Genomic DNA, 121,897 nt, shown 5'->3' with positions numbered 1-121,897 from the left:
TAGGAAATTCAAAGCTCTCTACAACAAAGGATGACCAATCATTGATTTCTGAGCACCATTCTTCCCAACACAGAAGAAATGTGTAATGTAGTGCAGGAATTTCTCTCTATGCTGACATGTCACATGACAACATTCCAACTTGTAGCATTTCTAACATCATTCAGCTGAAGGTTCATTTGTCATCATTCTGCTCAGTGTTATCACTGAGTCAGATCTGGTGCCTCAACAGTGAAGAGACTGTAGATAATATTGGTGATGTGTCTCTCTCTCACACACAGGCATGACAGGGGCCACATTGTCCAAGCAGAGAGTTCGGCATCAAGATGCTTCTTTGTTCAGAAGAGCCACAGATATTATGGTATTAAATTTTACTTATCCAGCACTTTTCAGATTTGAAGACCAAGTGCTTCCCAAGGACAGACATGAAAATTAAAACATGCATCATGGTAAATTAAAAAACTATTAAAAAAGACCAAAAACCCATCAAATTAAGCAGATAATTAAAAACACAGGTTTTGAAAAGATCAAGGAAAAGTATGTTTGATTAAGAATGTCTTCAGCTTCTTCATGTAAAAGAGCTCAGATTGCAATGACAACGTAAAAACAAAGGAAGCTGTTGCTATGAATCAGAAAACAGTGGACCCAAGATTCAGCCAGACACAGTACTGAAAGTCTAAAAGGTTTATTCACCCACAGGAAAACGTCACACAGGTAACACTCCTCACAGCTTCCAGGAATCACTGCTTGTCTTGAGTGGAACTTGAAACCCAGAGGGGAAACCTCAGTGGGCGGCAGGCGGTGATCTCCACAGCACAGGTAAGAAGTGACTCCAGGCTGAATAATCCAAGGGCTAGGCTGGCTCAATAATCCAAGGACAGAAACAGGGTCAACGATTGGAACAAGAGACGTCAGGCAAGGGGCAGGCAGGGGCATAAACATGATGCAGGAAACAAGGTCGACAACCAGAATCCAAATAGTCCGAAAGGGAGCAGGCGGAGAGGCAAAAATCCGAAAAACAAGGCAAGGTCAAGAACAATGATCAGACAGGAAGGAACGCTGGATATCTACTCACATGAATGGCTTTCAAAAATCTGGCACCGTCTGCTTGTCAGAGTCAGTATATATCAGGAAAGACACAGGTGCTTGGCATTCCACAGATTGCACTACATTGCAGCAGCCACCAGGTGCATCTAATCTGCTGATTGTAGCCAGGGAGACAGGGTAGAGCAGACGTGCCAGAATCATAACAGCTGTTTTTACAGTTGAGGTGCAGCAATCTGGAAACAGCAATCCCCACAAGTTTTATATCTTGGACTACAAGTGGATTAGTGGTTTAAGGATCTTGGGGCTTGAGTTAAAGCATTAAAGTCAGGATTTTGAAATGAATTCTGAAATTAACAGGTAACCAATGCAAAGATATTAAAACAGGAGTGAGGTGAGCTCTTCTGTTTTTTTCCAGTTCAGAATCTTGCTGCAACGTTTTTAACCAACTGAAGGTGCTCATGGGCTTTTTCGTTGATACATGCGAAAAGAATGTTACAATATTGTAGATGAGAGGAAAAAACATTTTAGACATGATGTTTTTCAGTGACCTTCAAGCAACACTGATTGGTTGAAAACAACACCTAAAATCCTCAAGCTTAGCTTTTAGGCAAGTCAAGTTCTGATGTCTAACCTGTTGCATGATCAGAGCAACCATGCGTTCCAAGACATTGATGAGACCCATAGTCTCTCATAGAACTCTAAATGTCCGAAGGAGCAGTACAACTGAATGTCATCTGCATTAAAGAGATTAGAGATATTATGAAATGTCGCTACATGCTCATCCATGAGGAGTGAATGCTGCAAGTCAAGGCTCGATGCAATCTGCTGGGGTTTCTTCAGATAGAAAGCTTTTTAACCAATTTGAACAATAAACTGAATTTGACTGCATTGTTTGGATCATTTGGAATGTATGTACAGTACTTCACTTGGCCTCTGTCTGTATGATTCAGTTGAATTGATTTTGAGACGTGTTGTGAATTGGTCACTATATAATAAACCAAAATTAATTGAAATGTATTAATGATTGGTCCAAGGGGAGCATACATAGCAAAAAAGAAGTGGACCCCAAACGGAACCTTGGCGTACCCCACATATTGGATCAGTATAATCAGACATGGTGTGATTTATACAGACACTGAAGCTTCTGTTTGGCAGGTAAGATCTGAACTACTTTAAAACAGTGTCAGACATCCCCACAAAACCACACAGTCTGTTAGTTAAGATGGTGTAATCGACAATGTGAAAGGCTGCAATTCTGGGAGAAAACCTGTTGGAGGCTGAAAAAGACTTGGAAGTTCATCTTCCAGCAGGACAATAACCATTAACAGCCACTCAGAGCTGTAGTGGAATGGTTTACTTAAAAGCATATCCATGAGTTAGATTGGCTTAGTCAAAGTCCAGTAATATTCACCAGATCTCCACTCAAGGAAGTTTAACAGATAGGTAGTGGGAAAAGCTTCTTGCATAGAGCAGTAGTTCACTGGAACAAATTACCAAAGGAAATAAAAGTTATTCTTTTAGTTGTTTTTTTTTTTCTTAAACTGGTCTAAATGTCCTTGAGAACAACAAGAGTTCTACAATCTTATCCTAATTTCTGAAATATTAGAAATAGGGAAATACTATTGATATTATTGGTAATACCATTCTTTTTACAAATTCTATTCTTTTTAAAAACTGTATTCTTATTTAAGGTTCTTGTTGATTTTTTGTTGTATCTTTCTAAATATTTTAGTCCTAATGTGACTAACATGTTGTTGTATGTTTGTGGTAGCTTTTATGTATCTGGAGGATCCATCATGTCATCCATTACCAATACTCGCTTATATTTGCAGGGTCGTGGGAGGCTGGTGCCTATCTCCAGTGGTCTCAATTCAGTTAAATTCAATTCAGACCTAAATCCAATTGATAATCTGTGTGAAAGCTCAATGACTGGCCCACTTGAATCAGGTCTGGGATTTTTTTACCCCCATTCTTCCTATCACAGAGGAAATGTGTAGTGTAGTGGAATAGTTTACCTCTAGCCTGACATGTCACATGACACTATGTCAACTTGTGACATATGTGAGATCGTTCAGCTAAAGTTTCATTTATTGAAATTCCACTCAGTCTTATCACTGAGTCAGATCTGGTCCTTAAAGGCAGCAAAGAGACTGCGGTTGATATCTGTAATGTGACTCTCTCACACACAGAGGCAAAGCAGCTGAACAGGGGCTGCATTGTCAGAGCAGAGGCTTTGACATCAAGCTGCTTCCTTCTTCAGAAACTTTTCTCTGAAGACCCACAGACTTGACCAGAATTAAACACTGAGCTCAGTTCATGGAAGAACTTAAATATTGACACATTTTACGTTCTAACCTGGGACTAATCAGAAGTTAGGTCTTCTAAATGCTCTTTAATATATCATATAAACAATGCTGACTTTTTTATTTTGTCAGCCTTTCTCCCAGCTTGACCACATACAGATGAGTCTTGGGAAACTGTGGGAGAAGCTCCTACTGTCCAGCAGAACCTGCTCCACATAAATTGGAGGACAAACATTGCCCGCTGCTGCCTCTGTGAAAAAATTGCAGGGCTCCAGCAACATTAATAGTAGAGGGGAGAGACAATATAAATAGATGTTAATAATGTATATGTTGCAGGTTGTACTGAAATTCCAGTTGGTCTTGATTGTTAAAAAATTGCAAAGACAAAACTAATAAACATTACACTGGGCCATCTATGTTCTGTTATGGTTCTCATCTGTGAACTGAGCTCCCAAAAGACCTGATGACCTGAGAGTGTTGCAATAGTTAACAGTAAATAGGAGAGACAACTTTTTTCAGCGTTGTGGGTTTGGAGGCAGGACCGGGATGCAGAACATGGTGAGTAGAAGATGTTTAATAATTAAACTGAAGGTGGACTTACAGAAGGCAGGCAGGCAAAGTACAGGCAGGTTATCCAAAAGCACACGTTCAGGAGGCAAAACAGAAAACAAACCACAAGGAGAAACTTGGGAAGACAGCAAGGGTTGATAACATATGGAACCAGCAGGGAACAATGAAAACTAGAGAGCTTATAAGCTGAGGGAAGTGGAGTATGGACCAATGAGACAGGGAGGCAGGTAATCAGGGGAAACATGAAACAGGTGTGGACCAGGCTGCAGGGAACTGAGGGAATATGTTACTATGGAAATGAGAGCTAGAGAAAGCAGAGACAGGAGGGGAAAACTAAACTAAACTAAAGACAACTCTAGGGAAAGGAAGCCTAAACATAAAACACAAGGCTAAATCTGGAAGAAACACTAACTAGACAAAGCAGGGACATGAAGAACTATACTAAAGAGCTAGGCAGGGAAAGAACAACTAATCTTAAGGGGAACAAACTACTGGGTAAATAATAACAAAAAAGGGGTCTTAGGCCAAAGGGAAACTAATAAACTAGAAGAATGCAACAAGAACAAATAACCTAACAGTAAACAAGCACAGAAACACTAACTGAGAAACTAAACAAACACAAAACACAAAATGGCAGATTCTGACACTTTTAAATTTAGATTTTAACAACACCTTGTCCTGTCATCTTGCTTGTAGATTTTATTTTGAGTGTACGATAATTGTAATGCCATACTGTTATATTATGTTTTATTTTATGTTATATTTTATGCACAAATCATTGGTAACCCATTTTCAGTGTTTTTTTTTTATAATACAAAAATATCTATCTATCAAGTTCTGTCAAAATGAGACATTAAAATTTTGCATTGTGCTGTTTAAAAACTTAAATGAGAAAGACTCAACGTGCTAAAAAATTATTGGCTGATTTGAGTGTAACTGTAATTCTAATTAAACACTCAATGATCTTTGGCTTCGGAATAACATTATAAATATGCTGCTGAAAACTGGACGGACTGAATTAAAGGATAAAAAGGCCAGTTTAGCTGAATGATAAAAAATAAAAAAATAAAGTTAATTTGATACATTCTCAGACTTTTAAAGTTCAGATTTGGTTGACATGGGGTTTCTTCCATTTTTAATGACCATAGGTTGGGGGTTTCTATTTGCGGAATCTTTCCGACACCCACATAACACGTTTCCTGGCAGTAATAGGGCAATATGTAACATCACTGTTAGAATTAATAATGATCAGTACATTTTAGCTACTCTATAAGCCTTAAGTATTTGGATAGTTGGTAACTATGCCAGTATTTTGTTGCAAGCATGCAGCAAACAAGTTGCTGACTCAGTCATTTTAGGAGCTAGGTAAATCTCTGTCCACCAGAGGACAGTATCGCCCCTCTGCTAAGTAGCTGTTCATTCTTTCTGCCCTATCAGAGGTGTAGGTAATACTTCTAGTGTAAATATGTATCACTGCCTTTGTTCTTCTAAAAATATTTATGTCACACAATAAATGTAAGTTTCTTATAATTTACGCAGACAACAATTGTGAGCGCTACTCTGCCAGACATAATAATAATTTATACAGAAAGGACCATTCATGGCTGGAGAATTTATGGTGTTGTACATTTTCAAAACACAAAATGAATGGACCTTTATGGCTGCCGATTAGTGCAGGGTTATAATCTAGAAGCACACCGCATATTGCCTTGGTACAAACAAAATTCAAAAGTATTTTAAAACTTGCATTGTGGTCCTCTATACATACTAACATGTTAGTTAGTGGGCTACCTTAAAACCAGCGCCACACTGATGAAATAAAGTTAGAATTCAGCCGATATAACTGGTGTTGTCCAACCATGTTAAAAAGAAAGAAAAAAGAATTGGTTTGTGGTTATAGAATAAAACATTTCTGAATGTGATGAATAAATGTTTTAGATATTTCTAACAAGGTGGCATGTAAATCATCGGCTAAGATTAATAATTTATTAGCAATGACAGTCTTAGAGTTAAGAGGCTCACCTTGCATATTGGTGTAAACCTCAGCATGATGATATACCATAAATCATAAATCTATTTTTTAGAAACACTAATTTTTGGAGTGACATCATCAATGTGAATCAGTGCCTTGCAAAATTATTCAGCCCCCAAACCTTTCAGATTTTGTCACATTACCACCACAAATGTTAATGTGTTTTACTGGAATCTTATGGGTGTTATGATTTGGGGTTGTTTGGTTTTTGGTTTCTGGTTTTTCTTATGTTTTTCACAGTTAAGGTTGTGACTCGTTCTTTTGTTATTATTCTTCTTAGATTTTGAATCATGCTTTTGTTTATTATTTTTCTGGTCATGTTTTAGTCTTGTTCATGTTTTGTCAAGTTTTGTTTGTATATTAGAGTCTCTGTTTTTGCCGCAGCTGTCAATTAAGTTTATTCGGTTCACCAGCACAATGTTAATCAGTTTTGTTTTCCACCTGTACCATGCTCAATTTATACACACCTGTTCAGTTAGTCATCGTGGAAACATCTCTCATGCTCATGTCTAGCTCTCATGCTCATGTCTAGTTCTCATGCTCATGTCTAGTTCTCATGCTCATGTCTAGTTTCCATGCTCAAGTCTTGTTTTTTGATCATGCCATGCCTGTCTTGCCTGCCCATTTGTTTTGTTCCTGCCGCCTGCTGAGTGTGAGTTTTCGTAATTAAACTTTTTTTCACTTACCATCACGATGTCTGCTCGTCTGCATTCTGGGGTCCTATATCTCACAAACCGTAACAATGGGTCATTTTCTACCACTTCTTCTATAGTGGGTTGCGGGGAAGCTGGTGCCTATCTCCGGCAGTCTATGGCCAGGGGGCAGGGTACACCCTGGACAGCAAGACCCATGCAGAAAGACCCCCGGCCAGGAGTCGCACCCAGGACCTTCTTGCTGCAAGGCAACAGTGCTACTGCGCCACAGTGCAGCCGGCCTGCATTTGTATTTGGCCATTTTCGTAGTGTTGCCACTACTAACACATGAATATGATCCTATTTAAACCATTCCTTTGTAGCTCTGGCTGCCTGTTTGGGGCTGTCATCCTGTTGAAGGGTGAACCTCCACGCTGTCTTAAGTCTTTTGCTGCCACTAACAGGTTTTCTTCCAGGATGACTATCCATCTAATAAAATATGAGCAGCTTCCCCATACTTGCTGGAAAAAAGCATCCCCACAAGCATGATCTTGCCTCCACCATATTTGATCATAATAGTGGGCCAAAAGGAACTTTTTGGTCTCATCTGACCAGAACGCCTTCTCGCACATATTTGCTGTATCACTTACATGTCTTGTGGCACACTGCATGACAGTCTTTTATTTGTTCAAAATTTTGGAAACCATGTGTCCTTTTCCTTCCATGTCACTTTTATGCCATTTGGTGGTTTGTTACATGAAACAATGTTAAAATTGGTGGAAGTTTGTTTTTGTAGATTTATAAAACGGTGGTTTAAGGAGTATGAATACTTTAGCAAGGCACTGTATATAATCCATCAAAGGAAAAGAGTACAAGTGAATGCTTAAACAATTAACAGCATGCAAACATAAACCCTTGGTTTAAGATGACTAGTTGTTTATGTTTATGTTATCACTTGTGTCATTTCTTAATAGAAAGTAATAATTTTATACATCGGCATACTTAATTTTACTCTGCTGGGATATTAAAACATTTTTCTTTTTGTTGTAAGGTTTGCCTTTCGTTTAGGAATGGACAGACCCTGAACAGCGGTCTTTCATCTCTGCTGACTGAAGTGAAGCAGAAAAAGAGACCTTCCTCTCACCCTAACATTCGTAATGAAGCTGTCCATTGGCACAGAGACAGAGCTCAGATCCCTTGGAGCTACGGTCACATTATGGATGGCTGCATAATATTGCGCAATGACCACGAAACAGGGAACGACTCCCAAGAGGAGGCCTTATTCAACCCCAGAGAGTGAGCTCCATGCATTATTATTCCGACATGATGCGATTCAAATATCCTGGAAAGTGTCACCAAATGGCACCGCTGGGACTTTTGGAAATGTGAGTTCACACCCCACAAGGATGGCTGCTAAGCCTGTGCTAATTGAGCGAGTGCAACACAGATGCTCTCCTCCTGGTTAGAGGGGAGAAGCAGAGTTGCGTTGAGGCAAGCTGTTTCCCACATTTCTCTAGAAATAATCGTCATTGGTTTAAAAACAAGCACTGCAGGCACCCTGAAAGAGGAAATGAGAGTACCCAAAGAAAGACATGAAATCAATTTTTATTACTGTTAAAGTCATCAAGTCAGTCAAGGAGTACATTACAAAGCTTACAAAAACGCAGGACGGGAGCGGCGGGTGACCACTGTTCCTGGCAAACATCACATGAACACAAAAGTCTGTGGGAGCGTGGCAAAATGAACAGAGAAATACAGAGAGAAATGCCTTGGGAAAAATCAGTGCTTCAGATAATAACAGTGTTTACTCAACATCAAACACATTCGACCATAAAATTATGTAATCAGAGATATTTATCTGATATATTCTGAATAAGCCTTTTCTTAAAATCTAAATAATTATTCACAGCACCTTGTAAAAGTATTCCCACCCTGAGAACTTTCTACTATTTTGTCAAATTACAGCCTCAAAACTCAGTCTATCTTGTTGGGTTTATAATGTGGTAGAGCAACACAGTTGTAAAGTGTAATACAATGTTCTCTGAAGGCCTCAGACGTTTGTGAGAAAACATTTTACAATCAGTATTGTGAAGACCAGCGGACAGGAGAAAAAACTGTGGAGACGTTAAAAGCCGGGATAGGTCATAAAACAACATCTTAATAATTAGGCTTTGAACATCTCACAGAGCTTTGTTCAAATCATCTTCCGAAGATGTGTATGGCATGACTCCCAACTTACGAATACATGGCTGCCCACCTAAACCGACAGGCCTGGCAAGGAGACCTTTAATCAGAGAAGCAGCCAAAGGGCCCATTGTGATTTTGGAGGAGCTGCAGAGATTCACAGCTCAAGTGGAAGAAACTGTTTATATAGCAACTTTTAGAAGAGCAGTCCACATATCTGACCTTTGTCGAAGTATGGAAAGAAGAAAACCATTGTTTAAAAAAAAGCTATAGATATTCCTATTTCAAATTTGTCAAAAGCCATGTAGGAGACCGAGCACACATTAGGAAGAATGTGTCAGATGGTGTAGGGGTGCCTTTCTTTAACCGGTACAGGGAAGCTGGTCAGGGCTAATAGGGAGAATGAATGTAGCTGGACAACAACCCTAAACATACAAGCAGAGCTACAATAGAATAGTTCATTGAGCATTCATGTGTTAAAAGGTCCTAGTCGAAGTCCAGACCTAAATTCAATTGGGAATCTGTGGCAAGACTTAAAAAATGCTGTTCTCAGAAAGTCCATCTAATATGTCTGAGGCTGAGCTATTTTGCAAAGAAGAATGGGTAAAAAATTTTACTCTTGTACAAAGCTGGTAGAGACATACCAGAAACAAAAATCCAACAGTAAAAGCTATGTTTTATTCTATGAAGTGTTGACTCTGGGTGGGGTGAACACAAATGCATAACAAACTCAGATTTTAATTTGTAAAAAAATGTTGAGAGCCACATATCATTTCTCTGCAACTTCAGAGTGATTCTTCACTTTGTGTTGGCCTGTCACATAAAATCCCAATAAAACACGATGAAAGTTTTGGTTGTAAAGTGAAAAAAGTAGAAAAGCTTCAGGGATTTGAAAATGTTAACAAGAAACTGTTATAGCAGTAACACAGTGATATAATGTGAGTAACTTGTGCTGTGACCAAATGTAATACAATTTCAAAAAGCTGTGTTATTAAATAAACTGTAATTTAGGTATCTATCACAAAATCTAATAAGTACAGTAGACTGTTTCTTTTAAAATGTACATTGTCATCAAAATTCAGATGTATGTACACTTTTAACAATCAATGTGACTGTGTGTATATGATGACCTGTTAGAAATTAATTAGGATATCTGATAATTGCACTGAGACAGAAGCTGCTCTCTTTCTGGGGCCTGTTCATAAAAAACAAATACATTTTCCATGTGTGTCAGAACAGGCCACCCACACAGCCACCTACACACACATGGACACACAGTTATTTGACATCAACCTTATGGTAGTGGCTCTGTGTGTTTGTGACGCTGACAGTCGGCGAGGACTACAGACTTCTGCTAAAGGTCATGTGGATTGTATCGAAAGGACACAAAGAATCACAGTTTCTGCAGCCAGTCAAATATTGCTCCATTTTTCCATGTGGTGTGATCACAGAGACCTGAACCTGTTGCACAATATTAACACTTGAGTGGACCAGCGACAGGAGAGGATAGGTTATTACTACTGTTCATCAAAAATAAACTAAAAATGAGACCAACTAAATGAACACAGTGTCCTTCACATTTATCAGCACCCCTGGTAAAGATGTAATCTCATACAAAAATGAAAAATCCAGTCAACAATTTAACTGCAGTTGTTTAGTGTGTGTGTCTTTCTGTGAGTGTGTGTGCTTGTGTGTGTAGGGGTTGTCCTACATTAAAGAATACAAAAAAATACAATTGATTTTAAAAAAAAAATCATTGGGGCCTCATTGATTGTTAGTTAAGGAGGTGAAAAAAAATCCCCAGACATCTGTTAAAAAACTAGAGAGGAACTTAGGAGCCTAATATACGGTCTTATTAAATACAGTCTTAATAAGCGAGCCGAGGCATAACAATGAGCACTTTTAAAAACCCAGAATTTCCATCACTACAACATTAAATGCTATCCACATTTCAACCAGTTGTTTGGTAAAAGTGTTGGTAAAAAGCCTTTTCTGTCTCAACATCACAAACATAGGGATGTGGAGTTCACTATTCATCACTCAGACTTCAGCTGGAAACAGTGACTTTGGGCAGATGAGACTAATGCCACTTAGGCTGGCCCAATGTAGTATAGGGCCTTAAGCAGAATTTGATTTGGGGCCCCTCTTCCTGTTAAGAACATCACCACGACTAACTGCTTTTCAGTACAGATTTGGTGGATTGTGGAAGGGCTTTATTGACTGAATCTAAAAGAAATCCTGAGGAATTGGTTATTATTTATAAGATTTACTTTGTAGCATCAGATTGTAATTACGTTGACAAAACAATCAAACAATGAAGATTCTTCTTTGCACATTTTCAAAGTAAATTTGCCAAGTCCTTTAAATCTTAAATCCCCATGAGATGTTTGAAATACCATGAGATTTTAAATATAAATCTGGTGGCCTCTACCAGAGACCTGAAAAACGGGTCATCCTGGGATCTTTCAGGAGAATGTTCCAAAACATATGGGCTAATCAACACAGAAATGGTTCACTAGACACAGTCTTCTTCCATAGTCATGACAGTGCACACAGCAGTGTTGGGTGAACTGTGCAGAAGAGGTCAGACGAGGGGATGATCAAAGATCTGTTAAGAAGAATCAGAGCTGTTCAGTTGGAGTTGTAGAAAGTCTAAACAGTGGGACTGCCAAAAGGTGTGGCAATAGTAAATTTGTAAGAAAAACAATTATTTTTAAATGCTGAAGGAGGTTTCTATGCCTAACCAAATAAATGTAAATTAAAGGTTGTTTTTTCTAAACTGTCTGGTGTGAAATAATTAGCAAAAAATATATAAATTCATTTTAAGGCTTCTTACACATCTTTACCAAGGCTACCATAAGTTTGATGATGCTGTAGAAAAAAAGGGCAAAACAAATAACAGAACAAAAACCTTAACAAAAAATCTTAAATAAAACTCTCCCTCATATTTCCTTCTCTTATATTTGCTGGGTAATGCTTGTCTTTTTACAGTTTCAGCCAAATGTTAAGACATGAGTGGTATTTGATACAGCATCAGAGCACAAATGTCAGGATCAAGTGAAAGCAAATGCAGGCAAGTGGAGATCTAGCAAAAGAAAACAACTGATATCAGCTTATTAAAGGCGTCAGAATGTGGCATGTTTAGAATTAAAAATCTACTGATAATTTAGATGCATAGAATTGCTATGCAATGAAAACTATTTACGTTCTCATGTGACTTACAGTAACAGCATGGACACTATGAGCAGAGCAGTAATGCAATATAGTATGCTTCAGAAAAGAGCTTCAGCATGGACAAGGCTTTGCAAGAGGCAGTGGTGCTGCACAGCGTAAGATTAGACAGAGTTGGCGACAACGGATCTTTTTCCACTAAGTGGGAGTACATGGAGAATAAATGCATGCTGTTTTTAGCTACTTCTACAAAGGTCTCTATGTACAGGCTCTTTACATTTAACAGCCAGGAGATTCTTTCCTGGGCAACTTAGCGAAGGAACGTAGTGTTTGTGTGTTTATGTGTGAAGCTGCGTCATTCGAAGGTACAGAACCGGGAAGTATTCACACCCTTTGAACATTTTCTTCCATTACAAACACAAACTTACAGTATTTTATTGGGATTTTATGTGATGAGACCAACATAAAGCAAAAGTTGAAGGTAAGGAATTATGTAGTTTTTAATGTTTTCTTCACACATCAAAAAGGAAAACCTTAATGAATGTCCTGTACTCTGATTCTCCTTGAATAAAATGCAGTGCAACCCGTTCAGAGGTCACCCATCCACCTGTGTGTAATTTAATCACAATATGAATCCAGCTGTTCAGAGGTTGTTAGAATTAGTGAACAAACAGTATCACGAAGACCAAGGAACACAATAGGCCGGTCAGGGGAAAAGTAGTGGAGAAGTTCAATGCAAGGTTTGGTTATTAAACAACATCTCAAGCACTGAACATCTCAAGGAGCTCCGTTCAATCCATCATCTGAACATGGGAATAGCATAGTTTGACTGCAAATCTACCAAGACACGGTGGTCCATCTAAACAGAAACAGACAGGTTGGACAAGGAGGGCATTAATCAAACTAGTGGCCAGAGGTCCATGGTACCTCTGACGAAGATTCACAGATCCACAGTTCAGGTGGGAGAATATATTTAGGACCACCAATAGATGTGGTCTCTATAAATATGTTTTTTACTGAGTTGCAATGAGAAAACTATTGATTAAAGAAAACCAAAATAAGTAATGTTTGAAGTTTGCCACAAGCCATGTAGGCTGGCACGGCAAACATGTGGAACAAGGTGCTCTGGTCAGAAGAAACAAAAATTAAAGCCTTTGAACTTCGTGCAAAACACTGTAGGGGTCACAAAACTAACACTGCATATCACAGTTGGGAAAGCATCTGCACATGGTGGTGGCAGCATCATGCAGTGGTAATGCTTTTCCTCAGCAGGTAGAAGTTGCCCTGAGTTAATGGGAAGCTTGATGAAGCTAAATACAGGACAATTCTTAATGAAGACCAGCTAAAGGCTGCATAAGACTTGAAACTTCCAGCAGGATAACAATCCTAAACATAATCAAAGTTGCAATAGAATGAATAGTTTAGAACAAACCATAATTATGTGCAGACATGATTCCGATTAAGGATTGGTTGCCAAACTTGATGTTGACAGACAATATTCAGTCTGCCTGAGCTTGTGCAATTCTGCAAAGAATAATGGGCAGATTTTCTGATATTTGTTCATAAAATATTTTGAAAACTATAATCATTTCCTTCGATATCACAATTATTCACTACGTTACATTGATCTATCAAGTAAAATCCCAATAAAATGCATTGAAGTTTGTGATGATAAGGTTATGGGAAGGTTCAAGGTGTATGAATGTTTCGCCAGGCACTGTACCTTTCTCCATGTGTTTGAAGCTTTTCTTACCTATCACTATGGTGGTCTCTGTGGGACCATTTCTCCAATTTTCTCTTTCCAGGTGATTAAACAGCAATCAAAATAATTTTAATACAAAGTTGCACATTTATTTACACTCTTATTACGATTGGCAGGCGAGCAGGCTTTAGATGTGGGCCAAAATCTTGACAGCTGATCTATTTCACCTCTAAAGCTCAAATTTAAGTAGACAGATTTGATTATTTAACAAAATGTGAAAGTGCTATACATGTTAGAAAAAAAGAAAGGCAGCACTCAGCAAAAGGTAAGCACACAGCCTTCATGAGATGATTCTAATGCTGCAAGTGTGAAGTAAGCAGAGTCAGTGTCACCATGCTAGCAGCTAATGTACATTGTGCAGGAGTCGGTGAGACTGAGAGTTCACACCGGGCTGGTACCGTGGGGAGCTTTAACCCTGCTCATCTATTGCCTCAGCAGCTGTGTGAAGCGCAGTAGAAGCTTCCCCGTTGCAACGCAAAGTGGGTTCGGCCACCTGCGGTTCCGGGTTCGGCGGCTGTGGCTCCCCGGCTGAGGCTGCTGCCATTGATTCGGCCGGTGGTCCCTGTTGGCTCTTCTCCTCTCCAGTGGGCAGCTCTGTGGCAGCACCAGGAGCGCCCTCGGGCAAGGCAGCAGAAGAAGGCGCTGAGGGATCAGTGGAAGCCAGGGGAGCGGAGGGGTCTGCAGGCGCCCCCCCCATAGGGACGGTGGACCTCGACTCGCTCTGCTCAGGTGCTCTTAGTCTCTTCATGATGGTGGTGACTCGGATAGCTTTCTGTGAGAAAAGGAAGGTGACACACAAAAAAAGTTAGACATGAAATTACAGTGACTTCCTTTTGATATTAATAACCCTACGTTTGTCATGTTAAAACTACAAATTGTTTTACTGGAATTGAATGTGATAGACCATCGTAAAGTACTGCACAATAACACCAGACAAAGTAGAAGGAAAAAGACATGGTTTTTAAATTTTATTCACAAATAGAATCTGAAAAGAATGGTGTACATTTCTCTTTAACTCCCCCTAAGCCATTACTTTGAATCACCTCCAGCTGCAGTTAGAACTTCAAGTGTGCACATATAAAGGGTGAAATCTTTGCCCATTCATCTTTGCAAAACAACTCACGCTGTTAATTTACAAGTCTTACCACAGATTCTCAATTAGATTTAGGTCTGTATTTTCTGAATAATAAATAGATTTTGATCTAAGCCATCTTGCTATTTGTAAAAAACGTAAAAAAAACGTATAATTTCCCTTCCACTTCACAATGATGTGCTACTTTGTTTTGGTCCATCAAAAGGATTACAGTAAAATTAGAGTTGAAATGTGAGAAAATTAGGAAGATGTTCAAGAGTTATGAGAGCTTTTGCAAGGAACTGTATGTGCTACTAAGCATCCTTCGTTAAAGGCACTACAACTAGAACTGAAGCTTAAAATGACTCAAGCTTCTGGAGGAAGAGAAGAAAAGGGCTCACCTTCCATTTAGCTCTGGCAAAATTCTTTTCTATCTGTGCACACACATTTTCCTTGATGTTCTTATCTGATGCTGCACCACCAGAGATCCTGCAGAACAATGAAAAAGATAAAAAACAAGGAGTTACCCTCACAACAGAGCAGAACTGTCTGTTTTTATGGCTACAAGGTGTGGCAGAAATGAGTTGCAGCTCATTATTACGGCTGAAAACTCTTCCTTTAACATATTAATATTTAAGGGTTGTTTTAATGTGTTTTTATAGTGTGGTCCTTTTTATCCTAGTAGTGTAGATTGTAGTATTGCTAATTAAACATATAAAGATTTTTGGAAATACCTCTATGGTACAACTAAGCAGAAAAAGTAAGCGGTCAACAGCAATCTGTCCACATTGGTGAGAACCATTAACACTTTTTTGTTTAAGCTTTTAATCTTTGCTCTTCATGAGACCTTTTAAATCATGTTAGCACATATTCAGATTGAGTCTACACAATATACAGTATCAAAGATGCGCTGCTGACCATTCATGGTTTATAGCTTCCTGGGCCGTCAGTCTCTGGTCTTGATCCACCTCCATCAAACGAGCAACCAGGTTCTTAGCTGTCAGAGAAATGTCACAAGGAGGAAACGCAATGAGAAAAGGGTTTACTTCCTCACAGGAGGACAACACAAATATAACTGCTTTGAAAAGTCAACAGGCAGGGAAAGAGGAAAGTTCCTTATGAATGTGAACAGTGTTTACATACGAAGCTGCCACTAAAATTACCTGAATCAGAGATTTCATCCCAGTAAGGAGAGTCAAACTCATAATCACCCGCAAGAATTTTTCGAAACAAGTTCTTGTCGTGGTTTTCATAATCATCATCATCAGTTTCATCGTAGAAAGGAGGGTTGCCTGACAGGCTGTGGTCAAAAAAAGGGGGTTTTAGGAAATCTGCGCAAGATATATCGACCACATCTAAGGATGTTACCAATAAACATGGATGATTCAGTCTAATTTATATTTTTTTTAAAACAGAAAAAATGTACTGGAACCAAACATTACAAGACTTTTCCCATTTAGGCATCAAGGTATACACTTAAGTTAAAATTAGATTTAGATGATCAGATTTATCAGACAGGCATCTCTCAAGATAATAAAATAATGTAAAAGGATTACCAAGAAAAAAGACAATTGACCTGTTTTTTATTTACATTTTATTTTTAAAAGGGCATGTCAAAAATAATTCATACAATTCTCAAAAGTCAATGGAAAAATATTTATTTGCATTACAGCAATGAAACGTTTCTTATAATTGCTGACAAGGTTTTTGCATGTTTTCACTGGGGTTTAAAGTTTGACCAGTGAGTTTGGAAGGTCTCCTTACCATCACCCTAACCTTTAGCTCTTTGGCCTGCGGATCACCAATTACAGCTGATTCTGATCTCTGGCTGATTGTTTGTTGCATCTCTACTTGGATCACATGTTGTAAATGAAGAAATAACTTACAGTATGTACATGATGACACCTATTGCCCAGCAGTCCACAGGCCTGCCATATCGTTGTCTTCCAACCACTTCAGGAGCTGAACAGGGGAACACAAACATCATCAATGACCCAAAACCTGTTGCCACATTACATCTGATTTACCACAGTTCATAATCTCACCCAAGTACTCTGGTGTCCCACAGGGGTCTTTGATTAGACCGTTCTCCAGCTTTGCCAGATGGAAATCACTGATGACGATTTTGGAATGCTTGAGACGGTTGTAGTACACCAAGTTCTCCAGCTATGGATAAAGGATATATTAAAAAAACTCACAGGTAACTATGTTCAATGCTTAAAATACAGTTTTTGACAATGACAGAAGGAAGCGGTTTTAATATGTACCAGATTACCATTCAACTTTTAAACGAACCTTTTATAATCCATGATGTACAAACACAGCAGATATCTGAACGTCGTTCATCAAACAAAAACCAAAACGCAAACCAGAAAACCTCCAGAGCCTGTCAAATCTTGACAACATTTAACTGCTATGCTCACATATCTTGTAGAGCTATGAGCTTATTTTTGACACACTAATATGAGCTCAGGTAAATGGGCAGAAAGAGAAGAGGGGAGGGAATGCAGTCAATGTCTCATATTCAGGAGTTGAATCCACGAAAGCTGCATTAAGGAATAATAGTCTATGTGTATAGGGTGCCTGCTCTGCCACTGCACCATGTTCCATCCAAGCTCCCAGTTTTAACATGCTAATGTTCATCAGATTTGGGGTGATCTCCAACAAGATAAGCCTGGTGCATCTCCCCCTCTTAGTGACATGTTGAAATTTGATTTGAAAATAGTGCCGCATTTTTTTCTTATTCAGATTTTGTCAGAGTAGTAGTTTGTCAGTAGTTTTGTCAGATTTTCTAACAGGATTGAATGACTAATGTCCCAGCAAGATCTCGAAAAAGTCATCCATGTGTTTGTCTTTAGTCGAAATGTATTACTGCAACTGGTCTGTTTAAAGATTCAATTTGACAGCTGTTCTAGAACGCTGCTGCCCATAGACCCCCTTACTGAAACTAAGAAAGTAGAGCACATCAGCCCAGTTTTAAAGCACTTACACTGGCTACCTCTACCTCAGAGAATAGACTTTAAATACATTTAAAATAGTTTATAAATCACTGAATGGCTTAGCAGCAAAATACACTGAAAATGTGTACAAGCAAGGAGCCAGACGTCTCACATCTAATCTCTTCTATTCAGTAAATAATCCACCAGCAGCTTCGACCTTCAGCAGAGAACATGGAGTATCAACAACAATGATAACGCTGCCTCCAACAGCTCCAGCAGAAACAATCAGCCAGTTGGCTGAGAAAGAGAGGTCATCACAAAAGGTCTCCCCGTCGAAATCCACAGGAGAAGTGGACCCCCCCATTATACCCCCATCCCCCCAAACCCAGACCCAGACTGACACCCCCGGTAAACCCCCCTCACCCCAGACCCCAACCCAGACCGCACAGAATTCTCCCATCTCCCCACTGAGCCCGCTTTTTGCTTCACTGAATTCTGATGACATGAAAGGAGCTCTTAAAATCGGGACCCAAATGGCTCTGACATCTTCTCCATTCAACACCCCCCGTGGCCGAGGCCCTGCTACTAAACCAACATCTTCCAAATGCCGCAGACCTTCACCACCTCCTAATCTATCTCCTCCTAATCAGGACCTTCAAATCACTTCTCTATGATACAGTCTGGGCCCCAGTGGTAACTCTATCAGAAATGAGCATGTCCAGGAAAAACTTGGGCCCCTAATAGGAGATAGCTGTAAAATCTCTGTGCTTATACGTGACAGAAATAACAAAGCCAAAAGGATAAGAGACAGTAATAAACAATCAACGAAAGCCATAAACTGTCAGGTACAACCACACACAGAGTTAATATCAACAACTAAGTCATATAAACTGGCTTTACTGAACATTAGATCTCTGTCAGGAAAGTCATTTTTAATCAATGACTTCATTACTGACCACGATCTTGATGTTATGTTTTAACAGAAACATGGTTACATTAATTTAATGAAGCTCCCATTCTGATAGAATCGACACCTCCGAACTACAATTTTCTTTGTGAGAGCAGAGAGCAAAGAAAAGGTGGAGGGGTGGCCGCTTTGTTTAAAGATTTATTAGAGTGTAAAAAAGTATTTCTGGGCAAATTTTACTCTTTTGAATATTTGGCTCTTCAGGTAAAGAGCCCGGTCCGAACAATGTCCTTGAATATTTACAGGCCTCCTAAGTCCAAAACAAACTTTATCAGTGATTTTAATGAGCTTTTATCTGTGATATGTGTTGATTATGACTGTTTAATTATTGTGGGAGACTTCAAGATTCACATGGACAATCCTGAAGACAGAAGTGCAATAGATATATGTGACACTCTTAGAAATTTTGGTTTGACTCAACATGTTAAACAGCAAATGCACAAACAGGGACATATTTTGAACTTGATCATCACTGAGGGTCTAAACATTTCCAAGGTGTCTGTAACTGATGTTGCTCTATCTGACCATTTTTCAGTTATTTTTGAAAGCATCATCTGCAATGACTCAGTTTGCCAAAAAGACATGATAAGAAAACGCATCTTTAAGGACGGTGCTGCTGAAACCTTTAACCAGATTTACTCTTTTACCTCCACTTTGCCCTGTAACACTGTAGATGAGCTGGTAGATAACTTTCATTCTAAAATCTCGGACATCATTGATTCAATTGCTCCAATTAAAGTGAAAGTCGTTTCTGGGAAGAAAATGTCTCCATGGAGAAGTGCTCCACCAGTCAGAAATGAAAAAAAGGAGTGTCGAAAAGCTGAACGCAGGTGGCGAAAGACTGGACTCCAGGTTCACTATATTATCTATAAAGAGAGACTATACAGATATAACCTACAACTGAAAAATGCAAGGGAATCTTTCTTTTCTGAGATCATCAGCAAAAACATTAACAATGCTCGTGCATTATTTGCCATGGTCGACAGGTTAACAAACCCTCCTGTAACTGTAGCATCTGAACTCCACTCTACCAGGGCCTGCAATGAATTAGCTAAATTCTTTATTGAAAAAACCCAAAATATCAGAGGGGCAGTCAGCATATCCACATCAACTCCAGTACCAATGTTGTCTCCAACTAGAACTGATTTTGACAAAATTTCACCAAATAAACTGCAAAATCTTAGAAGAAATCGTACAGCAACTAAGCTCTTCTTCCTGCTGTCTCGATCTTTTACCCACAGCTTTCCTTAAGAAAGCTTTGCCTGTAATAACATCTGATTTAACACAAATAATAAACATGTCCCTTTTGTCAGGTGTTTTCCCCCAGGCCCTAAAAACAGCAATTATCATACCTCTCTTGAAAAAGAGCAACTTTGACAAGCTGGAACTACAGAACTACAGGCCTATATCAAACCTCCCCTTCATCAGTAAGATTATTGAAAAACCTGTGTTTCAGCAGTTAAACAACTTCCTAACAGTGACCAACCGCTTCGATGTCTTCCAGTCAGGCTTCCATGCTCACCACAGTACAGAGACTGCTCTTGTTAAGGTGTTCAGTGACATCTGTATAAATGCAGACTGTGGAAGAACCATAATGCTGGTATTTTATTGGACCTTAGTGCAGCATTCGACACTGTTGATCACTCCATTTTATTAGAGCGCCTGGAAGTGGGTCGGCTTTTCTGGTATAGCACTCAGCTGGTTTAAATCCTACTTGAAGGACAGGGACTTTTTTGTGTCAGTAGGTAGCTTACGTCAGAGAGCATAAAAATCACATGTGGCGTTCCCCAAGGGTCCATCCTAGGTCCCCTCCTATTTAATATCTACATGCTCCCCCTAACTCAGATTTTAATAAACAACAACGTAAGAGTCATAACTATCATAACTATGCAGACGACACACAGCTATACGTTACGATGTCACCAGGTGACCATGACCCCATTCAAGCGCTGGGTAAATGCTTAGAAGAAATCAATGCATGGATGGGCCTAACCTTTCTTCAGCTGAATCAAAACAAAACTGAAGTAATAATCTTTGGACCAAAGGAAGAGCGTTTAAAAGTTAGCACACAGCTTAATACAGCTAGAAACCACCAGTCAGGCTCGAAACCTGGGTGTAGTGATGGACTCAGACCTGAACCATCAGAGGCACATAAAGACAGTAACAAGGTCGGCCTTCTATCACCTAAAGAACATCTCCAGGATTAAAGGACAAATGTCTCAGCAGGACCTTGAAGAACTAATTCATGCGTTCACTTTTAGTAGAATTGATTACTGCAACGGTGTCTTCACAGGCCTGCCTAAAGTCGATCAGACAGCTGCAGTTGATCCAGAATGCTGCTGCCCACGTCCTCACTAGAACTAAGAAAGTGGAGCACATCACCCCGGTTCTAAAGTCCTTACACTGGCTCCCTGTAGCTCAGAGAATAGAGTTTAAAATACTTCTGTTAGTCTATAAATCACTGAATGGCATAGCACCAAAATACATTACAGACTTGTTGTCAGTGTATTAACCAGCCAGACCTCTCAGGTCATCTCGCTCAAATCTACTCTGCATACCCAAAACTAGAACCAAACATGGAGAAGCAGCTTTTAGTTCTTATGCTCCACTAATCTGGAATAAACTGCCAGAAAACTGTAAAAGCGCTGAAACCCTAAGTTGCTTTAAATCAAGATTGAAAACTTATTTGTTTAGAGTGGCCTTTGACTGTGCCATCTAGGCATGATTAGTTGCGTTTTCAGTCCAATTTTCCTTTCATTTTCTTGTCCATCATTCTATTCTCTTTATTTAATTTAACTTTTTTTAAATTACCTCTGTTGTTTGATTTTATCATTTGATTTGTTTTTCTGTGTCTGTATCTGTGTTTATTTGCTTTGTGATTGTATTGTAATTGTATGTACAGCGCATTGAGTGTCTCGTTGCTGAAAAGCGCTATATAAATAAACTTACCTTACCTTACCTTACCTTACCTTACCTTACCTTACCTTACCTTACCTTACCTTACCTTACTTTCCTTTATCACGACACTGCATTGTACTGTTTATCTTTTTTTTGTAACTGAATTGTATTTTTTTTATTATGTAAAGCACTTTGAAATGTCTTGTTGTTGATATGTGCTATACAGATAAACTTGTCTTGCTTTGCCTAACAAAGCTATGTTCCCCTATAAATGTGCACTGAAACTAGATTTTTTCTTGTGCCAAAAAAACTCCAGTAATCAATTTCAAACTACTAATTTCATACTCAAGAGGTTAGGAACAGTTAGACAACTGACCATTACAATCTTAACTAACCTAAGACTTTTACCGCAATAGCCACCCATAGGGTAAAAGTACTGGCCTAGCAAAAATCTATCAAAGTGTTACTGGCTGAGCACCTCTTTAGGGTTTCAGAGGTGACTGGAGTTATTAGAAAAAAACAGAAATCTGATTTGATACTGTCAGAAGCCTGTTTCTCAAACACCTTTAAATGGTTGGTAAGATAATGACTGCTGATGACAACACCACATAATCCCCCTCCAAAAATATGCCTTCAAGGAATGTTGTACTGTGCTGTTTGTAAGAGAACATTAACTTGATTAGGTCCTATTGAGATTAATATTATTTAAAATATTGAGTAAGTTAGAACCATGGTGTCTAAACCTTTTGCAACATAGGCCAAAATAGACATGGTCAAAGTACGTGCAGGCCAAGAAAACTTTAGTTTCTTTCCATTATAAATGCAATTAAACAAATCCAAAATGTAATAATAATAGCAATAATAAGAACAAAAAGTAGTCAGAGTTTAGAGAAAAAGGGATGCTCTATTAAAAGACTGGAATACAATATCTTAAATTTTTTGGGTCGGTTGTTTACCATTTTCTTGGTGTAGAAAATGTGTTTATTTCAGTTCTCAATAACAAGAATGGGATATGGGTCACTCTGGTTTATTTAGCTATGTTTAATGAATGGGTTTGCCCAAGTATGCGTTTGCATAAATCACTTGATATGTGTGGTCCCATTTACTACGAAATTATAATAAAAGCAAAATTATAGATTATAAATACAAATACTTTGTGTTGTAACTGACATTTTTCATTGTAACAATATTTAAATTGTTCTCCATCTTTTTGGAAAGGCTTCACAGCAGTGAAAAATTTGCCTTTTAAAACATAATAAAAATAATATCAATCTGCATCAGCCACCTGTGCTGGCAGCCAAAATTTGGACCATTTTGCCTGCCAGCAGTAGGCACTAAGTTACCACAGCATGTTACCTTCAGGTTTCTGTGGACAATGTGCAGGGAGTGGAGGTAGGCCACAGCCTCCAGCACCTGACGCACCACGTTGCTGGTGTCTCGCTCTGAGTAGTAGCCTTGATCCAGGATCCAGTCAAACACCTCTCTGCCTGTTGCGCTGCAGAGAGGTGGGAGAACAAAGCCCAGTAATGTGTTACATATTTGTCCATTTCTGAATAAAATGTCCCTGTTGTATGAATTGTATAAAGAGGGGAATGTGAGGGCTTTATCACAAGCTGTAATGTCATTGGCTTATTTTTTTCTTTATGTTTTTATCTAATTTCTTCTTTTGTTTATTTGCCATTTAACAGCAATAGAGTACAGGAGAATCAGACAGAAAAATATTCATGAAAAAAGTCTTTGTAATTTGAAAAAATTACATAAACTGACTTTTGCTATAAGATATTTCTGTCTTTCTAAGAATGGAGGAGTCCATGGAACAAATGATAATTATAATTTCCCCATAGATGATTCTGTTTGTTGAATTTTCAGCAAAACCAGAATCCCTCAAGTCGTCTCAGTGGGAAGAAAATATTCATTTCCACATTTAGAATTTCCCCGGAATTGCATCCAATTCCCCAAGAAGGGAAAAAGTTGAAGAGAATGGAGCACCGAGTGATCGCATCTGAATACCAAATGAGGTGGAGCTAAGAGCTGTTCTCGTATCTGCTGGGCCTTGAGCAACAACGGCTCCCCAGGAGCGCACGATCAACAGAAGCCGCTCAGGGCCGAGCTGCAGCTGAGACAAGCTGCAAGACTTTTCCCCCGGGCACATCAGACATCTAAACTCACAGTTCAAGGAAGAGGAAGTACTCCTTTTTGGTCTCGAAGACATCAACCAGTTGGAGGATGTTGGGATGCTTCACCCTGGGGAAAATGTGTCAGAAAGAAGAAGGCAGGAAGAGACTGATGTCATTCGATTACTTAAAACTGCAAGGTGTTGAAACTAAATTTAAAAATTAAATTTATAACATTTATTTTTCAAAAACTATATTTGCTACCCTCCCATAAATAAAGACATTGACATTAATGCAGCATACTCGTGCTTAGCAGCAGTAAACCCGCCTGGAGTGAACTGAATATAAGTCTACTGTCTGTCACCACCTAAGACAACTGATGCCTTCATAACTGCAGGACATTATTTAAAAGGACTAGAGCAGCGTCCTAAATTACTTTCTCGTTCATTGAACCAGCTGAGTCATACAGTGAGAGAAAAATTACAATTCAGGACATTATGTATCACTACTGTGCATCACCCCTGACTGCTGCTTTATTACTTTAATTAATACACCAGGAGGTAAAAAAAACAATGGTTAGTGGGATTTACAAAGCCTTGCAAAAATTGGCATTCCTGAAAGCTCACTCCACTGGTTCTTTACATCTAGAGGCAGATTTTTTCTGCACTTTACTTCTTTGCACAACAGCTCAAACATAGTAAGATTCAACGAAGAGCTTTGAGCATGCATTTTTTGGACTACTTTAGCTCTTTTTATGCTCCTTATGCTGGGTTGGACAACTCTCTTCTACGTCGTCAGCAGCAGGTCTACAGGAAACAAGCAATGTGAGCATTATCTGCCCTGTACTGGTTGCCTATACTTTTTAGGATCAATATTTTAATTTTGTTTTTTAAATGTTTAAGCGGTTTGGCATCTCCTTATCCAGCAGAGCTTTTACACAAGCACATTCCTAGAAGACGTTTGAGGTCAGACCTACTTGCTTTCCGAGGACATGCTGTTCCTAGGCTTGTCTTGTGACCTGAGGAGACAGAGCCTTTTCTGCTTTTACTCCCAAAATCCCAATATTTTTTGGTTAGTTTTTAATTCCTGTTCAGTAGAAATATCAGGCTTTTTCAAATATTTTTGAAAAAAAGTAAAAATAATAAAAGTAAAAGCTTTTATTTTCGTTTACTGTTTTTAGCTGTTTTTTTTCTTTTTGTCTATAGGAGTTTGTGGTAGGTGTTTGTGTCTTATTGATCATTTTTATGTTTTCTTTTCATTTATGGACCTGTACAGCACTTTGGTCACTTTGGGTGTGTAAGTAAAGGTTGATTGATTGATATAGCTCTGTGTTCCCAAGGGCATCTGAAAGAGAAAGTCACACCTTCATCTCTTTGTCACAACAAATTGCTCAATAAGATTATGCTAAGGCAGGATTTACTGAAAGTCAGATAATCAGAGAGGTGAAAGGAAAACTGATTTAAAATTAAAAATTCAAGTTTGGAAGTTCACTTTTTCACTTTGGGCAGTTTCTTTCTATTTACTATTTAATGTCTTGTATAAAAATTATATCTAAAAGAGCACACCAGAGAACGGAAAACAAATTTCACAAAACTTAACATCAGCCAAAATAACTCACATCTTCAGAATGAGGATCTCATTTTTGGCAGCCTTGCGGACTTTTCTCCCATCTTTTTTCAGGAATTTTTTACACGTGTACATTTTCATTGTTGCTTTATCCTTGGCCCTGAAAATCTCACAGAACTCCTCCCTGAAAAGAAGAATTAGGTGGTACTTCAGTTTATCTGAAATGAATGAAAAACTATGCAAAAGCATCATTCAGTTCTTTCAGTAATAATAAGTCAGATTTAAAGATACTCACGATTTAACAGTCTGGCCCAGGTCATATCTATCTGTCACATCTGAAGGATTGTGGTATTCCTTCTTTTCCCCAACTGTTAAACAGCCAAATGGCATGGCCACACCCGACCTGCAGAAAAACAGGCAGTTGAAGCAGAAGAGAGGAATAAATCAGAGGAAGAAGACGACACTCACTTTATAACTATCTCTTCAAAACTAGCCTCAAAATGGGCTTTAACACATTAGATGATGACTTAGCAAAAAGTCTTTGTTGTCTTTTTTGCTTAGAATATACAATCTAGGACCTGAAAGCCACTAGAGGCAGTATTAATGCAGCAATTTGTTTCATTTAACTTTCTGTAGCCCGAGCTTTTCATAATCCTGTAACAGCAAAACACAAGAAGATAACGGCTTCCCTGTCTCAGGTCTGTGTTCTAATCTTATTCTAAAAGCAAAAGTCTAAAAAAATGTCACCCTTTGGGTAGACAGTGACAAACGCGAGCTGTTGGGGAGCAGGAGCCGCAAGAAAACATTCTTGTATGGTTACTCTAGCATCAATGGAGTATTTTTAAACAGCCAAGAACCACAGACAGGTACCTATGGAAACGATCATACATGAAATGGTCATCAGTGAGTGTGTGTTAAATTCAGTATATTTACAGTCATGGGGAAATATAATAACGCTACAAACATCATTACCTAAAAGTTGAAGTTCTACTAGTATATCAGTATATCATGTCATATAGAGAATTAACTGGTTTGACGCTTGTATTTTGACTGATTAAAAGCTACATCCTCATTCCTCTCTGACATTCTGTTGTAGATGTGTTGCTCTGCTTGGCCTTATTGTCCTATTGATTAACCAGTTTGGACAAAGCATCTGTGTCCGAGCTATTGTCTCACATTTGACACTTGGACACTTTGGTATCCAAAGAAGTTAATAATTAACTTAATAACCACGAGATGCACTGCTTCTGTGGCTGGTCCTGCTGCTGCCAAAAAGCCCAAATCATCTCATCAATTCTTTAACTGAACATCTAACATGCTAACTGAGGCCAGTAGACTGAGACAGAGCTGTTGAGATTTTTCTTTGAGCATTACGTAGTCTGACCATAGGGTGAAACTGCTGGAGCAACTTCAGGGAAAATTATCTTTAATGTTTCCCAATTATTCTTTCTTATTATATCAAACAGCCCATGGTTACGCTGAGGGAACTGAAGAAATCCCAAGCTCAAGTGGGCGAGGACAACTATTAGTGATTTACAAATTACAGTCTTTATGGAAGAGTGGAAAGAAGAAGGCCATTACTAGGAGAATGCCATAGAGTCCTATGGTGGTACATGGTGGTGGCAGCATCATGCAGCAGGATTTTTTTTTCTGCAGTGAGAACTAAGTGGATGGGTAAATTGACAGAGGCAAATACAGGAAAAGTCTGGAAAAAGTCAAATTGTAAGCCTAAATCTAACCTGGAAACCATGGCTAGGCTTGTAATTGATGCTCAGAGACACTTACCATCTAATCTGACCGAGCATGTAAAGTGGTTCTGAAAAATATTTACTCAGCAGGGCTGAATCAGAAAGCATGCCACACTTTTCAGATTTTTATTTGTAAAAAAGTTGGAAAAACCATGTGTCATTTTCCTGTACTATCACTTCACAGTTATGTACTTCTCTGTGTTGCTCTAACACATACAATCTTCTAAAACGCATGAAAATTTGTGGGCCCAGCATGGTAAATGAAAGGTTTTAGGTGTACAAATATTTTTGGATGGCAATATAACTAATGGCCTCTCAACATTCCCTGTTTCAGTCCACACTATTCATGTTTTTCTTTTCACCTTTCCCCCAAAAATCTTCATGCAAGGTGAGGTTTGAAAGCAGGCATGTTCGTATTATGTATTAAGAGAACATTTTGAAGTTCTTACAATTATTGGAAGAAAAAACATAAAAGTAGTTTTTAAATGTTTGTTACATGTATCTCTAATAAATAGCACTTAAGGACACACCTGTAAGGACTGACTTAAGGCTCAGAACACCCCATTTCAAAACATCTTGCACCAAGCAGTGGTTTGTCCTGGAATAAAGTAAAAATACTAACAGAGCTCAAAAGCTGCACAGCACAGCACTGCAGCCCTTCTGATGAGCATCAAATTGCTGAAGGTATTTGTATGTAAAGCAGCAGCGCTGGATAACTTATGCACAGCAAATTTTACTAAAGAGCATTTGGAGAAAAAAGTATATGTATTCATTTCTTAGCCTTTCAAAGACCATCTGCAGAGACACTCTGGATCATGGATCCTCAAATCTAAATAAGGCTAGCCAGATTGAGAAGTGTAGTGTAATGTGCAAACGTGGAAATCTGTCCATCGTAGCCCTGCAAACCACCTCCTAATCCAATGCGGATGAACAAGGCTCAGCAAGGAAATGTCTCGGGTTGGAGTGAGACAACTGGGCTCCCTATTTATGTGAGGCCTGAATGTGTGTTATGTAGTCAGTGTGTGGGGTTGATCTTTCTTCAATATATTGCATGTTTCTTTGTTGCAGTTAAACCACAAAGACAAAAAAGGAAAATTTAGTTCAAATTGTGGTATAAACAGAGGGGAATTCTCAGTAGATCAGGCAGCTGTAAATACAGTTAAAACCAGACCTTTATACACTATAAAATATGCAATACCTTTATTTCTCATTGAAATCAAATAACATGTTCCCTGTTTTTGGTCACTTAGAATAACCAAACATATTTCTATTCGTTAAATGTAATGAGAGATAGGATTTTTTTATGGAGGCACATCTGTGGATGTATTTAAGGCAACACCTGAGACACAATGCTTGATGGTATGATATCAAAAAGAATTTAGACAAGATTTCTTTTGACAATTGTAAAGAGGAACGTGTTTTTGGTGCGAAATGTGTGTATCAACCCCAGAAGAAAAGCATAAGAACTTGTGAAGATGTTTGTTTATGAAAGTATGAGTGTCCACATTGAAACAAATCTTGTACAGACATGAACTGAATGGCCACCCAGAGAGGAAGAAGCCATTACTCCAAAAGTAACCTAAATAGCCAGATTACAATATATAAATGCACTCTTAAACAAATACATTATTTCTGGTAGACACATCCTGTGGTCTGATGAAACATTTGAAAGAAAAATGGGAACATTTGCAAGCCCAAGATCACTATCCCAACTGTGAAGTACAGGGTACTCACACATCATGGCACTGCCATGATGTGTGGGAGTTACAGCTGCAGGAGGGACTGGTGTGCTTCTGAAAATAGATCACATCTTCAGGAAAACATTATATGGAAATATTGAAGCAACACCTGAAGACATCAGCCAGGAAGGTTAAGCTCGGGGACAACTGGGTGTTCCACGTGGGCAATGATTCAAGTCTTGCCCCAGATTCCTAATTAGATGTAGGTATGTGTTCAGTGATAAATCAAAAAACTTTATTTTTATTATTTGCAGCAGCAGGTTATAAAACCATTTCAGTACTGAAAGTCTTTTATAATTCCAACTGTTTTATTCTTTGCCGGTAGCACCCTGTTCACCCTTATCCATCTCAGCCAGTCACAGAACATCCTGGTAGCTGGAGTGGCCATCACAAAGACCTGATCTCAGTTCCACTGAAAATATGTGAGAAGAACTGAAAAGGTGTCTCTAAGCTGCCTACAAACCTGACTCAGTTACCGCAGTTCTGTCAAGAGGAATGGGCCGAAATTCCAGCAAACTATTATCAGGAGCTTGAGAAAATAAACATACTTTTAACTGAAGTCAAACAAAAGGCAATTCTACCAAATATTAAAGAACTGTATGTAAACTTCAGAGTTTAAGGCTGCTGAAGAACTGCAGAAAAGCAAAACAGCTTTAAGGACAAACTTTGATGAAAGAAAAACATCTAATGAAAACATCAAGCAAATTTTAGAACGTTTGTCATTTTGGAAAAGCTTCCTGCTCTTGTGAATTTCTTTTCCAGGGTAATAGTGATCGTGTAATGTTGAAAGAGAAACAAGTACACCACGAACATCCTCATAAAATTTCTCAGGTTGAATAAGGCTATCAGAGCCCACCAGCCAATCTTATTTTTAAAATAGAGTGTGTTAAGAGCCATGTAATAGGTAAAATTTTCCAAAGCATTTTCAACACTTATAGCAGGGTGCTAGCCCCATCACGTAATGGAGGCAGGATAATGGGTCCATTTAAACCAACCACCATCAGCAACATTTGGAGCATTATGTTCTGAATGCTATCTGCCCCTCAAGAGAGCCGGTCAATGGCTTGTAATGCTTTACGGCTCAGTGTGTGACCCAATCCATCAGCAGGGGCAGCTCGGTCCTTCAGGCCATATCCCTATTGGGTCTCTGCAGGAACAGTGATGGTTTCAGGCACAGAATACAGGTTGTGGGAAATGTTTGGGGCTTTCTAGGCAAATACAGCACTCATCGAAACACAAGTTTTTCTTTTCTGTCTGCTGACATCAGTTGGAAACTCTTGAATTGCTTGGCAATGTTTAGGATTAGGGTAAAAGCAGGGCAAAATATGCAATGTGTCAAGATTATTTAAAGCAGTAGTAAGAGGGATTAGTCTACCTGGGACAGTGGTATATTCTGGAAATGAAACTTATAGGAATAAGTTGTTCCTGTTTAGAATGGTAAGCTGTTATGCCAATAAACAATCCACTGCATTATTCCGACAAAAATACAATCCTCTAAGGCAGATAGTGTTTCCTTGTTTTCAGAGACCATGCAGTGGCTTTTTACTTTGTGATTCTGGTTTTGTTTGCACAGCATTCACTATTTCCATAGTTCTCAAACTGTGGTACAATAACTGCTTGTAGCACTTGAGCAACCCTTTGGTGGTACTTTTCGAAATTTGGGGATCAATTATTATAAATGGAAAAACAAACATATTGACTTGTAATGGAGATGTACCGGTGGCTGCTTATAGTGTTGAATTCAGCTCTGAACGCAGAACCTTGATCTGGAATTCCTATCAAACTGAGCCGTGTTCCAGTTTTAAGTTAGAAAACCGGTGAGATTTGCTAGTAATAAGGATGATTAAGAAAGTGAACAGGTCTGACTTTTGGCAGGTTTCCTTTCTGGGTAGGATTATTACAAAATGTAATTGTTTTGGGCTTACAAAATGGTTTACTTGTAATATTTGTTCAACTTATTTGCTCTTATTGTGCAAATTAGCATGTATCCAAAATCTGTTTACATTTCTCATTTTGATTCTGTAATGATAAGGCTAAATCATACAAATTTCTCACTGAATAGACGTAAGAAAGAATCCGTGGCCATTCGTTTAAACCAGGTCAAATTATGCCTTAAAAGTGAACAATGCTCAATAAAAACAAGGTCTGGCTCTTCAGTCTTGGAAGGGTAATCATTTGATTTATAAATTAATTTTATCTATGCTATAATTGTTTCAAAACAGCCCATCTTTTGCATTCACTTGGTGACTACAGAAGTGTTTAACTGAAATTATTCAAGAGTATACAAATATTTGTAATTGGTGCATGGTAAGTTGGATTTTAGCAGGAAATATATTTTATTAAAGAAAAAAACAATCCACTGTGTTCTGCCTCTGATTTGAGTATAAGGTTCTAATTGTTACACTTTAATAAATGCCAAGAGACGTGTTTGCCTCATACCTGATTTACCAAATTTTTGGGATATTCTTATATTGTTTCAATATTGTTAATATTCTACCAGATAAAGTTAGCCAAATTAGGTTTGTCAGTGCAGATAAAATGACACTGTGCTTTTAAAATATCATTGTGCTTTTATGACACAGCACAACAAACTGGCCTGTTTTGCATTTGTAGTCCCAGAAAATAACACAGCTCCCAATATATTTACTAAAAAACATAGTCCTTTTTCTGCGTAAAGCCAGTCATGTTGACACATTTTTACACTGTAAATTAAAGCAAGTCTAAGGAGAGCCAAACAAACTTGCATACATAAACATAAAATACATCAATCCATCAGTCTCAAAAATGTCACAGCTAACACTATTTTATGAACTTCTACCGCTGTCATGTTTGCATTGTTATTATACCGAGAAAAGAATAATGTGTAACGTTACAGGTCAGATTAACTACTTAACAGAAAATTAGAAACATGTACAATTCAACAAAATAGCGTTTACTTAAACCATTATAATATTCTAGCTTTCGACACAGCTATTATCCTCCTGGATGAAACACATACTCTAATAAAACTGTGTTTCATCCGGGAGGATAATTAGTGTTGCACCAACTTTAACTTCCTTTTCTTGTGTAAGTAATCAGTGGTTTCTGAGTAAACAATGCAAACAATCCAAATAGGACAGTGGTTTAAAGGTTTATAAAACACATTCAGATAAGCTGTTTTTATTTTCCTATAACAAAACCAACACATACAAACCAAAACAAAACAAGAGCTAGAATACAAAAAGAAGACAAGTGAGAAGAGGAAGACACAGTTCTGTTTCTGGGTCTGGCTTTCACAAAGCTCAAAATCAACTTTTCAGGAGAATACAAAATATGCTTGTAAATTGAACACTCAGCAGCAAGGGTTTCAAAGTTAGGGACACTTAGGGTAAGACAACATTTTAATTGCATTGATGTGACCCACCATGCAAATAGAAAGAGCCCTCCACTTCTCAATATGCTCTTTCAAATTTTCAACCTTTAATGTATTTCAGCTTGAAAATCAATTTAGCATTGATTAACAAAATAATATGAAGATATTTTAATTTGTTTGTAATTTTGAAAGGTATGTTGTTTAAAAAGTCCACATTGAAGTTTGCATTCAGTGCCAAAATTTCCTCATTCTGACAATTTGTTGAATAGCTCAAAGTTTTCCCAAATTACTTTGCCAAATCTAACAGTGGAGGAATGGACCACTCAAGGGAAAAAGACAACTTCATCCGCATATGAAGAAATATACTGCTCAGTGTTCTCCAACTGGACTGGATCAAAGTGGGCTCACTCCTGATAGCAATTGCAAGAATCTCAATAGCAACTGCGAAGAGCAATGGGCTTAAAAGGCAGCCCTGTCGTGTCCTTCAGTGCAGAAAAGAGGCTCAGATCTTACTTGATTTGTGATACTAGATGAAGATGGATGCCTATATAGCATCTTAACCCATGATATAAACTGACTGCCCAGTCTAAATGTCTGTAGTACTCCAACCATATAGGATCATTCCACTTGATTGAAGGCCTTATCTGCATCTAGGCTTCAACCTTGGAAGCCCCCCAATCCTTATGATACATAATGTTCATCAGTCATCTAACATTAAGGTGGAACAAAACCTAAAGCCTAACCCCGCCTTAGACAAATTTTTTAAATTGCCACCAAAATGGGCATTGCCAAGAGACACTGAGGGGCACAGCCAAGGATGAGCAGAAGGGGTTAAGCGGGGGTGTGGTCAGGAGGACAAGGGAAAGTGGCAGCTAGCTTAATTTGACATTAAAACATGGAGAGTGAGCAGAATGATGCTGGTAGTTTCACCACAGATCAGTCTGAAGGATTTTTCACCCTCCTTGTCTTTGGAGGTTGAGGGAGGCTTTGTGGAGCCTAATGGGCCTGAGCCATATCAGTTCGAGCCACTGGCTCAATGTGCTGACTCAGCAATGCCTGAAGCCAGCGCTGCCGAGCCAGTGGAGGACAGAATGTGTCTTGTTTCTGATTGGCAAAGTGATGTTAGCAGCATCGTTGCTAACATGAGTTAATGTTTAAAGCAGTAACAAACTTTCATTAAGTTTACATTTACATGTAAATTATTATATTATCTCAAGTAAAGCATATGATCGAAGGTATAAAGCATTAAACGCTATGATCAACACTCGCAATTATAACTCCTGTTTAAACATTCTCAGCAAAAGCTGGGGCACCTTTTCATAGTATTTTTATACACCGCCAAACCTGCCTGGGCCTGGAGCTTTTCCATTGGGAAATGACTTTATGGTCTTCTACACCTCTTTGGTGATGATATCAGAGTTTAATGACTTCTGCGCAAAATCACTTATTCTTGGGAGATTCAAATTCCACGGCCAGTTAGATATACTGCCCTCAGATTTTGACTTGTAAAGCTCCCCATAGTATTCCTTAAATTGTAACACCTTAAATGGGGAATAACTTTTTCAAATTAAGTGCTGCTGGATCATAACCAAACTGTAACTAGAGCTGCACAATTCAAAAAGAAGAAACAGATACAAGCGACAAAAATCAGAGTTTGCAAATTATTGAAAGCTGCATTTAAATTCAAACAGGCTGTTTATCTGAGGTTTAAGACCATAGCTTTAAAAGTTCAAGTGCACATACATTTGGCTTTCATGGTATCTTCTGTCAGGCATTCACACCATCATGACCCCCTGATGGCAAACGCAAAACCGTTTCTGGCTGTGGATATGGTGGGATTGTTGGTCAAGGCCTGCTGCAGCAATGCTCCATTGCTTGACACACTAAGACATTCATTTAAAATCTATTAAAAGTTTCAGAGCGGTTGAATCAAAATATTCAAGTACTGAGGAGCAGACAGCCTGTCCTTGTAGCTACCTGCAGATCCTCAATTAAAATTAAGTCGAGTCCTGATGCTGACTGCAAGCCAGTAACCATAAGATCATGTGTGAGAGAAGCGCTTAAAGAACAAAAGACCAGGTTACCTCGTCTGCCACAAATGTGCCCCCTGACTTTGGAAGGGAGCACCAAACATGGGAAACTAAAACCTGGAAGAAAGTTTTACTCTCTGACAAGAAAAAAATATCTAGACAATAATGACAGTTTTCACTATAACCGCCATGATAAGACGATCCCACTCGAGATGGTTTCTGTGAGGTACCGTGGAGGAGGCTCCAATATGATCCGGGAGATTTTTCTTCAAGCAAAAAATGAAGTATCAGGATGTGCAGGGGTCAAAAAATGGCTGGCTATGTGGGGATGTTGCAGCATCCCTCATAATTGAGGGTCTTTGTCTGTGCAGTAATCACTAGGTCTTCCAACAGAACAACACTGCACACAGACACTTGTGTCCTCTTTTTGGATGTACGGTCACCAGCATTTGGATCATCTAAGCGGTGAAGGTGGAGCAGAGCTGGTTGACGTTCCTCCCTTGGCTGCTGTTGCAGTGGCGGTGATGTGGTGTGTTTGTGTGGTTGCGGGTGCATGGCGGGTGTCCTGGTACGGGGTGGCATTGTGGTGAAATTCATGTTTGGGTTCATGAGGGTTGGGGGGCTCATGGGGTTCAGATCGTAATTCATTGAGGACTTGGGACTGATTCGCCCTGGGACGGCTCTGGTTGGCAGGCTCGTTTGGACCAGGTAGACCCCTGTTTTTGTTTGTGACCCCCTCTATGGATGGGGACGGGGGTTGTTGCCACTCTGGGGCATTGATATCTGGACCTGGGAATATAGAGTATGTATGGGGAGTGTGAGTGAGTGTATGACATCCATTGTCATGTGTCCTTACGTTAAGAGTGGGAGTGGGAGTGTTTTTATGTGTATGCATGAGGGTGAGAATGTGTGATTGTGTGTGCCTCTTTTTGTGTCAGGTTAGGTCTTGGACTGCTCCCTCTCCTGGATCAGTTTAAGCTCCTCATCAAATGTGGGGCCTATTTTCTCCCCGCTACACTCCTTGCTGGTGGCTGGTGTCTCTGCCCACTGGTGTATTGATGGTTCTCGGTGTCCAGGGCTAGGTGCTTTGGTGTGTGCAGGCACACTCCCGGTGGCTGCTTGCCAGGGCCTGGGCCCCCTGGCTCTGTCAGGCCTCTGCTTGGGGGATAATGTGTGCCCCAGGGTCTTGGGTCTCTGGGTTCATGGCTAGATTTGCTCTGGTGTAGACTGCTGTCGCTGCAGCTAACTGGGGATTCTGCACTGTGGCTACTGGGTGGTTCCCCTAGGGCTCTCCTCTGCTCTGCAAAGGGGGGGCTGCGGTACTCCCAGCGGTTGTCCTCCTGGGGTTCCTGTGCTCGAGGGGCCTTTGGCTGTCTGTGACTCAAATCTCCTCTGTGTCTGTCTCGGACAGGTCTGTGGCCCCTCACACTCACTATTGCATATTTGTATGGAGAAACCTTATATTCACAAGTGCGCTCACACTTACACCCACATGTATTTGGATTCAGGTGTTAACAGATACACAGATGTTTTATAATGAGCCACAGTTACTACCACATACATCTTGCATTCATTGGTACCGTGCACTTTTCGGTAACATTGCTGGTGTTATATATGTTTCTGCAGGTGTAGAAGCAGTCTTCTAGTATCTTGTGTTCTCTTCATCCTTCTTTCTCTCCTCTATTCTTTTCTCCTTCTCTCCCATTTTCCATTCTGTCCGACCTCTCTCTCTTTCTTTGTTCCTTTTCTTTCCTTTTGTATATATATCAAACGGAGCACTATAGCGTTAGCTGTAATGCTACACTTGTGAAAGTAAATCTGTTGGGCTTCTGCTTGGCACTCAGACAACAATTTTAAGTGCTACTCTGCCGGACAGGACACGATAAAAAATAGTGTCAGTTTGGCTCACTGGTGATAAAATTGCATATTCTGCAGCATCGGATGCAAAGGGAGGCAACGCTGCAGCATTATTTGCCCAAGGTATTGAAACACAAGACAGGCAACAGTGTGATGTTTGAATATACTTTTCTAGCTAGACAATACTAATACTCTGAATTAATTATTAGGATGTTGCAAGTTGATTGGATGTGTTAAGTGAGTGTTTACTATGACTTACAGATTGTTGCTTTTTCTTTACCAAATACATGATCTCCTTCCCCTGTCCCAACACTACTTTAAACTGATTTAATTTTAATGTACCCCTGAATTCTTTTGTTCACATTCAGACATAACTCAGTGGTTCTATTTACTGCAACAATCTAACCATGGATCTAATATTATGGCCCTTACAGTATTACAATGGTTTAGATGAGCAGTAAGTATTTACATAAGTTGCCAAAACACTCAGCTTAAAAATTGAGCAAGGTTTTATTGTTTTAAGTCCTTTAAGCATGCTCTATAAATAAATGTTTGTTCAAAAAAGCTAGCAATTCTTTTTTAATTGACCTCATAGCAACCTTCAAGATTATCATGTCAACCACTCTTCTTAATCTGCCTTCCTGAGATTAGATGTGACCTTTGCTCCACTTGAAGAGCCTCAGCAGCTATTAGGAAACAAACATCTTTGACATTAATTTGCTTTAATGTCATCTGATTTCCTGATATTTCCCATGAGCTCCATGATAGCACTTTGCCTTCAGCTGAAAAAAAATAAGGTCAGCACAGACGAGGTTGGCAACAGTCACATAAATCTCTGCAGTGGATGTTCGAAGAAGGATGGCTCTCATTGACTTTGCTATTACAAGAGAGCAGTTCAAGGAACCAATTGTTTTTATTGCAACAGAGGTAATAAATATGAATGATGATTTCATTTATTTTAAGAAAAAAATCTAATCAAACCAACTCGGCCCTATGTGAAAAATAACGGCCCCCTAAACCTTAAAACTGGTTTTGACATCCTTGCAGGCAACAGCTGACATCAGCAATAGCAATAACTGGCAATGAGTGTTTTACATCGCCGTGGAGGACTTTAAGCCCACTCTTCTTTGCAGAATTGTTTTGATTGAGTCCCACTAGAGGGCTTTCAAGCATGTCAGTCTGTTAAGGTCATGACAGACCATCTGCATTGTTTCTAATTTGAGACTTTGACTAGGTCACTCTAAAGCCTTTATTTTGGCTTTTTTGAGTTATTCAGAGGTGAACCATAATATACTGACTGGCCAAAAAAAAAGTAGCCACCAAAACAATAAGGTCACACACTAATATTTCATTGGACCGCCTTTAGCTTTGATTACGGCATTTGCTGTGGCATTGTTTCGATAAGCTTCTGCAATGTCACAAGATTTATTTCCACCCAGTGTTGCATTTATTTGTTCACCAAGATCTTGCATTGATGATGGTAGAGTCTGACTCTGAAACCCTTCTCCAGCACATCCCAAAGATTCTCAATGGAGTTAAGGTCTGGACTCTGTGGTGGCCAATCCATGTGTGAGAATGATGTCTCATGCTCCCTGAACCACTCTTTAACAATTCAAACCTGATGAATACTGGCATTGTCATCTTGGAATATGCCCGTGCTTTCAGGGAAGAAAAAATCCATTGATGGAATAACCCGGTCATTCAGTATATTCAGGTAGTCAGCTGATCTCATTCTTTGAACATATACTGTTGCTGAACCCTGACCTGACCAACTGCAGCAATGCCAGATCATAACACTGCCCCCACAGGTTGGTACAGTAGGTGCCTCTCTTCTTACCCTGATGAGCCCATCACTCTGGAACTGGGTAAATCTGGACTCATCAGATTATATGACCCTCTTCCATTGCTCCAGAATCCAATCTTTATGCTCCACAGCAAATTGAAGCATTTTTTTCCTGTTTCTTTTTTCCAGCCTCACTGATGAGTGGTCTTCTTAAGGCTACACAGCTGTTCAGTCCCAATCCCTTGAGTTCCCTTCGCATTGTGTGTTAGGAAATACTCTTACTTTCACTATTAAACATAGCCCGGAGCTCTACTGTTGTTTTTCTTCGATTTCTTTTCACCAAACGTTAAGTGATCACCGATCACAATCATTCAGGATTGTTTTCCAGCCACATTTCTTCCGCAAAGACGATGGGTCCGCACCATCCTTCCAGTTTTTAATAATGCATTGGACAGTTCTGTCGCGTTCTGAGGTTTAGGTTGACCAAAGCGCAGACAAGAGCTTGGCAGAAGCATGTTGTAAAAGTCTTTATTCAAGGTTTCCAAGCTTTGCAAAAACATAGCAAAATCACTGCAAGTATGAGTATGAGACTAATCCAAAACTCACTTGAGTATTCACTGCAGGAACGTAGCAAAAACTGAACTTAATCAGAGGTTGTGAACGGAGTGGTGAACGGAAGGAACAAGCGAGGAACTAAGAACACAGACCAACTAATATACAGAGAGAACTGAGAGGGTAACAAAGGGCAGGTAATCAAAGAAACGGAACAGGTGTGACATGGAAGTAGGGAGGCAGAAGGAGCAAGTGAACCTAATACGAATACTAAAACATGAGGAAAGGGACTAATTAACAAGACAATGAGCAGACCTAAACAAAACTATAGACCAAGATAAATAAAGCATAGAATCAAGAATAAACATGATCTAAACGAGACTGAGAAACTGGAGGGAATACAACAACCTAAGATCTAAGGACTTAGCAAAATAGAAACCATAAGGAAACCCCGACTACAAAAGTAAACAAACCTAAACCAACAGTGATAGAACAAAACGAGGATAAAGCAGAGGAAACGAGGACTAGAATAAAAGTAAACCAAGATGTAAACAACAACTAAAGCTGACCTAACAGGGAGGCTGGAACTATAGTAACTAAACCGAGGAACTAAACTACTGTAGAAGAGAGAACAGGAACCTAACATAATAAAACACAGAGATACTAAATGAGAAACTAAACAAGAGAATCCAGGGAGACAAAGGACTATCATAATAATAATAATAATAAGAAGAAGAAGAAGAAGAAGAAGAAGATTTTTTTTTATTTTTAGCAAAACATTTATTGCTCAACAATTTAACAATAAACTTTTACATAATTAGGACTAAAAAACAATAAGTATTTACATTAACAGTTTGTTATATTTTAGTTCTTGCCGATCAGAAATGGTGCATAAAACACTTTGAAAACCCCACATTTTTAAAAACCCTTCAAATCCCCTGTGGCTCTGTGGAAACAAAACTCCAATCTCAACCTGGCCTTGATGTTATATTTCCACAGAGCCACGGCATCAATTTGAGATCCATCCTGCATTTTTATCCCTCCGAGTCAAATAAATAGCCATTTTTGCTTCTGCAATTAAAACATTTAAAGTCCGGGATTTTAAACTAGTGGCTCTACTGTAATGCACACCGTTGATAAAAATGGAATTGGTAAAAACCACTCCAAAGAGGCTAAAAATTATCGTTAAAAAAAATACAAAACTAGTCAACCGTACACAACCCATAAAAACATGAAACACACTCCCGGACAACTTGCAAAAAGGACACTCATTTAAGACCCCAGGACTGATAACCGATAAAAACGAGTTTGATGCGATAGCGCCATGAAGTATCCTCCACTGAAGATCACCAGTCCGTTTTTTTATTGGAGGCTTGTATAGAGTCCTCCACTGAGGTTTTTGTCCTCTGAGTTTGTCACTCCACACACTGACTGCCCTTTTATGGAGCGTTCTCCTATTCAGAATTTTTGTATAGTATTTGTACAGTAATTTTGGACCTGTTTTACATAAATCCATCCCTGAGTCCATACTTTGCAGGAGAGGACCACTGTCTTCCTCAAAATCTGGATCCAGGAACATGTTCAGGAACGGGACATTCGGGTCAGGCAGGCACTTTTCTGTAACGTGTAGCTGCAGGAGCCGCCTTTCCCCAGCTATCATCTGTTCTTTCGTCTGCTCCAGGAAGCGCCGCACCAGTCTGGCAGACCGGATCCCAATCAGCGAGCCAACTTCCTGGACGTTAGAAAGGTCTGTTCCAGCCACCTGTACCAGTCACCGCAGGGTCACCGTCCCGCACCTGGACAACGCCTGAGCAAGGCCCGGTACGGTGCTGTCATGGACATCCATTCTTGCTCCACACACTAATGGTTCTTCTAAAAGCCAATGCAGAGAATTATGTGTTTGCGACCTGTGCAGTTTAAAAAAAGCACACGATTTAAAAACACACACACCAATAAAACTGAGGCAACCCTTTTAACTTTAAAAGACTAACATCAGTTAAAAACAGAGCAGCATCCAGCCCCAAAAAATTAGCTCGTCTAAGAATGCAGCTGTCTTTGTCCTTCCACACAGCGGATCCTGTCAGGAACTTCTGAAGGAACTGTAAACGAAAAGTAGCTGTTCTGCTGGCCAGGTGGACAAGGCCCTGGCCCCTCTCCTCTCTTGATAAGAACAAGACAGACTGTGGTACCCAATGTAGACCGTTCCAAAAAAGGTTTATCATTTCTGATTGTATTCATGTCATTCTCAGCATTCATGTCTTCCTCCCAGGTCCGAGCGCCAAAGAAATAACCATGTAATTTCTCATCATCAATTGCCATCCCTCTCTTTGTGAGTCTTTTCAGATTAAAATGGAGTTTTGACGAAAATTCTGAATGAAAGACTCACCTTCACTGCCTCCACCTTCTAATGACTCTTCCGTGCGTCTCCCGGCCTTCCAATCAGCATCCTGTCCGTCTGATTCTCCATCCAATCACCTTCTGACGCCTTGCTTTTAAAGGACCTTCTGCCGTGTTCATCTTCGCTTGTCAGCTGAGCTCATCAGCTGTTATGATGTCCGACTACGAGTCTGATGCTCTTTCTGGTCCCGCTCATCTCCCTGATGCGGGTCCTTGCCCTCACTATTCTACTCCAACCCGCAGGAGTCTCCGTTTGGCCTCTTGCCATCCTCCTCCTTCTCCTACCTCGCAGCTCCAAGAAGCCGGTATCTGCCCAGGTTCCGACTTGGATACCTCTCAGCTGGCTCAGCTTGCCGCACTCCTTCCATGTCATGGCTCTCCTTCGCCTCCACCTCCACCCTCACCACTTCCTGCCTCTTCTAGAAAGCGTCTCAGGAAGTCCGCTCATCCTCCAGCTAAGCGTCCTTCTCGGTTCCCGCTGCCACTCCTGGTCCGCCCTCCCCAGTAGCGGGCCCTTCCACCATCCTCTCGCCTCAAGCCGTTCCGTCTCCTTCTTCCCAACTGATACCTCCAGCCTTCTTCGATTCCATCAACGCTCTTCAGGGTTCAATCTCCTCACTCACTCAGTATCTTCAAAGCTTCTCCTCCACTGCTGCCATGTCTGCCACGTCAGCGCTGTCTGCCCCTGCTGGTCTTCCGGGTACTCTGGCTGTTCCTCAGCCCCTCCCTTCAGGTTTTACTCTAGCTGAAGCCCGGCCAGGCTCATCTCTAGGTGAGATGTATTTTTCCTTTTCTATTTATTGCTCCCTTTGTTTTAGCTGTCTGGGCGACAGTTTTCACGTTTTTTCTTTATATATTCAGGTAGATCTTATGTTCCCAAGCACGCCAACGTGTCACCCCGGCTGCGCTCCAAGATCCTGCAAGGGCAATATATTAACTTAGTTTCCCTAATCATGCCTTCCCCTGAAGTTGACCATAAAATTGCCTCTTCAGCAGGTTTCACGGCTATATTTAAATCTGCTGACCCTCGCCTGTCCAAGGATCTTTCCTTCGGTGAGTTTGTAGCTGTCTTCAGTATTTTCAGAGACACTATTTGTTCTGTTTACCCTAACCGCCGAGTCAAGTTCGACGCTCATCTTTCCCTGATCACAGACCTTCATCTCTCTTACGGTCGCACCCTCTTTTACCAGTACCATAAAACCTTTGCCTCCAAAGCTGCCTCCACTCTCGCACGGTCTGGTATTTGCCTAGATTGGTCCGTCTTGGACACAGAAATTCTCATTATGCTCACTCAAGCCTCCGCCTGTTTTCCTGTGGCATGCTCGGTCATCAGAGCTCCCTCTGCCCTTCTCTCCCCTTCTCCTCCAATGCCCCCTTTCGCCCTCCACCGCTCCTCTCATCCGGCCCCCAGCTTCTGGATCGCCGAGGAAGGAAAATCGAGGTCATTAATAATCATCCATTATGTAACAATTTTAATGAAGGTATCTGCTCATTCTCCCCTTGTAATTTTCTTCACATTTGCAGTTTCTGCAGGGACGCTCATCCCAAATTCATCGGTCCTCGCTGCTCATCACTTCCCAGGACCTATTGGGGATTCAAAAATTGATTTCATGTTACCTCTCGACTACTGTTAATGTTTCTGAGTTGGCCCTCCTCCTACAATCCCACCCAGATCGCTCATTCACTGATTTCCTTATATCTGGACTCTCTCAAGGTTTTTTCATAGGCGTTTTCCCCTCTTTTACTCCTATTCTCGTCTGCCATAACCTTCAATCAACTCAGCTAGAACCCGAAATCGTGACTCAACTTCTTCTTAAAGAAACTTCAAAAGGCTACATGATGGGCCCGTTTAAGTCCCCCCCCCCTGGTTACTCAGGGAAGAAACGACTCATTATTGATCTCTCAGCCCCTCATTCCAGCATTAATTCTATCATCTCAAAACCCCTTTTTTCCCTCTGTTATGCTACAGTTGATCATGCCATCGCGATTATTAAGGCTGCGGTGCGTGGTGCTTGGCTCGCTAAAGCCAACGCCACAGACGCATTTAAAATCATGCCGGTTCATCTCTCTCAGTGGCACCTGTTAGGCGTTAAATGGGATTGTCGTTTTTATTTTGCTGTCAGGCTCACATTCGGTTGCAGGAGCAGTCCCTCTTTATTTAACAAGTTATCCGAGGCTCTCTGCTGGATCCTCCTTAATATAGTTAGGATCCCCTCCGTTCTGCACCTCTTAGATGACTTCCTTGTCATTGACTCCCCCTCATCCTCCCCCGGCCCCTCTCTCCCTAAGTTATTTCAGCAGGTTGCCATTCCTCTGTCTGCCGAGAAGACGCTGGGCCCGGCAAAAAGGCTCGAGTTCCTCGGCATTCTGCTGGATTCGGAAGAGATGGTAGCCTCTCTGCCCGAGGATAAGCTGTCTCGCATTCGGGAAGTGTCCCAGTCTCACGTCTCCTCTGTTGTCGTTTCCAAGCGGCAACTTCTGTCTCTCTTAGGCCACCTCATTTTCGCCATGCACATCATTCCCCAGGGATGTTCATTTATTTCCCGTTTGCTAGACCTCGGTAACTCCGTCCACTCCCTGCTTGATTCTGTGACTTTAGATGACAGTTGCCGCTCAGATCTCAGTTTCTGGTTCCGTCTCCTCATCTAGGTTCTTTGGTACTAGTTTGAGACACAGATATTTCACTGGTGTCAGAGAACCAGCTCTCAGTGTCGCTGCTGTCCGACACCTCCTTCCTCTCTGCAGCCAGCTTGCTGACCTGCTTGCCGGCTTGCATAGCAGCTACCACATTCTTTCTTTTGCTTCGCCTCTTCATCGGGGCAGAAGCCTCCAGCTCCATCACCTCCTGTGCTTCACCTGTCTCTCCCTCCACCCCAGCTCCCAACACCATCTCTACACTGTTCTTTCTATCATTCCGACCATCTCCCTCCTCCTCTCCTTTCCCTCCATTATCTCCACACACTAAATACTCCTCATCACCCCTCACCCTCTCCTGCTCTCCCTGCACACTGTCTCTATCCCCCACTTCACTTTCACCCTCACCGCCATTCACCCCATCACCACACAACACCGTGCTCCCATCTTTTCCCACACATAAACTGAAACTCAAAATTGTCTCACTGTCCACTACAGACGCCTCAACAATACCTTCCGCCGGCTCCTCTGCAGCGAGCTCTTCAGCCACCACCGCGGGCTCCTCCGAAACGGCAGCGGGCTTCCCCGCAGCAGCCTCACTAGGAGGGTCCCCCACCTGCTTAGCAGCAGCGGACTGCTGCTTCACTGAACTCGGCGGGGCCGACCCGACCCTGTTAGGACACATTTTTACAATGTGACCTTCCTGACCACAACCAAAACATTTCATGTTAGAAGATGTTGCAAATAGAACATGGTCAAATTCGTCTAATCTGACATGAAAACGCAAGTTAAGTTCCTGTGATGGAAATTCTTGCAGTAAGCATTCCACAGTGTATGACCTTTTTTATCTTATTCCTGTGAACATCTGTGTTAGTGGAGGAAGCTGTAAAAGCCATTATTAGAAGTTTAATGGTTAAAGGCCATTTGTTAGGGTGATGCCTTGGGGAGAGTAGATGGTTGTTCCTAGGTAACCTTGTCACCTCTGAACCCGAGAAGGGTCTGGGGTCATAAAACACAGACTCTTTGAAGTTGAGATAACACTGTCTTGTTCTGGTATAAATACTGTGTCTAAATGGCGTTCGGAGCTCTGTTTCACTGACTAACCTCAGTGACAGAGTCCTTCAAACGCTGAATGCCTTTGAATAAAACTTATAAAGAAAAAGTCCGGATTTTCTCTTGTTATGAGTCAACTTCTACCCACTTTGATAAGAAAATTCCACAACAATTTTAGCGTCACGAACAGGATCTAACGTGCCAGAGGAGACCGCTGGATGGGACACGGACGCCTGGCCAGCCTGAGAGTTGTTCTCAGTCCACTTCCATATTACGGGAGGGGAGTCCGGGTGCCCGCCTGTGGCTTCTAGCTAATTGGATCCGAACTATTTGTCTTCAAATATATCTGGGTGAGAAGTTGCTCTGTATGATATAATGTAAATTATTATTATTATTTTTATTACACATTAACCATTATCTCCTAACTAATTAATTAGGTTCCAGAGTTGCAAGAGGGAGGACATCAGCTGAGGGCCCGGTTACCCTGCAAAGGAATTGCAGGGAGGTTCTCATTGGTAACAATGGGATGAAGCAGAACACAGGGTTTTGTGGGTGGTTTTTAGCAATTTTCTACACTTCATAAAGGAGAAAAGCCAGACAGCAGACGTGCCGCTGAACGGGTAAAAAAAAATGGTTCCGGAACCTTGAGGCATCAGGGGTGTCTCCTTCTTCATACTCTGATTTATAATGTAATGAAAGGAAAAAGTGGGGATGATTGTGTTAAATGTGCTTTAATTTGGAAGATAACATTGGTTTTTTACAGTGTGGAAGTTTAAGTGTAAATAAGTTTTAAAAACAAAAGTTAAAACGTTGCTGAAGGAATGTCTCACCAACAGACCGGGGAAGGGCCTGGGTTGTTTTTTGGACTGATAGAAGACTGTGTGCCATGACAGTCTGACTCTGGAGCGATTTAGAAACTGATGGGGGTAACGTACAAACACACACACATTTGCATAAATCTTTTCCTATTTTCTGCAACGCAGAACGCTTATTAACCGCTGCTCATGGGATGCTTGCTTGACGTTGACAGATATAGCGGGTTAAAATATTATTTTAGGGTTAGAAACGTATCTTTAAAAGGGTGATAACTTAGCTCATTTGATACTTTCCAGTTAATTATTTTAGAGAAACAAGTTCTCTTTCATCGTGGAATATTCAGGGTCAATTATTCTAGTTATTAATAGTTATTAAAAGCAGAGGAAGTTACAACATCTCCAAAACTCAGCAGTAACCATGTGCTTCTATGTTATTCTCAGGACAGATCTCATGAAGGACATTTTTTAAAACCCAGCACATGTGTAAAACCTGATGGGTTTCTCCTTCAGGTATTATTTTCTGTTGTCAGAGTTTGTATTCCATAAATCTAATGGGTAGAGACCTCATTAAAACAGGCTTAGTTCTACTGCAGATGGTCTTCATACAGTCTTTGACACAGTACTTACAGTTTGGTGCAGTTTTTGTCTGCAAGTACTAACTGACGCTTATGGAAGGTACAAATCCATTGTTTTTCACAGCAGCTGCTGGGAAGAGGTTATATTAGGGTTTTCTTCCCTCTTCTGATTCATGCAGCGTGTTGATTTACACTGTAGCTTATATCAGGTCCTGACAAAAACTATGACAGGCTAGGTTCTGCAGTTTCCTTTTTCTCCCTTTGGGGAAGGAAAGGAAACCTGATCAGTTCTGTGTTGCATAGGAGTCTTAAAACACTTGTTGTTTTCTAAGATATAACCAGCTAAAAACTTTGAGAGTAATTGGTTTTGTTAAACACATTTCCCTTGGTAAAACAAACCTTTAAAATGAGAATGAAAAATGGGGTTATTTAGAAAGAATCTGATTGGACAGTTGTACCACACAAAAATTAAACTAATCTCATGTTTCCTAAAAGACTCTGCATGAAAAGGCCTTCAGAACCGTGGAGTTATTTTCCACCACAGTACCAAGATTTTTAAGCATGCTTTTTCTTTATTTTAAAACAGATCTGGGTTTTTGTTTGTTTTGTTTTTGGCTTTTTAGCATAATGTTTGTCTGAAGCTTCTTATGAACTGTGTTAGAAGCAAATATGATCTGCCGTAAATTAGGAGCTGTGAACTAATAATTTTAAATCTGATTATTGTCCAAGCAGAAATAATATATTTAGCCAATCCTTCAATCTCTGCAGAAAGTTAACACCCTTGTTCAATGCAGTAGTACTCAACTTGTGGTTCCTGGACTCCTGAAGCCTGTAAGCCATAGATTTTGGGTCCATAAAATTATAATATTTAATTAAAGGTAGACCAATTACCTATTAAAATAGATCTCAGCCAATGATGAGTTCCAGTCATTTGGTGGCTTTGAAATGCAATAATACTCAAAATTTCTACTCTGGGGAAAACAGATTGGGGTTGAAGAGTTTTGTTTTGGTACCAAGGTTAGGATTTTTATAATGGAATCAAGACAAGTAAAATCCTTCATTTTAGGAAAAGAAAAGAAATAAAGGCCCTCTTAACAGTAAGAGGATGGTCGGCTCAAACTCCAGTCTCCTTGTTTGATTTCTTAGGGTTTAAAGATTAAAAGAATACAGGTCCTTCTCAAAATATTAGCATATTGTGATAAAGTTAATTATTTTCCATAATTTCATGATGAAAATTTAACATTCATATATTTTAGATTCATTGCACACTAACTAAAATATTTCAGGTCTTTTATTGTCTTAATACGGATGATTTTGGCATACAGCTCATGAAAACCCAAAATTCCTATCTCACAAAATTAGCATATCATTAAAAGGGTCTCTAAACGAGCTATGAACCTAATCATCTGAATCAACGAGTTAACTCTAAACACCTGCAAAAGATTCCTGAGGTCTTTAAAACTCCCAGCCTGGTTCATTACTCAAAACCCCAATCATGGGTAAGACTGCCGACCTGACTGCTGTCCAGAAGGCCACTATTGACACCCTCAAGCAAGAGGGTAAGACACAGAAAGAAATTTCTGAACGAATAGGCTGTTCCCAGAGTGCTGTATCAAGGCACCTCAGTGGGAAGTCTGTGGGAAGGAAAAAGTGTGGCAGAAAACGCTGCACAACGAGAAGAGGTGACCGGACCCTGAGGAAGATTGTGGAGAAGGGCCGATTCCAGACCTTGGGGGACCAGCGGAAGCAGTGAACTGAGTCTGGAGTAGAAACATCCAGAGCCACCGTGCACAGGCGTGTGCAGGAAATGGGCTACAGGTGCCGCATTCCCCAGAAACAGCGGCAGAAGCGCCTGACCTGGGCTACAGAGAAGCAGCACTGGACTGTTGCTCAGTGGTCCAAAGTACTTTTTTCGGATGAAAGCAAATTCTGCATGTCATTCGGAAATCAAGGTGCCAGAGTCTGGAGGAAGACTGGGGAGAAGGAAATGCCAAAATGCCAGAAGTCCAGTGTCAAGTACCCACAGTCAGTGATGGTCTGTGGTGCCGTGTCAGCTGCTGGTGTTGGTCCATTGTGTTTTATCAAGGGCAGGGTCAATGCAGCTAGCTATCAGGAGATTTTGGAGCACTTCATGCTTCCATCTGCTGAAAAGCTTTATGGAGATGAAGATTTCATTTTTCAGCACGACCTGGCACCTGCTCACAGTGCCAAAACCACTGGTAAATGGTTTACTGACCATGGTATCACTGTGCTCAATTGGCCTGCCAACTCTCCTGACCTGAACCCCATAGAGAATCTGTGGGATATTGTGAAGAGAACTTTGAGAGACTCAAGACCCAACACTCTGGATGAGCTAAAGGCCGCTATCGAAGCATCCTGGGCCTCCATAAGACCTCAGCAGTGCCACAGGCTGATTGCCTCCATGCCACGCCGCATTGAAGCAGTCATTTCTGCAAAAGGATTCCCGACCAAGTATTGAGTGCATAACTGTACATGATTATTTGAAGGTTGACGTTTTTTGTATTAAAAACACTTTTCTTTTATTGGTCGGGTGAAATATGCTAATTTTGTGAGATAGGAATTTTGGGTTTTCATGAGCTGTATGCCAAAATCATCCGTATTAAGACAATAAAAGACCTGAAATATTTCAGTTAGTGTGCAATGAATCTAAAATATATGAATGTTAAATTTTCATCATGACATTATGGAAAATAATGAACTTTATCACAATATGCTAATATTTTGAGAAGGACCTGTACATAGGAGTAGAAAGGTACTCAAGGTGATTTCAGATTACTAAGAGATAAAATATTGGAACACTTATCAGCATTTGGATTATTAAAGAGGGGTTCTAGTAATTTTTCTAATGTTTCTCCCCAACTCAAAATTTAAATAGGCCAAATTAAAGAAAATGATGTTCTTGTTTGTTGGATGTTTGGAGACAAGCTTCTTATCTTAATTTCTGATTAAGTCAAACACTGCAATTTTGTTTAGTTTGGGTATACCATAAAAATGTCAATGCCGACTTTTCTAATTTCCCCTCGGGGATCAATAAAGTATCTTTGAATTTGAATTGAATTAAATTAAAATACTTCTTTGCATTTAACCTGAAATTCTGCAATGCAGCTGCGATCAGATTGAGCCAAACAAAAAGAGAATTATAACAATAACTCTCAGGATAGTAGTTATTATTATTACAGAGTTACAGTACAAAGAATTAGCAAAAGGTTTCAGCATCAGTAAATATGGATTTATTTAAGAGAAAACTGTTGCTGCGCTTCTAAATACTTTGAGATCTTTTTGGACTATGTGCTCTGATTTTTAAAAAAGGATCCTGAAGATTGTCATAACAAAATTGATCAATTATAGCAGTAAAAGATATGGTTGAGAAAACATATTCTGAAAAGAGATTGTTAAACATTTATTTTAATTCTTGAAGCTTCAAATTTGGCCATTTGTTTGTCTTTGATGTTTTTTCTTTGTTTTGATGGAATGAATGTATGTTTATATGTTGCATGAAACAATAATCCATGTTTAGAATAATGTTTCTAAATCCTAGATTGATTAAACTTTGAATTTTCAGGAGAGTTAAGAAGCAGCTTGTTTCTGAGGTAGGTGTATGTTAACAGTTTTGCAGTTTAAGGTTCACTAAGATGGGTTGGAATGAAGAAACTGTGGGTCCGCCCATAGTGCCCATTAGAGGTTGGTTCTTCCTGACTCCGCCCACCTACCAGGTTGGTTCATGCCTTTGCTTCCATGGTAACTCAGCACCTCCCTTCCTGAGTTTTAACACTGTTTAAGAGACAATAGAATCAAAATGCTTGTAGTGATTGTTGCCTTAATTTTTTTGGATATAGGATGACTTTTAGATTATGTGTTTTACTATTAAAAGGTTAATGAAATAGTTTAAACTAGTTTGCAGAATCATTGGTAATTTATTAGATTGAAAGTTTTCCCTGGTGCCATTAAGCTAACTGACAGTTCAAGATATGCCAAAAGTAAGGAATATATTTTTGATAAAGAATCAGAGTCATGACTTCATACTTGGTGGGAATTATTTATTAGATTCGAATTTGTAGGGTTTATGCATCTGAATTACATTAGATGTCCATTAATCTAATACTCATCTTTATACAAGACAAATCAGGATGATATGTGACTAATTTCTAAGTGAGACATTGATGAACTGAATAATTAAAGTTTGTGTTTTGTTGTTAATGGAACTGAATTGCAGTTAAAAACATCTGGATTTTCTTTATGTTGCTTTCATTAAATTCATAGTGACACATAGTTATGTCAGAATTCATCTCTTTGGTTCTAGGTTATGTGATCTTGGTTACTAGAACATTTTTGTACAAACGTTTTGCTGGATTGTCGCATGGGTTGGACCCTGCGCCATGAGAGGGGAATGTCAGAATAAAGCAACATGGGGTTCCAAAAGTTGTAGCATTCATGGAAAAAAAAAGGGTAGCTCATACCTCCAGTGAGGACTTAGTGACAATGCGAGAGAGACGTTGTACTTTGTTTATATAAATGGTGCATAGCTCCCTAAGACCACATTCTGAAAACCTCTCTGAAAGTATGCTGTTGATTATTTTGTGAAATTTTACATCTCCACACATTAGACCATTTTTGAAATTATTTTTGGGTATTCTGAAACTATGGAAATAATGACCTGTAATCAGGCCTTCCTCAAACATCCTGTCACATTTTTGATATTCAGAATATTTAGCTGATGGTCACTGCTAGTATATCAGGTGAAGTCTGAAGATCAATTATTTTGATTTTGTTGGATGTTCTGATGAAGTTCATATAGTTAAGCACTTAGGGTTGAGAATGGGACTTTGAATTGAAAATTAGCCAAGTGTTGTGAAGGCCCTGTTCTCACTTATATGAGATTGAGACAAAGGACACAGGCAAATCTCAGTCCTTTTGAAGTGCTGTGTGGCAGGTCTCCTAATTTGGACATGGGGATATTGCCAAGATCATTTTCTCCCACATCTTTGTGTGAAGATAGGATGTTGTTTTACTGTCAAAACCTGTCCACTGTGTTTTCTCAAGTTTCACAGATGGTGAAGGCTGCATTACCAGAAACAGCCACTTCCACCCTCCAGTCCTTTATCCCTGGCGACTGGATTCTGGTCAGAGAATTTAGGAGAAAACACAGGAAGTCCGGGGCTGGAATGGCCCATATCAGATCGTACTAGACACCCAGGAAAGCTGCAGGAAAGCTCCAGCTCCTCCAGCGTCATCTGGCTTCCAGGACAAGTCATCTTCCAACTGGATCATCCACGGCCTGAAAGGTGTGAGGACAGCGGACCACCACAAGACAAAGAACTGTAAGCTGATCACTGGCGAGTGATTGAAGAGGTGGTTGAAGAACATTGTTCTTACAAGGGCACAATAATCCCTTGGGCAGTGCAACGTTATTTCAGAATCTACTTAAGGCCATCGCATTGCCTGAAAGTTAGAAATCATAAGGTCATTTGCCTCACTGCACACACACCACAGTGAGAGACACATAGGAAACATACAGGGAAGACCTCTGCACATTGCACATAACCTTTCTCTGGATGATGGACTGGCGACGTCTGCAACAGAGAGACAGTCAAATATGCGCCATGATGCTTATTCTCCTTAATTTCTTAATATTTGGTGGCTACTAGGGGCTCCTTTGCCTGGACAGTGAGGGTCAGCAAAATTATTTTCTCTCACTTTGACAGCGAAACTGACTCTGAGGAGGAAATCTCGGATGCTTTTATCTAACTTTTATGGTTATTGCTTGATATCTATCATTATGGTATTATTACAAATTTGAATGTGTTCATTTCCACTGTTGTTTAGTTGGACTATGGAAGCTTAACTTCCAGCAGGTTAGAGTTCCTGTTTCTAAATATATTTCTAGAGGAGCTTCCTACGACCACCCACCTGTACCAGACTGGTAACAAGGCAGCTTGAAGCCACTCAGGAGAGACAGCAGGATTTTTTTTTGTTTTGTTTTTTAAGTTTGTTTATAATTTGTTTTCTTTGGAAAAAACTGTTTGCTTTCAGTATCAGAAGAAAGGACATACCACTTCAAGGTCACGATGCAGCTATATGGAAGGTGGTCTGTTCTGATGCTAATGATTGATATTGCAAGTATTTTTATAACTCTTGTGTTCATTTTGGGAAAGGTACAGCAAAGACAATGTGTGGTTAATCTGACTAATAATACTCATCAGCAGATTCGAAGAGAGATTCATCACTTTCCTGACTACTATGATCATACTGATAATGTTTGGTGGCAACTGATGCATCAAAACTATGAGGAATTATACTGTACGGGAAAGCAGAAATGTTAGTACATTTTCTAGTGGGAACTCTTTATAGAATTCGGGGTAATAGATTATATATCCAGATATTTGTATTACACAGGAGGAAAGTACACCTTATTTCCTTGGGAAGACAGTAGGTTGCGAAGCTATTATATCTGTTTTATGTGCTTTAATCAAAAGACATAAATTTGAGTCATGTCCTATCAGAACTGATCCTTTTACTATTTCAGAATCTTTGGCTCCAGATCCCTTTGTGTTAACTCTTCATTTTACAGCATTACCGGATGGAGGTTAGTTGTATGGCCAGGCAGGTAAATTAACCAGGGTTTTTGTTACTTTTCCTTTATGAGATGGGTACTCATGTCCTCAGAACATGGGTTGGATGTGTGGAAATAGATTATATCTGTATCTGCCTGCTACTTGGTCTGGAGTATGTTATCTAGCTCACTTACTACCTACAGTCACAACTTATACTTCAATCAGCCTAAGCTATTAGAACGATGAGTTTGCAAATAGAATGGCTTTGGATTATGTGTTAGCTGAGAGGGGTGATGGTTTTGAAGAATTTTCCTTTAGTTGTGATTATCTTGTAATCAGAAGAAAGGAGTGTGATGGAAATTCTTGCAGTAAGCATTCCACAGTGTATCACCTTTTTTATCTTACTCCTGTGAACATCTGTGTTAGTGGAGGAAGCTGTAAAAGCCATTATCAGAAGTTTAATGGTTAAGGCCATTTGTTAGGGTGATGCCTCGGGGAGAGTAGATGGTTGTTCCTAGGTAACCTTGTCACCTCTGAACCCGAGAAGGGTCTGGGGTCATAAAACACAGACTCTTTGAAGTTGAGATAACACTGTCATGTTCTGGTATAAATACTGTGTGTAAATGGCGTTCGGAGCTCTGTTTCACTGACTAACCTCAGTGACAGAGTCATTCAAACGCTGAATGCCTTTGAATAAAACTTATAAAGACAAAGTCCGGATTTTCTCTTGTTATGAGTCAACTTCTACCCACTTTGATAAGAAAATTCCACAACATTCCTCATCACGTCGATCCAATATCATAAACAATTGTCTCCTGCGAGAAATTACATGTTTTAACAAAGGTGATTTACACCCTGACGGAACTTTTCTGATGGGTGACACCACCTTACTGTGCCGAGACAGCTCTTTTATCAAAAAATCATCACCAATGAAAGGAGGCACATTTGATAGTGTTACTTTGGTTGCCGGTAGCGTGAGCGGCGACACCTGTAGAAACAGACCATCCACAGAAACGCCCGCTTCCACTAACTGTTGAGCTTGCTCTACTTTCTCTACAAACAAAACCACAGCCCCATTCATGCGAGCTGCTGACCTGATTGACCCATGTCCAATCACCTCCCCCACAGCCAAACACACTTCTTCCACGCTGCACGGAGAACCAGCACCCACCTTGATGCCGTTCTTCTGCGTCAGCGTGGAGAAACCTCCTGTGCCACCACTCACCATGGCGTCCTAAGACGTCGACCAGTCAGGAAGAGACCCTGACGGTCACACCCGAACTACAAACACCAAAACACCACCAAACAAAAATCAATTAAACAGTCAATATAAACAACACCCAGTGAAACAGTTTAGAATAAACACCCAAAAAGAAAGAAACAAAAGACACTCTCACTCTCGCTCTTCCTCCGCTCTTCCACTCAAAATCCTCTTACACGAGGAAGAAGAAGAAGAAGAAGAAAACCATAACAAGAAATAGGAAAGCATCCACAAAAGGAACTAGGTGCGAGGGGAGAGAAAACAACAAACACTAGGAGGCAGTAGAAGGAAATAAACAAACAACCATGACTAGAAAACCAAACTAAAGTCAAAACACAAACCCCAACAAAGTCCAAAATGTCGCACCACAACAAGTTCTTAACCCATTTTTGGTAGTTTCTGCAATCTCCTTAGATTTTTTTTCTGCTTGATGCATGCCAATGACTTGACCCGTCTGACACAGACTGACATTTTTTACACGACCATGGTTGTTTAAGAAATGAGAAGCAACTCGTTGCCCCAGTTGGGGTTAAATAACTTGTTGCCAGCTGAAACATAATCGCCCATGCAGTAATTATCCAATGGGAGGCTTGTACCTTTTTGCGTAGTTAAATCCAGGTTAAAGCCAGGCAGTTTATTTCTGGGTCATTTCGGTGCCCTTGTAGCCTTTCTAAAAAAAAGTCCCATTCATTATCTTCATCCTTCTGCCTCATTAAAGCACCTCATGTGAATAAATTTTTTTTTTACCTCTAACTTTTAAGTACAAATGGCTTCTTGGGAGTTTTGACATAAAAGTTTTCTTTAAAGGGGCTCTGATTAAAGTTGCAATGCAGCATATCAGGTTTGCTGTTTCAGCCTTTGGAGGACCAGCAGAGAAACATGGACATGAACTAACTAGGGCACCAAAACACGTGTAAGAGCAACAGAGAGGAAGTACATGAGGACACAGAAAGCTGCCTCCATCACAGCAAGAGTAGGGTTAGATCAGAATAAAGATTGTGGTAAAGGTTTTTAAAAAGTGGGTGCCTACATAATGAAGTTAATTATTCGTGTCTGGCAGTCTCCTTTTTCACTGTGTGTCTCACTGGGCTTGTGATTCATGTCTTTCTTGTATTGAAGAAATCACTGAGTCCTGAGGTGCTTTTTTAGCAGTGTGCTAAGAGCAGAAGCATGGCAGCTTTGGCAGAGCTCTAATAGTTACCATCCTCCTCTCCTTAGCCCTCGTCAAATCCCAGTTTAGTGAACTATCCTGCCAGTCGGTGTCAGCGCAGCCCTCACAAAACACACATTTCTAAAGGATATACTATATCTCTCATTTGTCAGACAGCACCGAAGAAAGGGGTTTTGTTCCATGCCAGGAACATTAAACCATTAAGGAGCCTTTAAAGAACAATCATGCCTTTTGTGTCATCATTCATTCCAAACACTGCACTCTGTCTGACTCACATTGCTGCATTATCTGTGAATAAGAAAATACTGCAGTGGCTACTACAGTATTTGGGTGAATGCATTCAACACTACCCATTTATTTTTCACAGCCCAAGTCATAGCATCTCTATAGCAATATTTCAAAGCAGCAAAACCATGCGTTTGACCCTCCACAGGACATATTTTAGCCCAGTTCCTTGCAGCAGCTCAGAAGAAGAGGTGAAATTACTAAACTTTAACCAGTTAAAGCCACAGTTGTACCATAATTATCATAGATATCTTTGGTGGTTTGATAATGTTTTTGTAACAATAGCCATAGCAGAAATATCCTATAAGTTTAGTGCTCACTAAAAGAGGTTATTTGCTGCGTTTTTCAAATGGATTAGCTGTACATATTGCACATATGCAGTTGAGTCTCATCAATTATTGAAGTGACTCAAACCAGCAGATTAGCTGACTCTGCCACAACTGCTTGAATAGTAATAGTAGGCTGTACTTACTTTGCCAGAGGCCATTTTAACTCTGCTGTGTGGATATTTTATTTAATGTAGTGTATCACATAAAAAAAGCAATAAACTCCATTCCTTAGCAGCCACCAGCTAATCATGAGCCTCCTTCTCACACTGGTGTTCAACATTGATAATTCAAGCAAAACAGTCCCAGTGCTAAAACCTGGGCTGGTGCTGGGAATCGATCACTCACGATTTCTGGAAAAGAACAGTTTATAGAAATCCACAGCAGAGATGCTACATCATTCACCATCACCTCCTTTGATAAAGTGTTCAACTTTTCTGACAATAAAAAATGTTGCAAAGGGATTTTAAGTGATAACACAAATTAGTGCATAACTGTGAAGTGGGAGAAAAAAATCAAATATAGTTTTAAACAACAGCAGAGACATTCATGATACCATTAGCATCAATATCAATATAAACACCTATCCTTGAACTGCCACCATAATGTGGTGGAGGGGTTTGACTGCGCGAATGATCCTAGAGGCTATGTTGTCTGGGGCTTAAATGCTCCTGGTAGGGTCTCCAATGGCAAACAGGCTCTGGGTGACAGGCCAGACAATTAGCGGTGGAAGACACCTTCATGAGGACCACACAATCGAGGCATGTAACGTCGCCCGGTTCGGGTGCGGTCCCACCCTGAAGCCAGGCCTGGGGTCGGGACTCGTCGGAGAGCACATGGTGGCCGGGTTGCTCCTCACGGGACCTGGCCGGGCCAAGCCTGAATTGAAGACACGAGGCCATCACCCAGCGGGCCCACCACCTGCAGGGGGAACAATGAGGGAACGGTGCAAAGAGGATCGGGCAGCGGACGAAGGTGGAGACCTCGGCGGCCCCATCTCCAGATGCTTACGCTGGCTCTAGGGATGTGGAATGTCACCTCACTGGGGGCAAAGAAGCCTGAGCTTGTTCGGGAGGCCGAGAGTGTAAGGATTATGGTTATTAATTAATTAATATTTATATATCAAGAATCATAATTTAAAATCATAATAAATAATAAATAATAAAAAAATTAATTTCTTAACCAAAAATAGTTACTTACGAAAAGAAATCGGAGATGTCTTCTGGTGTTGTGATTATGGGCTCAAAGCTATTTAATAATTACAATTAGCTATTCATCATTAATAAGTGTTAATAATTATTAACCAAAACCACAAAATGTCACTTTTTATTCAACCGCTTCACCGAAGGTGGGGGAACTTCGACCTTGCTTTGACAGATAAATCACTCTTGCATGAAATAAATACAAACACTTCTCTTAATTATATATATGAAGATTTATTGAAGCCAAATAATTCTGATATACCATTATTCTGGTCCAAAACCTTTCACCTAACTAACAAGCACTATTCTACACAAAGGGAATAAAAATGACTCCCTAACAATTATAATAAAATAAAAATATATGCGCATTGAGTGTCTATGAAGATCAAACCAGCAATTTTATGGACAAAATGTGTAATTTGGGTTAAATGGAAAGAGAAGTCCTCCTGGTGTGCTGATGTCTCGATTGCAGCGATCAGCTGTTAAAACGGTGGGGCCACGCCCCTTTAGCCTCTAGCAGCTGATTGCCCAAATCTCGAACAAAGAGTCATAAAACTCTGAGGGGGGAACTCAGTGGAAAAGCTCCAGTAATAAAACTGGAACAAAGGAGTGGTCAGGCGAGGCCCAGACCGCAGTTGTTTTGAATGAAAACCTTTTAAAAGTCCAACTTCTAACTGATTTGGGATCAGCTGGACAAAACATGAACACGCACGATTCAGCAGCGCTTGCACAGCAAATCAAAACAGCTCAGCATAAAACACTTCAATCAGTATTGCATGCAACAAGTTGATACCTGGGATTAACTACTGGTGATTCTAAATCATCTTAACTATGCCTTAACCTGTCCAGACTTCTAAATGTAGCTATCTAATATATTATGAAAAGAACGAAATTACTTTGACGTTGATTTCTTCTCTCCACCGGTTGAGGAGAGATCAGGTCTGAAGAAAAACGAGGGAGGGGGATCATGCGTCCGTAATCAACTCAAGAAAAAAACTGTAAACTTCTCATCCGTCCAGGAGGGGAAAATAAGAAGAACCGTTTAGTTGACTGAATCAGCAAGGAGGAAACTCATCTCCTTGGAAATAAAACCTTTGTGGGTTTTCACCTGCGCCGGGTGTCGGTGTGGTCTTCGATCGGTATATGAATCTTCTGACCTTCTTGTATCAGACAGATTTCCAGCTTTCAAGCTCTTCCGGGAATGGCCTTGTGGAGCAAAAGTTCGGCTGCGAGCTTTCGTCTCTCCAGATATTCGCCTACGTTGCGTCGTCCCATGAGACATGCTCGAAATGGCAACAAAACTTTATTTTCTGCAGGTTTTTCAATCCCGGGTGATGTCAGAGCAACGATGTCTGTGGAGCTGCGCATGTTCAACTGTGCGACGAAAATGGATGACTCCAACAAGAGATATCGACTAGAAATAGTCGGGCTCATGTCCACGCACAGCGTGGGCTCTGGAACCCATCTCCTCGGGAGAGAGAGAGAGAGAGAGAGAGAGAGAGGCTGGACTCTTTTCTACTCTGGAGTGGTTTGTTGCAGTTTGTTACCCCTCAGCTCAGCCGTCTCGGGTTGGGGTTTAACCCAAATGGATGAGAGGGCTGCATCCCTGCACCTTTGGGTTGAGGACAGGTCTCTGACTGTCATTTCAGCCTATGAGTCGAGTGGTAGTGCAGAGTACCCGGCCTTCTTGGCGTCCCTTTTGGGAGTGCTGCATAGTGCCCCTCCCGGGGGACTCCATTATTCTGCTCCACATGGGAAATGACAGTAACACCTGGATAGGAATGATCGGGAGGAATGGCCTCCCCGATCTGAATCTGAGTGTTGTCACTATTGGCCTTCTGTCCATAATGAACACCATGTTCAAGCATAAGGGTGTTCATCAGTGCACTTGGTTGATGATCGACTTTGTTTTCATGTCTTCAGACCTTCGGCCACATGTTTTGGACACTCGGGTGAAGAGAGGGGCTGAGCTGTCCACTGATCACCACCACATTTGTAGCAAGACCAGCATGAGAGAACTATGAGCTGAAAATAGGATGATTCAGCAAGACTACTCATAACTGGACGGCATTTAGTGCATTCCAGAAAAAATAGAAGTTGCACAAAACACAAACACATAAAAATACATGAGCTGTTCACGGAAAATATAATCTGTGATACAGACGTTGTCAGGAGGAGTGAGTGAGAAATAGTTTGAGTGGAGAGGAGCGCTGCGGTCAGCAAAACTCTCATTGCTGTTTTGTGAATGCAGTTATCTGTCTGGCGAACCTCGCAGTGTTAACAAAGGACAGATAATTGATTGCTGTTGACTGAATGTTTCATATAGTAAATTATTGTGGTGTCTTGAGAATTCATTAGAACATTCTCAAAGGGGCTGGAAACTCGGGACATAGCGTGCCATATCTTCCGGCTGGCCACAATACATAAAAGTGTGTGAAAGATGGACGGAGAGTTTGACAGGGAGTTTAATGACTCATGTTGGGGTGCAAAGGCACCAGTTTGGAAAACGTTTAAGGAACAGGTATATGTTGTAAGACAGCTGGTGCAGCAGACTCAGGAGGAAAACAGGCAATGTTTGATAAACCTGACACCACACATACAGAACCGCACACTGACAGGAATAAGGAAACAGCTGACAAACCACCGCCCTATGCACCTCCCCCGCCGTCTGCTCAGCCTCCTCCCCCTCCTACATCTCCTCCCACAGGGCTGTACCCTGTACTTGACATCAAAGAAGGCCATGTAACTGTCCGTGGGTTGTCCAGACCACAGACTGCTCTCACCTCTTGTCCCGCCCTTACAGCTCCACAAAAAAAAAAACAAAAGGACTTAATTTCTTTCTTATCTGAATCACAAGACTCTCTGTCTGTAACTGACTCAGCTTGCTCTGATGCACTCTCTGTTGGCTCTCATGCTCCAGTAAAACCAGATGAGTTTAAGCTAAGAAGATTGCGAGAAATCTTGGATGGTGTAACAATTCCCATCCCATCTTTAACTCCATCTCAGCACCATCCCTCACCCCGTTCACCCTGCACAGATTATTCACCCCAAAGCATGACCATGGCAACACCTGCCCCATCTAAGCAAGTAGGTTTAGTGACTGTTGCTGTGTGTGGTGACTGGCGGCCTGATGCCACACTTCCACCACAGACATCTACTCCTTGGGCTTCACCCACCCCTAGTGTAGAATGTGAAGCCCAGGAAAATGATGAAGCCGTCTCAAACCTACATGAACCACCAGAAGACACGCCTGAGCGCAGTGCCCCCCAACCAGAAACTCAAATCATGCAACCACGCCTCCTCCGCAAGGTGGCATCAAGAGGGGAGCCTGGGTTCTATAAAAACCAGATGCCCCTGTTCCATCAGTCTGGAACCTGGGGCCAGCGCAAATATAAGCCTTTTTCCCTGGGGGATCTTACCACACTCTGCGACAAGATCCCACCCATAACTGAGGGGGCTTCTATTTGGTTACAAACTTTAGATTCCCTGACGGCAGGCAGCACTTTGGCTCTAGGTGACTACCGCGCGATTGCAGCACGTTGCATGAAACCACACACCTGTAGAGAGGTTGAAACTACAGCTCACACCACCTTCGCCCTAGATTCAGACCCTTTCACTCGATATTCCCAGTGGATAGGGGACGCGCTAAGGGACCTATACCCTGTAACCAGGGGGTGCACTATCCCTAAATTTGAATGGAATCCAAACACCAATCCAAGAGAATATTTGGATCAATGCAAATCCATGTGGCAAACACAAACAGGAACCAATCCAGCCAATGAGGGCTCACAGAGGGATTGGTTCAGAGATGCTGTGCTGAGAGGCTTACCCACACAGGTTAAAACCAACATGGAAGACAATCCTCATTTGCCAGGGGCTGATAGTGGAACGTGGGATCGCCATTTAATTCACCATCTATCTAAAATAAGAGAGGAACATAAGAAGGATGAGGAAGAACTTAAATGGTAAATGGACTGAACTTATATAGCGCTTTTCCAGTCATATAGACCGCTCAAAGCGCTTTACACTAGCGCCACATTCACCCAATCGCACTCACTAACGCTCACACATTCATACACCGATACGCAGATCGGTAGGCAACTTGAGGTTAAGTGCCTTGCCCAGGGGCACATCGACATATGGCAGGAGGAATCTGGAATCGAACCCACAACCTTCTGATTGCAAGACAACTACTCTTCCTACTGAGCCACAGTCGCCAAAGTGTTGCAGACTCAGTTACAAAAAATGCAGTTAGCTGGAGCAAAACAAAAAGCAGGGGAAAAGAAAAAAGAAAATAAAACCACCAAAATAATGTATGAAGGTGCTGTGTCCCAACCACCACAAGCTCCTCCATTTCCTGGCCACCAGGACACGTTGGCACAGGGGCCTATGACCTCTGGTCCTCATCAGGTGCATGCTGGTCATTTCAGGGGACGAGGTGGGCCCAGGGGAAGGGGATTCCAGCGAGGACCGCCAAGGCGGTGGGGAAATGCTGATGTGTGCTATTATTGTGAAGAGCCAGGCCACTGGTCTCGTGAATGTCCATACAAGAACCCTCAAGGAGAGAATGGATGGTATGGTCCACTTGCAAGACCAGCAGGTCGCCCCCGCAGAGGGAGAGGTGGTCCGCCACATGGAGGCCAACAGCAGCAGCCTTCACTCCAATTGCTAGCCTGGGATGAGCCCAGTCTCTGGCCAGACCACCACTGAGGGTCCCCACAGAACCCCCCGGACAGAGGGATTGAGGACCTCTTACTGTCCGTGACGGTGGATGGACAAAGTCTTCCTTTTCTAGTGGACACTGGGGCTACATGCTCAACCATCAAACAAGCCCCTCCCAACACTCTCTCCACAAGGACTACCAATGTCATGGGGTTTTCTGGGGCTAAACAGGTCCTACCTTACACCAAGCCCTAAGAACTGAAATAGGAGGGCAAACGTTGAACCACAGTTACTTAGTGTCCATAGACACACCAGTAAATTTACTGGGCAGAGACATGTTGATCAAAATGGGCGCGACCATTCTGTGTGGTTCAGACGGACTGCAGGTGCACCTTCCTAATGGCACCCAACTTTCATGTGGCAGCAACATACACTTTTCACATGGAAAGTATTTAATCCAGCCCTTACCCGATCCTATGGCTGACATTTACTGGGTCTTGCTACACCCAGAAACCACAGCGTGCAGAGGTGTTCTCTCTTCCTTCCTTCGGTGGAAATCCTGGATCTCCACTCTGGCACCCTATATTCCTCCCCCTGACCCACCGCATGTCACCCTGTTTTATGAAAGAAATAACTGTGAATGCTACCAGGAAAGCTTTGCTGATGAGCTGGAGGGTAAGACGTGGGACATTGTCACCACTGACATTTATGTAGCTCCAGAAGGCGTTGTCGCCTCTGTACAGTTATCCAAAGAACAGGAAGGGTGGTTTGAAATGTGGGCTGATGGCGTTCCGCACGTTTCTTTAGCCCTCCATCCAGGACATGAAGCACGTGAGTTAGGGGGGGTGTTAAAATGCTCCCTCTCCCTTCAGGATTGGCATCTCTCTTCCACTCCTAACCTCTCCTATTCACCTTCAGGGAACACTTATCGCATTCTTAATTATTCCACAGATGTAGGCACCCTGGAACATGTACAGTTAGACAGACAACATGGTAGAGAAAAATCAGATCACCCACTGGCAGCTGCAGTTGTACAGAGCATGCCCTCCACACTCTGGGCAGAAGGTCTCACGGATGTGGGCCTCATACACTGTACTCCCATTACTTTTCAGCTTATTTCTGATCAACCAATCTGGAGGTCCCAATACCCTCATAAACCCGCTGCTGAACTGGGCATTAAGGACACAATTGAGGGTCTGTGGAATGCCGATGTATTAGAGTCGGCTGACTCTTCCCCGTGGAATACACCTATTTTACCAGTTGAGAAAAAAGGAACAGGGAAATCGAGAATGGCACATGATTTGAGGGCCGTTAATGCATCACTGTCAACTCCTACTGTCCCTGTTCCAAATCCTTATTTTGCTCTCACTAATCTTAATCCTGAACATGCATGGTTTACATGCATTGACCTGGCCAATGCTTTCATTTGCCTGCCTTTAGCTGAAGAATGCAGGGATATTTTTGCTTTCACCTATGGATCACATAGGTACCGATACACTCGTTTGCCACAGGGTTTTGCTCTCTCCCCAGGAATCTTTAACCAAGTTTTTAAAGACTCCTTACAGGACTGCCCACTCACACCACATACTACACTCATCCAGTATGTTGATGACATTCTCTTGGCCACACCCACTGTCACTGAATATTTGGAGGCTACTGCTGTAGTTCTTTCACATCTGGCCAAGACAGGCTACAAAGTCAGTAAGGCCAAACTTCAAATCTGCAGAAGACAGGTGGACTTCTTGGGCAGGGTGATCTCCCAGCCAGGGACCGGTATGTCCCCTGCGCATCAATCGGCAGTACTTTCTCATCCAAAACCACTCTTTGTGAAAGACATGTTGTCATTTCCGGGCCTTACAGGATACAGTAGATCATTTGTCCCCAGCTACACTGATCTCACAGCTCCCCTTAGAGACCTAGTGAAAAAACAGGGCATGAGAAATCTCACTGCCCCCTTGGAATGGACCACAGAAGCTGAAGAAACCTTTATCACTCTTAAAATAAACTCATCTCAAGCTGCGCACTTGGCACACCCTGACTACACGCTGCCATTCTATTTGGATGTTTCTGTAACAGCACACACAGCAAATGGGGTGCTGTTCCAGAAAAAAGGGGGTACTAGAACTGTCCTTATGTACATAAGTGTTATGTTGGACAACATGGAACAAAGACATCATGAATGCACCAGACATGCAGCAGGGATGGCTAAAATAATCCAGAAAACAGCCCATGTAGTTATGGGACACTCCCTCCGCATTCTCACATTGCATGGAGTAGTGGCTTTTGTGAACTCTAAGACATTCACACTATCACCACTGAGACAACAGAGACTGAGCAGGGTGCTGGAAGCTCCTAACATCACATACACACATGAGGGCATAAATATGGCAGACAGAATGACGTCAGGAGAACCACATGTCTGTGCAGAAAAAGTGGAGTTTAATGAAAAATCAGACCAGACCTACAAAGCACATCTCTGACAGATGCTAGAAATCTGTATACAGATGGTTGCTGTTTCAGACATGACACACAAGGACTTAAAGCAGCGTATGAAGTGGTGGAGGACTCAGGGTCGGACTTTGTAACAGTGAAAGTGGAAAAGCTGACAGACACACAATCAGCACAGAGAGCAGAAGTTTTGGCAGTGATAGCGGCCCTAATATTAGGAGGACAAAAAATAAACATTTACACAGACTCAGCATTATGCCACAGGTGCAGTGCATGTTGAACTAAAGCAATGGTTGAGAACAGGGTTTAGGACAGCAGGACAGAAACCTGTTAAGCATGGACAGGAAATGAAGGTTGGCTGAAGCATTGTTACTACCACAGGAGGTGGCAGTTATCAAGTGCAAAGGACATGACAGCAGCAATACCAGAGTAGCACTGGGAAATCAGGCGGCAGATCAAGCAGCGAAGCAGTGTGCTGGGTATCAACCAAAAAATATATTGTTGTGTTCAGAGGTAGGGTGGACACCAGAGCCCACTCTGGAGGAAGTAGTGAAACTACAAAAGGGGGCCTCACCAGAAGAAAAGTCGATGTGGAAGGCGAGAGGAGGCAGTGAGGACCAAAATGGACTTTGGAGGAGTCCAGACGGACGTCCAATCCTGCCACCAGGGCTCACTACAGCAGCCCTGGAAGAAGCCCATGGCATGGGGCATGAAGGAACCACACAGATGCTGAAAAATCTTGAACATTGGTGGCATCCTTATTTAAAACCAATGGCAGTGCATTGGATAAACTCATGTGAAATATGCAGACAGTTCAATGCCAAACCTACCTTGAAGCCAGCGCCAGGGAAATTCCCAGTGGATCCTATTGCAGGGAAAGAAATCATCATTGACTATACAGATATGACTGAGAGAGTGAATGGGTTCAGATATCTGCTAGTGTGTGTGGATGCTTTCACAGGTTAGCCAGAAGCCTGGGCCACAAAGAAAGAAGACAGCAACTCTGTGGTAAAGTGTTTAATAAATCATTACATTCCCAGACATGGTTTTCCAGCCAAAATAAGATCAGACAATGGCACCCACTTCAAGAACGAGGAGCTCAGAGAAGTGGAGAAATTTTTGGGACTTAAACATTCCTTTGGGACAGTGTACCATCCACAGTCCCAGGGAAAGGTGGAAAGAATGAATCAGACCCTCAAAACCAAATTGGCTAAAATCAGTGCACAGACCAAAATGAATTGGGTCACAGCCTTGCCGTTAGCCTTGATGTCTGTAAGAAGCTCCGTGAATCAGAGGCATGGTCTGACTCCACATGAACTGCAGACAGGGAGACCATTTCCAGGTCCCCGAACCAGGCTACCTTTTCTAAATGAATGTGAACAGTCTATGTCTCACCGTGATTATTACAGATCTCTCCACAGTCTTGTTGCAGCGTTCTCTAAACAGGTCCCAGCAGAACCAGAGACCAGAAACGGCACCACCACCTCGGAAGCTCAGTGGGTCCTGCTGAAGGTGATCAAAAGGAAGTGGTCAGAACCCAGGTGGACCGGTCCATTCCAGGTCACAGAAAGAACCTCACATGCGGTGAGACTCAATGGTAAATTCGACACCTGGTACCACTGGAGTCAGTGTACAGCGACAGACGCTCCGCAGAGATCCCTCGCTGAGGTCCAGGAAAACTTAAGAGGAAACACCGGGAAAGAAGATCAGATTTCTCACCCCACTGAAGGGGCAGAATAATCCCCAGGGGTGAGAACGCAAGGCTCCAGGTCAGTCTACACCTGGTAGCTGAAGAGGAGAAAGAACATCAGGAGAAGAGGCGGCAGTGATTGAGTTTCCCTCTCACTGAAAGTGGTAGAGACTTCCCTCCCACTTGTAAAATACTGAATAAAAAAAAAAAAACTGAACTAAAACTTTTGTATCTCTATTAATTTCTTTTTTTACAGGTATCAAAGATTATATTACTCACATGAATGCCAGGTGTAAGAGTTCAACTGACACTCAGCTAAAAATATGTCTTTTTTCTTTGTAATTGTACACGCCTTGCTTTTGAATAAAAACCCTGTTCTGGGGAGGAAAAGTCAGAAATGTTTTGGGTGACTCAGCTGGAACATCTCTCCCCGGCCGGGCAGAAGAAACTGTGCAGACTCTGTGCTTCCTTTTATTATTTAGTTTTACTAAAACAGTATAGCATATGACTTAGTTTTTCCAAAACAAACGAGCACGCAGGAGTTTCTGGAAACAACTCCATCAATATACAGGTCCTTCTCAAAATATTAGCATATTGTGATAAAGTTCATTATTTTCCATAATGTCATGATGAAAATTTAACATTCATATATTTTAGATTCATTGCACACTAACTGAAATATTTCAGGTCTTTTATTGTCTTAATACAGATGATTTTGGCATACAGCTCATGAAAATCCAAAATTCCTATCTCACAAAATTAGCATATTTCATCCGACCAATAAAAGAAAAGTGTTTTTAATACAAAAAACGTCAACCTTCAAATAATCATGTACAGTTATGCACTCAATACTTGGTCGGGAATCCTTTTGCAGAAATGACTGCTTCAATGCGGCGTGGCATGGAGGCAATCAGCCTGTGGCACTGCTGAGGTCTTATGGAGGCCCAGGATGCTTCGATAGCGGCCTTTAGCTCATCCAGAGTGTTGGGTCTTGAGTCTCTCAACGTTCTCTTCACAATATCCCACAGATTCTCTATGGGGTTCAGGTCAGGAGAGTTGGCAGGCCAATTGAGCACAGTGATACCATGGTCAGTAAACCATTTACCAGTGGTTTTGGCACTGTGAGCAGGTCGTGCTGAAAAATAAAATCTTCATCTCCATAAAGCTTTTCAGCAGATGGAAGCATGAAGTGCTCCAAAATCTCCTGATAGCTAGCTGCATTGACCCTGCCCTGGATAAAACACAGTGGACCAACACCAGCAGCTGACACGGCACCCCAGACCATCACTGACTGTGGGTACTTGACACTGGACTTCTGGCATTTTGACATTTCCTTCTCCCCAGTCTTCCTCCAGACTCTGGCACCTTGATTTCCGAATGACATGCAGAATTTGCTTTCATCCGAAAAAAGTACTTTGGACCACTGAGCAACAGTCCAGTGCTGCTTCTCTGTAGCCCAGGTCAGGCGCTTCTGCCGCTGTTTCTGGTTCAAAAGTGGCTTGACCTGGGGAATGCGGCACCTGTAGCCCATTTCCTGCACACGCCTGTGCACGGTAGCTCTGGATGTTTCTACTCCAGACTCAGTCCACTGCTTCCGCAGGTCCCCCAAGGTCTGGAATCGGCCCTTCTCCACAATCTTCCTCAGGGTCCGGTCACCTCTTCTCGTTGTGCAGCGTTTTCTGCCACACCTTTTCCTTCCCACAGACTTCCCACTGAGGTGCCTTGATACAGCACTCTGGGAACAGCCTATTCGTTCAGAAATTTCTTTCTGTGTCTTACCCTCTTGCTTGAGGGTGTCAATAGTGGCCTTCTGGACAGCAGTCAGGTCGGCAGTCTTACCCATGATTGGGGTTTTGAGTGATGAACCAGGCTGGGAGTTTTAAAGTCCTCAGGAATCTTTTGCAGGTGTTTAGAGTTAACTCGTTGATTCAGATGATTAGTTTCATAGCTCATTTAGAGACCCTTTTAATGATATGCTAATTTTGTGAGATAGGAATTTTGGGTTTTCATGAGCTGTATGCCAAAATCATCCGTATTAAGACAATAAAAGACCTGAAATATTTCAGTTATTGTGCAATGAATCTAAAATATATGAATGTTAAATGTTCATCATTACATTATGGAAAATAATGAACTTTATCACAATATGCTAATATTTTGAGACGGACCTGTATATATACATATACAGGGGTTGGACAATGAAACTGAAACACCTGTCATTTTAGTGTGGGAGGTTTCATGGCGAAATTGGACCAGCCTGGTAGCCAGTCTTCATTGATTGCACATTGCACCAGTAAGAGCAGAGTGTGAAGGTTCAATTAGCAGGGTAAGAGCACAATTTTACTCGAAATATTGAAATGCACACAACATTATGGGTGACATACCAGAGTTCAAAAGAGGACAAATTGTTGGTGCACGTCTTGCTGACGCATCTGTGACCAAGACAGCAAGTCTTTGTGATGTATCAAGAGCCACGGTATCCAGGGTAATGTCAGCATACCACCAAGAAGGACGAACCACATCCAACAGGATTAACTGTGGACGCAAGAGGAAGCTGTCTGAAAGGGATGTTCGGGTGCTAACCCGGATTGTATCTAAAAAAACATAAAACCACAGCTGCCCAAATCACGGCAGAATTAAATGTGCACCTCAACTCTCCTGTTTCCACCAGAACTGTCCGTCGGGAGCTCCACAAGGTCAATATACACGGCCAGGCCGCTATAGCCAAACCTTTGGTCACTCATGTCAATGCCAAACGTCGGTTTCAATGGTGCAAGGAGCGCAAATCTTGGGCTGTGGACAATGTGAAACATGTATTGTTCTATGATGAGTCCATCTTTACCGTTTTCCCCACATCCGGGAGAGTTACCGTGTGGAGAAGCCCCAAAGAAGCGTACCACCCAGACTTTTGCATGCCCAGAGTGAAGCATGGGGGTGGATCAGTGATGGTTTGGGCTGCCATATCATGGCATTCCCTTGGCCAAATACTTGTGCTAGATGGGTCAAGGACTACCGAACCATTCTTGAGGACCATGTGCATCCAATAGTTCAAACATTGTATCGTGAAGGCGGTGCCGTGTATCAGGATGACAATGCACCAATACACACAGCAAGACTGGTGAAAGATTGGTTTGATGAATGTGAAAGTGAAGTTGAACATCTCTCATGGCCTGCACAGTCACCAAATCTAAATATTATTGAGCCACTTTGGGGTGTTTTGGAGGAGCGAGTCAGGAAACGTTTTCCTCCACCGGTATCACGTAGTGACCTGGCCACTATCCTGCAAGAAGAATGGCTTAAAATCCCTCTGACCACTGTGCAGGACTTGTATATGTCATTCCCAAGACAAATTGACGCTGTATTGGCCGCAAAAGGAGGCCCTACACCATACTAATAAATTATTGTGGTCTAAAACTGAGGGTATATATATATATTTATATATATACCCTATATATATATGTGTGTGTGTCTGTGTGTGTGTGTGTTAATTGTTAAGCACGCATGAGCTCTTGTGTAGTGCATGTGAAATCTCGGTTTTCGAGCTGTACTGTATTGTTGTAATTCAGCAAAATAACATGAACCACAACTGGTTACTCTCCCTTTGCTTTTAACTGGGGTATTTAGCAGCGAGCAGACAGACATTAAACGTAGCGGTGCTCGTTTTAAAGGCTGGCTGTTCACAACAGCCTCGAGCTCCGAGGGGAAAGAAGCAAAGCAAGAGCATTGAGGCTCCATCATAGCAGAACAGTTCAGAAACAATTTGGAATGAGGGGAGAAAAGCTATATTTATAAACAGATTAAGTTGTGTTTTAGACTGACTATTGGTAGCGGATCTGATGTTCTTTGTGTGCTCGGGAATTGTTGCAGCCGTAACTGGTACTGCGTACCGGCACAGAATCTTTTAGTGGTACGCAGTACCGGACCGTACCAGCTCACTCTCACCCCTGTATATACTGAACAAAAAAGTGTGAAACAACTGAAAATATGTCTTATATTCTAGGTTCTTCAAAGTAGCCACCTTTTGCTTTGATTACTGCTCCGCACACTCTTGGCATTCTGTTGATGAGCTTCAAGAGGTAGTCACCTGAACTGGCTTTCCAACAGTCTTGAAGGAGTTCCCAGAGATGCTTAGCACTTGTTGGCCCTTTTGCCTTCACTCTGCGGTTCAGCTCACCCTAAACCATCTCAATTGGGTTCAGGTCCGGTGACTGTGGAGGCCATGTCATCTGGCGCAGCACCCCATTGGTCAAATAGCCCTTACACAGCCTGGAGGTGTGTTTGGGGTCATTGTCCTGTTGAAAAATAAATGATGGTCCAACTAAACACAAACCGGATGGAATAGCATGCCGCTGCAAGATGCTGTGGTAGCCATGCTGGTTCAGTATACCTTCTATTTTGAATAAATCCCCAACAGTGTCACCAGCAAAGCACCCCCACACCATCACACCTCCTCCATGCTTCACGGTGGGAACCAGGCATGTAGAGTCCATCCGTTCACCTCTTCTGCGCCACACAAAGACACGGTGGTTGGAACCAAAGATCTCAAACTTGGACTCATCAGACCAAAGCACAGATTTCCACTGGTCTAATGTCCATTCCTTGTGTTCTTTAGCCCAAACAAGTCTCTTCTGCTTGTTGCCTGTCCTCAGCAGTGGTTTCCTAGCAACTATTTTACCATGAAGGCCTGATTCACACAGTCACCTCTTAACAGATGTTCTAGAGATGTGTCTGCTGCTAGAACTCTGTGTGGGATTGACCTGTTCTCTAATCTGAGCTGCTGTTAACCTGCGATTTCTGAGGCTGGTGACTCGGATGAATTTATCGTCTACAGCAGAGGTGACTCTTGGTCTTCCTTTTCTGGGACGGTCCTCATGTGAGCCTGTTTCTTTGTAGCGCTTCATGGTTTTTGTGACTGCACTTGGGGACACTTTCAAAGTTTTCCCAATTGTTCAGACTGACTGACCTTCATTTCTTAAAGTAATGATGGCCACTAATTTTTTCTTTACTTAGCTGCTTTTTTCAGTGTGAAGCTACAATATTCATAGTCATGAAAATAAAGAAAACTCTTTGAATGAGAAGTTGTGTCCAAACCTTTATATATATATACACTCCATTGGATCTTATTACCCAACCCTCATGGGAAGGCGTGGATGAACCAGAGACATCTTACTCAGATGACCTGGGAGCTTCGCTTCAGGATGCGCATGATCATGCTCGTATGGTTTTGTCAGCGAGTCATAAGAGGCAAAAGAAATACGATGATCTGAAGCATCATCCAGTCTATTATGAGGTTGGAGACCTTGTCAGGATTCTCGTTGAGCATGGACTATGCTTCTGCTATGTTTGGCTGAGGACAGCTTTTAACTGGGGGGGTTAGCACAGAGACACAAAAACATAAATATGCTTTAATCTAGACCATTCCACTGTAGTTCCAGCTGAAAATTGCGGGTCATTCCAGGATTGTCCTGCAATTAACTATATTTATCTTTCTATCAACTCTGGCCAGCGTCCTTGTCCCTGCTGATGGAAAACATCACCACAACATGTTACTACCACTAATACAGGCTACTGTACAGATGTTCAGGGTGTCATGTTTAATGTTTGTTTTTTTTATATACATAGCATAGTATATTTTTGGTCTCATCTGACCTACGCACCCTCCTCTGTTTGCTGTGTCCCTTCATGGGTTTCTTTCCACAATGGCTTTATTCTTTGCGCTCAAAGATCTGTGGTCTACACACTACACCACTGTTAGTTACCCTGTCGACAGATTCACCCACCTGAGCTGTTGATCTCCGCAGCTCCTCCAGGATTACCATGGGTCTCTCCGCTGCTTCTCTAATTAATGCTCTTGCCTGGCCTGTAAGTTTATGTAGATGACCATGTCTTGGTAGGTTTGGAGTTTTGTCATACCCTTGAGATGTAAAGGTAATAGAACTAAATACATGCCATTGGGAATGATTCACTGCATATCAACCATATACTCACTTTGAAACATGGTGGTGGCAGCATCCTGCTGTTGGTATGCTTTTCCTCGTCAGCAAATGTTAGAGGACTCAGAGTGCTCTGTGCACACTTTTACTTGTAAAAAATGTTAAAAGCAATTAGTTACTTTTCTTCAACTTTGCAATTATCATTTAATTTGTGTTTGTTCATCACATAAAATCCCTATAAAATGAGATGAGGTTTGAGGTTATAACAAGTCAAACTGCAAAAAAGTCAAACTGGTAATACCTTTGCAAGGCACAGTAAAACAACTTCTGTGTTCAAAAACAGTATGTGTTTGGACATTGATTGGCATTTTTGACCTCTGATCAATATTTGAAAGCATTGTGGAAAAGGCAGTTGCACCCGTCATTTTAAGCAGGATTCATATAAACCATCTGGAAATATTAAAAGATCAGGTATCTGAGAAAAGTACAGTACTGAAACATCATGGTTTAAATTGTTATTAAACAGTTCAGTAGAAAAAAATAAACAAATGCGCACAGCTCAACCAACCCAGGGTCGTGGAATTAGTGGAGTAAGAAAGGCATGCTGCTCACAGCACATCCTCTTTCACATAACACCATTATGCAACCAAGATGCATCAGACCTGGCTTCTAGTCTGAAGTACTTTCTGCTCTGCTTGTTTTCAGCTGTTACACTATCAGCTACTTTATCATGCAATGTTTACAAGCTGTTGTGATCAAGAAACTGTTTGTTTAGGTGCCTGTCCAAACATTACATAATATTTCTTAAACGGGGTGGTCTTCTTCTGCTGGTGTAGAACTTTGCAACTTTTGAAATTAATGCAATATGATAGTACAGTACATGTTTACACCTTAAAAGAATAAGCAGCTCCAGCATAAAAAGGTACATTGTTTTCTAGTGTTAGTCAACCCTCCTCTCTTTAAGTTAAACCTAAACAATGATATATTATTTTACTTATTTGTTCACTGAAACATATTGGTGTGATACTAAGGGGATTCTCAATTCTATAGTGAATAGAATATTTAGATTTTTAACTTAAATGTCATTTTTGTGTAACTAAAAAGAATTAATTTTAATGAATAAAAAAATCTCGTTTCCTTTCTGTATACAATTAAAGTTCAATGACTTAGGATTTTTATTTTTTAAAAACACATTTTTGAAACAAACATGCTAATGACCACTGTTCTAAAAAAAACCTTACCAGTACCTTAAAAATAGCTTAAAATAATAAAAGTGATGAATCTCCATGTCATTTAAATATGAGTTAGTCAGCAGAGAGAACATCCTGCTTAAAAGGCGATCTTAATGCTAATGTTTTCTATGACCTCCTGCACAGCTACCCAAGAGTCCTTCTGTTTACACTAAATATATAAATTAGTGTCCAGCAGCCAGGATCTGATTTTTGATAAAACAGCTGCTGACAATTCATCCCCAGGCCGATGAGCCCCTTTCTTTAATGCCTACAATATCTGTGCATACTGTAGTCTGAGCATCTGTGTCCTTTCCTGTTTGCAACAATATCACCCACTATTTCTAATTTTAACCCAAGAAATGTCTTTGCTGTCAGAAGCCATGTACCTTTATGTCATTTCAGTCTGATGCAAGAAAGTCCTGTGAGCGCATTGACCGGAAAACATGGGATGATAACAGCATTGTCTGAATGCGCAGATACAGATAGAGCTGATCCGATTAATGTGTGGTGAAGGCCGATTCGGGGAGGGGGCGGGATGGTTGATACAAAATTTAGAACAACTCGGGAGCATTTCATTCTGAGTAAGCGACAAAGCTCATTGATCCATTCACAGGAATAAACGGAGAAGGATTCAGCAGAATTTCTCAGAGCACAGCAAATTCACGCGGATTAAAAATATGGATTGGTGTAAACAGACTTTACATTGAAAAAAGAGGCCAATCTTAATGATTTGCTCACTGAATGCACAGCATGGTAAAAATATGACTGCCAACGAGTGGTGAGACAATCCCAAGTTTCATCCAGCGGGATCAATTTACTTATGAGTTCTAAATGAATGCAGAAAGCTGTACTTCGTGACATACAGTTAAGACTAAGATTATTGATACCTTCGCATATCTAGATTTAAAATAATCTTTTAACAGGACATTTGCTACTGGTAATAAATGAGGTAGACTTTTCTCAAAGCAAAATAAAACAAACCAATTGTAGTATCAGTTTTATTGAACTATCTTATTTACTTTTTATTTAAAAAACGGTTTGTTCAAACGTATTCATTCTAATCTCAATAATCAGTGGGAAATTTGTTTTGGCATTATAGTAATACAACCGTCCTCATAATTACTGAGCAGCAGTTTGCCTTTTTCAGTGGTAATTTGATGATTTATCTCTGGTGATGAGCTCCAGGTTTTTGAGATAAACTCCCTTCTATAACAGATTCAAGTTGTGACTCCGGCTGTGCTACTCCAGAATGCTCTAAAATCTAAATCTGTCAGGGCTATGAATTAATTTGGGCCTAACTGTATTAATAACAGCTAATAACAAAGAACCCTAAACATCTTCCCCCATGTGTCACTCAACTCACTTTTGCTGGTCCCAAACCCAGATAAAGGTAGAGGGTTGAAAATGTGACATTATAAAAAAAAATATATATATATTTATCAGACAAATACAGACATATACAATTATGCAGATTAAATGACATCATTTTGTGCATTTTAGCTACTTTTAGAACAGCCAATAAACATTGTCCTCATTGAGGAGTTGGCAAACCTGCTTTCCTACTAATAAAGACTTCTCAATGGGATTGAGATGTCTACAATTTAGAAGTCTACAATGGATTTTGTAAGTTACAGATTGAAAGATAAGACACAAATGACTCATCAGCATGGTAAGAATGCTCCAAATGGCTAAAGAATAGACACTAAAGTTAGCATCTGCTAATAAACACGTTTGGACTGCATTCATTCCACTTCAAAATCAAAAGTATTTTGACAGATTGAATATTAATAGGACAATACTACTGTAAACACAGCCTCTTTGGAATAAAGTTTAAAATTTATGGAAAAAAAATGAAGACTATTCTGAGTTTTCAAACAAGTATAGCTACACTGTGTCACAATTTGTTCTCATGAACAAAATGTTGTGTGTGTTGTCACATTTCCCAATGTGGATGTATTGTCACTCCCCTGCTTGAAATCTGTTAAAAGATAACTCTTCTGATTAGAAAAATCCTTGAATATTAAGCCAGAATTATGCCAGAATAAGTTGAAAGCAACAAAAAGCATGTGGTTTCTCATTTTGATAAGAAACATTTAACCACCCCTCCTTGAACCGTCACCTTAACGTGGTGGAGGGGTTTGAGTGCTCAAATGATCCTAGAGGCTATGTTGTCTGGGGCCTAAATGCCCCTGGTAGGGTCTCCCATGGCAAATAGGCTCTAGGTGATGGGTCAGACAAAGAATGGTTCAAGAACCCCTCATGAAGAACAAAATATCGAGGCACGTGACGTCGCCCGGTACGGCGGAGCCGGGGTCCCACCCTGGAGCCAGGCCTGGGGTCGGGACTCGTCGGAGAGCGCCTGGTGGCCGGGTTGCTCCTCGCGGGACCCGGCCGGGCCAAGCCCGAACGAGAGACGCGAGGCCATCCCCCAGTGGGCCCACCACCTGCAGGGGGAACCGTGAAGGACCGGTGCAAAGAGGATTGGGTGGCGGACGAAGGTGGAGACCTCAGCGGCCCAATCCCCGGATGCTTAGGCTGGCTCTAGGGACGTGGAATGTCACCTTGCTGGGGGGGAAGGAGCCTGAGCTTGTGCGGGAGGTCGAGAGATATCGACTAGAAATAGTCGGGCTCGCCTCCACGCACAGCGTGGGCTCTGAAACCCATCTCCTTGAGAGGGGTTGGACTCTCTTCTACTCTGGAGTGGCCCACGGGGAGAGGCGGCGGGCTGGTGTGGGTTTGCTTGTTGCCCCCCAGCTCAGCCGTCTCGTGTTGGGGTTTACCCCAGTGGATGAGAGGGTTGTATCCCTGCGCCTTCGGGTTGGGGAGAGGTCTCTGACTATCATTTCAGCCTATGGGCCGAGTGGTAGTGCAGAGTACCCTGCCTTCTTGGCGTCCCTGTCGGGGGTGCTGGATAGTGCCCCTCCCGGGGACTCCATTATTCTGCTGGGGGACTTCAACGCCCACGTGGGGAACGACAGTGACACCTGGAGAGGCGTGATCGGGAGGAATGGCCTCCCCGATCTGAATCCGAGTGGTGTTTTGTTATTGGACTTCTGTGCTAGTCACGGATTGTCCATAACGAACACCATGTTCAAACATAAGGGTGTCCATCAGTGCACTTGGCACCAGGACACCCTAGGCAGGAGGTCGATGATCGACTTTGTTGTCGTATCATCAGACCTTCGGCCGCAAGTTTTGGACACTCGGGTGAAGAGAGGGGCTGAGCTGTCCACTGATCATCACCTGGTGGTGAGTTGGATCCGCTGGAGGAGGAGAAAGCCGGACAGACTCGGCAGGCTCAAGCGCATAGTGAGGGTCTGCTGGGAACGCCTGGCGGAGCCCTCGGCCAGGGATGTATTCAACTCCCACCTCCGGGAGAGCTTCGACCAGATCCCGGGGGATGTTGGAGACATAGAGTCCGAGTGGACCATGTTCTCTGCATCTATTGTCGATGCTGCTGCCCATAGCTGCGGCAGTAAGGTCTGCGGTGCCTGTCGTGGCGGCAATCCCAGAACCTGGTGGTGGACACCGGCAGTAAGGGATGCTGTTAAACTGAAGAAGGAGTCCTATCGGCTGTGGTTGGCTTGTGGGACTCCTGAGGCGGCTGATGGGTACCGTGAGGCCAAGCGTGCTGCGGCCCGGGCTGTGGCAGAGGCAAAAACTCGGGCCTGGGAAGAGTTCGGTGAGGCCATGGAGAAGGACTACCGGTTGGCCTCGAAGCGATTCTGGCAAACCGTCCGGCGCCTCAGGAGGGGGAAGCAGTGCTTTGCCAACACTGTTTATAGTGGGGGCAGGAGACTGCTGACCTCGACTGAGGACATTATCGGGCGGTGGAAGGAGTACTTCGAGGATCTCCTCAATCCTGCCATCACGCATTCCGTGGTGGAAACAGAGGCTGGGGACTCGGGGTTGGACTCTTTCATCACCCAGGCTGAAGTCACCGAGGTGGTTAAAAAGCTCCGCGGTGGCAAGGCTTCGGGGGTGGATGAGATCCGCCCTGAGTACCTCAAGTGTCTGGATGTTGTAGGGCTGTCATGGTTGACACGCCTCTTCAACATTGCGTGGCGGTCGGGGACAGTGCCTCTGGACTGGCAGACTGGGGTGGTGGTCCCCCTTTATAAGAAGGGGGACCGGAGGGTGTGTTCCAACTACAGGGGGATCACACTCCTCAGCCTCCCTGGTAAGGCCTACGCCAGGGTATTGGAGAGGAGAGTCCGACCGATAGTCGAACCTCGGCTTCAGGAGGAACAGTGTGGTTTTCGTCCCAGCCGTGGAACACTGGACCAGCTCTATACCCTCTACAGGGTGCTCGAGGGTTCATGGGAGTTTGCCCAACCGGTTCACATGTGTTTAGTGGACCTGGAGAAGGCATTCGACTGTGTCCCTCGTGATGCCCTGTGGGGGTTGCTCCAGGAGTATGGAATCGGGGGCCCTTTATTAGGAGCCATCCGGTCCCTGTACGAGCGGAGCAGGAGTTTGGTCCGCATTGCCGGCACTAAGTCGGACCTGTTCCCAGTGCATGTTGGACTCCGGCAGGGCTGCCCTTTTTCGCCGGTCCTGTTCATAACTTTTATGGACAGGATTTCTAGACGCAGCCAAGGGCCGGAGGGGGTCTGGTTTGGGGACCAGTGGATTTCGTCTCTTCTTTTTGCGGATGACGTGGTCCTGCTGGCCCCCTCTAGCCAAGACCTACAGCATGCGCTGTGGCGGTTCGCAGCCGAGTGTGAAGCGGCTGGGATGAGGATCAGCTCCTCCAAGTCCGAGGCCATGGTACTCGACCGGAAAAGGGTGGCTTGTCCTCTTCAGGTTGGAGGGGAGTTCCTGCCTCAAGTGGAGAAGTTTAAGTATCTCGGGGTCTTGTTCACGAGTGAGGGAAGAATGGAGCGGGAGATCGACAGACGGATCGGTGCGGCTGCCACAGTAATGGGGGCGCTGTGCCGGTCCATTGTGGTGAAGAGAGAGCTGAGCCGAAAAGCAAAGCTCTCAATTTACTGGTCGGTCTACGTTCCTACCCTCACCTATGGCCATGAACTTTGGGTCATGACCGAAAGAACGAGATCACGGATACAAGCGGCTGAAATGAGCTTCCTCCGTAGGGTGGCCGGGCACTTCCTCAGAGATAGGGTGAGGAGCTCGGCCATCCGGGAGGAGCTCGGAGTAGAGCCGCTGCTCCTCCACATCGAGAGGAGCCAGTTAAGGTGGCTCGGGCATCTATACTGGATGCCTCCTGGACGCCTTCCTCGAGAGGTGTTCCAGGCACGTCCCACTGGGAGGAGGCCCAGGGGACGGCCCAGGACACGCTGGAGGAACTATGTCTCTCAGCTGGCCTGGGAACGCCTTGGGCTCCCCCTGGAGGAGCTGGAGGAGGTGTCTGGAGAGAGGGACGTCTGGGCGTCTCTGCTGAGTCTGCTGCCCCCGCGACCCGGTCCTGGATAAGCGGAAGACGACGAACGAACGAACGAACATTTAACCACATAATAAGTATATGTAAATGCTAGGCAGTTTTTGGACCCACATGCAGAAATTAACAGGAGACAGAGTATAAGTTTAACGGTTTATTGCAAACAGGTAAACCTTAAGAGACTTGATCCGGAGAGACTTTCTGGGGTTCTTGAGGTGGAGTCATGGTCACCCAAGGTATAATCCAGATCAGGAGGGAAATAACCGGGTCCAGGATGTTGTAGGAGCAGGTAGTCAGATGTTTTTAGGAGGGCGGACTAGGAGCTGCCGGTTATAGGGCTGAAAACTGTTGTTATTGTTCAGCTTGGTATGAGCCAGTTGATCGCATAATCCAGCACTGAGCAGACGATCCAGGAAGAAACAACTAAAGTTGACATTCAGATATTGAATGACAGACTACCAGCCCCTGCTAAGCTCCCCTGACGAGTCTGATTAGAAGCAGGTGTGCAGGACTCTACAGTACAGCTCTGCCCACCAGTTTAACCTGCAGCTCTAGGAAAGAGACACCACACAGGTACAGTACCCAGATACCTGACAGTAAGTATTTTAGCATGTAGGTTTAATTTTGACCCTCTGTGAATTAGAGAAAATAAACAGCAAATTCTAATTTTTGCTGCCATTCCTTGTTTCTTACATTTATTCAAGTTTGTTGTATTATCATACACGAATGAAAAATTAAGTTCTAATTCATCATTGAAAACCTGAAATTCATGCTGATGGGGAGTGAATGTAAACTTCTGACTGGCAGTGTATTGTTTGTCATATTTATCTTGCATACATCTATCATTTTCTAACATTATCTAACACTGCTGTGCAGGAACCTTAAATAATATGATTTTCTATGAAAAACATCCTAAAATAAGAGAGAAAACTTTCATCTGAGACTCCACAGACCTGAGCTAATCAAAAGATTCAAGTAACATCATTCCTGTTGTCTGAGTGTACTAGATCTTCCGCATATTGTTTACATTTTGGAGTAAATATGATTTAATGTAGTTTCTGTTCCTTTCTTAAGCATATTAGGATTTCTTAGTTAATGAGATCTTAAGCCATGTGAAACAAGCTGCAAATCATTGTATTCTGCTTTAATCAACATTTTGTACAGTCCCTCATTTTCCTTCTTTTTTTTATTATTTTTCTGGAAAATGACTTACACATGTAGAGATAGCACTCTTCTGCAGAGCACGAGCCAATCTCATTAGCTCTCTGTTCCTGCATGCTGCTTCAGTGGACAGAAATTTTAATTGCCATGCATAAAATTGACATTACATGAAAAATGATCATCTAAAGGCAGGGATAAATAAAGAGGGCACCGCTTTAATGTTGGACCAGCACTAATTGAAAGTCCCTTCAGACTGCTGACGGTGGAATTGATGGAGCAAAGGAGAAACAAATTATGGGCAATGAACTCAAGAAATGCTATCTGTGAAAATAACAAGAGCAGACTTTAAATGGATGACATTTAAAGTAAACGTTTGGTGCTTAGGCTACTGTAGGCTGAGCTGTTTCTTGCAGCAAAGCAAAACTGTGTTGGTTAGTTAGTGCTAGGAGATGAACCGCACCAGAAGGCAACCTCAGGCGATGGTCCAGGGCTATATATCTTCTGTTATATACATACTGGCCCAGTTTTATGACATTTCTACCTCACATCAGGCATTGTATAATATCCCATTGTTAGACACTGAAACTCACAGAAATGAGAGTGAAACTGCATTTATTGTATTCTGTTAGTTACACCAATATTATCAGCTATGTTTGACTGTCCACTACTTCAACTATACCTGTCTTCAACAGACTGACGACATTTATCTGTTTGAAATTTAAGAAAATGAACCATGTGCCTGGCCAAATATTAAAAGTGTGCTCTTCAAAGTCATCAAACAAATTGTAATATCACTGAAAGATGACTTGAAGGAATAAAAAGTGCAGAAATTATTAAAGGAAAAAGGGTATTGGAATGAACCTGGTCCTATGTGAAAAAGTAATACCTGTTTGTGTCACCCATGGAGGCAAAAACTGCCACATAATTATGCATAATTATGGTTTTGTCAATTGCAGCAAATCATCAACATATATTTTGGCAAATGTAAGATGGGTGTCCTTTTTGTTCAGCAGTGATTTGGTTCTTGTAACTCTCCCATAAAATTATGTGATTTGATATTTGTTTCATGACTAGTTGGTTTTTGATTTTGGATCATGCTCGTGATTGTTTAAATTCCCCAGGTGGTGCTTTAATAGTACTTTTCTTAGTTTAATTTCTTTCTTATTCTTGTACAGGTCCTTCTCAAAATATTAGCATATTGTGATAAAGTTCATTATTTTCCATAATGTCATGATGAAAATTTAACACTCATATATTTTAGATTCATTGCACACTAACTGAAATATTTCAGGTCTTTTATTGTCTTAATACGGATGATTTTGGCATACAGCTCATGAAAACCCAAAATTCCTATCTCACAAAATTAGCATATCATTAAAAGGGTTTCTAAACGAGCTATGAACCTAATCATCTGAATCAACGAGTCAACTCTAAACACCTGCAAAAGATTCCTGAGGCCTTTAAAACTCCCAGCCTGGTTCATCACTCAAAACCACAATCATGGGTAAGACTGCCGACCTGACTGCTGTCCAGAAGGCCACTATTGACACCCTCAAGCAAGAGAGTAAGACACAGAAAGAAATTTCGGAACGAATAGGCTGTTCCCAGAGTGCTGTATCAAGGCACCTCAGTGGGAAGTCTGTGGGAAGGAAAAAGTGTGGCAGAAAACGCTGCACAACGAAAAGAGGTGACCGGACCCTGAGGAAGATTGTGGAGAAGGGCCGATTCCAGAACTTGGGGGACCTAAGGAAGCAGTGGACTGAGTCTGGAGTAGAAACATCCAGAGCCACCGTGCACAGGCGTGTGCAGGAAATGGGCTACAGGTGCCACATTCCCCAGGTCAGGCCACTTTTGAACCAGAAACAGCGGCAGAAGCGCCTGACCTGGGCTACAGAGAAGCAGCACTGGACTGTTGCTCAGTGGTCCAAAGTACTTTTTTCGGATGAAAGCAAATTCTGCATGTCATTCGGAAATCAAGGTGCCAGAGTCTGGAGGAAGACTGGGGAGAAGGAAATGCCAAAATGCCAGAAGTCCAGTGTCAAGTACCCACAGTCAGTGATGGTCTGGGGTGCCGTGTCAGCTGCTGGTGTTGGTCCACTGTGTTTTATCAAGGGCAGGGTCAATGCAGCTAGCTATCAGGAGATTGTGGAGCACTTCATGCTTCCATCTGCTGAAAAGCTTTATGGAGATGAAGATTTCATTTTTCAGCACGACCTGGCACCTGCTCACAGTGCCAAAACCACTGGTAAATGGTTTACTGACCATGGTATCACTGTGCTCAATTGGCCTGCCAACTCTCCTGACCTGAACCCCATAGAGAATCTGTGGGATATTGTGAAGAGAACGTTGAGAGACTCAAGACCCAACACTCTGGATGAGCTAAAGGCCGCTATCGAAGCATCCTGGGCCTCCATAAGACCTCAGCAGTGCCACAGGCTGATTGCCTCCATGCCACGCCGCATTGAAGCAGTCATTTCTGCAAAAGGATTCCCGACCAAGTATTGAGTGCATAACTGTACATGATTATTTGAAGGTTGACGTTTTTTGTATTAAAAATACTTTTCTTTTATTGGTCGGATGAAATATGCTAATTTTGTGAGATAGGAATTTTGGGTTTTCATGAGCTGTATGCCAAAATCATCCGTATTAAGACAATAAAAGACCTGAAATATTTCAGTTAGTGTGCAATGAATCTAAAATATATTAATGTTAAATTTTCATCATGACATTATGGAAAATAATGAACTTTATCACAATATGCTAATATTTTGAGAAGGACCTGTATTTTGTTGATGATGCATTTTAAATTTATGTCCTGTTACATTTGTAAGATTTCCTTTAATTAGATAATTTCATTGCATCTCTGTTTATTTCATTCATGTTTTAGTTACCACTCCCTGCCACAGTCAGCCCATAATCAGCTTCACCCGGTCCACCTGTTTATGTCTATCAGTTTCACTACTTTCACCTGTGCCATGCTCCATATATACTCTGCTGTTCTATTTACTCCTCGTGGATACATACTGTTTGTCATGCCAAGCCAGACCACACCTATTTCCTATGCCATGGCCTGTCCATGACTGCTAGTTTCTTGTTGTGACTGCTATGTTCAAGCCACTTCTTTCCACATGCCTGCTTGTGTTTGCCTTTTGCCTGGCTGTACGTTTTTGCTTTTGGTTTATTTAAGTCTTCTCTACTCACCATCTTCTACTGCCTGCCTGTCTGCACTTGGGTCCTACTTCGAAAGCCACCACCTTCTTGACAGCAAAAAACAGCCTAAATATGGACACAGCAGACAACCGGCCGAAGGACTTTGTCAGCTTAGCAGCAGATGAAGGAGGCACTAAGTAACTTGCCTGATGATTTAGAGGTCTCGCCTTCTCCAATGCCGCGGAAAAATATGGAGCGGGAGGCAACCCAGTGCCGAGGCTGCTGAGGGAGCTGCTTCAGCCACCTCTGTAAGTGTCTCCTGCTGCTTCCTCTGCTGTTGCCATGGAGCCGCATCTGCTCCAGTCTTGGAGGGCCCAGCTGACACCTCCACTTTTCCTCGTTGCCTCTGAGCACCGGAGCCCGCGTCACATCTCCAAGAACTAGTTGAGTCTCCTCATAGCACCTGAGCAGCAAAAATACCACGCTGCCTCAGTTCTCCTTGGCCCCTCCTGACAAGCTAGAGGACTGTTTAAGGGTGGTTGGTGATCAGATCAGACTGCTGCATGAGTCTGCTCCTCTCCATTCCTGCTCCTCTCCATTCCTCTGACCAGGAGACTGGTCAGAGTTACAAGGCAGTAGTGGTAGAGCTTAATCAGGGGTTACCTCCGCCTCAGTCTGCTCCCACCGCCGATGGTCCGCTGACATCCCTGCTTCAACCTCCTCTGCACGCCCCAGACATTGACATAAGATGGACGTGTCAGCTGAAGTCATCAGGGGTCCTGCTGATGTCTCTGCTCCTGTTCTATAAGGTGTCCAGGTGGACCTGCCTTGTGTCCACATAGCAGGGTTCTCTGATCTGGGTGTCCAGATCAGAGAACTCCTGACTTACTCCTGTTCGTGTCTCCACATCCTCTTTGAGGGCTCCTCAGGTGCCTACACTGTACTTCAAGGCCCCATTGTGGGCCCCCACTTCCAGAGCCTTGTCGAGGGTTCTCCAGACTTCCATAATGTCCTCCTGGACCTCGTCAAGGGTTCTCCAGGTTTTTACGTTGTCCTTCAGAGCCTTGTCAAGGTCCTCCAAGCCTTTACAGTCCCAATGCGGTTCCAAGCCTTCAAAGCATCTTTGTGGGTTCCTGACTCCAGAGCCTCTCCGTGGGTTTAAGACACCCAAGCTCTGTAGAGAAGTCAAGTCATCTGAGCTCTTGCCAGGATCCAAGTCACCCAGTCACTGGGCTGGATTTGTCGTGGTTGCTTCTGGCTGGCTGGTTGGCCTCCAGGACTACAATGCCAATGCTGGCCTCCAAAGTTCCTATATCACCGTGGCCAACCACCAAGGTTCCTGCTTCTTATCTGCAGCCAAGCCCTAAGTCTTGGCCATCGCCGGCCTCCGGGGTCTCTACGCCATTGTTGGCCTCCAGGTCCCTGTCTTCGCTTCCATCGCCTGCCACCAACGTATGTAGGCTACTGCTGGCCTTTAGGTCGCCTGCTTGAACTCTAAGCTTGCATTGGACAACCTCTGACTCTTTGGCCTTCCAAGGTCCCCACCGCCTGCCCTATTTGGGTTGTTGTGATATTTATTTCTATTTTGTAAGAATACAGGTGTTCTGTGAAGGCCTCTCAGGTTAGTTAGAACTCTTGTAAACAAACAGCATGATGAAGACCAAGGAACACAGCAGACAGGTCAGAGATCCAACAGATTATCTGAAAATGCAAGTATAGCACAATTCCAACTCCAAATCCAAAAAGACATGGCCTCCCACCTAAACTGACAGGCTGGATGAGGAGAGCAATAATTAGAGAAGCAACTGAGAAGCCTGTGGTAACACTGGAGGAGCTGCAGGGATGAGTCATTCTATTTGGAGGTTGCTACAAGCCATGCAAGAACACAGCAAACATGTGAAAGAAGATGGTCTAATAGCAAGAGAACAAAACAGATTTTTTTGCATGTGCATGCAAATCACCATGTGGGGAAAATGCTGGATATCCCCCTGAATACGGAATCTTTATTGAGTAACTTGGCAGTGGCAGTTTCATGCTGTGGGGATGCTTCGCTTTAGCAGAAACAGGGAAGCTCATCGTCTAATGAGAAGATGGCTGAAGATAAATACAGGGCAATCCTGAAAGAAAACCGGCTGACTGTAAAAGACAGACAAAAGCTAGAAGAAATAACAGCCAAAAGATATATGGCTATAGTTGCAGCAAATGGTGGTCCTAAAAATACATATGCTATTCTTTTTTTTCTTTGTAAAAAAGCAGAAAAATAAAATAAAGTCATTAATGACCCTCATTCAATTACACAGTTATGCAAATGTTTTTGTTGACTTATCACAAAGAATCCAGTAAAGTTTATGTTTGTAATGCGAGTAAACTGTAAAAAGGTTATGAATATTTTTACAAAGCATGACCATTGTCATCACACTGAATCTGTCTTGAGTTTCTGTGGAGCATAAAGATATGTGAGTTTAAGAAAGTACTCCAGCATTGCCTTTCTGTGCATCCTATACTGTAGCACACATGATCTGTCACATAAGCACTGCAAGAGAGAGATACCATGTATATTGCACATATGTGCCACTGCTACAAAACGTGCTACTGAATATCATGGCAATAACTCTATAATAATTTTATCCAATCTTATACTATGCCATGCAGAAATTTATCAGCACCCATGAAGATTCACTTACATCAGCATGTCTATTGCTTGAAAGTGCTGAAATGGCAGGGGACCTGCCTGCCCTGATTGTCTGACAATTAAGGGCCCCTAAATGGTCAATACATACATGCATTCTGACTCTTTCATAGTTATTAAACAATGTAGTCAAATTCAGTTTATTATTCAAATTGATAAACGTTTTGTATCTAGGGAAACCCAGCTGGTTGCATCAAGTTACCGACTTGCAGCCATCACTCCTTCTGGACGAGCATGTAATGACAGTGGACAGTCGAGTGCCCAATGTCATGAACTTTGCAGCAATTCCTCATACTGAGCACACATGGAGCGGCACCAAAACGGAGAGTAAAAAAAAAACCTCCAGCAGAACCTGCCTGGCTTCACATGGGCAGCCATCCATAGACTTTACAATGATCTTGGCACATGTGCAACCACAACAGTGTCAACTCTTCTGATAAAGCTTTTTACAAGGTTTAGGAGTGTGTTTATGGTCATTTTTGACCATTCCTGATGGATATTCGTAAAGCCAGACATTGATGCTGGACAAGAAGGCCCGTCTTGCAGTCTTCACTCTTATTCATCCACAAGGGATGACATCAGGCCATGTCTTGATTCACTGGCTTTGTACACTGTTGAACAGACACATTCGTACAGAAAGGAGCCACAACCAAAGCACCTATGACTCTTACAAAGAGCAAAGAGCAGACAATGCAGATTCAGTTTGGATAATCAGTTAATATCACTGATACAAGAAAAGCATCGTAATCCTCACAAAGTGTCAAAGGTTGATTTTAAAATATGACCAGCATAAAAAGCAAACACATTTTTTCCTTAACTTTAACAGAAAAGCAAGATATTTTTCTGTTCTATATGACTACCCCCCTCTAAAGAAAATAAACAGTTTATTTCTCATGCTCTCATTAGTTTCTGCTCTGTCTCCACATAGCAGTGCATGTTGGCTCCATCTTTCCTTCTCTCTTCTCATTCAGTTTGAACAGCTCGAATCTCCATCTGGGAGTGGATGCTCGTTTTATTTCTCCCTCATATCATTGTTTCACTGAACTGAAAATAGGAAGTTCAGAGCTTAAAAAAGGCTTTTTGAGAGGGGCTGATACTGAGTCTGAGGCTGCTGCACCCAGAGTTTGAAGCAGTGATAAGGAGTTATATCTGAAGTCCAACACAAAAGGCAATGCATTTTCCAAATAAAAATAGCCTCAAAAATACATGCTGCGAGCAATATACAGCATGTATTGGTGTAAGACCTGTAATTTTTGTAAGCAAACATGTGAAAGTAAGAGTAAGTAAGAGCATAAAAAACAGATGTTGGGAATAAATCAATGTCATCTTTTATACTGAAAGCCTTGTTTCCACAGAAAAAATGCATTTAATTATTTAATGCTGCTTTGTAAAGGCAGAAGGTCTCATAAGAAATCAACCCTGTGTTTTGTTAGTTGTAACTGTAATCAAAATGGTATCATTGCAGTGTTACATATTTTGATGGTGCTGATTCAGTCTTTTTTTTTTCATGTTGCTAGGTCTTCCTGTCCCAGGATACATTGTGTATGAGAACGGCTGCGCCAAGGCGTTACTTTCCTGTTTTCCTTAAGGCACACATAGTTAGAGGAATGCAAAATCAGGATATTGAATTGATGCATGAATGATAGTATGCCTTTTATAAATACCATAAAACAGTTGTACTTGAACATTTAAAACTGATCGTCGTAATTCAGTCGAACAATTATTGTTACAATTGTTTTCACCATAAGCTCTCATTTTGATCTTTTTTATATTATCCTTAAAAAGAAACTTGTTTCTGAATAATTCAAAAATCCAGATTTCCATCAACGCTCAATACAACAGGGAAAAAAGCGTTGGCAGAAAACCAATGCTACTCTGATTCATCTCAAAAAGAACTATCAGACGGCTTGGCAGACGAATTTAAACTGTTTAAACATAGCAAAATACAAATGCAGCTGTTTTAACACTGAGTCAGAAAGTAGTCAGCAAAAGAACAGAAACTGTGTTTGAATTGTCCTCTTGTTCACCATACAATCCACCATATAGTAAGCTTTGGGTTCAGGTTACTTCATGTATACCCATAGATAAATCTGTTCACAGTAAGATGGTACAAAAAGCTTGGACGTTTAATTCTAAAACAATAAAACTCTATTGCAAAGAGATTTTAAAGTAATGCACTCTAAACACCAGCAATAAATAGATTAGTAATGTGTTAGCAAAATATCAGTAATTTAAGTAAACAAAAAATTTAGCATTAAGATTTAGGTATCATCATTCAGGTTGTTAAATTTTCCTACATTTTATTTATCTCGTTCACAGCAGAAGCAACAAAGCTGTTATTGTATTATTGTGTTCTGGACTTAGGGAGTAGAAATCTCCGTCTCTGTCAGTCACCATTTCTGAAATTGTGAACGAAATTTTACAGGTGCTGGTCAGTTCACCCCTTTGCTAATTTGTACTTCAACTTTTTCAGATATAAAAAGCTATTGTATTTCACGAAACATTTTTGGCCGACTACGCCTCAATTTATGCTTGCAATAAGGATGTTTCGTATCCCGGTGTGACAATTTTCAATTCAATTCAATTCAGTTTTATTTATATAGCGACAATTCACAACACATGTCTCAGCACTTCACAACAGTCAGGTACATACATTCCAATTGATATGATTTTCAATCATATATCAAGAAAACTTGGTAATGTAACTGTATTAAATATTATCTGCCAATAGTTCACTCAGTTTTATTTTGGTTTGATCATTGTTTATAACTCTCTCGTCTTTCTATGAGTCAGATGACCCAAATGAAAATCTGGACCACAATCGATAGAAATAGGTCGTATTATAAATTCTGCTGAAAATAATAATCACTAAAACTGAATCAAAATTAGCTTGTGTATTGTTTAGATTATTTATGTCCATAATTGATCAAAAGAATTTAACTACAAAGAGAAATAAACATATACACAATGGCCAAGTACACGGGTAAGAAGCTATTTGTTTATAGGTAAAAAACAGGGGTAAGAATGCAAAGTATGGTTAAAAATGAGCAAATAAGCATACTGACCCATAGCCACATTTTATTTGTAGTTTTTTATCCATTCTCAAGACCGCTAGAAATTTTTCACATGAAACATTAATTGTAGTATATCAGTGTTGTTACTATTTGTTGAGATTTGATTGGTTTGATTTAAAATGTCCAAGCACAAAAATCCTAAGAGGTCAGAACTTTTTAACTTCTCGTATCCTTTGCTTGAGATATAAGTTTTGGAAGTTTACTTTGGAAAAAGTTCATCAAAACCATACATTACACATTTTTAAAGTTTAAACATCGCACGTGAAAATACAGTAAATATTTTGGGTGTAAAGGTTTCTGAATCATTGTACAGTAGCTTATGTACCTTGGATTGTGGGCTGTGGGTCGATTTATTTTCCCTTATTTTGAGCTGTAAAAAATCCTCACAAAAACACTGACTAAAAAATAAAATTTAAAACGACAAGATTTTAAAAGTTGTTATAATTTGAACTAACTAGTCTATGCCTAAACGGTAATTTATCTTACAAACTCTTTTAATATTTTGTGCACAATCAAAGGCAATGCATGAGTAAATAAAGTTAATTTTCAACGGTAACCACCCACATAGCATTGCACTGTTGCACTGTGAGTGGGATCCTATCTCGCTCCCATTTGTGTGTGCATTCACAGCGAAAATATAACTCACTAATTTATCATATCTTTATGGGCAGGCCTAAGACAATTAGTTCAACAAAAAATGCTGAGATTTTTATTTTTCATAAAAAGGGAATAAAGAGATTAGGTGTCAGATGTTTGTAGCAGCTGGTTGCAGACCTGGTTTTACTGTGAGCCAAACTTCTCAGCATGCATGCAGTGAAAAGAAGACAATGAATGCATCACTTTTTTCAAAAACAATTCAAAACTTCTTTAGTCATCATCCTCAAATTTTTTTCTCCCACTTTGACTTAGCTTCATAAACAGGGGAGTTCATCCAAGCTATAAAAGTCCAACATTCAACAAATTATTTCACATACTGAATATACTTCATAGTCTGCACTTCAGTTGACACCTGATGTTCGATTCAGGGCGCTGGTCCCATCTAACTAGCAATTTTGTACACAGGAGGGCCCTTTTTAAATAAAACCGCATCTATCTAAATTTCAAACAAATCCATTAGATTTGCATTATTCAATGCTCTTAATTTCATAAACCCATGTGTAAAAGGCAGTTCTATGTGTAACAGTGTTGTTGGATAAAATCAATGTCTACCCTAAACATTTAGTGACAGCAAACAGACGTGATAATATCTTGTACATATCCTCTTCTGGATTTGTGTGTTTGCTTTTACCGCACTGAAACATCCTGTAACAGTTTTAATAAATACATTAAATCCATTACATTCCTGCTGTTTGTAGCCAAAACTCTGAATTGTTGTAGTTAATAATGATGATCCAGTTACAGCGTCAATCCATGCTTGAGGATATCTAGTAAAATCAAAACATTAGGTAGGGATAAACTAATTTGCATCATAAAAACAAATGTCAGCATTAAGAAAACACATGATGCAAATTACAATGTGTGCACCATCAAAAACAGCTAAATCCTGCTGTCTATCACTTTAGATTTGGGCGTGCATTTCTGCTACTGGGAATACTCTGCCCATAATTATGAAGTAAAGTTGTTGGTGTTTGAAATGCAAAACCACTGTCCCTCAAATTGTCATCTACATAGTGAATACTATGATAAACACTTATATCTGAATATATCTGTACAGTTGACTGAGGCAGTGTGGTTTCAGGCAACCATTGTTGATTTGCATTTAGATCTGAGAAAGTCTTTTTGGCTTTGGAAGAATAATTAGTCATGCTTTAGGATTTCTTGCACCATCTGTCCAAACTGTGGCTCTGGGAGCCGGATAACTCAGGCAGAATATTTTGTAACAATATTTCACATTGTACCTAAACACTGAAACGTGTTGTTTTTTTCCTATAGCCCTAAGAAATAGCACTTATATCTAATTTATCACAGCAACTGATACTGACAAAAAGTGAAAACAATGTGTGAAGGTAGAATATGACCTGCTGTCCTGACCAATAATGATAAAAATACTCAATAACAGTCAGTGTTGTTTGAAACGTGATGAAGGCTAATTAACCGTAACAAAATGGACAGACTTACTTAAAATATAACGCTGCGAGTGGAGAGAGAGTTTGTTTCCTGTGGTTCGACGGCATAATGAACTGATATTGTTCTGAATAGAATGCAAATAATAAATCACAAGTGTACTGAAATTGGGACTATTAATCAGATTGGTACATTACAAGGATAATGTATTCCACATTTGGATCTTTTCCCATGCAGGCTTGTGTGCTTTCACCGTTTGATCTATGCTGCCTCGTAAAACTCCTCCTAAATTTTAACAACTACAAACTTTAACATTTTATTCAAAGTTGTCTATTTATAAATTTTTCTTATTACCTGTTTTGCAATATGATCACTCACACATGGAGCTCTGTGTAGCTTAATCCCAGTATAAATCCAGTTGGGCACAGAAGGCCTTAGAAGTTTGTTGGAGAACATTAATGAACAAACAGCATCATGAAGACCAAGGAGCACAGAAGACAGATCAGGGAGAACGTTTCGGATAAGTTTGATGCAGGATCAGGTTTTAATTAAAACAAACATGGAAGGGGTAATGCACAGTAGCAAATTTACAAGACCTACCACTGACCTACCAGATGGCGCCAACGATGGCAACCTCGGAGCTTCGCTCTCTCTTTGTTTTTGTATTTTGTGTGTTTTTATGTTTTACGAGCCACAGTTCTGTGGTGTCGGGCCACAATCCTGTGGTCTCATTCAGTAGAGAGGAACTTCTCAACATCAGAGTCCTCTCTTGGGTTTTTTTCACCATCTTTCATCGATCTGAGGTTCACTGAGCTCCTGGCAAGCGGAGCTGCGGCTCTATATGGGATCTTGCGCCGAAAGCGGCGGAGGGGAAAGTGTGCTGGCGCGCTGGTAAAGCTCCGCAAAAGAGGACTTCGCACACCACTGCCTTCAATCCACCTGGCAAATGTCCGCTCTCTCAACAACAAGATGGACGAGCTGCTTCTTCTCACCGGTAAAAACACGGACCTCCGCGGATCAGCGGTTCTCTGCTTCACCGCGGCATGGCTGAGTGAAAACATCCCGGACCGCGCAATGCTGTTGCCGGACTTCCAGCTGCTCAGAGCGGATCGCAGCGCGGAGCTATCGGGGAAGAAGTGAGGAGGCGGAATCAGCTTTTATATAAACAAAGGTTGGTGCAGAGATGTAAAAGTGCTGGGATAAACAGGTAGCCCGGATCTGGAGTCATTTTCCATAATCTGTAAACCGTTTTATTCACCGAGAGTTTTCCTCGTTTATAATAATCGGCTCATATTTTCCACCGCATGGCTGCACTTCTGCCGCGGAAAAACATCTTGCTGAGCTGATTACAGACCTGGAGAAAAAATACACGGACTCTTTCATCATAATACTGGGAGATTTTAACAGCGCAAACCTCTCAAATTAACTCCCCAAATACAGACAGCATATTAAGTGTCCCACCAGAGACAAAAACACACTGGACCATTGTTACACAGCTTTAAAGGACTCATATCATGCTGTTACCAGGGCTGCTGTGGGTTTTTCGGATCATTATCTAATCAACCTCATTCCAACCTACAGACAGAGACTAAGAGCTTCCAAACCCAAGGTTCACACTGTTAAGAAGTGGACTGAGGAATCCAAGCAGACGCTACAGGCCTGCTTTGAATGCACAGACTGGACTGTTTTTGAAAGCTCAGCCACTGACCTAAACCAACTAACTGATGTGGTGACATCATACATCAGTTTCTGTGAGGACATGTGTGTGCAGACCAAGACCTTCTGTACCTTTGGGAACAATAAGCCATGGTTTACTCCAAACCTCAATCTGCGCAGGGAAAAGGAAGAAGCTCACAGCAGTGGAGATTGGGCGCGGTACAGGCAGGCCGGGAACAAACTAACAAAAGAGATCAAAGCAGCTAAGAGAAGCTACAGTGAGAAGCTTAAGAACAGCCTTTCTACTGGTGACACTTCAGCTGTATGGACCAGTCTGAGAAACCTGACTGCCTACAAGAGCCCCTCCACCCATCCTGAACAGAGTCGTTTCCTGGCCAACCGTCTAAATGGCTTCTACTGCATACATGACAAGAAGCCATTCACACTTCAAATCATCCCCTCTACATCCCATTCAGGAACAAATTCCTCCCATAAAGCAACCAACCCCCCACCATCAGATCCTCTGCCTGCACTAAAGAAGAGGTAAATAAGCTCTTTCAGCGCATGAAAACAAAGTAAGCTGTAGGACCTGATAACGTCTCCCCATCATGCATGAAAGCCTGCGCACATCAACTCGCTCCGATCTTCACAAGGATCTGGAGAAATGTGAGGTCCCCTCCTGCCTCAAACGATCCACCATCATCCCGGTTCCCAAGAAACCCACCATCGTAGGATTAAATGACTACAGGCCTGTAGCCCTGACGTCTGTGATCATGAAGTCCTTTGAGCGGCTGGTGTTGAAGCACCTGAAAGACATCACAGGCCCCCTGCTGGACCCCCTGCAATTTGCTTACCGAGCAAACAGGTCGGCAGATGATGCTGTTAACTTAGGTCTACACTTCATCCTGCAACACCTCGACCGTCCAGGGACGTACGCCAGGATCCTTGTAGATTTCAGCTCGTCCTTCAACACCATCATACCAGACATCCTCCACCAGAAGCTCACACAGCTCAACGTCCCAGCCTCCACCTGTCAGTGGATCAACAGCTTCCTGACGGGCCGACAGCAGCAGGTGAGACTGGGGAGCATCTTCTCCCGATCCAGATCAATAAGTACTGGTGCCCCCCAGGGGTGTGTTCTATCCCCACTCCTCTTCTCTCTGTACACAAATGACTGCATCTCATCGGCCTCGTCCGTGAAACTCCTGAAGTTTGCAGATGACACCACTGTCATTGGACTGATCCAGGACGGTGATGAGTCTGCATACAGACAGCAGGTGGATCGGCTGGTACACTGGTGCGGTCAGAACTACCTTGAACTGAACCCACTCAAGACTGTGGAAATGGTGGTGGACTTTCGGAGAACACCACCCCCATACACCCCCCTCACCATCCTCAACGACACTGTATCGGCCGTGGACCACTTCAGGTTCTTAGGAACCACCATCTCTGAGGATCTGAGATGGTCTTCACACATAGACACTGTTCGAAAGAAGGCCCAACAGAGACTGTACTTCCTGAGGCAACTCAAGAAGTTCAACCTTCCACAGGAGCTGTTGGTCATCTTCTACACTGCCATCATTCAGTCTGTCCTGTCTTCATCCATCTCAGTGTGGTTTGGCTCATCCACAAAACAGGACAGGTCCAGACTGCAACGAATAATCAGGACTGCAGAGAGAATAATCAGGGCTGACCTTCCCTCCATCCGGGACTTATACAGGTCTAGGGTCAAGAAAAGAGCTGCCAAAATCTCTGTCGACCCCACACACCCTGCACATAAACTGTTTAGAGTTTTACCTTCAGGCCGCCGCTACAGAGCACTGTTCACTAAAACCAGCTGCCACAGAGACAGTTTCTTCCCCCGGGCTGTTTCTCTGATGAACATTCAATAGAGTACAGAACAACAGCATACAGATGTTGCAAATCACATTTTTTATTAGATATGTGTATATTGTACATTGTAAATTGTAAATTTGTATATTCTGTAATGCAGAATATTGCATTGTACATTGTATATTGTACATTGTAAATTCCTTGTTTGTATGCACGAACTTGGCAATAAAGCTGATTCTGATTCTGACTTAAGATGACAGATCAGAAAACTAGAGAATTGATCAAGAAACAGCCGAGAGGGCCCTGATAACTCTGGGGGAGCTGCAGAGATCAACAGCTCAGGTAGGAGAATCTATTGATAGGTCACCTATTAGTATTCCACTTTCTGTCCCTTGTATGAAGAAAGGCCAGAGAAAAGCCATTGTTGAAAGAAATTCATAAGAAATGCTGTTTTAGGTTTGGCACAAGCCAGGAATGGGACACAACAAACATGTTGCTCTGGTCAGATGAGACCAAAATGAAATTCTATAGCGTCCATGCTAAGTGCTACGCATGGAGGGAAAGTAGCACTGCACATTACCTGGAACAAACCATGTTCACAGTGAGGCATGGAGGTGGCAGCATCATTCTATGGGGATCCTTTTTTTCAGCAGAGAGATGGTCGGACTTTAAGAGAAGATGGAAATATAGGGCAATCCTGGAAAAAAAAACTTGCGTGGGCTGCAAAAGACTTGGGTGAAGGTCCATGTTTCAGTAGGACAATATACCTAAATATGCAGCCAGATCTACAATGAAAGGGTTCAGATTAAAGCCTTTCCATGTGTTAGAATGGCCCAGTCAAAGTAAAGTCCATTGAGGGTTTGTGGCAAGATATGAAAACAGCTGCTCACAGATACTCCTCATACAGTCTGACTGAACTTGAGCTATTATGTAAAGAAAAAATTGGAACAAATTCCATTTCTAGATGTTCAGAGCTGATAGAAACATAACCCAAAACGCAGCTCAGCGACAGATGGTTCTACAAAGTAATGATTCCCAGGCTGAGTCTGCATCCTGATAAATGCCACGATATTTAGCTTTTTCTTTTTCAGAAACTCCAGAAGACTCAGGTGGAGGCCTCAACAATCTCCTGGATCAAAGACTACCTGACAAACAGACCACAGTTTGTGAGACTGAAGGGTTGTGAGTCTAACCACGTAGTCAGCAGCACAGGAGCACCACAGGGGACTGTACTCTCACCATTCCTTTTCACTCTGTACACCTCAGACTTCCAGTACAAGACAGACTCTTGTCATCTGCAGAGATACTCGGATGATTCTGCAGTCGTGGGGTGGATCAGAGATGGACAAGAAGCTGAGTACAGGAAGGTGGTGGACCGCTTTGTGGCATGGTGTGGAAACAATCATCTCATTTTGAACGTGACTAAAACAAAGGAGATGATTGTAGATTTTAAGAGAAACAGGAATAAGTCAAAAACTATTTCTATCATGGGAGAAGAAGTGGAGGTGGTGGAGGAGTATAAATACCTCGGTATTCACCTGGACAACAGACTAGAGTGGAGATGCAACTGTGAAGTCATCTACAAGAAGGGACAGAGCAGACTGTACTTCTTGAGGAAGCTTAGGTCCTTTGGTGTTTGCAGCAAGATGCTGCATATCTTCTATAAGTCTGTTGTGGAAAGGGTGATCTCTTCTACCATTATCTGCTGGGGAAGCAGCATCAGAGCCAGGGACTTAAAAAAACTCAACAAGCTGATAAAAAAGGCTGGCTCTGTTCTGGGGACTCCTCTGGAACATCTGGAGAAAGAAGGATTCTTCATAAAATGAAGGACATTATGGAGAACCCTGAGCATCCTCTTCATGAGACTGTCCTACAACAACTGAGTGTCTTCAGTCAGAGGGTCCTTCAGATCTGCTGTAAGACGGAGCACTACAGGAGATCCTTCCTGCCCACAGCCATCAGCATCTACAACGACTCTTTGAGGAAACCTTCATAATATGAGCTATAACAACATTTAATTTCCCTTTGGGATTAATAAAGTATTTCTGAATTGAATCAGTAAAAACTATTTGAAACCATACATCATTTTCCAGTCTCCTCTAAAATATGTACGACATTGCGGGAAGACCAATTATTTTAAAAATTTCAATAAAATATGTTGGAGTTTGTAGTTATAATCTTATACAACATGAAAAGATTCATGAGCAGTGATGCTATTTACTGAGAGAGAAAATGTTGGAATAATTTAATATAGATTTATCTTATATTTTCTCCTATCCTTAACTTGACTATTTGATCTTATAACCTTTCATGATGTTTGTGTGAGTAAAGGATGTGTGAGTTGTAAATGGTAAATGGACTGAACTTATATAGCACTTTTCCAGTCATACAGACCACTCAAAGTGCTTTACACTAGCGCCACATTCACCCAATCGCACTCACTAACACTCACACATTCATACACCGATACGCAGATCAGTAGGCAACTTGAGGTTAAGTGCCTTGCCCAGGGGCACATCGACATATGGCAGGAGGAAGCTGGAATCGAACCCACAACCTTCTGATTGCAAGACGACTACTCTTCCTACTGAGCCACAGTCGCCTGCAGGCAAAGGTCATAAATGGAGCTGAGAAGGAAGCAGCCGCAGTTGAGGAGGTCATAAAGATGAAGGCTGATTGCACTGAACGAAGATGCACTGATCCTAAGATTGGAGGAGACTGTGGAAATGTGTTGTTAAAAGATAATGCTGTTTATGACCTGTTTACAATGCAGCTGTTGTTTCCCATCCTTAGAGAATGACGTTCTTTGTAATTAGGAACCCCCGAAAAGATAATAAAAAGAGAGGGTCGGACAGATGTTTTTCAGAGCGGTATGAGATTTGTAACTGAACACATCTTGTCCGTTCTCCTCGCAGCGAGTAAATAATTAATTATTTGTCTCTCTCTTCTTTTTGTGATGTTATAAGTATTTTAGGTTGTTTAAACCTGACATTAATTTGGTCTTTCGAGCCGGAGTCCAAATACGCCTGATGATTCCAGCGGGTTGGTAGACTCCAGTCAGACTCACAGACCCTTTCCGGGACTGGATCTCGGCCCGCCCGCTGGGGTCTGATGGCTGACGGAACTCTGAGAGAGAGGAGAGGACAAAGTGGTGATTTGAATTTGGATTAAAAAAAAGTGTGACGAATGACTGGGGGTCATTGCGTGAAATAAAACCCTGTGAATCCTAGGCCCTCACAGGTAAAAGTAGGACGGCGGAGTCCTGAGAAGTATTAAGAAGTAATACTAAAATTCCGTGTTTCCAGGACGGCGGAGTATTTTAAACAACAAAAATTACTAAGAAAATTCCGCGTTTAAATGTGTGCATGTGAGAAATAAATGGAGGATTTAAACCACTAGGTATTGCCTCATGCCAAAGCAGTGGGATTGAAAGTGACAAACATTTGTGGATACAAAGGCAAGAATTCTCCACTCGAAAGAGTTGAAGTGAGAATTACCACAAACTGAGATTTTTCTGTCACCCTACTGAGCAGAATAATCCAGCATTTAGAATACCCTAGGTATTTATATACTGGACCAAATTTAAATAAAAGAAATGGGAAAAGGGGCTAGTAAAAATAAATTAAAAAACGAATTACAATGCAAAGATTGGAAGTTCATAGAAGCACAAGATCCGAGTAAATTAAACTATTTAGATAAATGGATAACCACATATAATTATGATGGTCGATTAAACTCTCAAAAATTAGTCAATCTACAGGATGCAATAATTAAAAGAACAAAACATGACCCAAGAAAAATGGAAAAAGAAGGTTATGAGGATATAGATTATTGGTTAAAAGTAGCTAAAAGGAGAGAGGAAGGAGTAAAGAAGCGTAAGGAGGAAGAGAAAGAAAAGGGAGAAGAAAATTGTAGGAAACAATTATTGTTTCATAGAGCAGAAAAAGTAATGAAGGATAAAAAACAAAAAAAGATAGTCAACACCTTTTTCCAGCAAGAAGAACAGATTTATTATCAAAACAACAGAGGAAGAGGAAAATTTAGAGGCAGAGGACAAAACCGCAGGGGTCAGAGAGGAGGAGTGAGCAGAGAAAATTACAGACAATACACCTCAGGGTGCTGGTGTTGTGGGAAAGAAGGACATCTGGCCAGAGACTGTCCTGAGAGGAGAAAATAATGATTCAGCATGGCTAGGACAGAAAATAAGTTAAATTGTTCCTAGTACCTCAGATACAGATGAAAAAAAAAAAAAAAAAACACAGGGGCAGGATATCATCCTAAATTTCCAGGACCTTCTCTCCCTAGATAGCATTAAACCTGAAGTTACCTTACTGTTGAATGGAAAATCAATTACTTTCTTTGTGATACTAGAGCATGCAGGACCACCTGTAGAGAAACAATCCCAAATTCCAGACTTAGTGATCAGCAAATAACAGTAAGGTCAGCTAGTGGGATATTGACACAAGTCTGTGAGTCTGAACCAGTTTGGATAAGAGATCCCAATGGACAGTCATGTCAGCTATCTATTCTAATGTTCCCTGAGTGTCCGGTAAATCTATTGGGACGAGATGGATTACTACATCTGGGGTTAGCATTAATTCCGACCTCAAAAGGACATATTGTAGTAAAGAGAAAAGCAGAACTCAGCCAAGGAGATTAGTTTGTGTTAAAAGGAGTGGGACCATCTTATTACCACTATTCACTGGATGTTCCAAATAAGCTACCCCTAGACATAGGGACAGCTTTATTAACAGAAGGAAGAAATGTCATTACTTGACTACAAGATCAGATGGCACCAGATGATCTACCGTGTGGTATAAAAATACTCCTGGACCAGATAAAACTTATGAAGAAGCATTAATTAAAGTAACCCCTACAAATGTTATGGTAACTTATGTTTATACAGATGGGAAGAATAGTGCAGGAAGGGATACATTTGCATACAAAGTAACAATGAGAAATATTCCTTACTGAACAGGAGGAAGTGTTTTTGAATGAAGTCCCTGATAAGTTATGGTCAAAAGACCCTACTGACGTGGGTTTAGTAAAAGGAGTGTTACCTGTCCAAATTAGAGCAAAAACAGAATACAGGCCCAGTGTAAAACAATACATTTTGAAATATGATGCACGTGAAGGAATAAAACCAGTAATAAAGGATTTAATAACTGCAGGGGTGATAATAAAATGCGAGGACTCACCATGCAACAACCCCATTTTTCCAGTTAAAAAATAAGCTCCATCAGCAGGATGGCACAGGGTACAAGACTTACAGGCCGTTAATAATGCAGTTGTTCAGAGAGCACCGTGTGTTCCTGATCCTTATACATTATTAAATTCCCTAAGACCAGATGCTAGAATATTTACTGTAGTTGATATAAGCAATGCATTTTTCTCTGTACCTATAGATAAAGATAGTCAGTTCTGGTTTGCATTCACCTTTGAGGGACAAAGATATACTTATACCAGACTACCTCAAGGCTACTGTGAAAGTCCAACTATATACTCTCAGGTAATGAGAGCAAGTATGGCCAAGTTTGACCCTCCAGGAGGTAGTCAGGTTTTACTATACAGGTCCTTCTCAAAATATTAGCATATTGTGATAAAGTTCATTATTTTCCATAATGTCATGATGAAAATTTAACATTCATATATTTTAGATTCATTGCACACTAACTGAAATATTTCAGGTCTTTTATTGTCTTAATATGGATGATTTGGGCATATAGCTCATGAAAACCCAAAATTCCTATCTCACAAAATTAGCATATCATTAAAAGGGTATCTAAACGAGCTATGAACCTAATCATCTGAATCAACGAGTTAACTCTAAACACCTGCAAAAGATTCCTGAGGACTTTAAAACTCCCAGCCTGGTTCATCACTCAAAACCCCAATCATGGGTAAGACTGCCGACCTGACTGCTGTCCAGAAGGCCACTATTGACACCCTCAAGCAAGAGGGTAAGACACAGAAAGAAATTTCTGAACGAATAGGCTGTTCCCAGAGTGCTGTATCAAGGCACCTCAGTGGGAAGTCTGTGGGAAGGAAAAAGTGTGGCAGAAAACGCTGCACAACGAGAAGAGGTGACCGGACCCTGAAGAAGATTGTGGAAAAGGGCCGATTCCAGACCTTGGGGGACCTGCGGAAGCAGTGGACTGAGTCTAGAGTAGAAACATCCAGAGCCACCGTGCACAGGCGTGTGCAGGAAATGGGCTACAGGTGCCGCATTCCCCAGATCAAGCCACTTTTGAACCAGAAACAGCGGCAGAAGTGCCTGACCTGGGCTACAGAGAAGCAGCACTGGACTGTTGCTCAGTGGTCCAAAGTACTTTTTTCGGATGAAAGCAAATTCTGCATGTCATTCGGAAATCAAGGTGCCAGAGTCTGGAGGAAGACTGGAGAGAAGGAAATGCCAAAATGCCAGAAGTCCAGTGTCAAGTACCCACAGTCAGTGATGGTCTGGGGTGCCGTGTCAGCTGCTGGTGTTGGTCCACTGTGTTTTATCAAGGGCAGGGTCAATGCAGCTAGCTATCAGGAGATTTTGGAGCACTTCATGCTTCCATCTGCTGAAAAGCTTTATGGAGATGAAGATTTCATTTTTCAGCACGACCTGGCACCTGCTCACAGTGCCAAAACCACTGGTAAATGGTTTACTGACCATGGTATCACTGTGCTCAATTGGCCTGCCATCTCTCCTGACCTGAACCCCATAGAGAATCTGTGGGATATTGTGAAGAGAACGTTGAGAGACTCAAGACCCAACACTCTGGATGAGCTAAAGGCCGCTATCGAAGCATCCTGGGCCTCCATAAGACCTCAGCAGTGCCACAGGGTGATTGCCTCCATGCCACGCCGCATTGAAGCAGTCATTTCTGCAAAAGGATTCCCGACCAAGTATTGAGTGCATAACTGTACATGATTATTTGAAGGTTGACGTTTTTTGTATTAAAAACACTTTTCTTTTATTGGTCGGATGAAATATGCTAATTTTGTGAGATAGGAATTTTGGGTTTTCATGAGCTGTATGCCAAAAGCATCCGTATTAAGACAATAAAAGACCTGAAATATTTCAGTTAGTGTGCAATGAATCTAAAATATATGAATGTTAAATTTTCATCATGACATTATGGAAAATAATGAACTTTATCACAATATGCTAATATTTTGAGAAGGACCTGTATGTTGATGATGTGCTATTAGCCTCTCCTGATGAGGAGACCTGTAAAAATGACACAATAGCATTATTAAAACATTTAGCAGAAGAAGGACACAAAGTCAGTAAAAAGAAACTTCAGTTGTGCAAAAATGAGGTTAAATACCTAGGCCACAATCTTAGCGCAGGGGGACGCACAATTGTAGAAGAAAGAAAGACTGCAATATTGCAAGTTCCAAAACCAGTAAAAAAAAAAGAAGGCAAATGATGTCCTTCCTTGGACTAACTAATTATTGTAGAAACTGGGTGCCAAATTATGCAGAAATAGTAGCTCCATTGAACAAACTAATGTATGAGGAAGAGCTGAAAATGACGTCTGAACCGAAATGGAGTGTAGAAGCTGAAGATGGAAATTAATATGTTTGACAAAAATTTGCAGAAAAAGAAGCAAAAAAAAAAAAAAACTAGAGGTGATTTGCAGGATCACGAAATAGTATGTGAATGACTTCTCCAAAAAAAGATGAGAGAGGGAAGATACAAACAGAATATGCATTGGTGAAAACAAAATATATATATATAGTGTTAAAAGAAATGCAACAACAAGGCCCACTACAGGAGATAGAAATGTGGAAAAAACATGGAGCTGCATTAAAAGATGAAAACTATATTTGACCAGATAATAAACCTGTCCTACCATAGAACCTATATAAATGGGCGGCAATATTTGAGCCATCGTGTTTCACAATGTCTCAACAGGGAGGAAGGGTAGGACAGGCATCTAGTAAAACTATATATAAACATTACAAGCACCTCAGGGCTAACACCCTATGAAATGTTGTTTGGAAGACCATACAGATTACCACAGTTCAAAAATCAGTGGGAGTTAGATGAAGAAGCTAACCTAGCTGATTATATGAGGAGTATGTTAGAAAAGTAACAGAAACAAATTCAAACTAATGAGGAATGTTCTATTTCCCAGCAGGAAAACCAACTAGTGGAACCAGGAGACTGGGTGTTAATAAGGAGTGTAGAAAAGAAACATTGGTATTTCACCTAAGTGGGAGGACCCATATTAGGTATTATTAACCCCTCCTATAGTAGTAAAATAACTGAGAGATCAACCTGGATACACCTTATACATTGTAAAAAGGTCATTTCGGTTGAAAGCTCCTTCAGGGGAAGTGATTTACAGACTGATAATAGGGTGGACCCAGACATTTAGAGGCTGGAGAGACCCGAAAGTCAGTGAAGAAAATTAAGACACTGGAACCACTTAGAGGAGTCATAATTTCAGCCAAAATGACTTTTAGATGGATGAACAATGCTTTCCGTTGCTGGGCATTTATATTTTTTTCTCATATTGATTTTTTTTATTTTTCTGGTATTTCTGGGAACCAGCCAAGATAAAACAGAATGTAACAACACCTGCTATGAGTCATATGAAACAAGTAGCGCTAAATCAAGGAAGGCAAGATAACCTAACTATGTGTACTAAACAAACTTCTTATACTTATGGCATTCAAGTGTGCGTGAAATCTAAAACCACAGCTGTGGTGCTGATCCCACTCATTAGCTTGACCAAACAAGGAAGGAAAGGGCAGGATTATAGGAGTTATGAATGGTACTTAACTAATGACAGAAGAGACACCTCATGGTCCATGATGGTAGCTGATGAAGGAAACAATTGGACACCAGAGTGGGGCACCATTGCTTATGCTAGTCAATTAAAAGAAGTTGTTTAAGCTCCATAAAGCTGATAATGCAATCCAGATAACAAAGCGAAGAGAGTAAAATTATGTTAGGAAACTTAACCAGATGACTAGTTCCTGGTTATTACTGGAGTATCAGGAACAAATAATAACTGGTTATTGATGGTAGAGTAAGCGGCTAACATGACTAAAAGAGATTGTGTTGTGTGTATGGGTCCCAGGCTTTTGTTACAAATAATTCCAGCTGTGATACCACAACCCTGTGTGATGGAAGTAATGAATCAAACTAATTCAATGAAATGTGTCAGCACTGGGATTCTGTTCTTCCTGTAACTACAGCAGATAAGGATAAATCAGTATTCCATAAGTGGGTCACCACTGGAAACTACACATGTATAAATATGACAGAGAGAGGCAATAAATTTGGAAATCTCATTGCAGTATGGTGTACTGCAATTGTAAAAGTAAATAAGTATTTTAAACCAGTCTCTAGAGGAGACATTTGGTGATGGTGTGGTGACGACAGGTTGCTTGATTGATCACTTTCAAAAGTAACGGGACTCTGTGCTCTAATTACTTTATTGTTACCAGTTTCAGTATATCCTATGTTAGTAGATGAAGTAACCGATGGACTACCTAGTGTAACTCCACATGATTGGCGTGATAGAAAACGCAGAGCAGTAGTTTGGCAGACTGAGGGAGACTCTACATACATAGATGCTATAGATGAAGATCAATTAACTGATCAAGTAGCTGCAAGATTTGAATCAAGTATCTGTTGGTGGTGTACGTTAAACAGAAACGTAGACAGGATCAACTATATCCACTGCAATGTACAAAAACTAGGAAATTGGACACAAAACGGGTTTGAACTGTCCATGACTAATTGGCTTCAATTTCCCTGATGGCATTCCAGAATATAATTGCTTTGGACATGTTGTTACCTGAAAAAGGAGGAGTTTGTGTAATTTTTGGACAAAAATGCTGCACATTTATACCTGACAACACTGCTGCTGACTGAGAGCAGCCTAACTAAAGCCATAGAAGGTTTGAGATCTCTAAATGGCAAAATGAAGGAGCATTCTGGAGTAGACACCTCGATGTGGGACTCCTGGCTGGATGTGTTTGGGAAGTATAAAATTTTAGTATCATCAGTAATAATTTCCTTTGCAGTGTTTGCTGCAATTTTGACATTGTGTGGATGTTGTTGTATTCCCTGCCTTTGTTCTCTGCTTAACTGTTTCATCACCACAGCTATTTCTCCTATGGAAGACAGAGTTACCCAACTCTATCCGTTACTTAAACATCAGGATGATGAAGATGATGAGGATGCGACTGACCACTTTTCTGACCTGTACCCAGATTCATCTCTATATGATTCTGTAATTTAAATGTCAGTAAGTGCCTCTGAGTATAATTGTCTTTGTACTCATGAAAATAATCTTACAGTTAAAAATCCAAAAGTAGTGGGTGTTTAAGTGATATGAGAATATGAGCAAATATTCGATAAACAGGGAGGAAATGTTGGAATAATTTAATATAGATTTATCTTATATTTTCTCCTATCCTTAACTTGACTATTTGATCTTATAATCTTTCATGATGTTTGTGTGAGTAAAGGATGTGTGAGTTGTCTGCAGGCAAAGGTCATAAATGGAGCTGAGAAGGAAGCAGCCGCAGTTGAGGAGGTCATAAAGATGAAGGCTGATTGCAATGAACGAAGACGCACTGATCCTAAGATTGGAGGAGACTGTGGAAATGTGTTGTTAAAAGATAATGTTGTTTATGACCTGTTTACAATGCAGCTGTTGTTTCCCATCCTTAGAGAATGACGTTCTTTGTAATTAGGGACCCCCGAAAAGATTATAAAAAGAGAGGGTCGGACAGATGTTTTTCAGAGCGGTATGAAATTTGTAACTGAACACATCTTGTCCGTTCTCCTCACAGCGAGTAAATAACTAATTATTTGTCTCTCTCTTCTTTTTGTGATATTATAAGTATTTTAGGTTGTTTAAACCTGACAGAAAAGAAAACAAATCACCCATAACATCTTAATTTTCTTAAATGCCTAATTTTTGTGCTTTGAATAAAGTTCACTTAATTCTGTCTTTTAAAATATTCCCAATTCTCTTTAAGGCCTAATGTTGATTTGTGTGGCTCAGAATCGAGAGAAGCTGTAATTTGTAAATAGAAACAGACATTTAATTTAACATTTCTATCTTTTTGTTTAAATCTGGAATCGTACTTGACAGAATTTCATAAAACATCACTCAAGCATGAGTTTAGATGATTAAATACAAGCAAGCTGACTTTCAGTTTTTTATTGTATGCACAAATTAGGTTACTGCTAAAAACAAATCCATGCCATTCTTGAAAACTGAATGATGCTGCAGCAGATTTCCAAATTACATATTGGTGATGGAGAACTGTGCAGTCGACTGTAAACACTGACACAGCAAGGAGCGGTGAGCTGTCCGGCATTTTGCCTCGACAGTGCGGAGGGAAACACAGCATCGTCTGCCCAACAGCTAAGCCCACCTGCTCATTGGCTGTGCCAAACAAAACTCCATCCCCATACCGGCCACACTTCCTGATGTACACAGAAGAAATGTAATCTAGTTTACATTTTAGCCAATGCTTAAATTGTTCTAGGCACTCATGCAGGTTTCACACCCACAGTGATCACATTTCTCTGTTACATAGGGATAAGGAGCAGGTTCCAGCTCTTGTCCAGCAGAGCACTCCAGCTCGGCTTAATGTACTGTCTTGTTCAGTGTGTAACAAAGGGTGTTATCTAACAAATCACTGCAATGAAGTTTTAGAAACTTTCATTTTACTCTTGATTTGTAGATCTGAAAGCAGAAAAGAGCAGCAGAGAAAATCTAACAGTACCAAAAACACGTTTGTTTCACTAATGCTTTATATGCCCTCAGCAAAGATTTAGTAGGAAGTGTAAATCACACACAAACACGTCTTCAGCAGCTTTTGTTTGGATTCCCAAAAAAGGAATCACTATAATATTAGCCACATCAAACACAGCTTTTTCACACCTTTGCTTTTTCTGAGTCTGCCTTCATCCTCACAAATGATAAAATGTTACAAAATACATGGCATCATCAGCATGTCTGGTTTAGCAACATAGCTTCTAATCGGCATTTAGATGAAGAGACTTTATCTTTGCCAAGTAAATTAACTATTTGTTCTAACTTGTACTCCAAGAGGCATATCAACGACTAATCCAAGATGTCACAAAAAAATCAGAACAACATATAAAGCATTGCAGGCCTCATGTGCCTTAGTTAAGGTTCATGATTAGAAATAAATAGGAAGAGACTGTGCAAAAATAGCATCCATGGGTGTTCTGAGGCCACATAACACATAAATTCATCTAACAATACCAAAAAGCATCTAGATAATCCCGAAGAGTTTTGGAAAAGGTTATGTGAATTGATGAGACAAAAGTGGAACATTTTGGAAGGCTGGCGTCCCATTTCATTGGGTACATTATACCAGCAGTCTAACGTTGGAGTGTATGTGTATTCTACGACTGCTTTACTGTTTCAGGAGCTGGAGACTGATGGAGGGAAATAATTATTCTCTCTGCAAGAAATTGGAAAAGGAAAATGTCTGGTCATCAGTTTGTGAACTTAAGCTCAAGTGCACTAAGGTTATACGACTATCTAAAGCACACCAGCAAGTCCACCTCTGAATGTCTCAAAAAAAAAAAAACTAAATTAAGGTTTTGTCGCTGCCTGGTCAAAGGCTAGACTTTAATCTAATTGAGCTTCTGTGGCTTAACCTCACATAGGCCATTCATGGGTGGTACTACCAGTTTTCATGTTTAGGAGGCAATTCTTTTTTCACAAAAGACCCGGCTGATTTGGATGGCTAAATGAAATCATTGATAGCCATCAACCAGATGCTGCAAGTGTGCCTTGACTTTTAGTTTCTTATACACATGGGTCTAGCATAGCTGAAGGTAAAAAAGAAAATCTCCATGATTTGCCTGTCATCTGACCTGGAATTTAACATTACTGTCTTAGCTTGTCTCTCAAGGAGTTTCTTCAAAAAACTGCTTAATGTCCCATCATATGCATTAATGTTATAACCAGTCCGAAATATCTGTTTCGTCAAACATTTGCTATCTTTCTTATGTTGGCAAAATTGCATTAAGTCCTCATGGCAACAATGTTCTTGTGCAGCTCCGAGATTGCCTGAAATTATTGAACTGTTTTTTGGATGGTGTACTGGAAAAATTGCAGCCACAACAGTAAAACCCTATGAGATGTGGCTCTTTGATGAACACTCAGCCAGTCTAGAATAAGGTGAAACAACCGTGAAGCAGGCTCCACTGCTGTATGAAAGCTTAGTCTCCACCACAAAGTTGGACTCATGCTTCTTTTCCTCCCACGTGAATAGAAAATCAGCCTAACTCTGACACCTTTCTTATATCAATATTTGCAGTCTGAACCTAAATACACTACCCTTTTCTTATTTCATCAATGCTGTGATACAGTTAATCAGCATAAGAGAGAGTCCAAGCATGGAGCAGAGGCATTGAGCCAGGTGACTCAGAACATGTGACAGGAGGTCACTGTGGTGGGAGGAAGTGAGATGAATGACTGAGGTGTGAATCCTTGTCACTAATGGAGGCATCCACCTCCACTAAGTGCTTTTCCTGAGGTCTGTGATTAGCTCATCTGCAGCCAGCTACATGCCTTCAGTCTCACAGCTTGGTGTTTGAATGTTCTGTAGTTAGTGTTGTACTTTGCATCAAATTACTGATCTGATTGTCAGATGAAACCTTTGACATTTGTGTGTAGAACTTGACAAGGCCTTAAAGGATGCAATACATTTTAGTTGGTAATGGGCTTTATGTGTGTTTCACTGTTTGCGTTTACTGTGAAATACTTTGTATTCACCAGCTAACCTGACCATTTACTGTACCTGTTGCTGGTTGCCTTGGTTACAAAGTCACAGTGCACTTCTGCTCCTGCTTAATGGGGAGGTGCAATTCATTGCTTTGCTGGTTTGTCTGTGATTTCATCATATTGCTAAATTAGGAAGATTTGATTTAGTCTTTTGTATTCAAGTTGTTTGTCAGTGAGGAGGAAAATTATCATATGAATTGGTGTTGATGCAGTCTCTTTTATACAGGAAGAGCTGAAACAGTTCTTCTGAATGATTTTCATCAAAGCCTCTCATTCATGTCTACCACCTGCTCTCTCAGCCCAGTCTCTTCTTTAATCTGCTGTCAAAGATTTAAGCAAAGTGGATTTCGTTCAGGGTTGAAATGTGTGCATCTGATTATTAAATAAGTGTTTTTGCAAATTTTTTGAGCCTGTAAATGTACCACAAATCTTGAAACTCTGTTTTGTAATGGGAAATACATTCTTTTCTAGGTTACCACATGACTCAGGATGGACAATAGGATAAGGAATTTTATTGGCATTACAATAACCTTCTTATAATTGCTGACCAGCTTTGTGCATGATTCTTCTTGAATTTTCACAATTTATCTTTGGTGATGGGGTGAGAAGGCCTCCTTGCCATCAATCACCCTAAACTTTTCCTCCCTACACAGGTTCTCAATCAGATTCAAGTCAGGACTCTGGCTGGGCCTCTCCAAAATGTTAATATTTCTTCCATTAAGAAGAAACATGTTGGTAAAATTAAAAGTTTATTTTATACCTAATTCTGTCAGGGGTATAAATACTTTTGGGCATAACTCTATAAGTGCTGCAGCAAGCTTTTCGAACATATTTTTCTTTTTTCTTTAAGGTCCACTATTTAAGCCTCCTCTTTTCTCCATTAGCATCGTGTATGACCACATGCAGGCTCACCCTCTACAGTCAATTTAGTAATTTATTATTTATGGAACTCTTTTCAGGACATGTTCAACACACAGATAGCCAACAGTCACCTTGGTTGTAAATACCTTTGTCCTGAAGTGAGTTGTCAGGATATCTGGAGCATCAAAGGAAAGGTTTTTGTTTATTCCCATGAGATGCTGGACTATCCAAGGGTATTTCGTGTCTCAGTGGAACTGTGTGCCCCTTGACGGTTTAATAAGTTTTTTTTTCTGTTTTCTTCTGAAAATGTTTCGTTTTTGCCAAATCAATCTGAAGGTAGGCGAGATCCTCATAGATAGTTGGGGATGTAGAAGTCAACTAACACATGCCTTCATTATGAGAACCTGTCAGCACCTCTGGATCTGACCAATATTGTGGTTTTCATGTTTGCCTCAAACTAATCCTGATGCCAACAATCTACTGAAATGCCCACTTTTCTCTAGCAAAAAAAAGAACAAGAAATAACAAATCTCAAACTGTCTTTAAAAAAACCTCAGTTCAGACCATATTGTCCAGTCCAGGTTTAATCAGGTCCGTTTGTTTGTTTTGACTCCTGCTCACTTGTCAGGCAGTAATCAGTTTATTCAGCATACTGGTGCCTGCTTAATATGCTGCCTCTGACCTGTCTTCTGCTTTATTTAAGCTCCCTCCAGCCACAGACATCTTGCCAGATGATCAATAGCAATTCTGTGTGTAGCTGCCCCGCATTTCTTCCTTGCCAATTTTTGATCTTTTGGTCATGACCTTGCTTCTGCCCCCTGAATTTAGTTGTACTGCCTCTCCCTGTCAGATTCAACTTTGGCCCTGTTTTTAGGAGACGAACCACGGACACAGATTTCAAATTGTGCCCTCTGGTTGCCCCATACCTGACAAACTCACTGCCTGCCTCTGTGTTTCTGACCTTCACCTGCATTCTAACCATGTTCATCAGACAGGATTTGTCATTAAACAAGTGGTGCAGTGATACCTTATTGAACATTTTTTGTGAGGACTTTAAGATTCACATGTTCAGAAGCCTGGCAGCTGATTCATCATCTACAATGTTAGTGATGTTCAGTTGGAGTTTGGTTAACTCACCAGCCACTTCAATTACTAACCTATTAACTTCAGTTGCTCCTGAGTGTTTGTGTAACCAGTCTGTGGTTACCCCCAGTTCCAGATTTTAAATAAATCTATGCATTGTATAGTTACTGGTTCCTCTGTACCAGACTTTACATAGAGAAGTTAAGATGCCCTCCAGATTACTTCAAAAATGTAAAAACATAGTTGAACACTGATAGAAAAAGAATGCAAATGTTACTGTGTTAGCAGCTAACAGTTATCCAGCTGCGGTATCGTCAGGGTTTACAACAGGTTTTGCATTTTCTCAGTCACTCGGGCTCTGTATTCTACTGTACTCTGCTCTAACTAAAATCCTGCCACATAAACTTAAAAGTTACGATCCATTAATCCTTTTTTTCCCGTTTCTAGTAACATTTCCACATGACATCCTTCTGACAACAATCTGCATTTACACAGCAACAGTAGAGATGTGAAAAAGGTATAATTCCCCTGCCACACCACTAGTTGCTGGTATGTTCTTTGATACCTAACAACATGTGCAAACACCATACGGAGGAGAAAATGAGCACTTTGTTGGAGAACCATTGTTAGATTCAAGATCAATTTTATGTATTGAAATTCACGCGTTTGTACCCTATCATCTGTCAAAAATAGATAGGATTAGTATCTCTGCCATGTAGCCAGTGTGAATGACCACATTGATTAGAATGGCTTCTATTTGCAACGTAGAGCAAAACGCACAGATGATGGAGTTAGTGTTAACCAGGGGTAATGCACAGAGGAAAATATAGGATGTGTAACATCTGGGCCATGAAAACGTCACCATATACTTTTCCATAGGAGAACTGCTCGCAGAGAAAAATGTCTATAGCAGCAACATGAGTCAAGGCAAAGGTAAAATATTAATCCATATCCATTTAATATTCCCCTTCCCTTCCTCTGAAGATGAGGCGTGGGGATAGAAAAGACCCTTTCTGTCTGACGTCTACAATATCTTCAGGGGTTTAATTTACCCCCCACACCACATTCCCAGTTTCATGCACTCTGTTTCCTGTTTAGCAACAGAAATGGGAGTGCTACGCATCATTAAAGCATAACTGCTGCTCTATCCTTCTCTGATAAAACCCAATAATGGCAACAGACTCTAAGTCAGGACTCTAAGTCTGAGTCAGCAACTTGTCAGATCTCACAGTGAGAGCCAAGCAGGCAAAAGGCAGTAAAGGTGAGAGTCTGGTAATTTTCATCTTGTCTGATGGCAGATACATACTGCATCACTCACTTCACTGTTTTCTTTTAGAAAATCAACGTTTTTCCATGGCCATCTCAGTCCCCAGATCTAAATCGTATTTTAAACCTGTGGGGTGAGCTGAAGGGAGAGAGCATATGAAAGAATCAAGGATTCTGGGTGGTCTAAAGATATTGCGCAAAGAGCAACGGTCAAACATTTCTTACTCTGTATGCTCCAACCTTGTGAAATGTCATATGATTAGATTAAGCACTGTCCTACATTGGCAGAAAAATCTTGATTAAAATGTTCACCGCAGGGGTGAGTATAATGGTGCCACCCATTTTTTCAAAAACCAATTGTTCCTTAAAATACAGTTTCCTGTATTTAGCCAAAAAAGTTCAGAAAAACTCAGTGTGAAATAATTATTGGTTACCTAGCCTGCATTCTGCTGCTTTACACATTTGATACTCTATCCTCTTAACATGGCAACTGTGCTTTCATGGAACGCTAATAGGTGGCACTATTTTTGTTGACATGCAGTGATTTCTATCCTGTAAACAGGAGAAATGTAGGAGACTGGTACTGTTCATAAAATCTGAAAAAAACTCTGTTCACTCCAGAATGTTTTCTGGCATATTATTTAAGTGAAATTAAAGTGTAAGAACAGTAAGATAGAAAAGGATAGTATTTTTGAAAGATTAACTTTAGAATGGTAAACAGTCCATGCCTAGAGTGTGAAACATTTACCAATTTAGATAATAAAAACAATTGTGGAGAAAACACTGGAATACTAACAAAGAACAATAATAATAACAGTTGATTTTGCCAACATCAGTTTTAGGGGACTCTGATTTCATATTAAAAACTAAAATAAGAGGATATGCTAAAAGGATTTAAAATATTTCTCTAGCCTTTCAGTGAGGAGTTATTGATTATTTAAAGTAGGAGCAGTAGCAGTAAAACACTATTTTACTATTTTAAAACAAAGACAAAATGATTATCTTACTGCTTTTAGCATCTTATACTAGCAACTAGCATTGCCCAAACAGCATCCTCTCTACATATTCCTAAAGAATGCCTGACTTGGAAGTGCATACAAAGGGTGTAATGGCAATAATTTGAGGAGTGCAAAAAGAAGCAGAGATTCACTCTTGCAGATCTGATGATGTGCCAGTTTACAGCATACATACAGATGTATGTTTAGCATATTCATTGTTTTTAGATGCATCTCTCATCTTTCGTTAGATGCATCCTATATATGAGCATCCATCCTTTCATGTTGAGATTACCAGTTTACAGGCAGATGTTGTACAGCATTACCATTTAACGACTACAGCGTCATTTTTTTATTATGGTCACCCCCCTTTTCTCTTTTTCTTAAATCTCCCTCACTTCTCACAGCATGATATTGATCCACTGAAAGTAGATCACTATATATTGTAAGCCCAGCTACAGAATATATCCCATGTGTCTTTGCATGATTCCTCTCTGTATTCTCCTATTCCTGCGCAGCAGCTGTGGTCATGCGAGGACAGTTTTGCATTCTGTTTTATAGAAGAACAGCAGCAATAATTCTTCAAAACTCAATCAGATGGAGTCCAGCTGATTAAATAATTCCAAATAAATCAGCATAGTTGGAAGTCAGAGTTGACTTTGTTCCACTTGATGGTTTACATGACGCGCATTGTTTGAGTTGTCTCGGAGCGTCACATCATATTTGCATGCCATCACATTTCTGAAACAGAATGCATCTGTAGGCTGTTTGAAAATGACTTCTAATGAGCAAATATTTTATTATATAACTTCCTTTACCTTACTGACTCATGTAAATGAAGGAGGCAGACATTTTCTCATGTATTTATGAGATGGACCTCACATGTGGGTTATGTAAAGTCAAAATAAGTCAGTCTCTGAAGCGTCTGAGTATCCACACGCTTTTGATTTCACCTTTCAAAGCAAGAGATTGCAGTCACAGTCCACACTAAAGGAGCCAGTCCTATCTCATTACTGCAGATCTACACTTTCCAGACTTGGTGAATGTTGTCTCTGATTTAATTAATTAAATTTCTCCTTCCTCTAAAACACAGTTCCCTCACAGTTACTCCCAAGTTCACTATGGTTATTGTCTCATCATTTAGAGTGTCAAAAAGTATAATAAAACACTACCTTGAGTGAGTGTCTGTCAGTGGCACTAGACAACTGACAGTTCCTGTGCTTTAGTATTGAACTGTCACATTCACCCTCCAGACAGTAAAACAGCCTGAATTTGCCCATATTGGCGTAAGATCAGGAATGTATGATAAAATAAACAAAGAATCCACCCCCATTTGAACATACTACCCATTTTGTCATGTAACAATAATACATTTCAAAGAATTTTACTGTAGTCCACTGTTAATTTTAATTCTAATCTTTTTTCAATTAAAAATTTGAAATGTTTTCCATGCATTTCTATTCAGATTCTCTCTTTTCTCTGATACACCTAAATAAAATTCAGTATACCCAAATGGCTTCAGTAATGACCTTACAAGTAGACCGAGTAAACCTGTATTTTGATCTCATTTTAAATATTACTGTGGTATGCAGGCCTTAGAGGTCTGTTAGGGAACATTAGTGAATAAACACCATAATAAAGACCAACGAACACAGCAAACAGGTCAGGGATAAAGTTTTGAACATCTCACAGAGCTTTGTTCTCTCAGTCTGAAAATGGAAAGAGTGCGGAACAACTAAGCAGAGAGGGTGGGCAAGAAGAGCATTTATCAGCAGCCAAGAGGCTTCTGGTAACTCTGGAGGAGCTGTAGAAATCAGCAGTTTAGGTGGGAGAATCTGTGTTCTCATACACAAATCTGGTCTTTATGAATGAGAAGCAAGAAGAAAACCAGTGTTGAAAGAAAGCCATAAGCATTAGCTGTTTGAAGTCTGCTACAAGCCATTTAGGAGGACACATCAAACATCTGGTGAAATGACATCCAAATTACTTTTTCACAATTCAGAATTATGCACTACTTTGTGTGAGTCTGTCGTAAAAATTAAATAAAACACAGTGAGGTCTGTGGTTGAAATGGGAAAAAAATGCGAAAACTATAGTTATAGTATGCACTGTAAATGTATTTGTTGCATTTAAAACTTAATGAACTAAAACAAAATAATACAGTTACAGTACAATAGGCATTTTCAAATAAGATTTAAAGTACCAAAAGCATAAAATAATACAGGGCACTGTTGCAAATTTCATAGATGTAATGAAGAGACCTGCACAAATAGATCCTAATGTAATCTATGTGTTTAGTGAAGGAGAATCCATGTCCCTTTGCTCCTGTTTTTTTGTTCATTTAAAAACATCTCTTTACCCTCAATATATCAGCAGCTCATGCAAATTTGTGCCCTGGCAGTTGCATTTGCAAAGCACTCCTCAAAAGTGTTTCCTAAGCTATATTGCCAGCAGCTCACATAGAATTAAGAGCGGATGCTACGGAAATTTTTCCCCCAGAGATCTAATTGTGTACAAGCTGGGAGGCTGTGTGGTGATCTGCTGCTGTTTCCTGTAAGCGGCTGGCTGCTGATGCCGCCAAGCGGCCACCTTGGGGCCCAAAGGAGATATTCTGGGTTTGTAAAAAGCATTATGCTCAGCTAACAGGCAACTTAAGGGCATCGCATAAGGATGAATGTCATTGACCTATAATGCTGATGCTCTAGCAATATTTCTCAAAATAAAAACAGAATTATAAAATGTAAATTTTAGACAGAGACTGACAGAGCTAGTATCTAACACATTATAGCTCGATGAGGCCTTAAGCTACAGTATAATTTCATTTGGGGGACCTACTGACAGCTCAGCCAATTGCAGTTAACATGCACATTAGGAAAATTTTATGTTTGCACAAAGCAACCCAAACATACCATTTCTCATTAATCTATTTACCTACAGTTACAGTGTGCAAGAGATGTGCTCAGACAAAAGCAGCAGAATATATTAAATTAGACAAGACTATATATTTTAGCTTTACTTTGGAGAAAATTAAGAAATCAAATTTTTGTCTTTCATAAAATGTTTCACAAAGAAGAATGTGGCCAGTGCAGAATATCCTTCTCCACGTTTGACTAGTCCACATATTGCTGTTATATTTGTCTAATTCTGAGGTGGCTCGAATGCAAAAAAGTTATGAAAATGCTCCCTTACATAAATATATTCTTCATAAATCGCAAAGGTTTTTTAAAAAGTACTGTCCAGAGTTGAATTGTCAGCTGAGATCTAATTAGGCCAAATATGACAAATTCTGAACCAGATATGAAAAAATGCAGTCCGGACTCAAACTGTAAAAAACTCTTTAGTTTAGCCCAAATAAATTAGCTCTAATCTAGATGCTACATTTGTCGGCTAATGATTTGCCAGTTGTGGTATTCTGACAATGCTTAAAAACCGTTGATATATTGTGATAGCCTGGCCAGCTACCTTCATTAGCCAGCTATGTCAATACAATAGCGCATCTCAAGAACTACTTCCCACCTTACTTCAAAAAAAGACTCTCAAACATAGAATAAACAGTGTCAGTCTAAAAGCATTTTTTCTTCCAAGGTTCATCAAAGTTTACACTTGCATCACCATACAAGGTTACATACTGTATGCCAGCAGCATACTGTGTACTAAGATAGCACTTTGTGAAACAGACTTCATTTAGCCAGTGAATATTGCAGATTTTTTTAATATCATAAGCTCTCATGGAAAACAAGCCTAATTACACACATATTATTTATACAGCTGGTGAATTTCTAAACCTCCCCTGTGTAATTTCAAGTATTCTTGGAGCACCTGGTCCAGCAGTGGGAAAGTCACAAAGTTAACTTATCCCTTAGTTTGAAAAAATGTTTTATATTCTTTCAGCTGTTAGTATTCATTCCCAATTTATGTTTTTTCTCAGAAGACGGTTGATTTTCACTGTTCTTTACATGTGCTAAATAAGTTAAACCTGAACTTACTTTTTACCTACAATAAAAACTATAAAAATGTGTTTTTATTATTTGATGCAAGAAGAAAACATTCTGTTGTAGTTAAGGTGATAATTATATTTAAACTGCCCACATATTATGTAATTATTTATTATAAGAGTTCAACCCCTAACTACTGCTTAGAAGAACCTAAAAAAGGCATAGCAAACACAACACAACAGAGAGCTAGAGTGATAATATTGAAAATAAATAAATAAAGGAATTATTATTTATATTTATCCAGTTTTATGTTGAAATGAATACATTTAATAGTAAATTAATATACCAGTGTCATTATTTTAAAGTATATAAACAATGAAATAATTAAATGTGAAACATGTTAATTAAAATGTGAAGTCAAAATCATCTATAACCATTGAATTGTTTATTAAATGATTTAATGGTTCCTGTGCTACAGTGCAAAGTATAAAAAAGAAAAAAAAAAACACAGTGTAAAGTGGATTTACACTGTGGTTCGGCAAACAGTACCCAACAACGATTGGTTAATCCACCCAGTACATTAACTTCTGATCAAATGTAAATTTGGTCTTAGCCCTGCCCACTAACTGACAGTTAAGACAAGCAGATAAACCAAATTAATTGGTGAAGTAATTATAATTGCTTTTTCTAAACCTTTTTACTGTTGACACATTTACATAATTATATATTTCAATTATAAATGAATTATCTACATATTTGTTTCACACTTAAAATAATTATGGCACACTATAAAAATCATTTCAGGCTTCATCTACTGAATACATTGTAACACTTTTAGGCCTTTATAAAGTAGCAATAGAATCATGTAATACAGAAACAATCATCTACGATTTTAATATGGAATGACTTTAAATTTTAATAACGGATTTCACATTTCATTAGTTAACCGATCAACAGATTATGCTGACATTTAAATAATTATAAATGGATAAATGTTTCATTTTTAATTGCAATTCAGTTTCGCATTATTACAAATTATATAAATAATTATTTGTTTATTTATTCAGTTCAGTGTTTATTTGACTGTGGCACTTTTGGGATTGAACATTCCTTGCGCTGCAGTGCACTACAAAATGATTTAAACTGTCACTGTGGTTCCTCGAAATGTATCCCAACAAGTGATTGGTTAATCTGCAGTCAGTCAATTTCTGGTCAATTGTATTGAGTAGATTAGTGTTAGCTCCACCTGCAAATTTTGATGGTTAAAGCTGTAATATACAACCATACGAAAAAAGAAAAATTATAGGGTTTTTTGTAAAATGTTTATTATTATTATTATTTATGATACATTTACCAAATTATATATTAAACGAGTTATATATTAATTTGTTATTGATTTTAATTAACTATTGAAACATTGAAATAATCATTTATTTATGGAATTGTGGTAATTTTGGACTTCCATAAAAACACTGCTTTCCTATGGGAAGTTTTTTCATCATAAAACCTGACAATATTTTTCGCAGAAGTCTGTAAAAGCGTGATTTAAGTGACTGAACGTCGCTCGTTGCTGTGACAGCTGCAGCTTCACTGGCTGCAGCATCTACACCAAACTGTATAGAGATGTGCGCCTGCGGAGCCACAGCGAGCCACAGTGTTGCAATCAACTCCTGATCAGAACTTGGAAAAAACTGAGAAATCACTATCAGGAGGAGGTCTGAATGCCGTTACTTATTTAAACTTTGTCTGATATGCTGAAGTTATTCCCCTTTCAATAAGAGTAATCAGCTGAGATGCCCTTAATAAATTCAATAACATTCAGTTAAACCACGTGCTGTCATCCAAGTATTGTAAATTAGTTTTAAATAAAAAAGCATTACATCTAATAGTCACTATTTCAGTCAACTGTTCCCTTTCAGTCAAACATCTATTTAGGACACTCCGTTTGTAAGAAGGGTTGAATGATGCAGAAATGAGAGGAGCCTACGTTGCTTCCTCTGCACACCGAGATACCTTTAACGCCTTTCAGAAATCCTAACTTACCTTGGCAGCGAACTGCGCCTCTAAACACAGGATCCAGTGACTCTCGGAAAGTCGAGTTTGTCCACGGAGAATCCCGCCAATTCCTCTGATACTAAACGTTCCGGCGAAGTTTGGAGGTATAAAAGTACTTCTGAGCCAAATTCTTGCGCTCCTGCAGCTTGTAGTACTGTACCATCTGTTGTGCTTGTGCGCGTCGAGCTCTGCGCGGCGAGGAGAGGAGAGGAGGGGGAGGAGAGGGAGGCTGTGAAGGGTCCAGAGCGCACAGCCACCAATGGATGTGAAAGCTCGCACACATGGAAGATTACTGAGACTCAAAAGCTAAATGTTGCCAAATAATCAGCATCGCGATAATAAGGTCTGTGCCTTCTTATATCTTTCAGTCGATGAAAAGAAACCTGAAAATATGCATTAAGTTGGCACAACAGATTAATACGCATATAGGCGCAGATAGGTTTGTAAGGACCCCTGGAAAACAAGATAAAAAATGCCATATTTTATTGCAGTAGCATACTCGCACACTGTAAAATTCAGAAACATTCAGCCTTCAGTTTGAGTACATTTATTCAGTAGTAGAAATCCATGTTAAGGAACTATTATTTTTAATACAATCACTGGTGGCACAATGTTTGCCCTGACAATTTCCTTTAAGATAAATGTAACTAAATTGTTTTGTGATTTAGGAACGTTTTCTAACTCACTGTTTCCTTGGGGAATAAATATGATATGACACAGAAGCCCATTTCTTATAACTGTTTTCACTACGCTGGATGAGCTCCTATATTCTTGCTACCATATGCAGTGGATGGTAACTGGATGGTGAGAGAAATCACCAGAGGTCACTGTTAGAGAACCGCAGCAAAGAATTCTATCTTAAGGGGGTAGTGGTCACTAAGTTTCCATTACAAACTTTAAAGGTTTTCTACATGTCAGCTGGTTGTTTTGGAGTAATGTCCAAATGAAAAAATAAATTTTCTCTATGCATCATCACAGATTTATAATACATGTAGAGTTTACACAACTATACTGTGGTTTTCTAAATTCTGGAGATCAACGATGTCTGGAGGAGGAGAAGAAGAGTTAGATCGAGCAAGGGGTAATAGTGATGGAAATATACAGGGGTTGGACAATGAAACTGAAACACCTGGTTTTAGACCATAATAATTTATTAGTATGGTGTAGGGCCTCCTTTTGCGGCCAATACAGCGTCAATTTGTCTTGGGAATGACATATACAAGTCCTGCACAGTGGTCAGAGGGATTTTAAGCCATTCTTCTTGCAGGATAGTGGCCAGGTCACTACGTGATACTGGTGGAGGAAAACATTTCCTGACTCGCTCCTCCAAAACACCCCAAAGTGGCTCAATAATATTTAGATCTGGTGACTGTGCAGGCCATGGGAGATGTTCAACTTCACTTTCATGTTCATCAAATCCAATCTTTCACCAGTCTTGCTGTGTGTATTGGTGCACCGCCTTCAAGATACAATGTTTGAACCAATGGATGCACATGGTCCTCAAGAATGGTTCGGTAGTCCTTGCCATCTAGCACAAGTATTGGGCCAAGGGAATGCCATGATATGGCAGCCCAAACCATCACTGGTCCACCCCCATGCTTCAGTCTGGGCATGCAACAGTCTGGGTGGTACACTTCTTTAGGGCTTCTCCACACCGTAACTCTCTCGGATGTAGGGAAAACAGTAAAGGTGGACTCATCAGAGAACAATACATGTTTCACATTGTCCACAGCCCAAGATTTGCGCTCCTTGCACCATTGAAACCGACATTTGGCATTGGCATGAGTGACCAAAGGTTTGGCTATAGCAGCCCGGCCGTGTATATTGACCCTGTGGAGCTCCCGACGGACAGTTCTGGTGGAAACAGGACAGTTGAGGTGCACATTTAATTCTGCCGTGATTTGGGCAGCCGTGGTTTTATGTTTTTTGGATACAATCCGGGTTAGCACCCAAACATCCCTTTCAGACAGCTTCCTCTTGCGTCCACAGTTAATCCTGTTGGATGTGGTTCGTCCTTCTTTGTGGTATGCTGACATTACCCTGGATACCATGGCTCTTGATACATCACAAAGACTTGCTGTCTCGGTCACAGATGCGCCAGCAAGACGTGCACCAACAATTTGTCCTCTTTTGAACTCTGGTATGTCACCCATAATGTTGTGTGCATTTCAATATTTCGAGCAAAACTGTGCTCTTACCCTGCTAATTGAACCTTCACACTCAGCTCTTACTGGTGCAATGCGCAATCAATGAAGACTGGCTACCAGGCTGGTCCAATTTAGGCTTGAAACCTCCCACACTAAAATGGCAGGTGTTTCAGTTTCATTGTCCAACCCCTGTAAATACAGGAGAAATAGTAAAAAGAATGGCTTACTAGATTGAAGTAGGAGGACGGGGTTAAGGGAAAGGTGATGATCATGGTGGTAGAGTGTGAAGGTAGATGCTTTGATGAGGATCTGTGTTCCAGAGATGGTTCTGTTGAAGACAGAACAGGTGAGTCCGGTCATCCAAGAAGAGGGGAACAGAGGGTTGGAGAGCAGGCAGGCAGATGACGACGGGGGACGACGAAGCTGCAGAGATCGACTTTGGTAAGGTAAGTTTATTTATATAGCACTTTTCAGTAACGAGACACTCAAAGCGCTGTACATACAATTGAAATACAATCACAAAGAAAATAACCACAGATAAAGACACAGAAAAACAAATCAAATGATACTACAATTCTTCTAAGAAATCTAAAAATCTATGAATCCTTCTGTGAAATCTAAAAATCTCTCGCCAACATTACAATGATACAGATAACATTAATAATCCTTTGGATTTTACTAGTAAGAGCTGATTCTAAACCAATCTTTCTAAAGAGGTAATTACAGTGCCTTGCAAAAGTACTTGGCCCCCTTGAACTGGTCAACCTCTTGCCACATTTCAGGCTTCAAACATAAAGATATAAAATTATAATTTTTTGTGAAGAATCAACAAGTGGGACACAATCGTGAAGTGGAATGAAATTTATTGGATGTGTCAAACTTTTTTAACAAATAAAAAACTAAAAAGTGGGCCGTGCAATATTATTCGGCCCCCTTGCGTTAATACTCTGTAGTGCAACCCTTTGCTGCAAGTCACTTGGGGTATGTCTCTATCAGTTTTACACATCGAGTGACTGAAATTCTTGCCCATTCTTTCTTGCAAAGCTGCTTGAGCTCAGTGAGGTTGGATGGAGAGCGTTCGTGAACAGCAGTCTTCAGCTCTTTCCACAGATTCTCGATTGGATTCAGGTCTGGACTTTGACTTGGCCATTCCAACACCTGGATACGTTTATTTGTGAACCATTCCATTGTAGATTTGGCTTTATGTTTTGGATCATTGTCTTGTTGGAAGATAAATCTCCATCCCAGTCTCATGTCTCTTAAAGACTCCAACAGGTTTTCTTCCAGAATGGCCCTGTATTTGACCCCATCCATCTTCCCATCAATTTTGATCATCTTCCCTGTCCATGCTGATGAAAAGCAGGCCCAAACCATGATGCTGCCACCACCATGTTTGACAGTGGGGATGGTGTGTTCAAGGTGATGAGCTGTGTTGCTTTTACGCCAAACATGTCGTTTTGCATTGTGGCCAAACAGTTCGATTTTGGTTTCATCTGACCAGAGCACCTTCTTCCACGTGTTTGGTGTGTTACCCAGGTGGCTTGTGTCAAACTTTAAACGAGACTTTTTATGGATATCTTTGAGAAATGGCTTTCTTCTTGCCACTCTTCCATAAAGGCCAGATTTGTGCAGTGTACGACTGATTGTTGTCCTATGGACAGACTCTCCCACCTCAGCTGTAGATCTCTGCAGTTCATTCAGAGTGATCATGGGCCTCTTGGCTGCATCTCTGATCAGTCTTCTCCTTGTTCAAGATGAAAGTTTAGAGGGACGGCCGGGTCTTGGTAGATTTGCTGTGGTCTGATACTCTTTCCATTTCAATATGATTGCTTGCACAGTGCTCCTTGGGATGTTTAAAGCTTGGGAAATATTTTTGTATCCAAATCCAGCTTTAAACGTCTCCACAACAGTATCTCGGACCTGCCTGGTGTGTTCCTTGGTCTTCATGATGCTCTCTGCGCTTTGAACAGAACCTTGAGACTATCACAGAGCAGGTGGATTTATACGGAAACTTGATTTCACACAGGTGGATTCTATTTATCATCATCAGTCATTTGGGACAATATTGGATCATTCAGAGATCCTCACTGAACTTCTGGAGTGAGTTTGCTGCACTGAAAGTAAAGGGGCTGAATAATATTACATGCCCCACTTTTCAGTTTT

At 41.0% G+C, this 121,897-nt stretch overlaps 2 protein-coding genes and 1 pseudogene across 2 annotated transcripts; 2 read left to right on the top strand and 1 right to left on the bottom strand.

Annotated features, from left to right (window-relative positions):
• Window positions 1-8,168: 8,168 nt before the first annotated feature.
• On the bottom strand, window positions 8,169-117,918 carry LOC124857283 (caM kinase-like vesicle-associated protein). Its single transcript, XM_047348488.1, has 11 exons — window positions 117,576-117,918; window positions 25,550-25,657; window positions 25,307-25,438; window positions 23,744-23,818; window positions 22,931-23,069; window positions 16,816-16,936; window positions 16,657-16,732; window positions 15,934-16,070; window positions 15,689-15,767; window positions 15,172-15,259; window positions 8,169-14,470 (listed from the first exon to the last, which is right to left on the bottom strand). The coding sequence occupies exons 2-11, from the start codon at window positions 25,642-25,644 to the stop codon at window positions 14,108-14,110; spliced, it is 1,305 nt and encodes a 434-aa protein (XP_047204444.1). The 5' UTR covers window positions 25,645-25,657; window positions 117,576-117,918; the 3' UTR covers window positions 8,169-14,107.
• LOC124856550 lies at window positions 39,195-43,361 on the top strand. Its single transcript, XM_047347086.1, has one exon. The coding sequence runs from the start codon at window positions 42,549-42,551 to the stop codon at window positions 43,359-43,361; it is 813 nt and encodes a 270-aa protein (XP_047203042.1). The 5' UTR covers window positions 39,195-42,548.
• Window positions 59,667-65,456, top strand: LOC124856549 (annotated as a pseudogene).
• Window positions 117,919-121,897: the final 3,979 nt, after the last annotated feature.

Source organism: Girardinichthys multiradiatus, chromosome 20 (genome assembly GCF_021462225.1).
Source record: "Girardinichthys multiradiatus isolate DD_20200921_A chromosome 20, DD_fGirMul_XY1, whole genome shotgun sequence".
Taxonomy (NCBI): domain Eukaryota; kingdom Metazoa; phylum Chordata; class Actinopteri; order Cyprinodontiformes; family Goodeidae; genus Girardinichthys; species Girardinichthys multiradiatus.
Note: the sequence above shows the minus strand (reverse complement) of the source record. Positions and strands in the feature narration are given on the sequence as shown.

Coding starts and splice junctions, on each gene's coding strand:
- LOC124857283 (XM_047348488.1), bottom strand. CDS start 25,644: ATGCCATTTGGCTGTTTAACAGTTGGGGAAAAGAAGGAATACCACAAT. Junction 23,819..25,306: donor GAGATCCTCATTCTGAAGAT/GTGAGTTATTTT, acceptor CATTTTCCCCAG/GGTGAAGCATCCCAACATCC. Junction 15,768..15,933: donor GGATGAAATCTCTGATTCAG/GTAATTTTAGTG, acceptor TTTCTCTGACAG/CTAAGAACCTGGTTGCTCGT.
- LOC124856550 (XM_047347086.1), top strand. CDS start 42,549: ATGATGGGCCCGTTTAAGTCCCCCCCCCCTGGTTACTCAGGGAAGAAA.